At 37.3% G+C, this 144179-nt stretch overlaps 1 protein-coding gene across 2 annotated transcripts; it reads right to left on the bottom strand.

Moving 5' to 3' along the window:
• Window positions 1–49792: 49792 nt before the first annotated feature.
• PRCP (prolylcarboxypeptidase) lies at window positions 49793–133817 on the bottom strand. 2 transcript variants are annotated; one of them, XM_007490887.3, is made up of 9 exons: window positions 133553–133817; window positions 97009–97149; window positions 91582–91683; window positions 87874–88055; window positions 85746–85903; window positions 76975–77147; window positions 69202–69366; window positions 68790–68977; window positions 49793–51698 (listed from the first exon to the last, which is right to left on the bottom strand). In XM_007490887.3, exons 1-9 carry the CDS (start codon window positions 133748–133750, stop codon window positions 51494–51496), a joined length of 1512 nt encoding a protein of 503 aa, XP_007490949.3. In that variant the 5' UTR covers window positions 133751–133817; the 3' UTR covers window positions 49793–51493. The 2 variants fall into 2 exon arrangements, with proteins under 2 accessions (XP_007490949.3, XP_056650890.1); XM_056794912.1 differs by lacking the exons at window positions 97009–97149; window positions 133553–133817 and adding an exon at window positions 95257–95368.
• Window positions 133818–144179: the final 10362 nt, after the last annotated feature.

Genomic DNA, 144179 nt, shown 5'->3' with positions numbered 1-144179 from the left:
TAATATGTGCAAAATGAATATAAGATCGTTTTGAAGAGAGCATGAGTAGCTCCAGAGATCAGGAAAGGTTTCATGTAGAAGATAGTTCCTGAGCTGAGTGTTGAAGGAAACCAAAGATGTAAAAAAGTAGAAGTGAAGAGAGAGTGAATTCCAGGCCTAAGGGATGTGAGTACACCAGCACAGAACCACACATGTGAGGTGCTGAGATGTAAATTCCTTTTTGACCTAGGGGGCTGGTTTCCTTTCCAACTATGAAATTCTGTGATTCTCTGATTTGTTTTTGGCTACAAGATATTCTTCAGAGCATTCATTTATTGAATACCCCTGTAAAGAGCATAATACCTTGGACATAGTAAGTACTTCATTTGTTGTTGATCGATTCTCTTTTTAGTAAGAAGAGGACCTAACATTTTCACAGAACACAAAAGGTCCAGGTATACTTTAGGAAAAACTCTAGTTCAGAGTTTCCATTCAGAAAATCTGGGAAATTTACACTATATTATCACTTGATATTTTATCACCAACACCCCTTTGAAAGCACACAGTTCACAAGACTTAAAAACACAAGTTTTATTGACAGGTAGAAAAAATAGAACTCCCTGCATAGCTCATGGAAAATAAAGATATCTTAATAAGCAGCATCTTCCCAGAAACCTGTGTAATAATTACTCATAATAATGTACGAGGTCAAAGTCTTGGCACACATCACTTTTCAGTTTCTAAAGTTGGCTCCTTGTTGTCATTCTGCCCAGTTCCCATCAGGTGACATCAAGTCAAGAGTGAATGAAAAGAATTTATTATTTTTAATATGTGCCAAGTTCTCATAAGGGCTCCTCCTGTAACTTTTTGTAGATGGCAGCAGGTAAGCAACGTTATTCCACCTTGCTCTACTGACCACTCTACTCAGTATAGCCTCTCAAATGTGGCTCCTTTTGCCAAAACAAACAAACAAACAACACTTTTAGGTCATTTGTCCTGCCCAGTGCTGCAGAAGGAAATATTAAAAAGCTTACTTGCCTTGACAGCTCTCTACTTTTGTCACAGTTGTAAAAATACTAAGGTTTTTCCCCTCTCCTGCCTTGACTGCCCGAAATTAAGGAACATAAATTTCAAACCGGAATGGATCTGAGAGGTCTCAATGCCCTCATTTTAGAAATGAAGACATACAACTCAGAGAAATTAAGCAATTGCTCAAGGTCATACAAGTGGGAAAAGCATATGGCAGAGCTAGGATTTAAACCTCTCACTTAAAAAAGTTTACCTAAGAATCAAGAACCCTTTCATCTCTAAATTGTGCTCAGTCATCTTCACTATATTTAAATATGGTGTCTTCAAAGCCTGGTGTCCTTTATGTGACACACATCTCAAAATGTGTTTCTCCCTTTCCTAACTAATGTGTGTTTGACAAAGAATCCCCATTTCTTCTCTCTCTCTCTCTCTCTCTCTCTCTCTCTCTCTCTCTCTCTCTCTCTCTCTCTCTCTCTCTCTCTCTCTCTCTCTCTCTCTCTCCCTCTCCCTCTCCCTCTCTCCCTCTTATGATTCACAGGGCAATTCTCTCCTCTTCTCTAATGAACCTATCATACAAAACTTTATCTTACACCTATTTATGTTGGTGCCTTAGAATGTAATTTTTACAAGAACAGAGATCACATTTGAGTTTTTGTTTGTTTTTTGAGACTAGGACACCCTATCTTGCCCAGGTTAGAAGTGCTATGTCTCCTTCCTCACTGGACCAAACCCATAAGACAGCTTTAACTTGCTCCATTTTTTCAAACTGAGTGGTTCACCTTGGGTAGTATGTTCACTTCACTCCTTAGGTAGAATGTTGACTGCTCCTCAGAGCTCACCATATTTGTGCCAGACTTAGTGTAGCTATTCAATTGGCTTTAGCCCTACTACAACTCAGAACTGTTGAATTCATTTTCTATGCCAACCTTGTCTCCTTCAATAAAGGGGATTACAGATGTGTGCCAGCACCCTATCTTATCTAAACTTTATTGCTCTCCCAGTATTATATATAAAACCTACCTACTAGTCCTCTGCACAAAGCAATCATTTAAGAAATATGAATTGATTGATTAATTCTGAATCCCTCAACAACACAGGAAAGACATATTGTACTGAAATTACACCAGATTGCCATGAGAAGCTCTCCCAAGACCTAAATGAGACAAAGTTTTAAAATGGGCCTTTCCACCACCAGTTGCCAACAGTGTCTTAAACAAACAGCTCCCTAAACTCATCTGTGGAGCTCTATAAGGCATGGGAGTAATGGATGAAAAGATTGGAAAAGAGAGAGTGATGGTGCTGAAGGCAACAATGGGACTGTAGCTAACAAAGAAAAACCCTCCGACTGATAGAACCCAGGACAATTTGATATTCTCTTGGGATTTTTAATTTGACAAAACAATTGCCAGTGAGAATGGTCTGAGATGAAAAATTGGCTGCCTCTGATCAGTGTTAGCCATGGTGATTATCTCCTAGCCAATGTAAACAGGCAGCAGGAAGATAAGAGATACTGCTGGACCAGTCCTTCTGTTTACATTTTTTGTATATATAGAGAATTTAATTTATGCAGGCTTTGAAAGCAGGCATCTAATCACCATTTCCAATGGGCCTTCAGTTCTAGCAGTTCCCTCCCACCTTTCCCACCAGGGAGGGGAAAGGTCATGAAGCTCTTCCAGCAATTTCCAGTCCTATGTGAAAAGAAACAAGAGCTGCAAGTCCAGTAAGAGCATCATTTTCAGAGCGAGACATTGAGGGAAGCAGTCTCCATTTATAACCTGTGCCTCGAATTCATGTACCCCACCAGCACAAAGCTGGACAGCTGCTTCCCATCTGCAGTGACCACCAAAATGACATCATGAGAGAAATAGCTGACATTTTCCCTGGTCGACATTGATTCCACTTGGGGGAATGAATAGAAACGTTGAAAGAAACACAAAGACAACTATGAATTATTGAACACCAAGAAGGGTTTCAAGGGGCCCTTGGTTTACTAAAGAGGATCAGTATAGCGCAGTGGACATCCAGCCTGAGAAATAAATCATATGAAACTTCTACCTCCTCCAGGCTCCCAAGGCAGCTCTATCAAAGGTTTCCCTATGAGCACCTCAACACCAAGTGAAAGTGCCTTCCTCCATTTCTTCTCCTCCTGTTTTGTTGAGTAACTCCCTTCTACTGAATACTCTTTCCTCCCTTTTCTTTAGAGACCACACTTTCCTGATTCTCCTGTTTCTCAAACCACTCCTTCCCTGCCTCCAATCTCCCTTTATAATCCCCCAATTTAGGTCTCTCTGTCTCTCTCTGCCTCTGACTCTCCATCTCTCTCCATCTCTCTCTCTCTCTCTCTTTCTCTCTTCCTCCCTGTCTTCCTCTCCCTCCCTCTCCCTCTCTCCCCTCTCTCTCTCTGTCTCTCTCTCAGTGGAACACACACACAAACCATCAGGGTGAGTGGCCAGCAGTATGAAATGGTGTTAAATACAATCTATGATGTAGCCAGGTGATACAGTATAGAGCACTGGATGGATAAATGGAGTTCAAATCCAACCTCAGACACCTGTTAACTGTGTGACCATGGGCAAGTCACTAAAACACTATCTACTTCATCTGTAAAATGTGGATAATAATAGCATCTACCTCCCAGAATTGCCATGAGAATAAAATGAAATCTTTGTATATGCAATCATCATTATTATTATTATCAAAATCTCCACTCATGTAGACCACGGTACTCTGTGAGTTACATGCTTTACCAAATTTCATTATTCAATGAATAAGTTGTCAAAAATAACTTACATTTGATTTTATGGCCATAGGATCATTTACAAATACTGTCTCATTAAATCCTCCCATCCTGATTAAGTCAGGTCATGAAGGTATCATTATTAAAAATGCATATTTCATAGAATAAAACAGGCCTTCGGCCCAAGGCAACAACATCAGGAAGATAAACTTCTTCCTCATATTGGTCACCATCTTGAGATCTTGCCTTGTAATCCTACAGAGGACCATTCTGCCACAGAGCATGCCCTTCCCTGGGCCACCAAGCCCAAGGTTCTGTGGCACCTAACTCCAAGGGTCCATTTCCCCCAACTTCTTTAGAAGCAAGAGTCAAGCTCTTTGGGAGGAAGAGTGGAATGGAGGGTATGGACCACTACATGACTATGACCACAGTTGGATTGTCCTCCATATCAACCATGCACTGTTGCCACCAATAAATTTGATCCAAGCACAATAATTCTCAGCTCTTATTTATTCTTGTTTTTCAAATGAGGAAACTGAGGACTAAGTGATTTATCCTAAAATAAAACTAATGTAACAGAAGTGAACAGAGGTATTTCTCATGGATGTAGGCATATACTCTGGCCCATTTTTAGAAAACCATGTGTTCTGGTCCCTTCCTAAAAGATACATATGACCAAGCAATTCCATTTTGATCTCTCTGGCTTGAATTTCACCAAAGGTGAGTAGCTATTGAAGAACCTCTTTTTTCTCTCATCCTCCTATGTTCTTCAGTAAACTATAAGAAAAGCTCTAGGGAGATATCATCTTCTTCAGGGCAAATGGCTTTGAGTCTCTATCAGGTCCCTCAGGCTTAGAGTGAGAAGAGATTTCTTTCCCCTATTCCCATTCTACACACAGCAGTGGCAACCAGAAGTATAAGTCAACAGAAACATAGGGAAGAAACTGAGGCCCATAGAGGTTAATTACTCAATTAGGTGACCCTGAGGCTCTGGATGTTTTCTTCTACCTTTGGGTTCTTCCTGGAACACAGGGGCCAGAACCAGCAATCCTTGAGACATGGCTGTTTCCAGCCTTGGTGGTTAGTCTGAAAATCCAAGAGTTCCTAGGTCCGTACATTGGTGTCAGCTGCAGAACAGGAGGTACTTCTTTTAATTGTATTAAGAAAGAACTAAAGGATAATGCCTGGCTAGCCAGGAGATCTGAACCATATAAGTCATTTGGGCAGAGCAGGTTAGAGACTAAACTGAAATATTAATTCAGAAGCCTTATAAAATACCTTTACCTTATAATAGGATATTGTTTTATATTTTAGGTACTGATGTCAATGTACACTTCTGAGTCTTCAGTGATATATTTAGTATGTATACTAAATTGTTTTATTTTAAACCCTTACCTTCAGTCTTAAAATCAATAATGTGTATTGGTTCTAAGACAGATAAGCAGTAAGGGCTGGGTGATGAGGTTTAATTGACTTGCCCAGGGTCACACAGACAGCTAGGAAATGTCTGAGGCCAGATTTGAACCTCGGACCTCTAGGCCTGGCTCTCAATCCACTGAGATACCCAGCTGCCCCCTACATAAGTTTTAAAGGATGAAACATGTTTAATCTCTCTTGCGAAGACCCTAGACATGAGTCACATAAGCTTTTGGAAGGATTTCTGTTCCAAGTTCTACCCTGGAGTCAGGGCATAACAATTCAGAGAGAATAGAAGTGCCCTCTCTTTGGGATCATCTCACCCAAGATAAATCAGGATAAACTTGGGAAGGGCCTTCCCCTGAGCCATGGGTCACATAGTAAGCTCCTCAGCTGGAATTCAAACCTAAATCTTCTGACTCTAAATCCAGATCTTTGTCACCTACCCCTACCCAGCTCCTCAGAAAAACAATCAAAGTGATAGAAGGAGACCTGAAACCTGGTAGAGCTGGGAAATCTGTATATCTCCAATAAGAGTAGTAGTGATCCCAAGATTGGCAGAAATGTTTTTCAACTCAGAGGAGCAAATTTAGAAAACAGGAAAAAAAAATAAATAATGGAGTAGAAGCCTTGGGGTCTAACTCCTTTTCTGCTATTGAATCACTGTGTGACCTTAAGTAAATAATTTTCCCTCTCTGGGCTTCAGTTGCCTCCTTTTTAAAATAAGGAAGTTGTATTAGATGACTATTAATATCCCTTACATCTCTAATATTCTGTTGTTCAGTGGATGAAGATAGAATGAAATGGAATCCTCTGAAAATTGTCATGACCCTTTAAAAAATGTCAGTCAAATTGACTAGAAATTAAAAGGATTCCTTCTTCTTCTACACAAGCATATAAATCATCCACCAAGTTTCATCTTATAAAATCAAAGGATTTTTGAATTAAAAGAAAGCTTATAAGTGATCATCCCAAATTATCTCATTTTGTAGATGAGGAAACTGAGATCTAGTGAGGGTAGATGACTTGCCCAAGCTCACACCATAGGAAATAACACAGATGGGATGTAAATCCAGAGCTTTTCTGACTCCACTTCCTTTTGATTTATACTCTGTGAGAATATGGCTCATCGTAACAGTTTTTATTTATTGTAACTATTTTATCAGAGAAGATATTTTCAATAAAGCATTTTGAAGTAGCTAACTTTAAATGATCACCAACACCAGTGAAACTCTTTAACTATCTTTTTATATATTACTTTTAAACTTTTCCCTAAGGTTACATTTGAAAAGATCTGGCCCCAAACTATTGATTCAAATTGCCTCATGGTTGTGTAATTTCTTCATATACTGATAGAACCCTGCATTCTACTAGGAGGAATAACTATCCTTATCTCTATGTAACCATTCACCTAAGTCACTGATATTCTTAATTAGAGATATAAGATACAGTATGAGTATTAGACCCAGTGTCAAAAAGTTCTGAGTTCAAATCTACTTACTACCTGTGTGACCCTGAGCAAGTCACTCAATATCTCTTAGCCTCAGTTTCTTCAAATCTGTTAGATGGAGATAAGAATAGCACCTAAAACTCACAGGGCTCTAGTAAATATCAAATAAGATGACATATGAAAAGGGTTTTTTCAAACTTTTAAGACCTATATAAACTAGCTAATATTAAGGTGCTAATGAATCATGCTACCTGGATAAAACGTTTTTAGTGATACTAGGAATTGGAAGGGAGATAGGAAACCATTTAAAATAAACTACCACATGTATTCATCAATATTTACCATATTCAAGAAAGATACTGTGTGAAAAACAAAACCTTTAGGGATAATACAATTACCAGGCACCAAATACAGACAAGACATTTCACCAGGTAATATGGAGGATTCCAAAACAAATAACTAGCAATTGGAGGAAATTACTAAGAGGCAAATTTAGGATGAATGCAAGGAAAATCTTCCTAACAACTAAAGTTATCCATAAACAGAATGTTTACTTTGTAAGGTAGTGGGCTCCACACTTGAAAATCTTCAAACAAAAAACTATATGACCACTTACATTCTAGAGGGGATTGGATTCTTTTTCAGATATGAATTATGCTAAGTTCGTCCTTTCTAAATCTGAGCATTTGTGATTCCGTGAAAACAGTATCTTTGCCTTCTAGAGTCTACATTCAAAGAGGGAAAATATAAAAGTACACAACTATGATTTTTTTTAAATGGAAGACAAATTCATAAGAGAGGTACTCTTTAAATTTCTTATATGAGAGCTCTAAGGGGAAAAAATTTTACTGAAGAAATCAGGAAGTCTCCATGTGAGTGTTCATAAAAAAAAATTTTTAACTCTTGCCTTACTTCTTAGAATTAATGTTTATCTTTGGTTTTAAGGCAGAAGAGTGGTAAGGGCTATACAATTGGAGTTAAGTGATTTGCCTAGGAACTATCTAAAGAAGTAAGATTTGAACCCAGGACTTCCCATCTTTCAGGCTGACCCTCAATCCACTAAGTCATGTAGCTGCCCCTGTTAGCAGAATCTTAAAGGACTGTCTGCAAAGAAATTGTAGTCTGACTGGAGGAATTCAAGTCATAAACATGTAAAAAGATAATAATTGTTTGTATTTTATAACATAAGAGCTGTGACATGTTTTAAATTATCTTGGAACAGTGACTCAGTGGATAAAAAGTCAGACCTGGGGTTGGAAGGACCTGGGTTCAAATCAGGTCTTAAATACTTCCTAGCTGTGTGGCCCTAGGCAAGTTACAATCCCAACTGCTTCACCTTTAACACTCTTCTGCCTTGGAATCAATACTAAATGTTGGTTCTAAGTCAGAAAACAGGGATTTTAAAAATTCATTCTCATAAGATACTCAGCCATTCAAAACAATTCCCCTATGATTTCTAAGAGTGGGGAATTTATTGTCCTCCCTTCCTAAAGATTAGTTTATTGAAGGTTATCCATGTGACTCTGAAAAATGAATTGGAAAACATGGAAAGTAAAATCAATATTTCCTTTCTTACCTCTCTAAAATCTACTTATAAGCAGTTCTGTGAAGAGTAGACTTCACTCCGTGTCATTATAACATCTTGTTTTTCGAGTTCTAGAAGTCTAAAATGTAGGCATGTCAACAAAATAATGGTGGTGACTATTGAGATTTGTATAGTGCTTTAAATTTTGCAAAATGATTTCTGTCAGATAATAAACTGGATAGAGCACTGGATCTAGAGTCAAGAGGACCTAAGTTCAAATCTGGTCCCAGACATTTACTAGCTGTATGACCCTAGGGCAAGTCATTTAACCCTGTTTGCCTCAATTTTCTCATCCGTAAAATGAGCTAGAGAAGGAAATAGCAAACCTCTCCAGGATCTTTGCCAAGAAAATCCCAAAAAGGTCACAAAGAATCAGATACCACTGAAAAATGACTAAATAATAACAATCTTGTGGTGTGGGGGATGGGGCAAAATCCTTAGGGGCTGAATGAACAAAATAATTTGACTAAAATTATTGAATATTTTAAAATATAGTTCCCACAAAAATTCAGCCACTTTTTTCAGTAAAATAACATTCACATCAGAATCGACAAAAGCAAGACAATATAGTGAATTCAGTCCAATTGACAGTAAACACATCACTGTGGCAAGTTAACACAACATGCATAAACAAGGCCATATATGAGTTGTCAGATGGTGTGGGATTTCAATGGAAGTATATAATCTGTTACCATTACCATTAGTCAGTATAGACTTATGACCCCAATGGTATTATGTTGTTTACTAAATTTGAACAGGAAATGTATGAACTAAAAGTTAAACAGTCTTTCATGAAAGTTAAAAGTGCCATAATGTCTATTATATTTCTAGTGTCATTCATTTCGATATATGTGATATAATAATCTGTTTTGTCAGAGGAAATAATTTGGAAAAAATTAGATTATTGTTTAAATTTTTTAATTAAATGTCTTAAATTTTTATTATCTCTGGCTTTTAAGTAGTATAATATCCTTTTATGTTGGATAAATACACATGTGGTTTGAAGAAAAAATCCATTGAAGCATCAAAGAGACAGTTTAAGTAGTAGAAATACAAAAGTACAAAGTTAAAAGACACACTCACAAATCCAGAAAATATAATCAACTATACCTATGATAGGGATTCACAAGTACTATTACTGATGGAAAGGAAATGACCTCTGTGGTGGCTTCATATGGATATTTTAGCGTAGATAATGTGAAACTTGATCAATCAAAACATCTTGAAAGTGTATGAGTTGAATTCATTGGCAAAATGAAAAATTTTCCATAAAAAAATGAGGCGCTTTTTTGTGTAGGAGCATCTTCTTTTTTATTTCCATATTATTCATTTTTGTAAGAGAATAATCTTCTAAAACCAAAACCCCAAAACACATATCCAAATAAACAAGTGATCAATCATATGTTTTCATCTGCATTTCTATTCCTACAGTTCTTTCTCTGGAGGTGAATAACATTCTTTTTCATAGGTCTCTCAGAATTGTCCTAGATCATTGCATTGCTGATAGTAATGTAAATTTTAAAAATTAATATCCAATACTCCAAATATTATATTTAATAATATTTATTAATATTTAACATGAAGCAAAGAAAAACTAAAAAGCTAGAGAAACAGGGAGAGCTCACACAGCCTAACATGTAAAAAAGAGAAAGAGGGAGGCATTACCTACAGCTTAAAAACAATAACATAAAGTTGCTAACGTGAACGAAGGAGAAAGGATTCTTGGGACAAGAAAAGAATTCTAGAAGATGGAGTCCAAATTTTTCTAATTATACAGTAGCAAAATCTATCATATTTAATCATTCCACAATATTTCAGTTACTATGTATAATTTTCTCCTGATTCTGCTTATTTTACTCTGCACTGGTTCATATAGGTGTTTCCAGCTTTTTCTGAAATCATCCTGTTCATCATTGCTTATAGCACAGTAGTATTCCACCATCATCATATACCACAATTTGTTCAGCCATTCCCCTATTGAGGCACATCCCTTTAGTGTCTAATTCTTTGCCACCACAAGAAGAGCAACTATAAATATGTTTGTATAAACAGGTCCTTTCCCATTTTTTAAATCTCTTTGGGATACAGACCTAGTAGTGGTATTACTGGATCAAAAGATATGCATTCTTTTATAGACCTTTAAGAATAATTCCAAACTGCCCTCCAGAAGGGTTGGATAAGCTCACAACTCTATTGGCAATGCATTAGTGTCCCAATTTTACCATATTCACTCCAACATTTATAATTAGAAAATGAGATGCTTTTTAACAAATAGAAATAAACATTTTAAAAATATATCTATGGCAACAAAAGAATCGCCTGAATAAGAGAAAGTTGATTGCAGAATTATGAAAAAGCATACCAGTTGATAGGAAAAATGTGCTTCCTCCAGGTATTGACAATATGAGGATTTTTTTTACATAAATATATATTGATGTGGTAAAATAACAGTTGAAAAATAATATGTAAAGTAGCTTTAACTTGAGGTCCCGTGGCAAATAATGCAGTGGGAAGAATTGTTCATAAACCTGAAGGTCTTTCTTCAGATCCCCACACAAAATTTGTAGACCAAATACCTTATCTTACATGTTCCTTACAGCAATTCTCTGAAGGAAATACCAGAAGTATCATATCCCCCATTTTACAGATAAAGAAATTAAGGCTCAGAGAGGACATGTGACTTTCCCATAGTGTTAGAGTTTGAGATGAGATTTGAACTCAGTTCTCTTATCACTCTATGTCCAATATCTTTTCCCCTACACTAAGTGCAATGTCACCAATGAAGTTTAAGTTACAAACTTTGCTATTTTCTCTTCATGTAAATACATGTAAATAGATAGGTGAATGGATAAAGAGAGAAAAATAGAGAGATAGCTACAACTAGGTGTATATAGAAAGATAGATGTAGATATCAGTATAGTTATATAGGTATAGAAACATACTTATATTCAATGATAAATAAAGAGAGATCAAGTCAAGATGTGCAAGGCTTTTGAGATGAAGAGCAGTAGAAAAGGAACACATGTTAAACAGTCTCTATTTCTCAGTAAAGATTAAGATAAGAACAAGAGAAGAAGGGTTATATCAAGGAGTTTTAGGGTATAGAGTATGAGAAAAAAGATTGTTATTGGAAAATGGCCTCTTTCAACTACTTAAGAAATGAAAAATCTGACATTTTGCAATGCAAAAAGGTACAGATGCTCATATCATTATATTTGTGTGATTTATTGTAAAACTTGTTAGGGAAGATTTGTTACTTTGCAAATATATTGATGATAATGGCACATCAAGAGATATTTTCAATAATAATTGACAGATGTTTTTATGAAAAATTATATAGCCCAGGAGAACTGTATTATCCTTGCACTAACAGTAGCAAGCAATGTCAGAACTAAATGTAGGACTACAATTATTAGTCCAAAATGTGACCCCTTGTGCAATCTGTTCACATTATGTATTTCACAGAAATTCCATTTTATCTATAAATTTGAGAGGGGAGCTCATCCTGTGTGTCTGCCTCATCGAAAATAAAAAGGGATAGGAGGCAGGATTTTTAAATCTGAAGGGCTCCTGGCACAGCCATGGGCAATATACAGGAGAAAAGGTAAATAAACTAGAAGGAGTTGAATCTTCTCAATGACACCTGCACAACTGTTACTATACATGTAGGGGTGGCAGTTAGATTGTAATTGTCCTAAAGATCCAAGAATAGGGGAGCGTTGAGATCTGGAAGAGCAGAAGAAAGGAGGGAGGGAGGAAGAATTGTGGGGTGAGGGATAAGAGTAAAAGTAGTTGTGTTGGACATCTTGGGGAGGGTGTGATGATATTTCTCTTCCATCTTCTTATTGATTAATTATACAACCCTGGTAATCATTCCACACCCCCAAAGGTGGCCACAGTCACTACTTCAGAGACAATTATACTAGGAAATAGATTATCTGGATCTGGTAAGAAATTCATTGAAGGCAACTAAGTATTTTCTTAATATTTTCTCTTTCATCTCTTTTATCAATTCCTTACTAATCATTTTGTATTTAGTCTTCCTGGGGTAAAAACTATTTTCCTTGATAGAAAAAAATGTAATGGTGGAGAACTTGTTTTTAAAAAAAGGATAGAGTGGATAGAGTGCCAGGTCTGGAGTCAGGAGGACCTGTGTTCAAATATGACCTGAAACACTTCCTCGCTGGGCAAATCACTTAACCGTGTTTGCTTAGCCCTTGTCCTTCCGTCTTAGAGTTGTTACTAAGATAGAAAAGCAAGGGTTTATAAAGAAAGGAGGAAATAAAGAAAAAGGCATTTAGAGAAAGAGGTGAGACCAGACTTACAAAGAAGACAAAGGGTTTGAGAAAGCCTATGGGGGAAAGTCAATCTCAAACATTCTTTTATTTGTTTTATATATCTTTTCTATGATTATTTAAACATATGCATATTGTCTCTTCCTAATATAATGTAAGCTCCTTGAGAGCAAGAATTGTTTCTTTTAAGAGTCCTATAAGCATTTCATAAATGCTTGCTGATTGATCAAGTAAATAAATGAGAGGATTGCTGAGCAGCAGAGAGAGCCCCATTAAAGTAAGGTAAAACAAATTGTGGTATGAATTCAATGGAATACTATTGTGAAATTGAATATTATTCACCTCCCCCTAACTTATCCACTTCCTCCCTCTGGATCACATAATGGCTATTCCAGGAGCCCCTCAGCAGCTATAAGCAATGATGTAATGGACAATTCCAATTAAACAGGGAAGATCTCTATGAATTGAAGCAGAACAAAGTAAACAGAACTAGAAGAATAATTTATTGACAACAGAATAGCTGTAAACTTCAACTCAAAGTTCATTTGCATAAAATTCTCCTGATTGATGGAATTATGTTCAGTGATCCACACCTACATGAGAGGTGAAATAGGTGAGAACTTGAGAGAAGAGAGAGCTTGTTTTCTGGCTTCCAGCTTCAAGAGAGAAAAACACAGTTTCAGACTCTCCTCGACTTCCTAAAGGTAGAGAAAGACTCTAGGAAGAAACTGACTGCAGAGACACTAACATCCCATCATGTTCCTATCCCTGGCTTATTATATTAATACATTGGGGAATTGGGTGAGATCTGGGATTCTTTCTTAGTTGAACTGAGATCATTTCACTCCCAGCAGGAAAATTCATTCACCTTGTATATTGTCTAGTATGTGTTCATATATGTATTCATTTACATTTTCATATATGTCTGATTTCTATTTTTAAGTGGATGTGAATAAATAGATTTATTCACCAACTATTATGTGTGTTCATTGTGGAGCTGACATTTGATGGGAAGGAATCAACAGCTTAGAACACTCTTCAATCAAGGGATGGTTATCAGGAATATATATAAAACCTAAAATTGTCTCCTAAACTAACATTTAAGGGAACAAACAGAAAGATGTGGTTACGATCTGTTAGCCCTCCTCTCTGAAATGAGCAAAATGGCCAGCCTCTGATCCTAACCACCTCCTTCCCTTCCTGGTAGTAATCAAAGTCTCTCTTGGAGGACTGAGGGGAGGAAATACAAGAGATGTCTAGTTCCAAATTTAGTTCTTGCTATGAAGTTTGGTGGGCAGCTAGGTGGCACAATGGATAGAGCATTAGGCTTGAAATTAGGAAGTCTCATCTTCCTCAGTTCAAATCCAGCCATGGACACTTACTAGTTATAGTCAAGTCCCTTCACCCTGTTTGTTTCAGAAAAATGAACTGGGTAAGGAAATGGCAAACCCCTCCAGTATCTTTGTCAAGAAAACCCCAAATAGGGTCAATGAAGAGTTGAACATGATTGAAATGACTGAATAACAAAAAATAGAGTTTGGTATGTTTTTTCATCATAGGCTCATGAGTCCTTCCTTCACACAGGTGGTAAGCAGATGAGGTAAGATTCAAATCCAGACTCTTTGCCTCCAGAGCCAATTGTCACCCTGTACCATACTACCTCCTCTACTTACCCAGGGTCACAGTACTAGTAAGGTAACAGAAGTAGGACTTAAATCCAAAATTCAATTGTTTTATTTCCTTCCACAGTCTCATTATGCTTCAATTTCTTCATCTGCAAAATGGGAACACATTTTCCACTTTTAGATTCCCATTTTAGATATTTTTTAAATACCCTCAGAACAGCTTATGAATAGAAAGGTGGTATGAAGTGATATGAGGATGTGAAAAATATACTGAATTTGAAATCAAAGGACTGGGGTTCAAATGGTCACTTTGCTACTTACTGTCACACTGTCATGTACCTTTGGGTAAGTCATCTAACCTCTTTAATGCTCAATTCCCTCACTGGGACTTACTTAGTTTCTAAGGTCCATTTCATCTTAATACTTATGAATCTATAAATATAAGATAGCTTATAATAAGAGCTGTAAGGTCCCCCAAAATATCACATACTTCTTGGAGAGCCATCCCAGATAGCAGGTAATTCATATGGACTGACAGAAGAAAGAATGGAATGAGTTCATAGGAAATGAGTCAAACTAAAGATCCAAAAACCTAACCCCAACCCTCTCTGTCCCCAACTACTCCCAACAAAAGTTCCCCTTCCCCTATCCCCACACTCACCATCTCTTTTTATTTTTCTTCTTTCTATGGGAAGGTTCGGGGCTATTTCCTATTTCATCCAAATTGCTTCATTCATGGCCAATCACTGGCATGGGCAGAGGGGAGTGACTAATTCTTGTCTTGGCTCAGACTGTTGGCAGGTGTCCTAGCTGCTCTTCTAGCCCGGAGTTGGGGGAGGAACTGTGGCCATAGATCATGGGCATTGATAAAGCCTGCCCCACTATGTAAATAGGATTAATAGCAATGTCCTTCTCCTTAAATTTTATGGACTCTGGGCATCTCTGGACCAATCTGCTTAAAAGAATGTGCCATCCACAAACAAATTTGTTTTCTCTTCCTCTACTCCTACTCTTCTTTCTCTCCCTTCTTCCTCTCTTCTCCTTCTCTTCCTCTTTCCCTTCTTTTCTCATCCATATTCCCCTCTTCCCCACTTTCTCCCTTTTCTTCCTCCTTCTCCTATACTCCCAGGCCAAAAAAAAAATTTTTTTTTAAATTAGGAACTGGGTTTGTCTGCTCCAGATCTGCCTTTCTCTCCCCACCCCCTCCCTCTCGTTTTTTCTGGTGTGTGGTCTGATTCTCCATTTCATCAGGCAGACAGTACAGGGACTCAGGGTCAGCCAGGTCATCAGAATGCTAATAAGAAATCTGATTGATGAGCAAGTGTCTGGAAAAATGAATGGGATACTTAATTAATGACTTCTGCTGTGTTTAAAAGAAACTTTCTTCTATACCCATCCTCATTTTCTGGGGAGGAAGAAAAAGTGGGGGTAAGGAGGAAAGGAGAAAGAGAGAAAAACTCCACCAATAATTTCAAGTTTTCCAAAGAACATAGAGGAGACTTCAAAGACAGACTTGGTCAGTTTTTTTTGTTTTGTTTTGTTTTTCTTCTGTGTTAGGCTGGTTCAATGATTCTTTCCTCCCTTTGTTGACTTGGGCAGCCAGGCTTGATTCCAAAGCTGGAAAATAAAAGAGGACATTGTTCCTAGGGAATCTGGGATTTTACAAGAAATTTCTTCCTCCCCAATGGGGCGCAGTAACTGCTTCAGCTCTGGCTTGTTGCAGGGCAGAGGGCCAGGAGGTAGTTCAAATAATGTGACTGGCCCATGGGGAAATCTTTGCAAAGATCCACAGTGGAATGGGTCGTCACAATACCATATGTTGCCTTTTACATTCAGGAAATAGAGTATGGACCACTGGACATACCCATTCCATTTAGAGAGATTGACCTGGATTTCCTCCCCCCCAAAAAAATACCAGTTATGGCTTTATAAAATGACAGACTCTCAGAACTGAGAAGTCACTCAGAGAGCTCCTTTCTCAAAAATGGTCTTCAGGCTCAGCTTGAAGAATTTCAATCAGAGGGACCCCACTATCTTCCAACACACCGTATTCTATTCTTAGCTACAATTGTCTAAACAATATGCTTTATAATCACACCAAATTCTCTACAACTTCCAAAGATTGTGGCAAAGCTCCTAATTCTTCCCATGGGAACAAGCTGAACAAGTCTAATCCCACTTCAATATGACAACACTTCAGATGCTTAAAGACGGCTATCATTTCCTTGGCCTCTCCAAATCTCTACTCCAAGAAAAAACATCCCCAGTTCCTATAATCAGTTTTCAGTTGTCATGGCCTCCAGTTCTTTCAACATTCTAATCGCCCTCCTCTAGGAATGCTCGAATTTGCCCACACCCTTCATAAAATATGGTACCCAGAATTGAACCCAATACTCTAGATGTGTTCCAGCCAGGAAAGACTCTGAGAGGTCCTTGGGGTTGCAGATATATTGGAGAGAGAAATTCTAGAAATATTCAGCTCAGAAATCTGCAATTTAAGTTTACCTCCATATCACAATGCTTTCAATTTTATAAATCTTTGTAAAATAGAAAGGCAACATTATATAATGGAAGGAAGACTATATTTATAATCAGGAGAAACCTGGATTCGTTTGAATGCTCCTTACAACACAGAATAACTATGACCCCAGGCAAATCATTCAATCTCTATCCTCAGTTTTTTCCTCTGTAAAATGGAAACAACAACACCTACAGTGCCTAATTCGCAGGATCAAAAATCTTGTCTCTAAAGTAGTATATTAACTTTGTAAAATTTAGTCACTGTAAATAATAATAATAATAATATACCTTCACTCCCTCCTCAATTCTGAAATCCCTGATGTCCTCCCTTTTCACATATTTAAATCATTTTCCTTTTTTTATTAATCAACAAGCATTTATTAAGCTTGCATGTACACAATGTGTTCAGGAAAAATTAGTATCTCTGGTGTGAGGTGTTGATGAGCCCTTTTGAGGGCTGCTTTCCTCTTTTGGTCTCCACCTGCCACCCAGCTCTCTCCTGTGGCTCCAAGAAGCTGTGGCATGTACAACAGCCACATCCCAGTAAAACTGTCTCAGCAGATGTGCTAAACCAGGTTGAGCCTCAAAGCGGTCAGTGAGTTGTGGGGGGAGGGGTGTCAACACTAGACATATGAAGACTTCCCCTGGCAGAAGAGGCATATAAGAACAATTCGTTCCAAAGGCCATGAAGGTGATAGAAGCAGGTGCTATAGAGCACTTAGAACTTGATTAGACATTGTAGAAACCAAGATCATCCACTGCATTCCAAGCCATCACTGGTGATCTTGACTTGCATCTTGCCACTAGACTTTGATGACAATGTAAGAGAGAATGAGACCGATGACTTTGGGCAACTCTACTGTACCTAAATCTCACTTATACATGACTCAAAAGAAATCACTTGTCATTTTGGTCTTCTTTTTCAAGTACAAAGGACAGTAACCAATCAACCAACCAATTGTACATGCCTAGACTGTGTTAAGTCCTGAGGATATAAAGACAAAAACAGTCCCTGCCTTAAAAAACTTAAATTCTCATGGGGAAACAATGCAAAAACTAGGTGTATATACAATATATACATAGTAGATGGAACTTAATCTGAAAGAAGAAAGCATGGCAAAGGGCCTTCAGCAGAAGAGGGGATTAGAGGGGAGTTTTTCAAGAAACCAAGAAAACCCAGAAGCTAAAGCGAGAAGGGAAAGCATTAAGGGTAGTCAATGAAAAGTAACAAGGACAATGAAAAAGAAAAAATACAAGACTTGAAAGTTAGAGAAGGGCTATAAAAAGCCTTAAATGCAAGACCAAAGAATTTCTATTTGATTCTGGAGATAACTGGGAATGAGTAGAGCTCATTGTAGGGAAGAAGGCCAGATCTATGCTTTAAGAAAATCACTTGTAATGCTATCCACACCAAGAGAAAGAACTGTGGGAGTAGAAATATAGAAGAAAAATATATAACTTATCACTTGTTTATATGGGTATATGATTTGGGGTTTTGATTTTAAAAGATATTCTATTGTGAAAATGAATAACATGGAAATAGGTATCAAGTGATAACACTTATATAACCCAGTGGAATTGCTTGTTGGCTCCAGGAAGGGGAATGGAAGAGGGGAGGGAAAGAAAATGCATCATGTAAACATGGAAAAATATATTTTAAGTTAAAAAAAATTAAGGCATCTTAAAAAAGTAAAAAAAATCACTTGGGGCTTCTGAGTTTGGAATGGGTTAGAGAGATGAGAGATACAGTATTGATTTCAAGACAGAAGGTAAGGGTTTATAAAAAAAAAATTTTAATTAAAAAAAAGACTATTGCAGTAGTCCAGGCAATAAATAATAATAACTTTACTAGAATTGTAATTGTGAGTAAAGAGAAATATACTGATGTGTGAGATATTGCAAAGAGAGAAATAATAAATCTTGGCAACATATTGGATATATGGGATGAATGAAAGTGGAGTCAAGATAACATTCAGGTTTTGAGCCTGAGTTACTAGGAAGAGAGGGTTGCCCTGTGCAATAATAGGGAAGTTTAGAAGAGGGGGAATTTGAGAGTGGGGAGAAGGTAATAAATTCTGTTTTGGTCATGTTGAGTTTGAGACACCCATGGAACATCCAGTTGGAGATCCCCAACGCAATTGGTGATACACTTAAATGTCTACTGAAATAAACATTTCTATAAGCCGAGAACAACAAATAGGGTGATTATATATGAAACTGTGAACTGTTATGCAGCTTATTTTCAAAGGATGCATATTAAATTTAACATATTTGTAACAAAATTGCCCTACCTATGTCCCCTTCAGGACTTCTTTTCTTCTTTTAGTTTTTTTAATATTTTATTTAAGTTTTTCTACATTTTATTCTTTCTTGTTTTTATATCTCTGGTGCTGCCCACTAAATCCTTCCCCACTTCATACACTTGCCATCATTTAAACAACCAGGAAAACAGAGGAACCAAGTACTCTTCTCAGAGAAACAATAGTAAATAAGAGATAAAGTTCTGTTATAAAGCAGAATATCCCAGTTCATTATTAGTTTATTGCATGTTATCAAATCAATTGAGTTTGGAAATCAGTTGGGATACAATGGAAAAAACACTGAATTAGATATCAGAAGACTGGGTTCTAGTTTCACCTCGGACACTAACTAACTGTGATCTTAAGTAAGTCCCTTTATCTCTATGGGTCTTTGTTTCCTCCTCTGTAAAATCAGGGAGTCAAACTAATATGACTTCTAGCATAATAAATTAGTTACAAATGGAATCTATCTGAAGTCAAATGAATCTTTTCAGATAACTATGAAATTTAGGGTGACTTTCTGGATCACCCCTGTGATTTCACTGGGATAGGGAGCTCCCTGTGAGGAATTTCTTCTGATAATACCAAGTAGCAACTCCTAGAGAGTTGCCTGAACAAATGATAGTTCTAAGAAACTCAATGACTTTCTCAAGGTCAACAGTCAGTGGGTGTCAAGAAAGAGATTTGAGTTAAGCTCATCTGGATCTGGAGGCCAGCCCTCTATACTCTTTGAAAAAGTGTCTCTCAACTTTAAGGTTACCAAATTTTGTCATTTTAAAGGTCATAGGATAATAGCTTTAAGATTATACCTTATTGAACCAACTGACTAAACGGGAGAAATTGAATATAGATAATGGTATATTCACACCAATGTACCCTCTGGAAAGCTCTGGAGAGTATGAAGGACAGGATACAATCAAAAGGGAAAACTGCAACCAAAATAAAACTCTAGTTCACATTCAAGATGGTGTCAATCCATTCAGCCATGGAAATTGTGATCATAAAGACAAAATCAGAAAGAGCACTGAACTTGAATTCAAGAACTGAATCTTAGTTCACAGGTTTACTCAATCTATTTAACCAAATTGGAGCCACAGTTCCCATAATATTTCTACTACCATCCTCACAAACTCATTGTGAGAAAAATACTTTATAAGCAATAAAATACAGTGATACCTCGGTTTTCATTGATAATCCATTGGAAAACAATCAGTGAGATCCAAAACCAACAAAAACTGAGGCAATTATTTCCATATGAATCAATGTAAATCCACTTAATTCATTCTAAACACTCCAAAACACATACCAAAAACACATTTTATAGAGAATAAATATAGTGTTTTATACTAAAAATCAATAAGAAATTAATATAAAATGAATATAAAAGACTAATGTAAAGAATAAATGAACATTTAACATAACATTTACCTTCCTGAAGACTCTTCTTGGCATATGGAAGACAGGGAGGAAGGGAGAGAGAAGTTATTGTGTGGAAAAGGAATCCCCCTCCATAAGGACCGTAGGTATCAAGGCACTATCTGGAAAGACTTTGGAAAGAAGCTGACATGTAGAGGAGTTGTTATCTCGATTCTGTCCCTCTTCTCAGCAGAAATACTATGAGAGAATTTCAACTTGACTAAGATGAGATATTTCACTCCCAAAGAGGGAGCTCATTCATTTTGTATATTGTGAGGTATTCTTTTCCATATGCTTTATCTGATTTTCATTTGCTATCTGTATGGATAAATGGATTTATTTGCTTTTCAATACATGTATTACTCACACTGAGCAGAAGAATATGGTCATCCTTTGTTTTCATAAACTTAGCATCAAGGTCAAGTGGACACACCAACAAAATCCAAGGTAACCACAAAAACCAAGACAAATTCATCAAAAACAGAAACCAATGATAACCGATGTCAATGAAAACCAAGCTATGATTCTATCAGGCAGCTAGGTGGCACAGTACATAGAGTGTCAGTCAGAAAGATTTATCATCCTGAGTTCAAATTTGGCCTCAGACACTGACTAGATGTGTTACCCTGAGCAAGCTGCTTAACTGTTTACCTCAGTTCCTTCATCTGTAAAATGAGCTGGAGAAGGAAATGACAAACCATTCCAGTATCTTTGACAAGAAAACCCCAAATGTGCTCAAAAAGAGTCAGACACTATTGAAAAACAACAATAAAGTATTGAAATACCAATCAACAAATTACTCTTGAGCTAACCACTTATCTCATCATGCTGCTGATTCTGCACTGGACACTCAGACAACTTCCCACCCAACCCCTTCCCACCTCTTCCTACTTCTGACTACAGAGCCTGAGGGTAGCATCCTAACTCCTCCCAAAACCTTCCTTTATAGAGAGTAAGAACTGGACTTACAGCGCACCCCACTTTGCATTTGCAGTTCTGTTTTGTTTCATCACCATAAAAGATGCCATCTGATGTCTTCTCTCTCCTTGACCCTTTCTAGTTTTCTTCTGTGTGACTTCCCCTATTAGATTATAAGCTTGAGATAGAACTGTCTTTATTTTTCTTATTTGTAGCCCTAGCACTTAGCTCATTGACTGGTACATAGAAGGCATGTTATAAAGGTTTATTGAATTGAATTGCTGTAGCCTAGAACTGAGTGATGGAATTTTTAACTTGAAGTGTTTATTTGTACAAGAAAGAGTTATTCAGATATGTATCTTATCTCCTCTATAACTATAGAATCTCAAAGTTGGAATGGACTTCTAGTTCAAGCCATGACAGAAGAGGAATTTATGACACCTCTGACAAGGAGTCATTTGGCCTCTACTGAAGGAAAACTTACCACCTCCCAGAGTAACCCAATTCTATTTGGAACATCTCTCAACTGTTGGGAAGCTTTTCAGGCCAAAATTTGTCCATTCTTCAACTTCCAACCATTGCTCCTCTAGGGTACATCCATCAATTAGCCAACCAGCAAGCATTTACCATGTGTCACACATTGTGGTATGCCCTAGTGAACAAAAACAAAAATGAGACAGACTTTGACATCAGGGAACTGGCATGCTATTGGCTCATAAATAATTACAAGCTAATTATTATGGGGCAGCACTAGGTACTAGGGTATGAGGTAAGAGATCAAGAACTGCCTCATGTCAAAGGTGGCACCTGAGCTAAGGTTTGAAGGAAACTTGACTTCTAAGAGGTGGAAGTGAGAAGGGAAAGCATTCTAAGAGAAGGGGGCACCATGTGCAAAGTCATGGAAAAGGCTAGTGATACGAAGACAAAAATAAAACAACCCCTGCCTCAAGAACTTGCCTTCTATCATGTGTATCTATAATGCATATGCTTGCATATCTAAACATGTATTTAATTAAGTTTTTACAAAATAAATTCAAGACAAATACAAGGGGAAGGCTACTAACAGCTGATAGGACAGAAAGGTTTAATATAGAAGGCGTTATTTGAGCAGAGTTTTGAAGGAAACAAGGGATTCTGAAAGATGGAGATAATGTGGTTCCATATTCCAAGCATGGGAGGCAGTCAGTGCAAATGTATAGAAATGGTAGAGGGAACGACATTAATGCTTGCTTTTTCATTCATGCACTCATTCATTCATAAATACCATAAACTACCATTCATACCATAAATGGCAGAGGGAACGTTTAAATAATAATAATCTACTACTACTAGTATTTAGATAGTGCTTTAAGGTTTGTAAAGTACTTTATGACTATTATCTCATTGATCCTAACAAATCCAGGAGATAGGTGCTATTAATATCCCCACATCACAGAGGAGGAAATTGAGGCATATAATTGAGGCACGTAAAAGAGATTAAGTGATTTGAGAGGTTTGTTGTTGTCCTTCATCCTACACTTTCCAAAAGGACCAGTGACATCATGGAGTGATTGAACATAAGTGAGGTACAAAGTTGTCAGCCTCATCCTCTTACAGATTCATCAAAGCCCAGTGGCAAGACAAACATTGGGACAACTGGCTATGTGATGGGGTGTGGTGGATGACTTTGACATCTTCAATATCTGACTAAGCTCTAAGATCTCCACAATGCCTGCTTCAGCCACTTTCATGACCAGGGTCACAGAATTTGAACTCAGATCTTGCAGGCCCCAGGTCCAGCATTCTAGCAACTACAGCAACAAGCTGCCTCTAGGCAAGAGGGCCAGTCTGAATGAACTTAGAATGCTGGAAAGACAAGAAATGTATAGGTTGGAAAGGTTAAACCACAGTGTGAAGGGCTTTAAAAGCTAAACAGAGGAGCTTATAACTAACACTAAAGACAATAAGAAGCTACTGAAATTAATTGAATACAAGAATTACAAAGTCAGAAAGGAAATAATGTCTGAGAAGACCATTTGGAGTCAAGTTGTAAAAGGATTTAAATACTCAGCAGAGGAGTTTGCATTAGATCCTAGAAGTAATGGAGACATTGGAGTTTACTGCATAGGGAAAAGACCTGTGCTTTTGGGATATCATTTTGGTAGCTATGTAAAGGATAGACTGAAAAGAAGAGAGTCTTCAAGGCAGGGAGAGCATTTAGGAAACTATTATAATTGACCAAGAAAGAGGTGATGTGATGAGAGCATGAACTAGGCTGACAGTCATGTTCATTGGCCACTTTGAGTAGAAAAAAAGGGGAAAATGAGAAAGAGATTTGGGGATAGAATTTCTCTTCCCATTTAACAATCCTTCAGATATTTAAAAATAGCTATCATGTCCTCCTATTTCTGTAATAACTATCAATACAGTATAACTTTAGTACCCTCATCATCCTGGTCATCTTTCTAGAATGTAACATCCACAAATTAATGAATACGTATAGATGAATGAATGAGTAAATAAATGAAAAAGTAGGTATTAAGAACTTATTATGTGCTAAGCACTAGAGATTATAAATAGGAAAAGCAAAGGAACTTGCATTTTAATGGGACAGAAAATTTATATATCATGAGCCCTGGGGACAATGTATTAAATGTCCCTTCCACTTCGTTCAGTATCATACATAGTAGACACGCAATATTTATTGCATTGATCAATGATTGAATAAAACATAGAAATAATTTAGTCCAGTTTCTTAATTTAACAGATGAGAAAACTGAAGCCTAGAGAAATTAAGTGATTTTCCCAAAGGTTACATAGCTATGTATGGGTCCAGTCAAGTCTAGAATCCAAGTCAATTGATTCTCAATTCAATGTTCTTTCTAGCATATTCCTTCCCTGAATACAGTAATTTAATAATAATTATATAGTAATATAAAAATTATAACAAGCCAATAAAAATGAGCTTTGACAGAAATGTATACTTTTAAGTTATTGCTAAGCCTGAAAACAAAGCTATTTTGTATGCAGTTATTAAGAAAACTAAAACAATCATCAAGATCTCTCTAAGCATAACCTATGATTATGCAGTCAGGATGTTGTTTGGTACAGATCTTTATTCCATGTATCTAAAGAGTTCAGTCCTGTGCAGACACAAGTAATTGACAGGTTCAAGCCAATAAACATTAGTGAAATGTCTGCTATGTGCATGGCACTGTTCTGGGCACTATGAATACAAAAGAAAAAGCAAAATCATCCCTGCCTTCAAGGAGCTTACTTTCTACCAGGGTGATACAGGTCCACAAATAAGAAAACACAAAGCATAAGCAAAGTTGAGAAATAATGGTCACCAAAGGGAAGGAGAAGGAAAGGTCTCACTTAGGAGTGGCAGCTAAGATACGTTTTGTGCCACCATTGAAGTAGTCTCAAAGACATGAATGCTATACCTTCTGTGGAATATGCAAACCAAACTGCTCTGAATAAGAAAAAAAGCACTTGAAGAGTTAATGAATGATTAAAGTCAAATCAGTGGATCCAAATTCTAGGAAGGAGTTGTTCTTTTTTTTTTTTAATGGAAACTTTGCAGGTCTAGGGAAACCCAGACTCCTTAGAATGATGTTTTTAAATGCACAAAATAAAATACATAGGATTAAAAGGGAAACCTTATAATGACATCAAAATATTTTTAAAAACAAGTTCTCAGATTCCATGTTAAAAACATTTGATCTAAGGGAAATGTAGGGAATTTCTAAATCTCTAAAGTAACTAATTTCCCTTCAAACTTTGGGAAAAAGAGAAAATAGGAGAACTGCAGATTAAACAAAAACTCCAAAGAATGTTGTCCAGTTTAAAAAAACAAAGCATGCTGGTTGATATCCCAGGGTAATTTGCATTTCTATTGGACACTTGGAAAATACTGATAAAACTGGCTTTTAAAATTTTTCCTGGGCAGATGGAATATCATCTCCAACATCTGTGCAAAAACACAAAAGGGGGGAGTATTTCAGTGATGTGGTCCTTTTTCAGTTAAAGTGACTACATTTGAGAAATACTATAATTGGTCCAAAAACACCATTTTCTCCTCCCCCCTCCCACTCCCATCATTTTGAAAGGGGAAAAAATATTTGGCATACCCTGAAAAAATAGCAACAATTATAAGCTACATACAGTATATGCAAGTCAGATTTACGGAAAGAAAGCAAAACCAAGCTAATGACTAGCAATTCTAGTTCTAGAACTTTTCAAGGTTTTCAGGATGTTTTCTAGTAATCCTATGGGACATAGAGCATAAGTATTCTTTGCACATCATTTAATAGGTGAGAAAACTGATGCTCTGAGACATTGTGTCTTATCCAATAGGATTCAAGCCCAATTCTCTAAAACTGGGAAAAGCCCCAAAAAAATCTAAACTTAATCAGGAATGAAGGGTAATGGGGTTGGGATGGGAGGGGGTGCTTCTGGAGATATTGTTGTCATCAAAGCTATAAAAGAGAAACAAGCTTGTTCCTTAGTGGTCTTTCTGCCTGCCTACCGAACATTTTAAAAATGCCTCCCTCCATTGGCACTGCTTAAAGAAACCTTGTGTGTGTGCCTGCACCCTGAGCCAGGACAATGACTCACTACTATTCAGGCCAAACATTAGCAGAGCCAAAAAGAGGCCTCTCGTGATCCAAATCCTTTGAAGAGAGAAAATAAAGGCAGGAAGGCAGGTGGCACTTTCAGAGTGTTTATGAGCAGCCCCCCTGTCCATCTCCCATTCTGTTATCTTTGTGGGATCTAGTTATAACCACCCTCTTCCCTTCCTGGCTCCCTACAAGGGAAAATAAGGCAGTGAAGAAGGCAGAGAGTACCAATTCTAGACTCGGTATGGTACCAAGAGGGACAAACCTGAACTATTCTTGAAAATGAAGATTTTTCAGCTGGGTTAATTACTTTGTTTAGTCAAGTTGGTCACAGAGTTGTATTGTTGAAGGATTCAAATTATGCCAAACTTTTCTCAAAGCTACCTTATCTATCAAGCCAAATTGTTTCAATAGAACTTCAGAGATTCTTGTGAGAGAGGAAGCAGTCTAGGCTAGTTGTCATGATTGGAGATGAGAGAACTGGACATGGCGATGGAGATCACTGAGAGCCCAGTGAGCCTTTCCACTGTCTAACCAAAATAGAATATTGTAGTACCTTGGAAAGAGTAGGCTCTTTCCAATGAGAGGTAAGGGAGTTAAGGATCAGAGTTTGTGGCCTGGCTCTGCCACTAATGTGTTCTGTGACACTGGACAACTAGGGTCTGGGTTTATTCATTTAGAAGACAAAGGTGGGGAAGGCAAAGATTATTTCTAAGAGTCATTTCAGCTCTGACATTCATGTGACTAGATAGGAATTTATATAAAAAATGAAAAACTAAGAGTTTTAATAGTGTGCAAGCTTACTACAATTTAACTGTTGGATTCTACAACTCAAAAAGCTAAAGGAAACTTGTGGCAACTAGGCAGCACAGTGAATAAAGTGCTGGGTCTAGAGTCAGGAAGATTTCTGAGGCTATGATATACAATGGGCAGCAAGGTGGTATAGTGGATAGAGTGTCAAGCCTAGAATTAGGAAGACTCATCTTCCTGAGTTCAAATGTGGCCTCAGACACTGACGAGCTGTGTGACACTGGGATACTAACTTAATCTTGTTTGCCTCAGTTTCCCCATCCAGAAAATGAACTGGAGCAGGAAATGGCAAATCACTCTTATATCTTTTGCCAAGAAAACCCCAAATGGTATTACAAAGAGCTAAATACAACTGAATAATAACAATAGTAACACACCTGGGCTAAATCACAAAAGCATCGCATTCTAATTTTTTCCCTAAACAGAGACCCATGATTTTTATTAACAATTTGCTTACTAGAATAATATTGTGAATCAAGGAACTCTGCTGTTTCTAAAGATCTTTTCTTGTGTTGATGGCACCCTGCACCATGCCTGTCACATAATAGACATTTAATAAATACTTGTTAATTAATTAAACAAATTAATACGTCAAAAAGGAGATATAAAAGATGTTATAAAAGAAATGATTGGTGAAAAAAGAAGAGAGGTTGATTACATGGTAAGAATCCACATGATTCACTAGAACCCTAATGATATCAAGAAACTATGAGGAAGACCCCCAGAATGTTGGTGTACTTATATGGTGTACTTATAGGAGACTATAAACTAGATTCTTAAAGAATGGGCAAGCATAGGGAATTTGGGTCCACATAATTGGAAGGCGTACCCACAATAGCTCACAGATCCCTTGGAGTATTGGAGGATGTCCAGAGCAGGAAGTCTGTATGTATTCTGCTCTGGTCTGACTCCATCTGGAGTATTGTGTGTAGTCCTTCTCCTTAAATTACATTTCAGGAAGGACATTGACAAGCTGGAGTTTGTCCAGAGACGGGTGACCAGAATTGTGAAGGAGCTATACACTTTGCCATACTTCTATTCTTATAAATGTAACATCCATGTGGACAGTCTATAAATTCAGGCATCATTCTGAATCTTCTTCCAGGAACACAGACAAATTTTTTTTATTAATAAAAAATGGAGAGCACTTTTTAAGGAATGGGAAACAATATGCTATTCTGCCAAATAATATTTATAAAGTTTGTAAAGTTTTAAAAAATCAAATAAATTAGAAAAAATCAAATAAATGTGGCAAAAATAATCTTTGTCAGATACATTGTTTAAAGGAAATAGGAATGCTTACACTGAATAAAAGAAAACTCTGGGTAAATGATTTTTATCTGCAGATATTTTAAAAATTAACCTATGGAAAATGGGTTTAACTTCTGTTTGGTCTCAGAAGGGAAAACTAAGAGTGATAAGTGAAAGTGCTAGGAAAGTAATATAGTTTAGTAGGGAAGGATCAAATTTTGAAGTTAAAAAACTTAGGTTGGCATTTCTTACTCCATATATTGTATTTTTTTTTAGTTCTGTCCAACTCTGCATGATGCCATTTGGGATATTCATGGCAAATACACTAGAGCAGTTTACCATTTCCTTCTCTAGCTCATTTTACACATGAGGAAATTAAAGCAAACAAGGTTAAGTAACTTGCTCAGAATCAAACAGGAAATATCTGAGGCCAGATTTGAACTCAGAAATATGAGTTTTCCTAACTGCAGGCCTGGCACTCTGTCCACTGTGTCACCTAGCTGCCCATTGTGGGCCATAGCCTCCTGAATATGTATCTTAGCTACTAGAGCTGTGGTGGTGAACCTATGGCACACATGCAGAGCATTGTGCTGTTGCCCATAAGAGTTTGTTACTAGAAAGTCAGAGGGACTTGGGGGAAGCTTTCCCTCCCCCTCTCCATCCCTCCTGAGGACATTTCTCACATGAACCACTCCTCTGCCCAGCAGCCCAGTGGGAGCACTTCCTCCCTCCCCTGTCTGGGGTAAGGTGGGGGGAGGGCTTTTGGTCTCTAGGGGTGGGGTGGGGCACAACATATGGTTGAGGGTGGGAGGACAGCACATGGTCTCTAAAAGGTTCACCATCCTGTACTAGAGGTTAGCAACTATCTCTTTTAACTTTGTATTTTTTACATTGTCTAACACAATGATTGTAGAATTGTTTGTTTTCTTTTTAACTCTAATCTTCTGTCTTAGAATCCATCAGTTCTAAAGCAAAAGAGTGGTATGGGCTAAAAAATTGGGGTTGGCCAGGATCATACAGCTAGGAAGTGACTTGGACCAGATTGGAACCCAGGACCTCCCAACTCCAGGCCTGGCTCTGTCCACTGAGCCACCTAGTTGCTGCTATAACAGGATTTTAATAGATCTTGTTAAATGGTCAAGTTGATTACTTGTAGAATATAGATAATAATACTTGTACCTATCGCAGGCAGACATAACAGGAAGAATACTAAACTTGGAGTCCAGAAGACCTGAATTCAACTATGATCCGTGGCATTTTCTTGCTGTATGACTACTGGGGGAGTCATTTGCCTGACTCAGATAAATCCTTAGGACATTATTTCAGTCATAGCTTATCTCTCTCCCAACAGAACTATGATTTATCTACTTTTGTGATTCAGTATAAAGAATTCCCTAACAATCACAGCTATTCACAGACTGGGATGCTTCATGAGTGAGTCCTTTATCACTGAATTTTTCTATGTTTTTAATGGTGGGCTATTTTGTTGATTATATTATAGGTAAGAGTGCACATCAGGTTGTATTTTTTGCTAGATCATAAGATCATAGATTCAGAGCTGGAAGGGGCTATAGGAGGTTATCTAGTCTAACCTCATTCATTGTACAGATAAGGAAACCACATTAGTCATCAGTCCCTCAAATGTGTTGTCCTTCCTTCTTAGAATATAAACTCCTTGGGGGCAGTTAGGTGGCTCAGTGGATAGAAAGCCAGACCTAGAGACAGTAGGTCCTGGGTTCTAATCTGGCCTCAGACACTTCCTAGCTGTGTGACTCTGGGCAAGTCACTTAACCCCTATTGCCTGTCCCAATGATGGCAAACCTTTTAGAGACGGAGTGCTGGGTTACACCCCCAGACCAAGTGGCATGCCTTTCTCCACCCAGAGACCCTGTGCCATGCCCCTCCCCCCAACCAAGTGCCAGACTCACCCTGCTACACCCTTACCCCACACAGGGGAGGGAGAAAGCACTCCCATTGGGCTGCTGGGTGGAAGAATGGGTAAAGTAAGGGATGTCCTCAGCAAGTGTAGAAAGAAGGAGAGGAGTAGCCCTAGTGCTCCACTCCCCTCCAGCTCTGCCACCTGTGAGCCACTCACCTTACCCTCTGTGTGCTACTGAGCAGAGCAGGGAGGAGTATGTAAAAAAAATGTCATCAGGCACAGTGGATAGGGGGAGGGGAGCAACTCTACTCCAGTCCCTCTGCCTTTCTAGTAATGAACTCTGGGGATGCAGGGGAGAGGGTAACCATGTGCCCACAGAGAGCTCTCTGTGTGCTACTTTGGCACCTGTGCCATAGGTTCACCATCACTGGACTAGCCCTTACCATTCTTCTGCCTTAGAATTGATACTTATTATTTATTTTAAGGCAGAAGGTAAGGGTTATTTTTTTAAGTCTATTGTAGGTGGCATTTAAGTGTATTGTTGGAAGGTAACGATTTGTTTTGTTTTTTAAGATTCTACTGTATACATATCATCAGGCTTGGGATAGGGAAAAATACAAAGTTTAAAGAAGAGAATTGCTATCCTTAACTCTAATGTAAATGCATTGGAGAAGTGTCAGACAAAGTAGCGAGGTAACAGTTAAATTGAGCTTGAAAAGATAACTATGAATTTAACAGATGAAGATCAAGTAGAGAATACAGTAAGAAAAGGAAACATGAGAGTGAAGCACAAAGGCAGGAAAGCCCAGGAAGTATCTGGGAGACAAAAGGTACTACAGTGTGGCTGAAGTCCAGACTACATGAATGAGAATGATGTGAAATTAGGTTGGAAAGAGAGTGCCATAGTATTGAGGACCTTGAATGCCAATCAAAGGAGTTTTACTTAGTAAGTTTGACTCTGATGGAATGGCCACATCATCCGAATGCCAAACACACTTTGCTTAAAAGACTATTCTATGCAGAACTCACATAAGGCAAGCACACACACAGAGGTCAAAAGAAGCAATATAAGGACACTCTGAAGAACTGTGTACAGATTGGGAGACATGGGAGACATTGGCACAAGACGGTCTAACTCAAATCAAAGAAGTCTCTGTCTCCTGTGAACAAAGCAGAATTAGGCGCTCCAAAGAAACGTTAGATGTACATATTTAGAGACACCTCCATCCCAAATGGTCATTTGGGACTATTTGTGCCTGACCTGTGGTAGAATCTTCTGGGCTCTTATTGGTCTGATCAACCATAGTCAGGCACACTGTGTATTGACCTTGACATAGTGATGTTATTTTGGTCCTCTTCAAGTATGAAGGATGACAACCAGTTCAGAGCTTCATCATCAATTGCTTGGACCACTGCAATAGTCTTCTAACTGCACTCTTTGCCTCAAATCTTTCCCTGATTGAATCCATCCCCCACTCAGCTAACAAAATGATATCCCTAAATCATATACACACACTCAATAAATGCCAATGTTTCTCTGTTACCTCCAGGGTCAATTGTTTGGCATTTAAAACTCTTCATGGATTGATATAGGAATTTGTTTTGCTTAATGATGCTTATTTTATAAGTGTTTTTCTTTTCTTTAAGATACAGCAAATTACATAAAAGGCAATTATAAGGCTTAGGATAATGAGCTTTTGAGACCCCTCCCCTATTTTAGATCAGTAATTCTATGAAACCAATGATTCTTAAAACCAAGGCAAAAGACAAAGCTATAATAAAATCACAACTATTTCTATTTACATAGTTCCTTAAATTCTACAAAAGACTTTTCTCAGAACAACCCTGAGGAGTAGTGATACAGTTCAGAAAAAAAAAAAAGCTTTCTGACTTTTTCTTCCTCTCTCCAACAGGTTGCCCATTCCCTTGATGTCTGCCTCCTTTCTGCCCTGCCCCTCCAACAGAACCCCCCATAACTGTAAGGATAGAGTTTGGTCAAATCAATCACAAACTCCCCTTAAAGCTGTGTTGTCAAATCTATGGCACATGTGGTGGAGGGGGCTGCTCCCTTCCCCCTCTCCATCCCTCCTAAGGACATTTTTCACATCACCTGCCCTTCTACCCAGCAGCCCAATAGGAATGCTTCCTCCCTCCCCTGTGTGGGGGATGGTGGGGGGGCAGTTCAAATGAGGTGTGAGAATGCAGCTTGGGCACTTGGCCTCTAAAAGATTCGCCATTGTATATGATTTGGGGTTTGGGTTTTAAGAGATTGCTCTGTTACAAAAATGAATAACAAGGAAATAGGTATCAAGTGATAATACATGTATAACCTGGTGGAATTGTTTGTCAGCTCAGAGGGGAAAGGGAAGACGGGAGGGAGAGAAAATGAATCATGTAACCATGGAAAAATATTTTTAAATAAATATTTTTTAAAAAATAAAATAAAAGATTTGCCATTACTGCCTTAAAGTAATTAACAAAATGCTCAAGTCCTGATACCACAGTCAAGTGAGAATACCTCTATTAAATCAATCAATCAAGGGAAATTAAACTAAGTGTGAACAATCTACTTAATCAAGGTAGAAAGGAATAGGATACTCCCAGGCACTGGATGAAGCAAAATGACTCTATAAAAAAAAGTATACTGGAATTAGCTGCAGAGCAATAAAAATAATAGTAATTATGTATGTAGTGTTTTAAGGTTTGCTAAGTGGTTTATAATCTCACTTGATCCTCGCCACAACCCTATGAAACAAATGCTTATATAATCCCCATTTTAAAGATGAAGAAACCAAGGTTGAAGAAGGTTGTATGACTTGCTCTAGTTCACAGTGTTCGTATCTGAGTCTGGATTTGAACTCATCTTCTTGACTTCAACTTCAGCACTCTATCCATTGTATAGCATGAGACGGAGTTACTTGGAGATAGACAAAGAAGAGCTTTTGTATTCAATGCTCCCCACCCAGCCCCAACTAGAGGGAAATCTTGCAAACTTCAAAAGGTTCAGAATATTTGGAATTCCCCATGTGCATCATAATTCCAGAACATATGAGTGCAATATCTGCCTTTGGAGCCTGTGATGAGCTGGCATATTAAAGAAAGGCAGCTTTAGGACTTTTCAAGGAATCCAGGGGGAAAAAACCTATATTATGTGACTCAATGGATAGAGCCAGGCCTAGAATTAGGGGCTCCTGGGTTCAAATCTGGCTTCAATTGATTCCTATCCATGTGATCCTGGAAAAGTAATTTAATCCCAATTGCCTAGTCCTTATGCAATTCTGCCTTAGAATCCCTTAGAACCAATAATTAGTATCAATTCTAAGACAGAAGAGAAGAGAAGGGAAGGGACGGTGAGGGAGAAAGGAGAATGGAGAAAGGAGAGAAGGAGGGAGAGAGGGAGAGAGAGAGAGAGAGAGAGAGAGAGAGAGAGAGAGAGAGAGAGAGAGAGAGAGAGAGAGAGAGAGAGAGAGAGAGAGAGAGAGAGAGAGAGAGAATCTATATTATGCATAAGGGGGACTTTATACAGGGCTTCACAAAGAAGAAAAATGCCTGATAATAATTAGGCATTGCAAATTTTACTACATTCCCACATAATTTCTCTAAGCTTGTGCCCATTCCCCCCAGGACTCTGCTTTGAGAGAGTTCATCCCACACTGGGGAGGACATTTCTACCAACTATTTTTACTATACCATTTTAATAAATATTTGTTTCTAAAAGCTAATTGAGTCAAACTGGTTAATTGATATCAATGAATAATTATTGAAAGAAATATATCAGTAAGTGTTCATGAGCTATAGTATTAGAGAAAGCCCCTCCCTAAACCTTCAGAGTTGACCCTTAGTTTTCTAAAAATAGAAGTAGGAACTTCCCTCTGGGCACCAGTATGAATGTGGGTTTGGGATAGCAGCCCAAAATATTGATATGTGTAAATCTTGAAATCTCTCAGACTTCTGAATGTTAAAAATTTCCCCATCAGGGAATTCTTAATTGGAACAAATTCCCTACTGAGAAACATTCCCCATTTTGATGTGAGAACTCGCCAGGATCAGAAATGGGAGGACCTCTACTCCACCCGTACTTAAGACTGCTTTAGGGGAGAAAACTCCTTGCTAAACAATGAAAGTACTTGGATCAATGCTTATGGTGGGGCAAGTTCTTTGAGCCAGGCCTGTTTTTAGAATTGATACAATGGGATGCTAGGTACCTAAAAGGGTCGGGCAAGTTTTCTCTTGATGAGATTAGTTGACTCAGCTGTGTTTTCTCTAGTTCAGACTTACTGAGGAGATTTGTCGACTTAGCAGGAATTCGGATGGGCAGTCCTTTGGAAAGCATCTACAGTGATTGGTAGATGTAGGGACTTAGGGGAGGTGACATGGGAGAAAAACCCCTATATAAGAAAAAGCAGAATCTCTTGATATATATATCCTTTTGGATATATTCCTTTTGGAGAATTCCTTTTGGAGGATCTCTGATAAGGACCGCTTGGGAAGAATCTCTTAAGAGAGGCTCTGGAGAAGGGAAGCTCTTGGAGGACAATCTCTAAGGAGGTCTCCCTGGAGCTCCTGTAAGGGGACTCTGTCCCTCTGGAGGCTCTGGAGAGAGGCCCTTTGGAACAGTCTCTGGTTGGAAGGCTCTCTGGTGAAGCCAGCTGAGATGGAACTGGCCTGGTGTTACTAGAATCCTTGTTTAGTCAGACCTTGTGGCGAGTGTTAAAAAACTGACTGATTTCTCTTTTAAGACTCAGGTCTAGGCCATATTGACTTGAGGCCCTTCATACTTATTCCTTTCTTACTCTCTCTCTCTTTCTTTGATTACTCATTGTATTGTTAATTAAAATCTCTATAAAACCCAATTGACTTGGATATTTGAATAATTGGGAGTATTTCCCTGGCGACCACCTTATATTTGATTTTAAAACCCAAGACACTGTAGTGAAACATATTTCTGTGGTCAAATTTACTCACCCTCTCTTATATCTATCACAATTTATATCTTCCACTATTTTAATCACTACAGTTTAAGACTTCAACCATTTTAAATCTCACATATGTGAATTTTAGATTTACTCCACCCTGCTTAGTCTTTAGAATTCTAGCAACCAGGAATGTATACATCCCTACTTAAGGATTAAGTGGTGAGGAGGATGACTTATAACCAACATGTGCTAGCAAGTGACAAATTAGGAACAACTGACTATCCTGGGCTGTCCTAAATCAACCTTAAGCTACCATTGGTACATGTGAAATGCAGGAAGTGATGTCAAGAACTGTCTATATATTTCGTGTCACTTCCTCTCTCCACTCTCCCTCACTGAGATGTTTTGGTCTGTGTCAGCAGCATGGGGAGGGCTGGGCTACATTTTGGCATGCTTGCAGCTCTTGTCAGGTTTTGGCATTTGCAGCTTGCTGGCGAGCTGACTGGGAGAAATTCTTTAGTGTGGGTTAGGTGAGGCATCTTCCCTGAGTGACCTTGGTGAGGTGACTGATACCTCCTTTCCTCCTTTCCTTGACCTCCAACTCCTACCTGGCTTGCCAGCACAGTCCAATTCCCTTTCCTCTCTCTCTTCTTTTAATTTCTTCCTTCTATTGCAATTAAACCACCATAAAAATCCCAAAATGACTTGAGTATTTTATTGGGATTGAATTTTAATCCCTGGAAACCACTAGTATAATATATTCAGTCAACAACCCTAATTTTACCCCCTTACAGATTGTATCTGGAATCTTTTACTTAAGGGCTATATACTTGAGACTCCTAGATGATTTGGTGTCTCCCTGACTCCACTGACTCCCAGAGTCCCCTATGTTGCTGGGTTTGAGAAACTAAAGGAAGTTAGGCAGAACAATGGAGTTCTGGATCTGGAGTTAGCAAAACCAAAGTTCAAGTTTGGCTTCAGATGGCTACTAGTTTTGTGATCCTGAGCAAGTTATTTAATCTCTATCTGCCAAGTTATTTAATCTCTATCTGCCTCAGTTTCTTTATCTATAAAAATGGAAATGATAGTAGCACCACAGTTGTTGTAAGATTATCATGAGATTCACAAAGGGTTTCACAAACCTCAAATCACTCTATAAATGCAAATATTTATATATTATATCATCCATACACAAAAGGAATCTATTGTAATAGTTAAAATTAAATTATGAGGCTGCTAATGGCTTTAGTAGTTTTATTACATCAAAGTAGTGATACTAAAGAGAGGGAAATGTACAAAAGAGGTAGAGAGTTGCCTAGCCTATGTGCCATTCTGATAAAGCTCACCACTGTCAGGGGTTCCCTCAGGTTCCAAACTCCAACCAGAAGAACACTGGAGAGCTGGAGCAATCTCTTGGTCTCAGTTTATAAGCAGTTTTCTCCACCCACTAGTTCTCCCATGTCACATCTCAGGAACCAATCATAGTTCCTCAATTTGCCTGGCACCACCCAGGGGTCAGTGCCTGTGGAATCAGTTTCCCATCTAGTTGGTTTCAACTTCCTTTCTACGGGGCCTTATCTATGCCTATACAACCTCCAGGTCGCTGATTGATGACATAAAACAAAGGGAAAGGAATTCCCTTCCCACACTATCATAATATATCTGAAAAATTATCATCCAGCCTCTGCTTAAAGATCCCCAAAGACAGGGAGATCACTACCTCCTAAAGTAGCAAATACTATTTTAAGGGAGCTCTATTTTTTAGCAAGCTTTTCCTGACATCAAGCCTCAAATGAATTCTCTGCAACTTCCCATCACCATTTCTGGTTTTTCTATTTGGAGCCAAATAGAATAAATCTAATCCCCTTCATGACAGCCCTTCCAATTTTTGAGGACAGTTGTCATGTTGCAACCTAAGTCTCCTCTTTTTCAAATCAAATATCCATTGTTCCTTCAACTGATTCTCATTTGACATGGACTCTAAGCCCTTCACTATGCTGAACGCCCCTCTTTGGAAACTACAATTTATCAATGTCTTTAACTGTGATGCTTGGTTCTAAAATAGTACCAATAAAGTATAATGAGGGAAGATTGCTTTGGAACTCTCACCTCCAAATTTCTGGGAGCTCTGCCCTTCTTAATACAGTTCAAATAACATTAGTTCTTTTGGCTGTCACATCACAATACTGATGCATATTGACCTTGCAAGTCCTCTAAAGACTTTGCATAAAGATGAATAAAGACCTTGCAGTCTAACCAGGTCTCCTCCACCTTATATTTATGAATTTTTTAAGACTCAAATGTACATTTATCCCTCTTGTGTAAGGAGAGGGATTTGCCTTAGAAAGGAGATGGATCACCTCTTCATGTGAGACAGGAGTAAAGGAAAATTAGCAGAAGACATCTGGGTGATTTGAGCAAGAGATGGGGGAAGATAGAGCTTTCAGAAATTGGCCTCAATCTTTTCCAGGAAATATGAGACAAGACTTTCAGCTGAGAGGATCAGAGAGGAGAAGTCATAGGTTTGAGGAAGAAAAAGTTTGGAACTGCCACTGTGATAAGTGGGATGAGTTAATTTTTTGTTCAGTCATTTTTCAGTAGTGTCCAACTCTTTGTGACCTCATATGAGTTTTTCTTTGCAAAGATACTGTAGTGGTTTACCATTTTCTTTTCCAGCTCATCTAACAGATAAGGAAACTAAAGCAAACAGGGTTAAGTTACTTTCCCAGAGTCCCCCAGCCAGTGTTTGAGGCTAGATTTAAACTCAGGGATATGAGTCTTCCTGATGCCTGGTCCAGCACTCTGCAACACCTAGCTGCCCCTATAGCTTGTGAGCTAATTTGGGGAAGTATAAAAAGAATGGCCTTTCCATAGTAGGGGTCCAGTTGAGTCAATGCAACATAAATTTATAATGGACCCACTTGGCATAGTTTTATTTTCATATGATTTTCTCCAGCTTCATTCAGCCCCTGGTGGGAGTAAGCCAAGGTCAAGGCTAACTAAGACAAAATTAGTAATACTGTAATAGGGCAAGGGAAATGGAGAAAAGGACAGTGTAGAGTTGAACTGGTACACAAAGGATTCAAGATGAGCACAGAAAGTAGTGAAGAGAGTATAGGTAAAAAACTGAGGAGTCAAGTGATATGAAGAGGCTTTAGGTTGCAAGGAAGAAAGAGAGGTGGAATTGCAATAGATTGTGGTCAAAGAAGGGGATTTCAGAGTTCAAATACATGAAAGTAGTACAGTTGTGGGGGGTAGGAAGATCAAAACTAGTGTAGATGGCTGAAGTGGGGTGGAAAAGTAGTTCATGTGAAATAAATAAGTTGAAAAACTATGAGACTAGGTGTTTGAAGGAGTATCAACATGTGTGCTGAAGTCTCCTAGTATGAAGACAGGATTTGAGGAAGAAAGATTATAAGCCAATATTGAACTCATTGAAGAAAGATAGGGACTATCCTGAAGGAGCATCCTATCAGAATTTTGATTGGTTGGTAGAAAATTACCAACTGAGAAAATCTCAAAAGAAGAGAGGTCACTGAGTGATGGTGCTAGTCTGGAAATGGAAATGGAGACCAAAGAATTTTCCACTTCCCTCACCAAGATCAGTGAGTGGGAGGTAATGAGTAAAAGTTTATCCTTTGCTGGAAAATTAGGGAAACTGTGTCATTAGGAGAGAGCCAGATGTTAGGGAAAGCAAGGAGATAAGAGTGAGAAAAAAAGATTTAATATGAAAGCAAATTAGTTACCTATGGAGAAGGCATTCTAGAGCAAAATAAAAGGCATGGGTAGTTTTAGAGCAGAATATTACAGGGTTTTGATTAGGAAAATGGAAATAAGGGTAGTAGGAGAGAGAGAGAGAGAGAGAGAGAGAGAGAGAGAGAGAGAGAGAGAGAGAGAGAGAGAGAGAGAGAGAGAGAGAGAGAGAGAGAATGGAGTTTCAATAGCAGCCTCACATTCAGAATCAGAAGAATGGGAAAAGTATGAGTAGGCAGGAATTTATTAATCATTGTGAAATGAATTCAGGTAAATTGTCTTATTATTATATTATTACTCTCCTTCCTCTTTCCACCCCCAACCCCAACCCACTTCACCTCTCCCTGTCCCTAAACTGGAGGCTAGGCCTGATGGTTTAGTATTTCTCCTCTCTAAAAGGGAAGAAAATGGTGCTCTGTGGAATGGTGTTTTTCCTTTTCTAGTGGAAGGATAGAGACCAGGAAAAAGACCTGGCACAATGGAATGGTACTTTCTCTCCTTACCCCAAAGGCAAGAGATTGGTGCCAGAAGGATCTAGTGCTGGATAAATCCTCAGGGGCCATATGATCTATTTCCTTCAATTTACAGATGAAGAAACTGAGTCCAAAAGAGGTTAAGTAAAATACCCAGGAACCCACAGGTAGTATTAGCACTGGAAATTGAACATGGGTCCTCTGACTCCAAAGTCAGTGTTCTTTCTGCTGTAGCATGTTGTCTCTTCCTTTTCACTAGACAAGCAAGTAAATTCACTTACACCATCATACCTTCTGCCCTCAAAAGGATCTACCTCAATTGGGTCTCTCATGAAACATTTCTATATTTTTCTTTCTTCTACTGCTTTTCATAGTTTATAAGGCAAGAATGTTCATCAACTTGAGGGCATCTGGGTGGTTCAGTGCATTGAGAGTCAGGCCTAGAGATGGGAGGTCCTGGGTTCAAATCTAACCTCGGACACTTCCTAGCTATGTGACCCTGGGCAAGTTACTTAACCCCCATTACCTAGTCCTTACTGCTCTTCTACCTTGGTACCAGTACACCGTATTCATTTTAAGATGGAAAGTAAGGATTTTTTTTTAATGCTCATCATTTTCCATCATCCTCCCCCATGGGATTTTATATTCTAAACAGTATTGCCCTACAGTGCTATACTCTCTGTGATTGATAAGGGGATCAAATGTTTGCTAACTGGAATGATCTCTAGGCTGTTTTGGTCTCTTTATGTGGCAAGTAATTTACATTAAGTTCATCTGTATTGATGTCTGTTCTTTTATCTATTTCCCATTTCCACCCAACAGAAGCTGAGTTGCAGTTGCCTCGATTGTATGCCATATCTTCTCATTTCACTCTTCTTTTGTATTGATTGAGCTTTGCTTGAATAAAAGTTTGACAAAGCACCATAGCTGATTCAGAAATAACTCACATTAGTAACTAATCACTATCTGTCATTATAATACAATCAATTTCATTTTTTGTAATAGTCTTTATTGCTAGAAAAAAGTGAAACTCGGACCATTTTCCAAGAAAACAGCAAAATTTCCTTGGTCTTCTTTGTATATTTATTTGAGCAGAAAGAAGGTAAGGATTGAAAGTAAGATCCTTCTCCCTTGACAAACTTCAGATACATCTGGATTAACAAAAATTGTGATCTCAGCTGACTAAACCCCTTAGTAGACCTCACCAATTTCCTTGATCCAGTTAAAATGCAATGGGCCACTTATTCCCACACTATGTCAAAGAAGGTCTGACATTGTTCCTTGGATGTTAATTTAAATTATTCTGAGGGGGACCTAGAAACCATTTTCCATCTGTCTCCATGGGGCCTATTGCAGAGGGTCTTTGATATAAGTTGGTTGACATGGATGGCTCTGTTTCCTCTCCACCAGCCCATCCCCCAAAGCTATCCTCCTGAGGAGCCTGAACTGGTATCATAAGGGGCAACCAGTGATAAGGACTGACTTGAACACACTGATTTTTTTTTTGTCGTTACCCACACAAACAGCCAGTTAATATTGCTTTTGGTTTTGTTCATCAGCTCAGTTGCCTGTTTTGTATTTCTTTGCTTCACACCAACATCCTGCTGTTTGTTGATGGTATTAATAACATAATCAGCAGGACACTCTGTATCCCGGAGTCTGGGCTGTCTGAATAATTACTGAATGGCATTAGGACCAGTCTGTAAATTACTTTGTGACCTAGGAATTCAGCAGGTTACCACGATAACTCAGGCCGCTCACTTTATTGCTCCCACCTCCTGCTGCACCAACAGTTATTAGTCTATTTTACATACAGAGTGCTGACTTCATTTTTCCTCCTCCAGTAAAGAGAAAGCCATGGGCCCTTCTTTGGGTTTGGTTGGTGCACAGACCAATGTTTTTGATGCCTTTGGCAAAGTAGGTGGAAAGAGACTGGGCAGTTGATTTTCCTTTGTATAGATATATGATTTCCCTGCATAATAATCATCAGAATACTGTTATAATATTTAGAAGGATCCATCGTCTCATCAATATGGATAGTCTCTCAACTAGCACAGGCTACAGCCTCTTTATACCTTCTCAGTGAAGTTCAATAAATCACTCTATGTCTGTACATACACACGCACAAATGTATACTGAGATACACAAGCATATATAATACCTTTATGTTATTAAACTATTTCCTAAACAAATACTGTATACCTACTATATGTAGAGCAAAATGGGAGAGGCCAGGGAAAATGAAATTATCCCTACCCTCATGGAGCTTACAGTCTGGCAAGTAATAGTCTATTTAAATTTAGGTGCATTTCTTATCAAGGGACAAGTGAAGCAAAATGGATAAAAGGCTGGTCTTGGAATCAGGAAGATGTAAGGTCAAGATCTGCCTCTAATACATAAAGGCAATGTGGCTATGGGCAAATTATTTAAGCTCTCAGTACAGTATCCCCAGAAAACTCTCCAAGAATATGTTACAGATAAATTTCTGTTCTTCATTGGAGAAGGGAATTTGCGTATAATTTCCTATGGTCATAAAATTACAAGCCCAGACCAATAAGTCTTCTTACCTACACTAGAGTATAAACTCCTTTAGGGAAGAGGACTATGTCTTGTTCATTGGCATCCTGGCGCCTACCATATGTGTGTGTGATTATGCCTGTGTTTTTTTTTAATTAATAACAAATTAACAACTGACATTTAAATGGACTTTGTGATTATAAAATGCTCTACATCAGTGGTGTCAAATTCAAATGGGAATGGATTCCTGAGGACTACATATTGACCTAGAAAACTACAAATTAACATTACTTGCCATTGTGCTATATTTTTATTTATTTTGTTAAATATTCGCCAATTACTTTTTATCAGGAGTTTTGCTGGCCTCCAGTTTGATATCTTCATGATTCCATTTGATCCTCACAACAAACTTCTTTTAAGTTCATCAGATCTAAAGCTAGAAGAGACCTGGTCAAATGCCTTCATTTACAGGAAGAGAAGAAAGGAGGAAAGGAGGAACAAACTGTTGTACATAGTAGATAGCTTAACATTTCTGCCAAGATGAGTCCCTTCCATGAAACAAGGTGGATAGCCCCAGTGACTAAAGATTTTTTTTCCTATCTTGAGTCAATCAGAAAGGCGTTAATATAAAAATGTGGGACTAGGCCAGAGGTTTTGATGGTTTATTAATAAAAGGAGGAAAGTGAGATGAGAGAGAGGAGAGGGAGGTAGATATCTCCTAAAGAAGGGTTACCCTCACCCTACACCAAGATAAATTCAAAATGGGTGAGTGACTTAAACATAAAGAAGGAAACCATAAGTAAATTGGGTAAACACAGAATAGTATACATGTCAGACCTTTGGGAAGGGAAAGACTTTAAAACCAAGCAAGACATAGAAAGAATCACAAAATGTAAAATAAATAATTTTGACTACATCAAATTAAAAAGCTTTTGCACAAACAAAACCAATGTAACTAAAATCAGAAGGGAAACAACAAACTGGGAAAAAAATCTTCATAGAAACCTCTGACAAAGGTTTAATTACTCAAATTTATAAAGAGCTAAATCAACTGTACAAAAAATCAAGCCATTCTCCAATTGATAAATGGGGAAGGGACATGGATAGGCAGTTCTCAGATAAAGAAATCAAAACTATTAATAAGCACATGAAGAAGTGTTCTAAATCTCTTATAATCAGAGAGATGCAAATAAAAACAACTCTGAGGTATCACCTCACACCTAGCAGATTGGCTAACATAACAACAAAGGAAAGTAATGAATGCTGGAGGGGATGTGGCAAAGTAGGGACATCAATTCATTGCTGGTGGAGTTGTGAACTGATCCAACCATTCTGGAGGGCAATTTGGAACTATGCCCAAAGGGCGACAAAAGAATATCTACCCTTTGATCCAGCCATAGCACTGCTGGGTGTGTACCCCAAAGAGATAATGGACAAAAAGACTTGTACAAAAATATTCATAGCTGCGCTCTTTGTGGTGGCCAAAAACTGGAAAACGAGGGGATGCCCATCAATTGGGGAATGGCTGAGCAAATTGTGGTATTTATTGGTGATGGAATACTATTGTGCTAAAAGGAATAATAAAGTGGAGGAGTTCCATGGAAACTGGAACAACCTCCAGGAAGTGATGCAGAGCAAGAGGAGCAGAACCAGGAGAACATTGTACACAGAGACCAATACACTGTGGTATAATCGAACGTAATGGACTTCTCCATTAGTGGTGGTGTAATGTCCCTGAACAATTTGCAGGGATCCAGGAGAAAAAAACACTATTCATAAGCAAAGGATAAACTATGGGAGTAGAAACACCGAGGAAAAGCAACTGCCTGAATACAGCGGTTGAGGGGACATGACAGAGGAGAGACTCTAAATGAACACTCTAATGCAAATATTATCAACATAGCAATGGGTTCAAATCAAGAAAACATGTAATGCCCAGTGGATTTACATGTCGGCTATGGGGGGTGGGAGGAAAAGAAAATGATCTATGTCTTTAATGAATAATGCTTGGAAATGATCAAATAAAATATTTTTTAAAAAAATAAAAATAAAAAAATAAAAGGAAAAAAAAGAAGGGTTACCCTAAGTATGGCCACCTCCAGTGAGCAGTGCAGGTCCTCCTACTCAGTTCCAAGGGCAGAAGTAGAGAGACCCTCACGCTTCTCCTCTGGACTTATATACCACCACCCCCCAGTTCCTCCCTCCATTGCATCATTTTTGCTGATGCTCCGGCTGACCCCACGAGATGTCTTGAAATGCCAGGCTGTTGTGGGTGCCATAGTGGGGTAGAGCTATTTTTCCTCACACAAAAGGTCAACGGTTTCTCATAGAGAAAAAAAATGAATAAAATCTGGCAACCCAATGATCTCACACAAACTATTAACCATTAAAAAGCTGAATATAAGATATGGTTTTCAGTATAGCTGAGCCCTCATATGTCATACAAAGGTACAAATGAAATGAATTTGTAGATACATAGAGAAGACTTGGGAAGGGAGTTATCCTCAATTATTTGAAGGGCTATCACATGAAAGAGGGAGCAGACTTGAGGGCTTTAGTGTGTAAGGGAAAGAATGTAAGGGGTTAGTATAAAAGGTTGGACTGGAATATTTAAGAATATGGTCACCAGGAATTTAATCAAATTCCAAAGAGATTTATTTTAAATTTTTATTTATAAATTATAGAAAGTAAAAGTAAGAAAATAAGGGAGAGGAAAGAGTAAAATATCTAGCCAACATACTATTTTGTTCTGACACCTGGCTCAACTGAGGCAGGACTAATTAGCCCTTAGCCGGAGGGGCCTCAGCCTTGAGCCAAGGACCTGGGTATGCAGGGAACCTCTCTCAATAGGGTAGGCCTCTCCTGAGCCTAGTCCCTTCAGAAAATCCAGAAAAGGAGTCAGCCTTTTTCACTCACCCCACGTGGTAGTTTTAAGGAAAATAGAAGCAGTCCGAGATCCTCAGTCAGAGCTCCTTCAAAGCCAAGTTGAAGCAGAAAGACCAAAAAGACCCTTCACAGGAAGTTCTTGGCATTTTTAAAGATCATCCTTTTTGTCACTTCCTGTGACTTCCTTCCATTTTATGTGCACCAATTACAACTAATGCTTTGCTTAGAACTGTCCAGGGGACAGTCAGTCAATTCTGATTTGTCACTCACTATCGAACACATAGGTCACAGACCTCCCCCACTCAAGTGTAAGTGGGATATATACGCTTCTGGTGATTAAATCTAAAAATGGGCAGGGGAGAGTTAATTTAATATTCATAAGTATCAGGAAAGAAACTATACAAACTTCAAATATGTTTTATCAGCTAAACATATTCAAAGTAGTAGTGACTCCCATTTCAATTACTACACCTATTAGCCTAGCAGATGAGAATAAAGCCAGCAGAGGAAGTAAAATGAATAAATAGAAGTGGTGCTAGCTTTAACTCTGATGCTATATCCTCTAAAGACTTACCTGAAATTTAATAAGGAAAATGACAAACATTGCTCTAGGTTAAATGAGTCAATAGTACAAGTATAGGAAGAAGAAGATGCAGTCAGACTAGATCATAGTTCATACAAAAAAGACTTGAGAAATTTAGAGGACTAAAACAACAAGATGGCATGACTACCCAAAAAAGCTAATCCAACCTCCATTTACATTCTAGGAATGCAATTATTCAAATAGAAAGGTGATATAGCTCTACCATACTCTTCTCTCATAAAACCTAATTTGGAACTTTCTAGTCAGTTCTATATTCTATATTTTTAAGAGGTACATTAAGAAACTGGAGGGGGCAGCTGATTAGCTCAAAGATCCATACCTAGAGATGGGAGGTCCTGGGTTCAAATATGATCTCAGACACTTCCTGGGGGAGGGAAGGAAGGAAGGAAGGAAGGAAGGAAGGAAGGAAGGAAGGAAGGAAGGAAGGAAGGAAGGAAGGAAGGAAGGAAGGAAGGAAGGAAGGAAGGAAGGAAGGAAGGAAGGAAGGAAGGAAGGAAGGAAGGAAGGAAGGAAGGAAGGAAGGAAGAAATTAGAGCATGTTGCCAAAAAGTATGCTCTATAGGAACTTCATGAGGGCTATTGTGGGAAAAGAACTTTGTAAATCATTGAACATTATATAAATGAACTATTATTATTATTATTATTATTATTATCATTATTGGAAGATGACAGGGTAGAACCCTATGTACTTGGACTTAGTCCAAGATTTTCCTCTCATAGATGTATAGAAGGTGGCACAGTGGATAGAGTCTCGTATGTGGAGCCAGAACCTGGATTTTCAAATCTGGCCTCAGATACTTCTGTATCTGTAGGATTTAAATTAATGTTCAATACTCCAAGTATTACCTTTTATAAAGTTTATTAATAATCACTAGAAGTAAAGGAATAAAAGGGTAATTATCTAACAAAATACAACTACATGACTAGTTTTTCTACCTGCTCAAAAACCCTGTGACCAACAAATGCCAACACAGAAAAAGAAGAGAGTGAGAGTCGGAACTACAGTGAGCACCCTGGGCAATTCACTTAACCCCAATTGCCTGGTGCTTACCACTCTTCTGCCTTATAGTTGTTACTATGACAGAAAGTAAAGGTTTTTAAAAAATTGTATAGAGAAGGAGAACACGATAGCTATTAGTTGTTCAAATGTTTGTCGCATATTAGAGGGAGTAAACTTATTATTCTGTGTGATTCCAGAGAGAACACAAAAGGTGCATTTCTTTTCAAAATAAGGAAGAAGCAAACAATAAGAGCTAATGTAATAGGCTGCCTCAGGAGGCAATGGGTTCCTATCCCTTAAGGTGCTCCCATTGAATCAGAAGTGAGATGACCATTTGTGAGGAATGTTAGATCAGAAGAAATTCACAATTTGAATTAGGACTAATGTCCTTCATGATTCCTTCCAAACTTAATATTCAATACTTACAATTTTAAAAATGTACATTCTTAGTACTAGAGCACTAAAAAACAAAAGAATATATTTAAAACCTAACAGTAAGGGACTAAGTTAACAATGTAGAATTCTAAGAGCATTCCAGCAATTTTTGCAATTGGTGAGTTTGAAATTTTAGATTTATTTACTTTTGGCAAAAGAGAAACACAGACTGGAAGCACAGGCTGAACAATGACAAAAATAATCTTCACAAAAGATGAATAAATGACCATTCCTTAGCAATTAAGCCTTTGAATTTCAAAGAATTCTGCATCCATCCAGCATCTAATGCTAGTGGGGAGCTAGGCCTAGTGTTCTCTCTAGATAACAGTCTTGCCACATCTGTGGTGATGGCTTCGGAGATGTTTCATCTCTTAGTAGCTGATGGTGAGGCAGAGAAAGCATTTCCTACAGAGTAAGTTTTGCCTTTGGCTATCACAGGAGAAGCTGGCTTTCTGTAAGCTTGTGGGTCCCTTTGGGTTTTCCCTAGGCTTTTGTGTTCTTTAGAAGGTGAAGCTAAGGGTATAAAGTGCTGCAAACAGTCCCTACCTCTGGAGACCAGGCATTTACTGCAAGAAAGAAAGACCAATAGCTTCCCAGAGCATTGTTCACCCACATTAGAGAAAGGATTAAGCAGATACATTCAGCTATTCTAACAGATTTTCTTTAAGCCTTCAATACCCCTCTCACAGTCACTCGGATAATCACATTAGTTTTGTCATTAAAAGATCCCTTTTATAGAAAGTACCTAAACCGCTTAAACCACCCAGAGAGGTTGCATATATTATCAAACACCAAGACAAACGGAAGGGATTTTCTGTTCCTCATTTCAGTTTTCCCTATTCCTACTTGCTAAATTCAGGAAACCAAGTTAAAAGATTTTGCAAATTACCAGTAAAGGAAAAGCAGTTCTCATTTGTTCCCTCCCCCAAGGATTCCTACTCCAAGGCTGAACAGCAATGGACTGAGAACTCTTGTCAAGAATGAGACTGGATGGAACACACAAGATAAAAGTAGAAAACAGCAGGGGAAGGAAGGTGCAGAAAGAATTGCACTAAGGAACACTTACACCCATGCAATTAGAAACTGGGATTTGGGGGCATAGGAAAGAGAAGACAGAGATATGACTCAATAACAGATGTCAGAAAGAAGAGTTATTGCATGTATGGAGAGAGCAATAGCATTTCATTTCTCCAGATGATAATGGAAGAGGGAAAGGAGGCTGAATTATTTTGCTTTTCTCAACTAAGGGCTCTTTTATGGAAAGACCCAACTTTTGACTAGTTGATCTTAAGGTCCCTTCCAATGATAGACTATAGAAATAGCCTATCATCTTTTAATCTTTATATCTCTTCTAACAACTAATCCACTGTATAGTAGGTTCTTAATAAAAGTTTGGTGAAGGTGAAAATATTTTTAGAATAATTTATGATCTTAAGCCTCTGTTAAGAAAATTTGGTCTATTAGTAAGATGTTCCTACAATAGAATTGTCTAGAAAGGAGATTTAGCTATAAAATATCTGCTTCTATTTGGAATACAAAGGACCAGGAAAACTGCCCTAGGCTCAAATTAATTTTATACTATCCAATTTGTTGTTAGAAAAAAATTACCTTTCATAAATTATTTATAATCATGGTTTTCTAATTTTTCATGCTCTTGTCTTTTCATGTTAATTTCATTTATTAAAAAAATAAGCCCTTTTATAGCAGGGGCCATGCTATATTTTTATTTTTGATCCTCTGCAAACCTCTACCACAGTACAAGACACATAGTAAGCAAATATTAACTACCTTTAGAAAAACAGTACTATTGAACAAAACCTTAAATTTATACCAAATTCTAACAACTATCATTTCATAATAACATCTAATTTTAATTAACTGATATCCATTTATTCATTTAACAAATGTTAAGTGCCTACTGTATGCATGACATGTAGAAGGACACAAATAAGAGTCCCACAGTGTGGAAAAAATATGCATGAGGTCACAATCTGTACTGAACAACAAAATATCCACATCAAGAAGACTATAAAGTCATTGAATTATTAAAATATTAAATGCAGAATTCTCATTGATTTTTATTTCCAAGAAAAAAAAGTGGGGGGCTATCCCAAAGTTCATAATCCTTAAAAGATAATGGATAAGATTTATATTTAAAGTCTACTTTTCCCATCTTTTGCATTTCAGATTTTAGTAGCATATTTAGTATTTCTTCCAAAGACTTTTCCCTGCTGAAAGTCTCAGCATCACATATGTCAACTGGAAATAGATGCTACTTTAAATCAGTACAAATCTTTTTAATAACAGCAGAACAAAATAACTGAAAATCTTAGCTGCCAAGTGTAAAAATAACATGAAATGCAGCATATTTAAAACAAATTTTGGCAAATGTTTTCAACTGTTATAAAATGTACAGGAAAATATTGACTAATAAATTGGGTAAGTCTTTCACCTCTTCAGGTCTGTTTTCCCATACATAAAATTCTGTGGTCCAATGGAATGATAGCTAAGGTTTCATTCCACTCATTTTCTATGTTTCACATTCTAATATTTTGTATATGATCTAAGTTTCCTCTTTGCACTAATGTTCTATACTCTATGTTCTAATTTTTTGTGAGGTTCCTCCCAGTTCTAACAATATATGAAATAACTAGCGATAAATAATATTTATTATTAGAATACTTTAAGATTTTTAAAGTATTTTATATATATATATATATATTTCACATGCTTCTTACTAGAATTCTGCAAAACAAATGCTACATGTATTAATAGCCCCATTTTAAGGGTGAGGAAACTAATGGCTTAGCCAGAGTGACACAGCTATTAATTATGATTGGAGTCAAGATTCATTCCCATGTCCTTCCTATCTAAGTACAGCATTCTATCCAATACAAAGCAGCCACTCAAAGTACCAGGTTGTGGGAAATATTACTTAAAATTTCCCTCCTCCCCATCCACAGCTCCTTCATTCATTCAATATCAGGTAAAATAGAAATACTCTAAGGATGATTTTAAACTTTGATCAATATATGCATATATGTATATATGTGTGAATATATAGATATTGATAAACAAGATTTTTAATGAAAACTTTCTTGGGCCTAATTGTATTAAAAATCATGAATGTGTATGTGTGTGTGTGTGTGTGTGTGTGTGTGTGAGAGAGAGAGAGAGAGAGAGAGAGAGAGAGAGAGAGACAGATTTTTCATGAAAACTTTCTTAAGCCTAATTTTCTTAGATAGGCAATAATATATGCCTATATTATAGATAGGCAATAAAAAAATAAAAATAGGCAAACATTTTCATTAAAAATTATATGTATATTTGTGGGTATGTATATACATATATATGCACACATATGTATAAAACACATATATACTATATAGATGTCATATATAGTATAAAATGAACATTTTAATGAAAATTTTCTTAGGCCATTCACATAAACATAATGGGAAAACATCAATCTATAAATTCAAAATTACACAACTAATCACGGGTTACACAAAAGAGTACTAGTTACACTTTGATCATAAGATCCCCAAAGTCAAGAAATTGTACTGAATTTAAAATGAAAATGGTGGCAAAATAATTCAATAATATGGAAAACAGGATGGTCCTTAAAAAAGGGGGGGGGGTCAATTGTTTTCTTGTATTTCCTAGATCACCAAAAAAAAAAAATCAGTGGAATCATTTATCTTGTATCTGAGCTAGAACCATGAATCAGCATTTTAAAAAGTGATTAGGCTTGAGGTACATTTTTTAAAGAACACACATTGTTCCGAAGGCAGGGCAACGGGAAGAATCCTGAAGAAAGAGAGCAGCAGAAATAAGAGAAAAAGGCTTTCAACAAAGTGGAAGCTGTTTAAGAGAGTCCCTCTCTGGCCCTGAAAGGGTTTGGTCCAGTCCTATTTGTTATCCCAAAAAAGCTCTAAGAAAGAAAGGTTTCAGTGTAAGTGCTGCATGAAAGAAGCCAAAAGCTTGAAAATAGGAACAGCTCAGCCATTTATTAATGTCAAAAATGCTGTCTCTCTGAATTGGCCAATTGGCATTTTTGGATACCAAACAGGAAACTTGTTGTGCATCTGCCCCTATGTACCACAACATCCCAGGCTTTAATTACATCACCATAACCAACAACAAAAAAAGGAAAGGTAAAAGTAACCAATTTTGAAGAGTTGATCTTATAATTTTAAGGTCTATATTGAAACATCTAGAGGTGCCAAACTATATAGAAAGAAGTCCCCAAAGGACATCATGGGCAAAATCGAATAATTTTTTAAACCAGCAGAGGCTATCTGAAGTGTCCCAAAATGGATCTAAAAAACAAAAACAAAGAGAAACAGGGCAGAAAATAGCCAAATTTCTCTCTGGCAGAACCACCATGACAAATATTTAGAATGCCAAGGAGCGAAGAAACACCTAAAAGAAATAAAATTACACAACCAACCAAACTAAATATGTGCCCTGTACAAAGACTGCTGGTGTGTACTTTAATATAAACAAGCAGGCATAAGGTCCAGCCCTATTCCTTATTTACAATAGCACAAGCCAACTTATTGGTTGAACAACCTGAGAACAAGAGAAATATTTCCCATGTTCTAGATGTGGCCTATTAAGGTTCTCTCAAGAGCAAGCATCATTTTTTCACTACCCCTCTGCCCTTAATAACACTTCTGGTTTATCTGTTAGGGTTTTTTTTTCATAATTCTCTGATGAGAAGTGACAAGTAGCCCCAAAGTGATTTGAAAAACTGAACCTGTGAAAAACAAAGGGTCCAAGCTTAGGCAAACTGTCCCTCAGGATAGTCTTTCCTATTTCCTAAGAGAATCAGAAACCCTGGTATTCAGATACAAAACACCAGGCCAAAAAAAACTTTTGTCAGTTTGTAAAAACTGAAAAGGATCTCTTTATGGATATGGAACATTGAAATCCAGCTCCCAGAAAATAAAAATCCCACTGAGGAAATTTTATTACAGGTACTTTGCTTCTCTTGTCCCTAATCTAATCATGGGAAAAGAATACACAGAAAAAGTACAGGGGGTGATGTTTGGAAAAGGAGTGTAACATTATCATAGTGTATCCATGTCACTTTTCAGTGATGCCCATTAAACTGTTCAATCCATTTCTTCATGTATTCAACTTCCTTGGCTCGAGCAAACAGCACTGACTGGGGGTCATCAATATTCCTGGCACGTAGATCTAAGTGATGGGCCCCATCTGGGATGACTATTGAGACAAGATTATCTGTGATGTTCTCATTCACTCCACCTGCATACCATGGATCCAATGCACCATTGCTGCAAGGAGAAGGGAGAAAAGGCAATCAGTTTAACATCCCAAATTAGGAACCTATTATAAAATTTGTTTTGAGGTTAAAAAAATCTACATTAGAGTCACAACTTCATTTGGGTCCACTTTGTTGCTCAGCAATTAATTTACTCCTCACCTCAAAAGAGCTGTTGTTTTTAGCCATCTTCTACTCATTTCCTCCTATTTTCAAGGAAGAATTAGTTCTAGTTCTAATCAAGGTTAATTCTTCCACTTAAACCCCAATATCCTATCCCTTCCTGTCTCAGTCAGGTAACAAATATTAAGCATCTATCAGGTACCAAGCATTGTGCTAGGCATTGGGGAAACAAAAGTGAACCAGTCCCTGACCTCAAGAAAATTATATTATATACAAAAGCATATACCAATGCAAGGATCCAGGACAAAGGAGTCATGATAAAAGACTATTGACCACTATAGAAGGAACTGATAGAATCTGAATACAAATTGAAGCATAATAGAGAAAATGAATATTTTCTCCTTCTACCATTCCATCTTCACAATTTTCCAAACTAACTTATCACTTGTTACTTTTTCTTATTCTGGCTCTTTAGTGTACATTCTCCTAAGTCTCTGTCCCTAGGCAGGAAATGGAGTGCCACACATGGGGAAAGTAAGAGTTCAGTCTGTCTGGATCACAAGTATGTGTAAAGCAGTCAGGTGAAATAAGGAGAAAGGGTAGGCTGGGGGAGGGGGGAGGCCAGAGTGTTTCATCTTTAATAACTCCTTCATAAATTCCTTCTGAATTCCTCTATAAATTCCTGGGGAAAAAAACCTGTTTTCTATCATAATTTTAAAAAATCTCTTGAAATCATTATCCTCTCAAGTGATCATCCCAACTTATCTCTTTTCCTGTTAACTGTTACACTTCTTGAGGCAAAATCTCTACTCATTGCCTTCCTCACTAAGGACCTCTGAACTGCCAGTTCCAATTTGTTTTTCTAAGGCTTTTATTCCTCCCTAGATCTTTCTTTTGACCAATTTCTTTGTCCTTGGGATTTTTTTCTTCCATGGCTAGACAACATATTACAACCTCCAGAAAATGGATCCCCTCAACTCTGTATCTACCCTATGGATTGAATCATCCAGACTGGTGAGTTAATGAGTACAAATTTGAAATCCAGTATCTCTGGCCAGGCTCAGCCATGCTTCACATTTCACCAAAGCTATCCTCTTGCCATCCACTCTACCCCTGCCACCATGAACACAATCTCCCTCCCCACCCCACCTCCACTTTCCATCTCTTAAATAGCTATCAAATCAACACTGCCATTTACAAGAAAAGGAATGTCAATCAGTTTCCTTATGGCTCTTATTGGTATCCCAAAAACCCTACACATGTACAGGACATCCCATGAGACTTGGGGCAATTTTAAGCTTTAATAGCTTAAATGAATCCTAGAAATTTAAGTTTTAATGGCTTACAACCACACTAAGACTCATGGGATATCCTGTATATATGAACTTCTCCATTAGAATAAAAGTTCCTTGAAGGCAGATTCTGTTTTCCTTTTGCTCTTATATCCACAATGCTTGTCATAAAGGTTTCACAAATACCTACATTCACACATTCATTTATTCACAATTGTCCTCTTATCACTTGTTCCTTTTTTTTATTCTGTCCCTTTAATATAGGCCTTCTTCTAAGGCTCTGTCCCTAGTCCTTTCTTCAACTCTTTACATTCTAATCCTTATCAAGTTTTTTCACTTCAGGAGTCCTCAAAAAGAAGTGGAAGTTTCCTTCAAACAAATACAAACTAATTTCTGGGGAAGGACACTATCAATTTTGGGAAGGGACAAAAAATAAAGATAAACTTCATGCAGGAGATGAGATGAGCTAAGCCTTGAAAACTTAGGTTCTATCATCACTAACAGAGCAGGGGCGCATATGTTATCTAACTTTCTCTATTTCCCAGTGCGTAGTACAGCACAATACACATATCATACACAAGTACTCTTCCTCACTCAGAAGGCTAAGTAACCAACTGAAACTCTTAAGCAAGGGACAGAGTGACCCTTGTCCAATATATGTAAGTAAGAATGGTCTCCTGCTATTCTTCTTAATATAGAAACAAATTCCTTAAACAATGGGAATCTCCCTACTCTCAATCCATGCCTCACCAAATACTCCTCACCTTGCCCTACTATAATGGCTCCATGAGCGCCTCAATAATTCCCTTCCATAATGTGGGTTGCATTCCATCCCTTCTGAGTGTATACCAATGATGCAAGAATGTTATCTACTGGTTGTCCCTCCTTTCTTGCTTCATGAACAGTCCATCTGTTGTTGGTATCAGTCAATCAGTCAATAAGTATCTGTTTAGTGCTTACTATATAACAGGAACTAAGTTAAGCATTAGATACAAATATGGGTAAAAAAAAAAAAGACAAATCTCTGCTTTCAAAGATCTTACATTCAAATGGGAGATGAAAACACACATAAGAAAGCTAAAAAGTGTGTGTACACAAATTTATCTGGAGAAATGAAGCAGTACAGTGGTTAGGAAGCCAGACTTTAGGTCAATAAGAACTGGGTCCAAATCCCAATTGTAACATATTTTGACTATGTGACCCCAAACAAGTTACTTACTTTCTCAGTGGCGAGGTAACCTTCTAAGATTCCAAGTGGCAAAGTAGATGCCAATCTACATTCCTAGAGCTCTCTATACAGATGGAGCCATGGCCAGTACAAAACCAAAAACATTTTTCTGATGATATCCTTCGTACCGCTTCATCTGCACAATTCCTCCTTTTCACCCTCCTCAAGCCTATCATGTACCTTTATATTGCCCTTTAAGGAAAATTCAACTTCATTTCCTTGGGAAAGATAGTACTGGATTGAATGGAAGTCTCGCAGATCATCAGAAAAATACTGGTGCTAAAAAGATGAGTCTTAGTTTCAAGAAGCCTAGATTAAAACAACTGTGCATTTTCACAAAGATTCCCCTTCCTTTGTTTCTGGGCCCAGCTTATTGTCCATTTGTTTCATCTGTCCAAGATATCTGTATTGCTGGAGTTCTATAGATTGTATATCATAGAACCAATTGTATATCATACTCTGGACCATGAGCATTTCCATTTCCTCATACAATGTATTCAGTGTCATAATATTAAATGCTATATGGATAGGCAGTGTGACTTTGTACAGATAGTTCTTTTAATTTTACATTATGGCATCATCCATATGATTTTTCCTATGTGGATAGGTAGGATAAATGATTATGATTATGATTATTATGGATCTCATTTAGTATGCTTCATCATCTATAAGGAAACCTCTTCAGATTGGGTTCTGCACTGGACCTCCTCCATGACAGTGGTGAACAACTCCAACAAATTTATATCTTCCAGTTTTATATTTAACTTGTAATAATAAATAGAGAAGTAAACAAAGTTTCAAGGAATCTTATATAATTTTGACATATACATAGGAAATACCCTGAAAAAAGCAAAGAAGGAATATGCTCACACAAATCATGTTTTTATAGTCAACAAACAATAGCAAGCAATATCTTAAATTCTTAAATCTCAGTCTTTAAATTCTTTTTTTTTTAATTTTATAGTATTTTATTTGATCATTTCCATGCATTTTTCATTAAAGACAAAGATCATTTTCTTTTCCTCCCTCCCACCCCCCGTGGCCGACGTGTGATTCCACTGGTATCATATGTGTTCTTGACTTGAACCCATTGCCATGTTGTTAGTATTTGCATCGGAGTGTTCGCTCCGAGTCTTTCCTCTGTCATGTCCCCTCAGCCATTGTAGTCAGGCAGTTGCTTTTCCTTGGTGTTTCTATTCCCTAAGTTTGTCCTCTGCTTTTGGATAGTGTTTTTTTCTCCTTGATCCCTGCAGATTGTGCAGGGACATTACACCACCACTAATGGAGAAGTCCATTACGTTCGATGATACCACAGTGTATTAGTCTCTGTGTACAATGTTCTCCTGGTTCTGCTCCTCTCGCTCTGCATCACTTCCTGGAGGTTGTTCCAGTTCACATGGAAATCCTCCACTTTATTATTCCTTTGAGCACAATAGTATTCCATCACCAACATATACCACAATTTGTTCAGCCATTCCCCAATTGATGGGCATCCCCTCATTTTCCAGTTTTTGGCCACCACAAAGAGCGCAGCTATGAATATTTTTGTACAAGTCTTTTTGTCCATTATCTCTTTGGGGTACAAACCCAGCAGTGCTATGGCTGGATCAAAGGGTAGACATTCTTTTATCGCCCTTTGTGCGTAGTTCCAAATTGCCCTCCAGAATGGCTGGATCAGTTCACAACTCCACCAGCAATGAATTAATGTCCCTACTTTGCCACACCCCCTCCAGCATTCATTACTTTCCATAACTGTCATGTTAGCCAATCTGCTAGGTGTGAGGTGATACCTCAGAGTTGTTTTGACTTGCATCTCTCTGATTATAAGAGATGTGGAGCACTTCTTCATGTGCTTATTAATAGTTTTGATTTCTTTATCTGAAAACTGTCTATCCATGTCCCTTGCCCATTTATCAATTGGGGAATGGCTTGATTTTTTGTACAATTGATTTAGCTCTTTATAAATTTGAGTAATTAAACCTTTGTCAGAGGTTTTTATGAAGATTTTTTCCCAACTTGTTGTTTTCCTTCTGATTTTAGTTACATTGCTTTTGTTTGTACAAAAGCCTTTTAATTTGATGTAGTCGAAATTATTTATTTTACATTTTGTGATTCTCTCTATGTCTTGCTTGGTTTTAAAGTCTTTCCCTTCCCAAAGGTCTGACATGTATACTATTCTGTGTTTACCCAATTTACTTATGGTTTCCTTCTTTATGTTTAAGTCTTTCACCCATTTTGAATTTATCTTGGTGTAGGATGTGAGGTGTTGATCCAAACTTAATCTCTCCCACACTGTCTTCCAATTTTCCCAGCAGTTCTTATCAAATAGTGAATTTTTGTCCCAAGACCTGGGATCTTTGGGTTTATCATATACTATCTGGCTGAGGTCGCTTTCCCCCAGTCTATTCCACTGATCTTCCTTTCTGTTTCTTAGCCAGTACCAAATTGTTTTGATGACTGCTGCTTTGTAATATAGTTTTAGGTCAGGGACTGCAAGGCCCCCCTCATTAGTGTTTTTTTTCATTATTTCCCTGGATATCCTTGATCTTTTGTTATTCCAAATGAACTTTGTTATGCTTTTTTCCAAATCAGTAAAGAAATTTTTTGGGAGTTCCATGGGTATGGCACTAAATAGATAAATAAGTTTGGGCAGGATAGTCATTTTTATTATGTTGGCTCATCCTACCCATGAGCAGTTAATGTTTTTCCAATTGCTCAAGTCTAGTTTTAGTTGTGTGGCGAGTGTTTTGTAGTTGTGTTCATATAGTTCCTGTGTTTGTCTTGGGAGGTAGATTCCTAGGTATTTTATTTTGTCTAAGGTGATTTTGAATGGGATTTCTCTTTCTAGTTTTTGCTGCTGAGCTGTGTTGGAGATATATAGAAAAGCTGATGACTTATGTGGGTTTATTTTGTATCCTGCAACTTTGCTAAAGTTGTTGATTATTTCAATTAGCTTTTTGGTTGAATCTCTAGGATTCTTTAAGTAGACCATCATGTCATCTGCAAAAAGTGATAACTTGGTCTCCTCCTTGCCTATTTTGATGCCTTCAATTTCTTTTTCTTCTCTAATTGCTACTGCTAGTGTTTCTAGTACGATGTCAAATAATAGAGGTGATAATGGGCATCCTTGTTTCACTCCTGATCTTATTGGGAATGCATCTAGTTTATCCCCATTGCAAATGATATTAGCTGATGGTTTTAGATATATACTGTTTATTATTTTTAGGAATGACCCTTCTATTCCTATGCTTTCTAGTGTTTTTAATAGGAATGGGTGTTGTATTTTATCAAAGGCTTTTTCTGCATCTATTGAGATAATCATGTGGTTCTTGTTGGTTTGCTTGTTAATGTGGTCAATTATGTGGATGGTTTTCCTAATATTGAACCAGCCCTGCATCCCTGGTATAAATCCTACTTGATCATGGTGGATGACCCTTCTGATCACTTGCTGAAGTCTTTTTGCTAGTATCCTATTTAAGATTTTTGCATCTATATTCATTAGGGAGATTGGTCTATAGTTTTCTTTCTCTGTTTTTGACCTGCCTGGTTTTGGAATCAGTACCATGTTTGTGTCATAAAAGGAGTTTGGTAGAACTCCCTCTTTGCTTATTATGTCAAATAGTTTGTATAGTATTGGGATTAACTGTTCTCTGAATGTTTGATAGAATTCACTGGTGAATCCATCAGGCCCTGGGGATTTTTTCTTAGGAAGTTCTTTGATGGCTTGTTGGATTTCATTTTCTGATATGGGATTATTTAAGAATTCTATTTCCTCTTCTGTTAGTCTAGGCAGTTTGTATTTTTGTATATATTCATCCATATCACTTAAATTGGTATATTTATTGCCATATAATTGGGCAAAGTAATTTCTAATGATTGCCTTAATTTCCTCTTCCTCAGAGGTGATGTCCCCCTTTTCATCTTTGATGCTGTTAATTTGCTTTTCTTCCTTCCTTTTTTTAATTAGATTGACCAGTACTTTGTCTATTTTGTTTGTTTTTTCAAAGTACCAGCTTCTTGTCTTATTTATTAAATCAATAGTTCTATCACTTTCAATTTTATTAATTTCTCCCTTAATTTTTAGGATTTCTAGTTTGGTTTTCTGCTGGGGGTTTTTAATTTGGTCACTTTCGAGTTTTTTTATTTGCATTTCCAATTGATTGATCTCTGCTCTCCCTAGTTTGTTAATATATGCACTCAGGGATATGAATTTTCAGTCTTTAAATTCTAAGATCTTAATTTCTCAGAATTTTCAATGAACTGTGTGTGATGGCAGAAATATAGTCTACTGTGGAATAATTTCAAACAGATCTTACTCATCCTATACAACCATCCATATACACTTGTAAATTTACTACAAGAGGTCCACCCAATGTAGAAGCTTTCTTTGATTTCTCTTGACATTGTCAGGGTACCAGAAAATCACTACTGTTCCCCATATATCATTATTTCTTCTTACCTGTGACCTGCTCATTTTTTCATATTTGTCATACAATTCCTTAATGACACTTTTTATTTCTGTTACCTTTTTTATATTAGTTGTCCTTTTTGGTAATAAGATCTGAGTTCCCCCCACAGAACCTTTGGAATCTTCCCCTCTTTCATATGCTTTAAGAACTGATCCCTCAAATCTTCTCAAAATTGTGTTGCTTCTACCTGTTTTTTTTTTTATTATTGCCAGGAGTTAACAATTAGAAAATGGTTGTAGTCCCCACAAGCTTTGCTTCTAGCTAGATAGGATCCAAGACGGCCAGATCCTATTGCTCACAGCCCTAGTACAGCCTCTCTCCTTCAGTATTGTAACTGACCATAGTGGCAGTTGGTAACTGACTTGTTCTCCCCCCCCCCCATAAGGAATCAAGATGTTTTTGATCCTGTGTGGAAACTGCTAGGCAGAGTCAGTGGCAAAGGCTGCTGGCCTCGGGAGTTGTAATTGACAAACTCCACAACTGACAGTTGACAGAAGTTGGTGACAGTCACTAAAACTTTTTTTAATAAATGGGGTCCTTTTAAATCTGGGGTGTCAACTGTTTTAAAAAAATTAAAAAGAAGGAAGGGATTGTACCCTGAAAGGAGGCATGGGCTTTGGTATATGGAGAGAGAGGGAAAGAGAACAAGAACCCTCCCTTCCCGCAAAGCGGGGTTCAGGGGAGACAGCAGATGTAATGGGTGGGCTCAGAGAGAGGAGAAGGGGTTTGAAGATTTTCCCCCTTCTGCCTTCCCTCCTTAACTAAAGTTGCTCTCCCCAATTCGCTCTTGTCCCTCTTGTCCCCCCTCCACTACTCGAGACCAAAAGGTCTCCCCTTGATCTGTTCACTCACACTCAGCTTGGGGAACAGATAACTTTTAATGTTAACTCAATTAGGTAATACAAAAGGAATAACGGGCAGGGTAGAATGGGAAAAGGAAAATGGGGAAAGGGGGTCGCTGTCTCTAAACTCTTTTCCTCCCTCCTCGAGTTTGGGGGAGAACTCAGGCCTTGGCAGCCTGAGCCCCCTGAGAGAAAGTCAGATTGGCTCACCCCTGGGCAACAGGAGTTGAGGTAAAGTCTGCTCAGGTTTCTCTTCAGAAAGTCCCTTCAATTGGGAAGTGTTGGGGGGGAAAGATTTCCAGTCACCAGCAGGAAAAATGGGTAACCCTCAGGAGAAAGTCTTTATCCACCTTCTCTCTTCAACGTCTCAAGAGGGATCCTCACTGCTCTCCTGCCATAGTCTTTTCCCCACAGGAAATTCACTCCAGGGGCCCCTCCCCCATCGAGGTGATCAATTTCATATACTCTTCAGTCTGGCACTTTTTCTTTAGTGCCAGCCTCTGTCACATACCCCACGTCTCTTCTGTATAAACTACCTACTTCAGCCACTTTTTCTTTTATTTCTTTTTTTTAGTGCTATTTCCATTTCCTCATACAAAGTATTTGAGGTTATGATATTAAACGTCCAAATGCAATTGCTCCTCTGTTCTTTCTTCTTTTTATCCTGACTTTCTGTCCTAATGCCAACTCTAAGACAGAGGACAAGAGTTAGGCAAACGGGGTTATGTGACTTGCTCAGCATCACACAGCTAAGAAGCATATGAGATCAAATTTGAACTTGGGTCTCACTTCAGGTCCAGCATTCTATCTACTGTGCCACCTAACTGCCCCTGCTCCTCTGCTCTTGATAAAGAGTATCACATATTCAAATCTGGCCTCAGACATTTCCTGTTGTGTGACTCTAGGCAAGTCACTTAAACCCAATTGCCTAGTCCTTACCAATTCTCTACCCTGGAACTGATACTTATTATTGATTCTAAGACAGAAAGTAAGAGTTAAAAAAAATTATCCCCCTTTTATAGACAGTGTTTCAAATATAAAATTTTCAAAGTTAAATTGTCAATTAAGTCATTTCTATAATATGTGTACATAATTACGTATGTATATCTAGTGGTCAAAATTATGTTTAAAACACTTAAATGTTTGTATATAATACCATAATGCAAAATTAAAAGAATTATATGTACAAAGTCACATTGACTATCCATATGGAAAACAAGACATACATTCTTTTTAGAGACTAACTAGATTTCTGGGTCTTATTCACAATGTAGTCACTGACTCATTGTTGAAGCTTCACTACAGCTGTTTGCTATGTATGGTTGACAGACCATAATATTACTGAAGGTAAAAAGCAAAAAGCAAAATAAATCATATTGTTATTTGAGCCATATTCCCACCATCTTTTCAAAACTATTTTATATAAATGCTAAGATCTAAATATTAAAAATATAGCTAGTGAACTTCTATGTGCAATCATTTGACTTTCTCTTTGCAAACGGAGGTAGCCCTTATCAAAAATGGGTGCCAAAAGTGTTATTTTCAAATTCCCTGTTAAATTATTATCATATCTCCTAAGGAATTTCCACTAGTGACATAATAGTACACAGAAAGATTCACTCCAAAAAGAGCACTGTTCTCCTTTTGTCAGTCACAAACAAAAACAGAATAAAACAAAGAGCAAACTGCCCCCTTCAATTACCTAAAGAAAGGGAGTTCCAAACCAAAAAGGGGTACCAGTTTTCAATTATTTAAAAAAATGGAAAAGTAAACTAGACATCCACAAAGTTGGATGCCTTTCATTGACAAGTAACTTTTATCATTATTCTAATTTCACAGACCTAACATAGATAGAAAACACTATGTTATTTGCAAAACAAAAAGGCTTGCCCAATGGCAACATAATAAGTAAACTGCATTTGCTTTAAAAGGTCATTTGAACCAACCTGGTGGCTTAGCAACAGTGTTTTGAGTTGCTGAGAGACCTACGATGTTCATGGACTTGATTTCTTGGTCCTAATCATGTGAAAACTAAGCCAATCACTGAGAAATATACAAATGCATTTGCTTTCATGGGAGAATCTGGCTGCCCTATGTAAAGATTCCTATCATCAGGCCAAATGGAATCACTGGCAACAGATACTGGGCCAGAGAAATGATGGCAAATGAAGTGGCTTAGAAAGGAATTACTCTTTCAAATATATTTAGAGATGCAACACAAACACGAATGAAGCATTCCTTTTAAGTTGTGTGTAATAATGTTAGGCATCCTAGCCAAGAAGAAAAATAAATAAATAAAAATATTCTGTGTTTTTCTCAAAGCCAAGTCAAAAGAATGGGCTGTGAAACTAGTGGGTAGTAGCCAAACACAGCAATTAAGTGAGAGTGAATGCAGAGATGCCTTCTCCACATGCCGTTTTTGTGCCGTGATCCACTGGTGGGAGGCTATCTGGCTCCCCAAACACAGAGGCAAAATGATGATGACGTGATCTCTGGTACCCTTTTGGACCTTTTCATCCTCCTTTCTTCTTGTCATTCAGTCCCATCTCACTCTTTATAATTTTGGCAAAGATACTGGAGTAGTTGGCTATTTCCTTCTCCAGCTCATTTTACAGACAAGGTAATTGAGGCAACAGGATGAAATGACTCACATAGTGAGTGTCTGAAGCCAGATTTGAACTCAGGAAGATGAGTCTTCCTTACTCCAGACCTAGTACTTTATCTACTGTGCCATGTAGCTGCCCTTAACTGTCCTTTCTGAGAGAAGCCTTTAAAAAAATATCCTATAGCAGATGGCCCACAAAGAATGATAACTACTAAATCATGAGCTCCAGAAAAGTATACCAAGGGCTGCTTCCCTTCTACCTTTGAGGACTGTGTATTCCTTAGCACAAAGACTAGAGTATTTTAATTGATTAAAAACCATGTCCTTTCGTAAACTAGGTGTTCAGTGGTTAGAAAGACAGGCCTGAAGATGGGAGGACCTGGGTTCAAATCTGGCCTCAGACACTGCCTAGCTATGTAACCCTGAATAAGTCACAACCCCAACTGCCTATCCCTAACCATTCTTGTGCCGTGGGATTGAGATTTAGTATTGATTCTAAGACTGAAGGTAAGGGTTTGGTTTTTTTTAAATCATACATCCTATGATTACAGATGCTATCTTTTAATTGTTCTATGGAACTGTTTAGTTTGGATTCTTTATACTTAGCATTCAATTACAAGGTAATTTTTTTAATATTTCTGAAAAGGTACCAATTTTCCGCTTCCTTCCATTCTACCTTTCTGCCCGTAAACACTGAAAAGTCTTTACTGTTTTCTGGGAAAATTCTATTTGATATACTAGTATAGTATAGTAACAGAAGCAGCATGGTTCACACGAAGAAATCTTGGGAAACTTGCGTGTTTCTCCATAGTCGTGCTTACCCAGTTGTTTCTGTCCCTTCATAAACCCTGCTGGAATACTGCAAGTGAATTCTATATGAAAACAATGAGATCTTCTGAATGCAACCTAAGATAGACCTGCTCCACAACAAATTTCCATTTAATAATAAATATTATCATATCAAGTTAACACTCTAGTAGAAAGTCCACTGAATTTGAAGTCTAAGGATTTAGGTTCAAATTCCTCCCCTGTGTGAACCTTAACAAATCATTTCAATTCCCTGAGAGCCTTAGTTTTATTACCTGTAAAATGGGAGATTATCTAATTCAAACTTGTTCTTTTCTACCTTTAAAGTCTATGATCTTAAAATTATAACAAAGATATATATTTGTGATCATCCTGTTCCCTTAAATGATCAATTCTTTAATGTCAATGGTTTTGGTTTTTTCCAATCTCTTTTTCAGCCAGTGCTTTTCATCCAGTCTACAAGTTATCAAAATGCCAACCAAGACAAAAGAGAAATATAAGAGCCCAATCTTACACAGGGGTAGGCAGACTTTTTTCCTTTGAAATGGGACGATGATGCGAAAAGGTGGCATCTACCTTGGTACCTACCTAACAGAAAGTCACTGCACCTACTGCACAACTGTAGTTCAAAGATCTCGTGATGTCATCAGTATTTGACTCATGGAGATCAAAACAGCTCATCTCCTTTTGTTTGAGAAGGGCTGTGCCCTCACTACTACCAGCCTCCCTCCTACACACACACACACACACACACACACACACACACACACACACACACACAAATCCCAACAACTTTGGGCCCAACCTCTCTGATCTTTAAGTCCACTACAGATCTATGTTATGCCATCTCAACTGGACCCTCACTGCCACAAGGCAACCCTCCAGCTCCTCCTTCATTGATCCTCTCCTACATTGCATTACACACAGGGCCATTCCAAACCTTCTCTTTTCATCCTCCAGCCTCTCATCTTCTCAAAAGAGAAGGTCCACTTTTTCAACATTAACCACTTGCTTTCTCTTTTCTAATCTATATGACAATACATCCCATTTCTTTCTCTACTCCATTTACTAATGATGAGGTATACCTTCTCTTTGCCAAGGTCAATCCCTCTTGACTTTTTTTTTAAACCCTTACCTTCTATCTTAGAATTGATAGTGACTATTGGTTCTGAGGCAGAAAAGCAGTAAGGGAAAGGCAAGGGGTTAAATGACTCACCCAGGGTCACACAGCTAGGAACAGCCCAAGGCAAGATTTGAAGTCAGGAACTTCTGTCTCTAGATCTTGCTCTCTATCCATTGAGCCACCTTGATACCCCCAACTTGTATTTTTTTAATCTTTTTTTTCTCCAGCAGACTGTCCCCATAACCATCACCTCTCTTTAATCTCTATTCTGTCCCATTTTCCTGACTTCTTCACTGCTATCAACAAATTTGCCTAAGTCTCTCCATCCTTAAAAACTGTCCCTTGATTTCCTCAAGTTATCATATATCTCACCTTCTTTTTCACAAGCTTCTAGAAAATGCTATCCTCACTCATTGCTTCTTCCCTCCTCACTCACTTTTCCACCCTTGCAACGTGGTTTGGGATCTCCTCACTTAACTGGTTTCTCTCTTCAGTAAGTCAGTTAATAACCATTTATTAAGTGCTTACAATGTGCAAGGTAAGTAGCTAAGTGCTAGGTACATAAAAAAGAGGCAAAGGGGAGTCCTGGGAGCCCACAATCTAAGGGGGGAGACAAAAAACAAAGAAACAAGTGCAAACAAGGTGTTTACAGGATCAATAAGAAATAATTAAAAGAGGGAAGGCTCTAGAATTAAGAAGTATTGGGAAAGACTTCCTGGGAAATTTTGCAGTAGGTAATTGAAGTTACCAATGGTCTCATAATTGCTATATCTAATGGCCTTTTCTCAAGTCTCTTCCTTAGTGACCTCTCCTCAAACTGAGACTGTTACCCACCCTCCAATCCTGGATATTCTCTTTTCTTAATTTCCATAACACTACTCTTTTTTGGTTGTCCTTGCCTTTTTGGTCTCCTTTGCTTGAGCATCAACCATGTCCAACTCCCTAATGTAGATGTACCCCAAAACTTCATCTTAAGTCTTCTTTCTCTAAGTTTCATTTCTTGGTGATCTCCTGAGCTCCCATGGGCTCAGTTATCATCTCTGTGCAAATAACTCAGATCCATATGTCCAGTCCTACTCCCTCTCCTGAGTTCCAGACCTTCATGGCCAATTTCCAACTCAATATTTCAAATCGGATGTCCCAAAGCCCCTCAAACTCAACAGGTACAAAACTGAACTCATTATCTTTCCTAGATCCTCAAAAATCCTATTCCTCTACCAAACTTCCTTATTTCTGTTGAAGGTATAGCCATCCTTTTAATCAACCAGGCTTGTAACCTAGATGTCATCTTCATATCTTGGCTCTTCCTCATCCCACATACTCAGTCATTCACCAAATCTTGTCAACTCTGCTTCCATAGCATCACTCACATCCATTCTCCTTGCTTCCAGTAACATAGCTGGGTGTTCAGGTCCTCATCACCTTTCTCCTGGACCATTAAAATGGCCCCTTAATTGTTCTCCCTGTTTTGAATCGTTTCCATATGCTATTTTTAAAAATCTTTTCCTTCTGTCCTAGAATCAGTTTTAAGGCAGAAGAGTGGCACAGGTTAGGCAACTGGGATTAAGTGACTTGCCCAGGGAAGTGTCTGAGATAAGATTTGAACTCAGGACCTCCCATCTCCAAACCTGTTGCTCTATCCACTGGGATACCTAGCTGGCCACCGCTCCCCCACATATCATTTGTTCTCTACAAAGCTGCCAAAGTTAAATTCTTTTTTTTTTTTTTTAAACCCTTACCTCCCGTCTTGGAGCCAATACTGTGTATTGGCTCCAAGGCAGAAGAGTGGTAAGGGCTAGACAATGGGGGTCAAGTGACTTGCCCAGGGTCACACAGCTGGGAAGTGTCTGAGGCCAGACAAAGTTAAATTCTTAAAGAACAAGTCTGGGAACATCCCTCCCTCACTCAGAGAACAGTTCCTTACTGCCTCTCAGATTAAATAAAAACTCATCTATCTGGCATATCAGATTTTTAATAATCTGGATCCAATTTGCCTGTTCCAGGCTTATTACTCCCCTCCATGCACTCTGTTATATTCAAAATGTCCTCCTTGCCATTCCTAGCACATGATATACCAGCTCCTGCCACTGTGCCTTTAATAAGGGGCTGTTCCCCACAACCGGAAAGCAGCTCCCCTTCAACTCTCCCTCTTAGAATCCCTCTCTTCCTTGAAAACTCAGCTAACATACTACCCTTCCCCAGTTCCTCTTTTGGCCTATCCCCAGACCTGTGCATTTAATCTGCATATATTCCATATTTGCCTCTGTGTAGATGTTATTTCCTCCTATAGAATATAGCTCCTTCAAGGTAAGAATTGCTTCATTTTTGCCTTTGTATTCTCAGCACTTGGCACTGTAACTGGCACATTCTAGGCATGTAGTGAACAGTTGCTGATTGGCAAACTCCTCGGATTCCATTTCAGTCTAACCAGGATTTCCTTTTGTTAGAGCAAATCAGCATAAAACTTAAATTCACCACAAAGATCCCTAAAGAAGAATTTGAAGTGTTAACCTGCTAGACTGTCAGCTTCTTAAAGGCAAAAACCATATAAATTACATTTTTGCATCTCCCCTGAAATAAAGCAGATATTTAAAAGAACTTCAGTTGAATATATTGGTCATTTGATTGACGTTAAAATGTTATACAAGGGGAAGCGAGGTAGCAAAGTGGATAAAGTTGCCATGGCTCGAGATGGGAGGTCTTGAGTTCAAATTTGGTTTCAGACACTTTTTGGACAAGTCCCTTAACCCCAATTGCCTAGCCCTTGACATTCTTCTGTCTTAGAATTGATAGTATAAGGGGGCAGCTGGGTGGCTCAGTGGATTGAGAGCCAGGCCTAGCGATGGGGAGGTCCTAGGTGCAAATCTGACCTCAGACACTTCCTAGATGTGTGACCCTGGGCAAGTCATTTAACCCCCATTGCCTAGCCCTTACCACTCTTCTGCCTTGGAACCAGTACACAGTATTGACTCCAAGACGGAAGGTAAGGGTTTAAAAAAAAGAATTGGTAGTAAGATAGAAAGTAAGGATTTCAAATAAATAAATACAGATACAACTTTAAGAGTAACCTGTAGAAAATTAAGCATCAGGGGGCAGCTAGGTGGCTCAATGTATAGAGAGCCAGACCTGGAGATGAGAAGTCCTGGGTTCAATTTTGACCTCTGACACTTCCTAGCTGTGTGACCCTAGACAAGTCACAAGACAAGTCCCAATGGCCCAGCCTTTTACTGCTCTTCTGCCTTGGAACCAACACTTAGTATTAATTCTAAATTAGATGGGAAAAAAACCAACTACCAAAGCTAGGTTCCTAAAGTACAAAATGGTGACAAAGTATCCATCTCTGGAAGGACAAAGATGAGCTTTGAGTTTCACGGCATTGTGTTCAAGCACTTATTTCTTTTCTCATTCATTTGATTGCTTTCAGGCTTTTCTAGTTGCAAACATCCTAATCTGGCATAGACCCCTTTAAATACTTTAAAACAAGTTTATTTACTCAACTGGCACTTTATAAAGCTGGGTTGTACAGTATAGTTTTGCAGAATTATAATGAAGACAAGTAACTCCATTTAAAGAAATTCAACAAGACGGACCTTTAAGTTTTCCATCAAAGTGACGCAGTTTTTAGTTTGGAGCTGATACCCTGCTGAGCCGGTAACAGCAAGAGCAAAAGAAGACAGCAGCTCTTTAGCAAAGCCAGCCAATGCCTCGGTCTGAAAGCTCCAGAGTAATCCTCCAATTCAAGCCAGGACTTCTCACTTTTAAAAGGCTCAGCTATTTGCTATGACCCAACAGCTAATTTTGACTTTTGTTTAAAGAAGTTTCTCAAAGAAATGAATTTGCAATTTGAACAAAGGCCCTGACTGGGAGGGTCTGTGTGTGTCCTTCGTAGTGCATTCTCTACAAAGTCAAGGAAGTTTGTGGGAGGCCATGGACTCCAAATACAAGGGGAAACATGCTTAGCTCTTATCTTTATAATGGGAAACGGTGTTCCGACCATACTTAGAAATACCAAATTCGCAACTTACTGTACTCGCACGTACATTTCTCCTGAATGACTTTAACATGAACACATTCCAAATACTTAGCTTCTTGGGACAAAGTGGGAGGAACACCGGATGCTTCAATTTAGCATGACATGCTATTTGGCCCTTGTAAAGCTCCCTAAGAAACTGGGGTGATAAATACAAAATATATTTATTTATGCTTGTTTTATCTTTCAAGGAACAGGAAAAGAGAATTAAAATTCTAATCCAAACTGCTGGGACAGCTAGGGGACACAGTAGATAAAGTGCCAGGCATGGAGTCAGGAAGACTTGCATTCTTGAGTTCAAATCTGGACTCATATACTGACTTGCTATGTGACCTGGGGAGGTCATTTAATCCCGTTTGCCTCAGTTTCCTCATCTGTAAAACAAGCTGGGCAAACCACTCTAGCATCTTTGCCAAGAAAACCCTAAATGGTATGATGAAGAGTCAAACGCCATGGAAATGACTGAACAATAATCATCCAAATGATACAGCTCACTAGTGTTTTCCTAGTCATATTTTCTCAGTTGTTTTATTAATGTTTTATCCCACCAATATTCCTGCCTCTGCAGTTCACAAAGATACTCACCTGAAAATGATGTTACTATGTGAACTGATGTTTTTACCACCAAACACAGTCGGAATCCATAAAGGTCTAGGTCTCACACCCCATTCTAGGAAACACTGATCAGAATATGCAGCAAAGTCCCATTCCTGAGGTTCAAACATATCACTGATACCAGTGGTACAAATGGGCATTACCATTTCTGTGCAGGCCTGAAAAACAAAGAAAAAAGAAATTAGACCCCCTTTATCCAAATTACTATTTTTAGTTTTGTCTTGGATAAATTTTGCAAACGGGCCATCATGTAAAAGTTAGAAGCAGCAAAATGATAAAAATGAAGTGAAGCTATTAACATAACTTGAAATATCTCTGAGAATTAATAGCAGCTGAGATTTAAAGAATGCCCTTTTTTAATAGGAGAATTATATATCTTTACCTGATAGGACCAGCCCTGGATTCCAAGATTGCTTGTTGCTGTTTGTGAAGTATTCAGGCAGTTTGCCTCTCCAGAATAATTGTAATAGATATTCACTGCTTGGAAAAGATTCTGTATCAATACTTTGTCTGACACATTGGGATCGGTCAAATATTTGCACACCTCCTGTGGTTTAAAGAGATAAAAAGAGACTATCAGGAAAAAGAAAGAATATGAATATAAAATTATATTTTATCTGCACTACATGAAAAAATTGCCATTCATTCTATGGCATCATTTGATGATGATGAAAATACTTTTCATTTATTATTGCTATGTTCTAGATTCCTCTATGGTGCTAAGAATACTGAAATAAAAAGTTCAGCTTCCCACTCTGACTGAGAAGTAGCCCCAAAACTAGCTTTACATATAAGGACTCACCTACTAGATGTAATTTGAGGAGCAAAGAGAAGGAATCTTGCCCCACAACTACCTCCATCTACTATAACAAATGCCTGAGATACTCCCATTAAAGGTCACAGAACAAAGATGAAGAATATAAGAATTATGGAAAGATTTATATAGGCTAATGAAAAGTGAAGTAAGCAGAACCAGGAAAATAATATACAAAATGTCCATAACAATATAAAAGATATAATAAAGCTGTATGATACTATGAAATGTATGATTAAAATAATCTGACAACACACAATCAAGTTTGGTCCTATAAAGAAGAAAAATGCATCTCTTTCATGTTTTCTGGTGGAGAAAGATGAGTATGGATAATGGAAAATTCTGTCCTATTAAGTCAATGTATTTATTAATTTACCTAGAGTGTAATTTTTTAAATTATCCTTTTTTTATTCCCTGTTATGAGATGATTCTATAAAAGGGAGAGAAGAGAGCTAAAGGGAAACTAGCCCCAAAGGAAGAATATATTTGGAAATGAATGTGATATAAAAACAAAAGATATCAAAAAAATTTAAGGTCATAGAATCATAGAACAAATATTACCTCTATTAGAATGTAAGGGGAAATATATACATATTACATTATTATAAGCTATAAAGATCTCAACACGAATTTAATTCTCAGCTCTTTCCAAATATGGCAGCTGGCTAGAAATAGTCATCTGCAGAATGAAATAAATAATAGGGAAGTTTGGAAAAGAAGAGGAGAAAAGAGATGAGACCACAGTCTTATCTCTTTCAAGGATAAGTCTAAGCTAGGAACTTACAAAAAAAAAAAGAAAAAATTTTGAGGGAGAGAAGACATATTTTGCACATTTCAAAATTGTGGCTTTCCTTAAAATTTAAAAAAAAAAAGTCGCTAACCTCCCCAAATGAGGTGTTCTTAATGCTTCAACCCCCTTGAGCACAGGACCTCTGTGTCCCATTCAGTTCTATGTCCCTTTGACTTCTGTGTCCTCAGGGTAAAATTGTTTAACTTTTAAGTGCTGTCCATTGCTAAAAAAGGAAGGAAAACTACTAGCTAGATATACATGAAATACAGATAAGGGCAAATATAGTTAAGGAACCTCTATATGACATACTAAAGGTAATAATTAGGAGGGTGAGTAGAAATGCTATAAAGAGCAAAGCATCAAAATTGATACTAACTCATTAGAATTCTACATAAGGATCAAAAATAAAACCAGAAACTTTCTCTAAAGATCAAAGGCTAAGTAAGCACAAATAGCTCCCAAAAGAATTATAAACTACCAACTACATGAAATGTTACAACAAATCACTAGTAAGAGAAAGGCAAATTAAAATAATTCTGAGATTCCATCTCATAGCCAGCAAACTGACAAAGATGAATACTGTCGAAAGAGAGAGGATGCTAGAAGACAGGCACACTAATACACTGGGAGGAGCTCTGAACTGATTTATTGAATTATTCTGAAAAATAATTTTAAATTATATGAAAAAGGACATTAAAACTGTTCATACTATTTGATCCAAAAGTTTCCACTGTTGGACATAAACTCCAGGAAGTCAAAGAGAGAAAAAAATGTCCCATATTAATGGCATCCCATTTTATGATAGCAAAGAACAGGAAAACAAATGGTTGTCTGTCAAATGGGGAATTTTGTTGTTGTTCAGGTCTTTCAGTTGTGTCCAACTCTTAATGACCTGATTTTGTATTTCTCAGCAAAGATACAGGAGTGGATTGCCACTTCCTTCTCCCACTCATTTTACAGATGAAGAAACTGAGGCAAAAATGGTCAAAAATCACACAGCTAGTAAATATCTGATGCCAGTTTTGAACTCAGATCTTCTTGCCACCAGGCCCATCACCTAGCTGTCCCCAAATGAGAAATGACTGAATGAATTGTGTTATACTGGATTTTCATAAAGTTTAAGCTATTAAAGCTTAAAACTAAACCTAGACTTTTGGGAAGTTCCATAGTGAATATAATGGACTATTGTTGTACTATTAAGAAACAAAGACTATTAAGAATTCAGAATAACATGGAAAGTGTTACCAACTACTTGATAGAGAGCTAAGGGATTCAAGGGATAGGTTTGAAACATTCATTTTCAGAAAAGGCCAATTTGTGCATTTGTTAGGAAGAGAGAAAGATATTTGCATGCATCTATGGTAAAAATTCTAAAATCTATAGAGAAATTATACAAATCTATGCTATTTGGGACCAGTATCAAATGGGTAATAAATGGTCAATAGATATGAAGAGCTTTTTAAAATTTATTTGTTTGTCACATTAAAATTCCCAGGTATCTGCCTCCCTCCCCCACTTCCCCACACTAGAGAAGGCATCATTTGACAAAAAGAGATAAACACATAAATTATATCTTGATTATTTTTATTCAATTTATTCAATCTTTTCATCTGAAAAACTGTTAAAAATCACTAATAATCTGAGAAATGCAAATTAAAATAAGCCAGAGGAATCACTTTGAGCTCAAATTAGCAGAGATGGGAAAAGAAAAGGGAAAAAAATTATCAGTGTCAGAGAAATTTTGGGAAGGCAGGCACTGTGAATGTAGAGCTATGGATTTGTCCAACCATTCTGGAAAACAATTTTAAATTATGCAAGAAAAATTAACAACTTGTTCAGATCAGTTGACCCAGAGGTCCTATTAATAGGTTTGTACCTCGAGTTGGTTAATGAAAGTAACAAAGTAAGAAAGATCTATATGCAATAGGATAAGCAAAACAACCATAAGTACAAAAGCAATGATTGGAAAATAGCTGTATGATGAAATTATAAGATATGATATCATGCCATAAGAAACAATAAATATGAAGAAGGCAAAGAATCTCAATAAAAACTACATGAATACTGAATCATAATGATGAATAAAGGAAGCAAAACCAAGAGAATATACAACATAATATAACAGTAAAATAAATGAAGATAATACTCAATAACAGCAATACTCATATCAATGTAATGGACAATAATGGAAAATATACAACATAATATAACAGTAAAATAAATGAAGATAATACTCAATAACAGCAATACTCATATCAATGTAATGGACAATAATGGATAGCAAATAATTCAAATTAAAGACTATATCCTTCCTCTCCATTAACCAGCAGTAAATGAAATGTGGAAAGTAATATACCATCTATCACAGCCATTTTTAAGGTAGTTTTGGAAAACTGTTTTTAAGGTATATATTTTACAAAGGTAGGAGAGTTGTGTGCTTACTGGAATGTATGTTTTCTTTAAAGCATCAATTAAAAAAGAAAAAGAACAAATGAAAAGAATTTTTAATATTTCTAAAACTGCAAAATATCAGAATATTTATAACTGAAGACATTTTCATGCCAATATACTTAAATAGGTAATAAAGTAAAATTGATATTTTAATCTCAAACATAAAAATATAAAATAAAACTTAGAAAGACCTCCAAACTGTGTTAGTAGGATCCTTTAAGGATCATTTGTAGAAAGCTAGGAGCAAAAATTAATTAGTATGACAAAGTTATGGCACTATGTACTGGTGGAGGAAGTTACCCATACCCAATAAGGACACAGATTCAGTATCAGAATATCATTGTTAGGTAAACACTCAACTCAAAAAGGGGAGACTATTGCTCTGGCTATAGTAGTGGGAAAAAGGGAACTCTTCAGTCAGTGCAAAAATGGTGATATGAGTGCTAAAAGCTTCAGAAATCAATTTCTGAAATGGCTGGATTTTAGGTTGATTTTGCCTTTCTTCTACTGATAATTTTACTACTTTGAACTTTAACTTTTACAAAGTACTTTACATAGGTGATCTTTTTTGGTCCCAAATCCTACAGCCATGAAGACTGAGGAAAGAAGAGCATTCAAAAGCCTATTTTATTAACCTTCTGATCATATGAATCACCAAAAATGTTTTAAAAAAGGAAAATTCTAACTTTGAGGACACAACCATGTCAACTTTACATCCAAATATCAAAAGAGATATTTGTACTACAGTGCTTAGGACAGTGCCTCTCACATGTTAAGCATTTAATAAATGCATATTCCATAACCATAAATATATAAGCTTCTACCTTATTCCCATATATATATATATATATATATATATATATATATATACCCACCATGGAAAGCAAGACTAATAATTCTTTTTAAAACTTCCAGTGGCCCTACCTCTGAGAATAAGTGTTTGAATAAAATAAAAATAGGAGGGAAGGGGAAAGGTTTGGAAATAGGAGAAGGAAAGAATATAGTTCTTTTTTTTTTAAATAAAAAAGACTAATTTCTTCCCAGAAAGTATGGTCCATCCACATTAGAGAAAAGATTAAGCAGATACATTCAGCTATTCTAACAGATTTTCTTTCCCTCAGTCCTCAATACCCCTCACTCTCACTCAGATAATCACATTAGTTTTGTCATTAAAAGCTCCCTTTTCATAGAATTCATCTAAACCGCTTAAACCACCCAGAGAGGTCGCGTATGTTATAAAACACCAGGACAAGCGGAAGGGATTTTCCATTTTGTGTCTTATTATTTCACTGTATATATCTGTATGCTCAGAAGACTAAGCTAAAAGGTTTCATCAGCTATTCCCTAAGAAAAAAATGCAGGGGGGAAGGGGAAGAATCTGTACAGTGTCCCTTAAGCTGCTATTTAGGCTGACAAAAGATCCAGAATTGAAGGCATTTATGTTGATAGAACAATCAAAAGACAGTTATTTCTATTTTCTCCTCTCATTTTATTTTTAATCCATCAGCCAAATCCATGATTATTTTTGCATGAATGCCACAGCTTCTGCTAACAATAAACAGAAGGAAATTGAACTCATCTATGTATACAAAAATGTATGAAAATAATCAAAAAGAAACTACTTGAGATTAGATGTAAAATAAAATTTGGATACTAACCAATAATAATTCCAAGCATGTGAAATCCAGGATTTGAATTCACCTGTACTTTAGAGACATATTTAAATATGTCATCTATTAACATGCCACTTTAAAATTCTTAGTTCAAGTCACAAATCAGAAAAGGATGGCTGTTTGTCAACTCTTTAAAAAGGAGGAAGTGGATCAGAGGGAGGAGGAGTTCTGAATAAATGGAACTATCCAAGTGAAAGAATACTCTCCAGGGCTTAGTGAAATAAGAGAGCAACATAAAGAAGGTCAGGAATGGAGAAATGGAATGAAGAATTGAGAGAAAGTGATCTAAAACTATAAAGTTGTGGGAAAGCAAATGTTTGAAATTTTTTAAAAAGCAGGAAAGCAAAACTGAAACAGAATTGAAAATACATAGAAGCAACAAATATTTCCATATATGAATACAAGGATAGACTATATCACGGTTTTTTTTTAAAAAGCAAGAAAGAGAAATATAGTTCAATCACTCAAGAATTCCTTCAACTTGGAAGAGTTAGGATAAAACTCATAAAAATGAATTGAAATTAAAATGATGAAAGCTAGATCTGATCAAAAGAAGAAGAAAAATGAAAAACAGGAAACAAAAATTTATGACCTTGGAAAAAATGAAGAATATAAACAAAAAGAATACTACTAGATGAGAAAAAATGTAAAATGTTTTTAGAGTATACTAAATTAGCAGAGTGAGAGACTTCTGGGAGCAGCAGATTATCCTTTTTTTAATAATTAGTACACTAATTTCTCAATTAAAAAAGGAACACTTAAATATACATATTATCAAATCTGGGGGAAATAAATTCAGGAGACTACAGTCTCTTAACATAGGAAATCATGAAGCTGGACTATCTAACTATAAAAGAAAGTCCACTAAGTTTATGCTTTTAAAAATAACAATACCTTGGGTGTACATCATAACAGCTCCTACCTAAGCACTGATCACACTTGTATAATTGTCTTATCATTGCATCATTGTTTTATCATTAGATTAGATGAGGGCAGAGAGGTTCAAGCACTCTCATTTTGTAGATGGGAAAACTAGAGAAAAGAATTTAAAATGACCATGCCACCACAGTGTATGGTCATGTGATAAGTACTAAAGACTGGTCTAATTCCCAGTGGTCTATCCACTGGACTATTTTGAACAGAGAAATACTCTACCATGAAAAAACTAGATAGTTTGGATTTGTCATTTTCCCTTCAAAATTTTGATGCCAAATTTCCTATCAGAAGAAAATCTTTTACAATCAAAATTCACTGATGATTCTGCTTTTCAGATTTAAAAAGCACTGACTATATAACAAGTTGAATAGTTCCTTTCACAAATCAGTCTCTCAGAGGTGAAAGTAGCCAATCTCAAAGGCCATCTAGTCCAAAAGATATCTGAGCAAGAATCTCTTCTTTATCACTAACAAAAAGCTGATCGTGCAGTTTTTGCCCAAAGACTCTTGATAGAAAGAAATCCATTAACCCTTAACGTAACCCATTGTACTTTGGAACAACTCCAATGTAGGGAAGGTTTTCTTTACATTAAGCCTCAATCTGCCTCTCTGCAATTTGTATCTGTTGCTCCTATTTTTTGCCCTCTGTAAATAATCATAAAAAAGTTTAATCCCTCTTTCAGGAATGATAACCCTTAAAATTCTTGAAAATTACTATCATATTCTCTACCTCCACCTTCTAAGTCTTCCCTCCACCCCAAAATCTTCTCTTCACATTAACACATTCCCAGTTCCACAAATCAATTCTTGCATTCCAAGATGACCTCTCCCCTAATCTCAGTAAATTTCTTCTAAAATGCTCAAAACTGCCTATATTCTTTTTGAAATTGACTCAAAGAACTGAATGGAACACTTCAGATGAGAATAGATCAGGACAGAATATAGCATAATTGCCACTCCTTTGCCCTAGACACTATACAGGAAGTAAAAATAATATTATAGAAAACAAAGTTGCCTGCAGAGATCTGGGTTGGAAGCTCCACAGTTTTGAGAGTGTTCAGGGATTTATTCTCAAAGTATACGAATAACGAAAGGTAAGATAGCAGAGGCGTGAAAAATAATCTCAGACCTTCCAAAATAAAGACCATCAATAATTAATTCATCTATACAAAGTTCTGATGAGAACAAGCTATCCTCTCATTAAAGGACATGCCTAATGAGGACATTAAAAAGGTACTGGTAGATTTTTATAAGTGATATTCCCATGGTACAATATATTTACCATCACAGCATTGACTCAAAGGATGCAGAGAATGCAAGATTCCACTGTGCTTCTTGTTTGATAACTTGATAAAGGCATTAAATTCAATAGACTAAAATTCTACCTAAAAGGTTTTTTCAACAAAATGTCTTCTAAGCTAATGGTGAAAGTGAGATGCACGTTAAGCACAAAAGTATCATTAAGAATGATTTAAAAATATGTTTCTGTTACCTTAATAGGCCAAGCAGGTAAGGGCATTAAAAAGTCTGAACTATATGGGTAATCCACCATTGCCAGATTTACCCATGTTTCAGCTAGCCAAGATTTCAACACAATTATATCTGTTTGGCTTCTTAATGGGTTGCACAGGTGAAATGCTTCAGAAATCCACTGCACACCTTCACCTATAGGAAAGAACAAGCATCATACACATTTATTTCATTTAGTAACTCTAATCAGCAGAAATATTTGAAAAATGTCAGTTCATCTCAAAACACATCATGACAAACGGTGCCTCAAATAATAGAGAATTATAATCCTTGAACTACAAGGGACCTCTGAGATTATAACGGGTGAAATTTATAAACTTGCCATTATCATGAGCTCCTCACACAATATATCAAACAATTTGCCAAATGTCTATCCCCTCAACATCTCTCACATCTTTCCCCTTATCCCTACATACAAAGCTACTATTTTAGTTCAGGTTCCCATCACTTCTCACTTATTGCCTCAGCCTCTTTCACTGGTGCCCATCTCAAGCTACTCCTTCTCCCCCTCCCAGGTATCCTATACTCTGCTGCTAAATAAATTCTTCTTAAATGCAACTCTAATCACACAGCTCCCCTACTCCAACAATTCCAGTGACTTCTCATTGCTTCTAGGGCAAAATACAAACTCTTCCATTTGCCTTCTAAACTAGTTTGGTACCAAGCTATCTTTCCAGCCTCACTGGACATTTCTCCCTGCTCGGGAACCTTCTGATCCAACCAAACTGGTCTTTGTTTCTCACACAAAGTCCTCCCATTTTTCTTCTTGGTACCTTTGTACTGTCTCTCTGCCGTACTTGGAATATACTTCCCCACACCTCTTACTTCTACTTTATCAAGGATCTTTCTTCTTTTAAGATGCAGTTCAGTAACACTCTCTTCTTTAATCATCCTTTTCTGATCCCTTCAAATGCCAGTGCCCTCCTTCCCAAACTACACTATATTTAACTGCTTTATATTCATTTGCTACTGTCCACTTTATTTCTATACTCTGTATATGTGTTTGTCTCCCCCATTAGAACATAAGTTCATTGCAGAGTTTTTTTTTATTCTTTGTACTTGTATCCTCACACAGTTCCTGGCATTTAAATATTACTGACTGATTTTTAATGAAGTACAGAACTTGACATTCATTCCCAGTTGATTTCATTTTCTCCAATTATGTCTTTTTAACCTATTGAGATCTTTTGGGATCCAGACTCTATCACCTGCTAACTACCCCCTCCAAGGTATGTGTCAGCTGCAATTTGACAAGCATGTCATCTATTCCTCCAACTCACTGAATAAAATATTGAACAGCACAGGACCAAGGGCAGACCCTAGGGCACTCCCCTAGTCAAAGGCTTTCCTCAAGGTTTTTTGTATGATCATGAAACCAGTTCCAAATACACCTAACTATATGTAATAAGAGCTGTGATAGTTTTGTGTGAACTTTAAGAAGGGAACTGGGGAACATTACTAAAAAGAAGTGACTGGGCTTCTGTGCCCACAAATCACTGAAGATAGGCAATAACAGGATCCCTTCTCCCATCTTTCTTTTCCATTTCTGTCCCCTTAGTCACCTCTCCCTTTTACTTCAGGTAGTCCCTAAAGTCAGCATGTTACATTCTGAATAATCATTTCACTAGCAGAGTGAATGCAGACATCAGTGGGAGACAGAATAGAAATATGGCTTTTTTTGCTCACTTCATGTATAAGGAGAAGGGGGAGTGACAATATATCTGAGCACCTACAGCCTGGTGGCAACGGGAATTTGTGACAAAACACACCTGAGCTCCTACAGTCTGTGGTTAAAATTTTCCTGAGTTCTTGATCTGGCAATTACAAAAGTGGAAGAAAATAGTATTTCTGTCCTTTTAACTTGATTCTCTCAGTCTCTTAATTGGCAAAGTGATGTTTATTGCATTTTGTGATCTAGGAATAAAATTGTACTTTAGTGCTTGACTCTAAATCATTAGACTGACCTAGCTGAGACCTGACCCAATAGATCACTTAGGATATATCTTTTCATCATGTCCATAAAGACAGGATAAGAGAATTTGTCAAATTCTTTGCTAAAATCAAAGCCTACAGTGTACAGAGCATTCTCCTAATCACAATAACTATAAGGCAAGGAACCGTGATTTTTTTTCATTTTAATGAAATTATCCCAAGTATAAGAATTCATATTATTTCAAAAATATTGTAAGGTTTCTATATATGAGAGGGATTGGATATGTACCTTTTTGGCTCCAGAGAATAGAACTAGAACCAATGGGTGGCAGATTCTATCTCCAAAAGGAAAAATTTCCTGACATTTAGGGATATCTAAAAGTAGACAGCAATAGGCTCATAAGATAGTGAGTTACTCAGATTTCAGCAGAAGCTAAAGGTCTAATTGTTGGGGAAAGTTCTAGAGGAAAGATTTGTTCTTGTACAAGTTGGACAATGCAGATTATGAAAAAGCTTTGGTGCATTTTAAAGCTATTTTTGTTGGACATGACCAAAACCCCTCAGTCCTCCTGGGTCTTGTTAGGATATAAAGTGTCTAGAACAAGGGATGTAGTAATTCTAATATGTATGACCAACCACAATTTCAGAGGATCCATAATAAAACATGCTACTTAGCCTCCTGGCAGAGAGGTGTTCAATTCAAGGTGCAGACATATTTTGAATATAGCCAATGTGGAACTTTCTCTAGTAGCCTTAATACTTGATAGTTAGCATAAGTATATCTCTCAAACAAAACTATATTTTTGTGAAGGTCTATATTTTGTGAAGCTCTGTATTTTGTGAAGGTCAACCTTTAAGCATGGTAATGTCCAATGTTTAACCCAAAGACTACCAATAAATTTGGGGTGCAACAGGTTAGACAAGAGGATGCCAAGAGTCTCTCTACCAAAGCTCCCTCCTCTTTTAACGAGTCCAATAAGAAGAGTCCATGCTTTTTTTTAAAGATTTCTAATCAAGAGATCATTTATTTCTTTAAAGTATAGTGAGCTTAAGAATATAGTTATTTCTCTTTTTAAAGAAAGTTCAAGAATTAATTCAACTGATTCATTGTTCTGAATATTATCAAAGCATATAGGTAAGTTTAATTTTGCTCCTCTTTAGAGTAAAAAGTTCAGGGAAAAAAATTTTAAGATTCATTAGATGCACCCTTTCCTAATCTTTGTTGCTATTATTATTATTATTTCCAATTACCATTTCCAAATTATGCTCCTTGCATGCCAGCCATCATCCTCAGATCCCCACTTCTCTCCCTTTCCCAGGACTTAATTGGACTCTTCTTCTAGAACCTCCCCTGGTCTAAATGGTGAGTTTTTCCCTTATTTTGTTTAGAATTTGAACTCCATGTCACATGGAACCATTTCCAAACTATGCCACCACACTTGAATCTTCTCAGATTTCCAGATGTCCTTTATATGTTATTGTCTCCTATTAAAGAATATAAGGTCCTTCAGGGCAAGGATTATTCTGCTAACTTGTATTTTTATCACCAGCACTTTGCAATGTTTAACATAAGTATTTAATAAATGTTTCATCTAGACCAGGGGTCCCCAAATTATGGCCCACAGGCCACATGCAGCCCCCAAGGTCATTTATCTGGCCCCCACTGCACTTCTGGAAGAGGCACCTCTTTCATTGGTGGTCAGTGAGACGAACACTGTATGTGGTGGCATTGCAAAGCATAGTGGCGCTCATACACAGTACTACTTCCAGTGACATATCTTTGTGTGGAGCCTTGTTCTGAGAGTAACTGAACAAGAACAAGGTGCCATGCAAAGGATTATGTGACGGCACAATGGAAGATGTCAGCATGGTGAGCAATGATCTGGGGAAGGAGATTCCACACTGTGTATACTGCTGCCGGGTATAGTGGTGGCAGTGATGGGCCTGTGCAAGGTGTGACAGGCCCATCACAGCCAGTGCTACAGCCTCCACTATCCCAGACAGCAGGATACAGGTTTGTTCATAATTTTTTTTATAGTCCAGCCCTCCAAAGGTCTGAGGGACAGTGAACTGGCCCCCTGTATAAAAAGTTTGGGGACCCCTGATCTAGACTATATTGATGGTGAGTACAGTCCTTACCTCCCTCAATAACTTCAGAATTTCTCTTTTTCTATTCTGTCTCCTACCACCATCTTAAGTGACTTCAACATTTAGTGACTTGTGATAACATTTCCAACATTTTATGCTCCTGGTTTCTCTACCTTCTTAACTCTAATGACCTTCATATATCCTCTTTATTTCATCCTCTCCTTGGACATTGTCTTCACTCATAAGGTCCTCACTCCATGAATATGAACTTCAAAATTCCTTCTCAAATGGTAGCCACCTCACCAATGCCTCATGCTCTCCTATTGAGCCAGCTATTTTCCTTCATCATAACTTTCATTCTTTTGAACCCTACCTTGCTATGTCTCCCATCATAGCTTCTATTCCTAATCAATTCAACTCTTACCTTACTAGCATTGAAAAATCTTTCCTCCCCTTCACTTTAGACCATAGCACCCATCCTTGCTGATCCTGACCCTAAACACTATGCTGCCAGTTCTCTCTCTCCAGCAAGGCTCGGGCACATGGGAACTAAACCATACAACACTCATGATTAGCTCCGCTACAAATTCCTTGATCTCCAAGCTGCTAAGTCTACTAACTAAGGTGTGACTGTTCAAACACTTTCCACTATCCTCAAACCACCAATGTCACACTGCCCCCTTCACTGTTTTCCTATTTTAGAGGGGAGAGACAAGGGTGTATTAACTCATAGCACTTGTGCCAGGCACTGAGTTAAAACACTTCACAAATATTATCTTAGTTGGTCTTCACAGCAACTCTGAGAGTAGGTACTATTATCCCCATTTTACAGATGAAGAAACTGGAAGCAGGCAGAGCTTAATTGAGTTGCCCAAGGTCACGCAGCTAGCCATGTCTGAGGCCAGATTTGTATCAGTTCTTTCTGACTCAAGGCATAGCCCTCTATCCCCTGGGTTGCCTAGCTCCCTCAGATATAGGCTACCAAATAAAAATTCTTTAATCTTTTCTCTCAACCCTATTTATTCCTCCTTCTCTCAGAAATATTCTGTATGAGATCTTCATCCATTCTTTTCTTCCCCTACCACCCTGCTGTCACAAAGAAGGAAGTATCTCTCCATTTCCTAGATCTTATGCCCTTCAATGACATACTTGATTTCATACTCCAATGACCTTATTCCATAAAGAATCCCTTCTTTCTAACATTTTCAATCCGTTAAGTCAGTGAATCAAAAAACGATAAGCACTTCCTATGTGCTTAATGGCTGATGTCACTGTGCTGATGACTGGGGAAATAAAAAAAGGGAAAGGGCAGTCCCTGACCTCAAGGAGCTCACAGTCTAATGTGGGAGATAATATGCAAATAAAGGCATACAAAGCTAGCTACATATATATGTAGGATTAATGGGAAAAAATTAAAAGAAGGCAAGCTCTGAAAGTAAGAGGGTTTGGGAAGATTTCTTGTAGAAGGTGGGATTTTATTTGGGACTTCAAGAAGCCAGGGAAGCCAGCAGTTGCAAAAGAAAAGGGAATGCATTCCAAGCATGGAAACAGCCAAAGAGAAATCCCTCAGGCCAAGAAATAGAGTCTCTAGTTCATGGAATAGGCCAGTGTCACTGGACTGATGAGTATGAATGAGGCAGTTAGAAGTAAGAAGACTGGAGGAGGGAAAGTTAATTTATGAAGCATTCTGCATGCCAAACAGAATGGTTTTTATTTGCTTCTAGAGGCAACAGGAAGCCACTGAAGTTTACCAAGGGGCATAGGGGAGGCTGGCAGTAACATGATCAAACATGCTTTTAGAAAAATAATTCTAGAGGCTGAATGGGAGGATGGACTGGAATGGAGACAGATGACAGACAGAACCTCTAGCAGGCTTTTGCAATAACTCCTCTCTGGTGATTTTTACACTCTGGTTATGTAAAGATGCTCATTTCCCCTATTGTTTTTTTAATCCTTCTCTCTATCCTGTTAATCAACTGTCCAATCTCTCACCCCACTTTCACTAATAAAAATAACCTTCTAAAATAGTTTGTACACTTCTGCCAAGTCATGGTTAAGGAGTTGGCATCCCTAAGACCTGGAAAATCCACATAAAAATTTTTGGCACTCCATACCAGAGAAGAAGTCTTTCTTTTTCTTTTATGGGGTGTTTATAGTTCCACCTTATAAATTTTTGGTTAAGTATGTATTTCTGAGTTTCTAAACTTTTTTTCTGTTATCTGCTAGCCTTCACATGTCATCTGTAGCTTCTGCAAAACTCCCAAAAAATTCCCATTTAATTTCTTATGCTGACCCTTCATATATAGAAACCACATTAAAGAAAGTTGCAATGTGGAAGAGAGACTTGTACTTAGCTGCCTGTACCAATCTTTGCTTTTCAATTTACTTCTTCAACTCCTTGTAATTACATTCTAACATTTACCATTCTCCAAAAACTGCTCTAAGATCCCCAGTGATCTAATTGCCAAATTCACTGGCTTTTTTTTTCACTTCTCATCCTTAACTTTTCTCCACCACATCACTCTGACCCACCACTTCCTTGAAACATACTCCTCCTTTGGTTTCTGTGACAATATTTTGTTTTTCCTTCTATCCCTCTAACTTTTATCTTGCTACCTTTTTTCTAGTTTGTTTTCCTCTTTCTTCCTTTCAATCTGTTTCCAAAGCTTCAATTATTGGCTCTCTTCCCTTACCTATCTTTATATTCTTGCCCTTAGCAATTTCATCGACTACCACCACCTCAATTATTATCCCCATTAAATGATTCTTGGATTTTATATCCAGTCCAGATTTTCTTCTGAGCTCCAGACCCACATTTCCAACTGCCCATCTGACATCTCTACTTTAAGCACCACAAATTCAATATAGCCAAAAATAATTAAACATATCCTCTCCCTCATTAAATTTGCTTTTCTTTCTACCTTTTTTATTTTGGTTTTCAGCACCAACATTCTCCTAGATTGTTGTTGAGTTTTTTCAATCATGTTTAACTCTTCATGAATCCACTTTGAGATTTTCCTAGCAAAGATAATGGAGTGATTTGCCATTTCCTTCTCCAGCTCATTTTATAGAAGAAGAATGGAAGCAAACACAGTTAAGTGACTTAACCAGGGTCACACAGGTAGTAAGTGTGTGAAGTCAGATTTGAACTAATGAAGATAAGTCTTCCTAATTCTAAGCCCAGCATTTTATCCTCTGTGCCACTTAGCTGTTCAGTTGTTTTCAGTTCTATCTGTCTCTTTGTGACCCCATTTGGGTTTTTCTTGGCCAAGATACTGGAGTGGTTTGCCATTTCCTTCTTCAGATCATTTTACAGATAAGGAAAGTGAGACAAACCAGGTTAAGTGACTTGCCCATGGTGACACAGCTAATAAGGTGTCATAAACTCAAAAGGTCAGTTATCTTCTTATCTTAGCACTTCCTTACCCCTAAACCACATTCTATTAATCACCAAGTACTATTCATTTAATTTCCAAATCTTTCTTGCATCCATCTTTTTCCTTTCATTCTCACTGACTACCATACTCTTAATTCAGGCCCTCATTAGCTCTCATTTAGACTAACACATTAACCTCCTAATCAATATTCCTGACTGCAGTTCATTCAGGTTCCAATGCACTCTATGCACTGCTCTCAAAGTAATTTAAAGGCAAGCTGTTAACATGATAGTCTCATCATATAGATTCCCTATTGTCTATAGAAGAAAGTCCAGGTCTCTTTGTATGATATCCTAGCATACTCTAGGTCCAACATGGAAGTTGCTCCACTTTCAAAAATCTATGCTTTGGCTATGTTGAATAATCTGTTATTCCCTAACTATGCCCTATATGTTCCTACTTAAATATCTTTGTTCATGTTACTCACTGAACCTGGAATGTTTTCTCTCATCCCTAATCTTAAAAATCCTAACCATCATTCATGGCCCAATTCAGATGTCACCTGTTTCTTAGAGTTTTATACAATTCCCTCTCCTCCTCCTCCTGCAGTCCATAATTTTCTTCTTCTGTGTATGTCTTGTGTACATCTTACTCCAATGCCTCACTAAAAAATAAAGGTAACCCTGGGTTCATGAAGATTATGCTAGGGTGCAAACTCAGTAGGTCAGTCTGGAAAGGTTTCAAGCACAAGTGAAATAATGGACCATGTGTCTGCTTCCAACATCCAGCTTAGCTCTGTTTAGAAAATGTCATAACCAGAAAGTAAGTCACTAGGTAAATTTTTTTTGGTCATAGGAACTTATGTAGGCCATCTACTAAGAGGGAGAGGGGGTTTAGGAAAGGAGGGAAGGTGTAGAAGGAAAACAAGCTTTGATCTGCAATGGTAATGAGAATATACAAATTATTGAAATCACACATTTGAAATTTTGAGAAAAAAATATGACAATTCCCTTCTAAACTAAAAATCTCTTTGACAGAATGGGTTAAGTTCATGTTCATCATTGTTAAACCACAGTATCCTGAACGTCAAAATTGAACCTGCTTCCTCTGGAGCCCTTTGCCATATTTGTCAATCAGACAGTCATGATTAATGTAAATAGAACTACAGGGAACCAGAAAAGTGATCATTAACAATCCAGGTAAAAAAATACATTAATCTATAATTCAAATTCTTTTTTCAGACTAATCTCTGGTTTTTAATAAAATTCAGTGAAAATTGATCTGGTAAATTTAAAAATCTTCTTTGAGACTTGGAAAATCAATTTTACCTTCTTACCTGTGGATGTCAGTCTATCGATTGCTTTCCATGAGCTCTGGATGGTTTCTGAACAGTTGGGGCCACTTCTTTTGAAATCATTGGTTACAATTTCAAAAAACTTTCCACAAGGGACCAAATCCATAAATTGCCAGATGGGAGCAGAGGCTGCAAGAGCTCTGAATAATTAAAAGAGAAAGGGGTAAAATGGAAAAAGCAGAAAAAAAGTTAAAAAGATTAGTTAATTGAATTCTAACTTATTTAAAGTATCAAATGAGATGGGGCAAATGACTAAATAAGGAAAAATTATTCATTAGAGGAATCAAAACTCAGATTTAGAAGAGAGATTAGAATGAACAACATTAATGTAAAATGAATCTATAGGTTTGAAAATATTTAAGATGTATTACTATGGAATAGACTAGGGTTAAATGACCTCAGCAATCTAGTGTTTGATAAACTCAAAGATCCCAGTTTGGGGGATAAGAAGTCACTATTGGACAAAAACTGCTGGGAAGATTGGAAAACAGTATGGCAAAAATTAGGTTAAGATCAGTATCTCACACCCTACACCAAGATAAGGTCAAAATGGATATATGATTTAAACATAAAGAGTGATATAATAAGTTAATTAGGGGAACATAGAATAGTTTACCTGTCAGATCTATGGAGAAAGGAAGAATTTATGACCAAACAAGAGACAGAGAACTTTACAAGATATAAATGAATAATTTTGATTATATTAACTTAAGAAAGTATTGTACAAACAAAACCAATGCAACCAAGATTACGAGGTAAGAAACAAACTAAGAAAAAATTTTCTAACAAATTTTTCTGATAAAGGTCTCACTTCTCAAATAAATAAAGAATTAAGTCAAATTTATAAGAATCCAAGGGGGCAGGTGGGGAGCTCAGTGGATTGAGAACCAAGCCTAGAGATGAAAGCCTAGGTTCAAATATGGCCTCAGACATTTCCTAGTTGTGTGACTCTGGGCAAATCACTTAATACTCATTGCCTAGCCCTTACCACTCTTCTGCCTTGGAACCAATACAAAGGATTGATTCTAAAGCAGAAGGTAAGTATTTTTAAAAAATAAATAAAAATAAAAAGAATCCAAGTCATTCCCTAATTGATAAATAATCAAAGGTAATGAAAAGGCAGTTTTCAAATGAAGAAATCAAAGTTATCAATAATAATGTAAAAAAATGTTCTAAATTCTTCCTAATTAGAGAAATGCAAATTAAGGTGAGGTATCACCTTATATCTATCAGATGGGCCAATATGACAATTAAGGAAAATAATAAATGTAGATGGGAATGTGGCAAAATTGAGATACTAATGCATTGCTGGTGGAGTTGTGAATTAATTTGACCATTCTGGAAGGCAATTTGGATTTATGCCCAAAGGTCTTGAAAAGAATGAATGAATACCTTTTGATCCAGCAATACTACTACTAGATCTTTATCCCAAAGAGATAAAAAAAATGGAAAAGGATCTGTTTGTAATTTATAGCTACACTTTTTGTGATGGCAAAGAATTGGAAACTAAAGGGATGTCACTCAATTGGGGAGTGGCTGAACAAATTGTGGTGTACAACAGTGATGGAATACTATTGTGCTATAAGAAATGACGAACAGGATGATTTCAGAAAAAGCTGTAAAGACCTATGTGAACTGATGCAGAGTGAAATAAGCAAAACCTGGAGAACACATACACAGTAACAACAATATTGTGGGACAATCAAATATGATAGATTTTGCTACTAACAGCAATATAATGACCCAGGACATTTTTGAGGGATTTATGAAAAAGAATGTTAGCTACCTCTAGAGAAAAAACTGTTGGAATATAAATGAAGATGAAAACATATGATTCCTCACTTGTTTATTTGGGTATATGATTTGGGGTTTTGCTTCTATAAGATTATTCACTTACTAAAATGAATAAAATGGAAATGTTTTGAGTGATAATACATGTACAACTCAGATTGAATTGCTTGTCAATTCCAGGAAGGGAAGGGAAGAAGGGAGGGAGACAACATGAATCATATAAATTTGGAAAACTTATGTGTAGATTTTTTATTAAAATAAAATGAAGATAAAGCCAAAAAAAAAAAGATGTATTACTATTCAATGTGTTTGCACTCACCCAATCACTATATGAGGATACTTCATTCTGAACCAGGCTGCAAGCATCCCTCCATATGAGCCTCCTATAGCAATGACAGGACTATTTCTAGCACCAGGGATATTTTTTTTCAAGGATTCAATTAAAATTGCAAAGTCAGCCAGAGCCTGCTCTGATGTCAGATAATTCAAGTGCTTGGAATCCTAAAGAAAAATTGCAAATAGAACTATAAATGGCACTAGATAATTACAAATAAAGCACAGCTCTAATCTAGATAAGACATGAAGGACCAATTAAGGATTAAGAATTTTGTACAATCAAGTCAGAGTAGCTAATCAATGCAATAAGCATCCTTAATTAAGCAACTGCTATTGCTTAAATTCTTTAGGGTTATGAAACGCCACAATGTATGTGATACTTACACTCAACATTTTACTATCAATTAAATTTATACATCAGCATTACTAAGTCTTTTTTTAAAAACCCTTACCATCTGTCTTAGCATCTAAGTTATCAGTCCCAAAGCAGAAGAGTGATAAGTGTTAGGCAAATGAGGTTAAGTGACTTGCCCAGGATAATACAGCTAAGTATGTGAGGCCAGATCTGAACCCAGGAACTTCCATTCCCATGCCTGCCTCTCCCATTCACTGAGTCACATAGCTGCCCCAGTGTTATTAAGTCTTAAAAAAAAAGTTCCAGTATACATTTACCCTGGGAAGTGTTAGTAATGTTCATGATAGAAACAACATATACACATAGCAAAAGCTGATTTGTTAAAAAAAAAAAAAGTTAAGAGTAACTTCATTATTCAGTTGATCAAAACATATACTTAGCAAATTCTGACAAATTGAAAAATAGATATTCGGAATAAGAAGATAAAGAAAACTTTCCCAATCCCCCCAAATTCTGGCACCTTCCCCTCTCTTCATTAGTTCCAATTTATTCTGAATAAAACTCATTTGTGCATAGTTGTTTGCATGTTGTCTCCCTCACTAGACTGGGAGCTCCTTGAGGACAGAATCTATCTTTACTGCTCTTTGTATCCCCCAAAGTCTTAGCACAGTGCCTGAGACATAATAGGTGCTTAACAAATGCTTATTTACCTACAACTGAAATCTCTTTATGATAAGAAAAAAAAATTTACTGCTATCAAAGATTACAGACCACATCCATCATACCTAAAACCAAGTTTTAAACTATACAAAGATTAAATATGAAAGATTTTCATGAAGATGAAGAAAGGTTCACATAAAGCAATCAAGCATCAAATACCTATTAAAGAGCTAACTCTGTCTTTGATGAGTTGGTTCCTCCCAGAACTTCCATTTTAATTAGGAGGCCTCTAGTATGCCATGTAGCCCTCTCATTCTCCACTGGACTTTCCCTACCATCTCCACACTGGATACCTTCATTTCCTCCTGCTTCCCTTTTCAGCTTTATCTTGACTGCAGTTTTACCCCATTAGAATGGAAGTGCCTTGAGGACATAAAGGGCTTTTTTATGTTTGTACCTGTATTCCCAGTGCTTAGCCCAATGCCAAGCACTTAAAACTCTGGGTGAGGCCCCAGGGACTATAAAGTATAGAATATCACTGAGAGATTACTTCAGTCTTCTAATTAATATGATCAGCAAAATCATCTTTTATATATTCTTTTCACATAAAAAATTTAAGAAGGCTTCTAAAAGATTGAGTAGAGTAGATCCTCTATGGATCTCTCTATGAGAAATTGGGGGGGAAAAAGGTGAAAAGGACAAAAAGTCCTGGTCAATTTGCAATCTATACCGATTTAAGGGAGTACTCAGATCAATAAGATCACAGATTCATTAAATATTAGAATATTTTTATATTTTTCTTTGAGCATAATCAAAAACATATAATAAGTTCTTTATAAATGTCTTGATGATAGGGTACTATTTAAGTTTTTTTAATTTCCTAAATTTTTCCAACATCATATATCCTTTAAAATAGCCATGCAAAATAATTTTAATAATATCATATCCATTTTTAAACTCTATTTTACAGAATCAATCAATCAATCAATCAGCCTTCAGTTTTCATAGGACCAACATATCATCAGGCAATTAATTAGCTTAGGTTCTTAGCAAATTTCTAAGGGCAGCTAAATTTCCTTAGTAACTACCCAAAGGAGAGGATAACCACAAAAAGGGTAGGAAGCTAAGAAAATCTGGGGCAGATACATGTAGCCATCTGCTATGGAGTTTGGGTATGCAGAAAGAGTAGGGAGTTAAACTAGAACAGGGGTTCTTAACTGTTTTTGTGTCAGTCTAGTGAAGTCAATGGAATCCTTCCTCAATAATTGTTTTTAAATGCATAAAATAAAATACATAGTATAATAAAATTAAGTTGAACTATCTAAGAACCCCTGCTTTACTACTTCAGAATCATATATTTACCAGTCTAGGTGACAATTTCATTCCTACATTCTTGCTTGATTCCCATTATTGTATGGAGCTTCCTTCCCTAGTTTAATATTATCCTCCTTTTAGTTTTCATCTCCATTCCTTTAATGTTGTGATTTCTCTAGGATACTTGTTCTTTGTTTCACTTTCCTCAATCAGGAAGTATATTCTATTTTTTTAAGGCAAAAGTGACTTGCCTAGAGTCACACAACTATTAAAGAGTCTGAGGCTAGATTTAAACTCAAGATGAATTTTCCTGCCTTCAGACCCTGCACTCTAACCACTGCACCACCTAGCTGCTCCAGGAGGAATTCTTGTACTTCATGGTTTCCTATCCCTTTTATAGCAACTATTCATTTATTTCCCTTCTATAAACTTATCTGAAATCCTCCTTATGGTCTGACTTCTGACCTCCAAATACCACTGTTCATCATTTCATGGAAACATACAGCTGATGAAAATGTATTTTCTAATTCTAGTTGGATATTATACAATTTTCCTTATTTCTAAGGGCAGCTAAATTTTCTTAGTAACTACATAAAGGAGAGGATAACCACAAAAAGAGTAGGAGGCTAAGAAAATCTGGGGCAGATACATGTAGCCATCTGCTGTGGAATTTAAGTATGCAGAAAGAGTAGGGAGTTAAACTAGAACAGGGGTTCTTAACTGTTTTTGTGTCAGTCTAGTGAAGCCACTTTGCTGATACTACAACCTTTGAATAAGGGTAAAGGAGGATCACCTCTAATGACAACATAAACAGCATTTTATAAAATCATGCAATTTTGGTAATAGACTATATATTCTCTGAGTACATGATACATAGAGTTTTTCTATCCAAAACGACTGCATGGCTTCCTAAATTGTTTTTAAGGTCCATCAACTTTCTATCAATCAAATGTTTTGTAAATCAATAAATATAGTGCAGGTGTTATATTAGATCAGTAAATAATTACTTTTTGGTATTAGAATACAGAGATGCCTCAATTAAATAATCTTCAGGGCATAAAGCTTCTTTTGCAAACTGAATGAAACTAGCCTGGACCAGTGATGGGCAGGTCTGAACACCAAGTGGTCCTGTTGCTGAGGGTCAGGAATGCATCCTTTGGATTACAGCCAACTGAAGCCTCTGGATTGATGAGGGACTAATCTACCTCTTGTGTAAGGGAGACAGGGAGGAAATGTCTTGCAACATAAACAGTAGGAAAGATGTCCCCTGCAGCAGCACTAGTTACTGGCAAACTGGGACAAGAAGCCAAGTCTCCTGAGCTGCCTTCAACAGTTTCCCCAAGTTAACGAACATACACTTACAGTGAATGACAGGTTACCAAAGGGTAAGGATTCTCCATAGTAGCGATGCTCAGCAAACACTAACATGGCTTTCAGCTCCTCAGCCACGTCCCACATGAAGCCCTAGAAACAGTTTATAAAGGCACAATAGAACAGTTCTAAGAAAAAGTTAAATGCATGTAAGACACATCTAAAAACACCTATTTTGAAAACATAATTCTTTAACCACTCTGAGAAGCTGCTTAGTTTATGCCTGTTGTACAATCATTTTTGATAGCTGATTTCATATAATGTAAGATCATTTTAAATGACTGCAATCTGCCAGTTATCTCAAACCTTGATTTTTAAAGCACAACAGAATAATCAGCATAACTAAAAGATCCGGTCAGAAAATATTACTAGATGATTCTAGGAATCATTGAGAATGCTGAAGATAGTTCCCACTCTCATAGATATTTATATAACCAAAGATGGAGGGAGAATAGATATTAATCTATACTTGAAGCATTATAGAAGTTTTAATAAATGAGCATGAGACATTGTAAGTTCTCAGTCAGATATGTGAGCCTTTTAGATGGAAAATTTTTAAACATTCTCTATCAGGACTCCAAAACAAACAAAAAAAGCAAGTACAATTTATCTTTTAATAGGTTCAAATCCTTTAATGAAGCTCAAGACCACCTTTTTATTGAAAAAACTATTAGAATGATAAAATGTTTTACATGATTACATATGTAAAACCTCTTTTGAATTGCTTGCCCTCTGGGGGAAAGGGAGAGCAAGAGAGGAAGGAGGGTCAAAAGAAGAGAGAAAATCTGGAACTCAAAACCTGTTTTTAATTGTTTTTACATGTAATAGGGAATTTTTTTAAATAAAAATTAACATAGTTCAACCCATCTAGTTGAGTTTAATATAACTATGATATTCTATTACTTCAACGATCCCTTAACTTCTTTGCCATTTATTACAAGCATTTACCTGCCAACCTGTGCTTCTTCCTTAACCTAATTCACAATCCACACACTTTCTCTCCAACCTACTAAGCCACATTCTAGCTCCATTATTCATTTACTCTATTAAGTGTGTGTGCATACATCTATGCTATATATGTACCCATGTATACATGTGTATGTATATGGGAATTAAGAACTGAAAATAAATTCAAAATGAGTTGTAAAAGTATACCTAGTGCAACATTTTTGGAAGAAAGTTAAAAACCAAAGAGGGAAAATGTGGGGCAGCTGAGTGGCTCAGTGGATTGAGAGCCAGGCCTAGAGAAGGGAGTCCTAGGTTCAAATGTGACCTCAGACACTTCTTAGCTGTGTGACCCTGGGCAAGTCACTTAACCCCCACTGCCTAGTCCTTACCACTTCTGCCTTGGAGCCAATACACAGTATTGACTCCAAGATGGAAGGAAGGTAAGGTTTAAAAAAAAAAACAAAGAGGGAAAATGACTTGTTCATTGTCACACAGAAAACAAATAGGAAACTGAATATGTACATATGGTTATAAATATGCACATACAAGCATACAAATGAATATATAAGGACATGTGCATTTTTATGCATCAGGGTGTGAAATTCTCTCATGTGTCGTAATGCTTGTCTCTGGACAGAGTGAAGGAGGAAAGTGGGAATAAGTCTATACCAACAGCTCAGGCTGAGGGCAAGTCTATTTTTTTCCACCTCCAAATACATTAATAAAATCTACACAAGAAGACATTGATTTTATTTTCTCCCCATGATCACATGGGTTGTTCCCCCTTCCTTTTTTAATTTTTTAATTTTAATTTTTTAATTTTTTTCGTGGTTATATGATTTATGTTCTCTCTCTCTCCTCTTCCCTCCCCATTCCTGGAGCTGACAAACAATTCAACTGGCCTATACATGTATTATTACTCAAAATCTGTTTCCATATTATTTATATTTGTAATAGAGTAATCTTTCAAAACCCACAACCCCAAATTACATACCTATGTAAACAATCATATGTTTTCTTCTGAACTTCTACTCCCACAATTCTCTCTCTAGATATGGATAACATTCTTTCTCAAAGTCCCTCAAAATTGTCCTGGATCATTGCATTGCTTTTAGTAGCAAAGTCAATTACCTTTGATCATCCCACATTGTTTCAGTTACTGTGTATAATGTTCTCCTAGCTCTGCTTATTTCACTCCAAATCAGTTCATGGAGGTCTTTCCAGTTCTTATAGAAATCAAGCAGTTCATCAATCCTTATTAGCACAATAGTATTCCATCACCACCTTATACCACAATTTGTTCAATTTGTCCCCAAATTGAGGGACACCCCCTCATTTTCTAATTTTTTACCTCCACAGAAAGGGCAGCTATAAATATTTTTGTACAAACAGGACTCTTCTCATTTTTTTATCTCTTTGGGATAAAAACCCAGTAGTGGCTTTGCTAAAGACATTCATTTTAAGATGTAGTCAGATATTTCCTGTCTTTTCCCATTCCCTATTAAAAGGAAATCTCTATAAACATAAATTCAAATGTTTATACTCACTTGCACATTACAAAGCCAGAGACCAATGTTTCCTTCATTCCAAACACAGAAAAAGGGTTAAGAAGGTTAAAAGTGATTGGCCATGTGAAAACAGTTGGTCCTACCAGTACTTCAAAATGCCCCTGACTGAATTAGCTATACAGTCAATTCCCAATTATTCAAACTAATTGTAAGGCTTAGAAAGTTCAAAAAACATAATGTAATTAGCTTTTATAATGTGTTTTTGTACTTAACATTTGAATATGTATGTATAGCATTCTGGGATTTTGGTCTAAAACAATCATAATGCCTTAGACTGAAGAGATTTGACTCAGGAGCTGGGAAAGCATCCAATTTCCCCATCCAGGCCCCATGCAGAGAATAAATAAATTGTATTCTCTTTCATGGCTGCCTCTTCCATTGCCTCATCATGGCACAGAGATGACCCTAGGTTCTAGAATGTTATTATAGCAGAGTTCAAATTCTGGCAGAATTTACCAAGTAAGAAAGGCATCAAATACAGGCTTGGCAAAAGATTGTCATCTTTTGGGCCAAATGATCAAACTATCTAAAATTTCATGAAGCTTATCTCCAGAAGCTTAGCCATTGAATGACAATCTTATTTATTGGAAGGGGAGGATGGGAATGAATCACATCAACTCCCAAGAACCACCTTCTAAAGTATAGAGGAACAGAAGACTATATTGGTGAAGGAAATATCCATACCTGTAGAAAACTATAGGTACTTAAAAATAAATATGTACATGATCTAAAAACTTCCTAAAAATAAAACAGATAATTAGATTTGGGTATATCAAAAAGTTTCTCTGTTCAGAGAAGTAATTGAGATTGATCAAAAGTCTGAACTAATTCATGCTAGCACCAATAAATCCTTTAGCCTAAGAAAGTTATTGTATTTCTTTAAAAGGACAGTTATTAAACTAAAAGAATCATTAATTGGTAAAATTTCAGGAACTGTGTGGCAAAGGGAAGTGGAGAAAATGCCCATATTTTGTTGGAAGAGATTTGAGGACAGGACCCACAAAATAAACAAATCAGTCCAGTGTGAGAGTATACACTGTCCCTGCTTTTTACAGCTCATTTTTCCTTCTACTACTCTCTACCCAAAAATAATTCTCTAAAAGAACAAAGGGTTTTTTTTACATATGGACATAATGTATGTTCTTCCTACCTCATAAGGAACAAATGTTTGTGAAAGTATCTGGAAAACAATGAGGCACTTTGCCAACGGAAGGTATTGTCACAATTCACAACTGCTTCCCTGGTAATAGCAGAGGGCTTCAGAACTGTGGGGTTGAAGTACAATTAGGCAGAATATCTCCTAACAATATATAGTAATTTGTCACAGGGTTGCCTATAAACTTAGGACTGACTGTAAAACTGAAAACAAAATTAACCAGGCATAAGCTGGAATTTAAGGATCTGTTCTCAATGTCAAAAGTCTAGTCTACATATGTATATGTGGATATATATCTATATACAAACACATATATACACATGTACATTTTAGACATTGTTAAATATTAAATGACATATACAAGATCATAGGATTTAGAACTAGAAGGAACCTTAGTCTTCATCTAACACAACCAGATGAGTAAACTGAGGCCCAAAGTGACTTGTATTCAAAATTATATAGTTAGAAAGTTCTGAACTTTCTAGAAATTTATTTCTAGAATTCTAGAAATTTCAAGAATCCCTCTTGCCATTGGACCAAGATGCTTTCAGAGAAGCAGAAAATCACCTAATTGGGCTCCCAGAAAGACCAGTTTGTAAATGTGCATAAAAGAGCTAAAGAAATTTGTAGATCTTAATTTTTTTATCAAGTGATCTAATAAAATTGAAAAGCTTTTCAACAAGCATAATCCTTTACATTTTAATAGAATATCATAGTTTACAAAAGTTTGCATGGCTTATCTCACTTTATCTGTATAATCACACTGTGAAATAAGGAAAATAGAGATTATTCCCAAAAAGTAATAACTTGGCTCAAAGTGGTTGGGTGATTTAACCAAAACCACAGAGCTGACAAGTAAAAGGTATTCATCAAGTAATGTTTGTGAGATTTGATTATTTTTACTATAATTTCTTAAATTCTTATAATTATAATAAAAACAAGAAATAAAATTCAAATTTCTGGCTTCAGTACAATTACAATATAACTAGATTCACATGTCTTCCCATAGAAAATACAGTCTAGGTTTTCTAAATGCTTCTATGGGAGAATAGAAATCAGGGCCCTTCCCCAGCCCTGGTAGCATCTAGGTTATGAGCAGGTGGAAGCTGATGCTCCTATCCTGCCCATACTAGACTGAGCCTGGGTCGTGGCAGCCTCTTCTGCTTTACTTCTTTCCTGGGTATAGATGACTGAGCAGTGCTCCTGGGATGGACATTTCTAGCCTTCCAGGAATCTCTGGGAGTGATTCAAAAGTCTTGGGTTGCTTAGCCAGGGTATACTGGTATAGTTTTAGACTGGTTGATCTTTTCTAACTTTAAATCCCAGGATTTTGTACATCATTTAATAATTGTAAATTTTCTTCAACTCCTACAACTATTCCTAAGGGGACTGCTTCATCATTTCAAAGCCCCAAACTGCTTTACCACTGTCACATCTATCATAGTAATTGCCATGGGAGCTCCACCCCATGCTCTACTGGAGGGCCCTTATATGCCTATCCCCACACATGCTCCATGTACAACTTCCAATATATGTTAAATGAGAGATTTGGATTAGGCAATTTCTAAGGACCCTTCTAGTTCTAAAACTATAATTCTATGAAAGTAAGCTACTGAATTGTTGCTATGAACTTGTCACCACATAAAACAAAGCATCTCAAATTAAAATGAAATCTGCACATTCCTACCTTTACCCAGTTCTATCACAAAGACAAATTGAATATATATTTCATATACTTATGCATACCGTATTTTTGCAAAACCAAGTAATGTCTCCTTCATTTCCAGTGTAGAAAAGTATTACACCATTTTCTTTCTTCCAGTATTGATTGGCTACTAGGTACCGTTGTTTAAATGTTAAATTAACATCAAATCCAAAGTGATCAACCTGTAACCAAAATAAATAATGTTTTAAAAAAGTAAATTAGAGACAAATGTATTTAAGGAGTTAAACAGTATCTTTCATAAAATTAAAACTTACAGAAAAAAAGATATACACTCAATCGTGACAAGTTCATTTTTTTCTCCTTAATTTTCCAAAATAAGACTTTAGGTGTTCTTTCACATGTGGTTGTCCCATCAGGATATCAAATTCAACACATTCAAAATTAAACTCATTATCTTCTTTCCTATACTGTCTCTCCTCCAAATGTTTCTGTTTCAGTTGAGGCCAACAATGTCTCAGTGCTTTAAATTAACTTTGCATACCCAAAATGGCCAACTATATAGCATATACACAATAAAGCTCTCTCTGTCTCTGTCTTTCTCTCTTACTCTCTGTCTCTGCTTCTCTCTGTCTCTTTCTCCCCTTTCTCTTTACACACACACACACACACACACACACACACACACACACACACACACACACACACACATTACTTATCCATAACCTAAAGGCTATACAAAAACATATAACTGAACATATTAACTGAAAACGTAAGATTGAGTTAAAAAGGCTTGAAATAATTCTATTTTCTAAGAGGCTCTACCAGAACACTATATGTCAAGAAATAGAGAGAACAACCTCTTCTCCATACTAAACACAATATTTGCTTGGATTTCTCAATATCAAAGCTAAGTACTTGAAACTACTAAGACCAGCTAATCAACTGTTTCCAGTTTCAAAGAAATGACAGAAAGGGGACAGGGTTGGGTAGGGAGAGGCTGCCCTCTTCTGGCAGACTGACACAAGTCTACATCTTTAGTTCTTCAAAGAAGACAGGTACAATCATTGTTTATAAACTATTTCTTGCTTTCTAAAATAATTTAGTTTAATTCAAAATAGGAACCTACATCACTTAAATATAAACAGAAGCACCAAAATTTTAAATACAGTTCAATTCCAACAGAGCTCTTTCCAAACAATGACACTGAAATTTTTCAAATGTTATCCTTTACCTAATGCTACAAAACTTAATTAATCATTAAGAATGGTTGGTGCAAAAGAAACAAAAAAAGAGAATTCAATATACATGAAGTACTGGGAGCCATCAGACCATTATTCCTTGACAAAGTCATGAGTGGTAGCTGAGGAGGCCACAGAGTAGCCCTTGGCAAGATGTGACTGCCCACTCTATCCCCCTTGCATGACCTCTCTCATTAACATCCCTTACCTAAGGAATTGACATGATTATTATTCCCCCTAATCTCAGAAGGATTAATGCAAGAGCAAAATACCTGTATCCTAATTCTCTAAAATGTCACCAAAAGATCAGACCCTCAAACCCAATCCCAAAAGACTATCATGGGTTAACTTTTACTTAGGTACATAATTCCCAGCAAAACCATAGCTACAAGCCAAGCCCAGAACTTTCCCACTTACAGAAACTTACTCTCATGAAACCAGCACACAAATCAATCATAAAGGCCCATACAAAACCTACAGGTACACTAAGCTTCAACATGCCTCAGTGACTTGACTTCACAAACCAGTAACTCAGAAACTCCCTAGTAAACCCTGAAAAATGACCAGTCTAATATTAAATCTGAATTGTGTTCCCAGTACCCCTCAACCTCAATGATATGATTACTGAATTGTCTTTTTAAGAACTTTTGATTGATCATTTCTTTTTATTAGAAGCAATAAGTAATTTTCCTTGATTTTTTATAAGCTCAAACTCCTCATAGGGTAATGAGAAAATTAAGCTACCTGTGACAAAATCATTTATCTTGTGTGAAACCTTTATGCTGTCAAGAATCTGTAATCACAATACACAATATAGAAAGTTAATCAAGTAATTTGTTAAAAGTTAATGTATCACTTTTCCAATTATCTGTTTAGACATGTGTGTTAGGCAATATATCTGTGTGCCGAGAAAATGGGTATAAAAATAAACATCAAGCCTGGGGATGGCAGAGCAGCTATCAGATGCAAAGCATGCCCATGGCCTTAAATACACAGCTGTCTTCCGTTTGTTATTTTCTTGACTGATCATTTGCCACCTGTTGGGAACCCCTGGAGTCATGAGTGAGACTGGACCTTGCCTGTGGCATTGAAGTATCAAAATAACACTACTGAAGTTCTACTCTGAAGCCTCATTAGGACATAGAATTAAACCCAAATTCTTGAAGACAATGCCAACCAAACTAAACTGTGGCATTTCCTTCTATGTTGAAACACCCTGGAATATGGGCCTGATGGTCTTCTGAGGTCTACAGTCAACTGTGGTTCACAGGTCCCAGTCAACTCTGAAAAAAAGTTTATCACCAGGATGGTCACAGTGTAATGACTATTTCAGCCAAAACAACTCAATACATAGTACCTACAAAAACATGGAGGGCTTGCAAACTGCAATATGTAGTGAAGGAAGCCAGACAAAGGGTACCAGACAAACAACAAATCTTTAAAGTACAAATAAATTTAAATAACTTAAAGCCAAATAATTTTAACAGTAAAACTGCTAGTGAATAAATTTCATGGTACATATTCCATATTCATGTGGAAGTTGTTATGTATACTTTAGGGGGACAATCACTATTCCTGTAGCCCTTGAGAAGATAGTAATAAAGATTATCATAGTACTGTGGGTGTCATTACCAACTTGTATGAATACATGATCTGAAAACCTCTAATAAACTATGTAAGGATCTGTTAAATTAACTAATCCCATTTCCCATTACTTTAAAACTTTCTTTCACTAGCAAAAAGACTCCAGCAAGTGATTAGAAGGGTCATCCACCATGATCAAGTAGGATTCATACCAGGGATGCAGGGCTGGTTCAACATTAGGAAAACTATCCACATAATTGACCACATCAACAAGCAAACCAACAAGAATCACATGATTATCTCAATAGATGCAGAAAAAGCCTTTGATAAAATACAACACCCATTCCTACTAAAAACACTAGAAAGCATAGGAATAGAAGGGTCATTCCTAAAAATAATAAACAGTATATATCTAAAACCATCAGCTAATATCATCTGCAATGGGGATAAACTAAATCCATTCCCATTAAGATCAGGAGTGAAACAAGGATGCCCATTATCACCTCTATTATTTGACATTGTATTAGAAACACTAGCAGTAGCAATTAGAGAAGAAAAAGAAATTGAAGGCATCAAAATAGGCAAGGAGGAGACCAAATTATCACTCTTTGCAGATGACATGATGGTCTACTTAAAGAATCCTAGAGACTCAACCAAAAAGCTAATTGAAATAATCAACAACTTTAGCAAAGTTGCAGGATACAAAATAAACCCACATAAGTCATCAGCATTTCTATATAATTCCAACACAGCTCAGCAGCAAGAACTAGAAAGAGAAATCCCATTCAAAATTACCCAAGACAAAATAAAATACTTAGGAATCTATCTCCCGAGACAAACACAGGATCTATATGAACACAACTACAAAACACTTTCCACACAACTAAAACTAGACTTGAACAATTGGAAGAACATTAACTGCTCATGGGTAGGACGAGCCAATATAATAAAAATGACCATCCTACCCAAACTCATCTATCTATTTAGTGCCATACCCATGGAACTTCCAAAAAAATTTTTTACTGACTTAGAAAAAAACATAACAAAGTTCATTTGGAAGAACAAAAGATCAAGGATATCCAGGGAATTAATGAAAAAAAATACAAAGGAAGGGGGTCTTGCAGTCCCAGATCTCAGACTATATTATAAAGCAGCGGTCATCAAAACAATTTGGTACTGGCTAAGAGACAGAAAGGAGGATCAGTGGAATAGACTGGGGGCAAGCAACCTCAGCAAGACAGTATATGACAAACCCAAAGATCCCAGCTTTTGGGACAAAAATCCACTATTTCATAAAAACTGTTGGGAAAATTGGAGGACAGTGTGGGAAAGATTAGGCTTAGATCAACACCTCACACCCTACACCAAGATAAATTCAAAATGGATGAATGACTTGAACATAAAGAAGGAAACTATAAGAAAATTAGGCGAACACAGAATAGTATACATGTCAGACCTTTGGGAAGGGAAATACTTCAAAACCAAGCAAGAATTAGAAAGAATTACAAAATGCAAAATAAATAATCTGGATTACATCAAATTAAAAAGTTTTTGTACAAACAAAACCAATGTAACCAAAATCAGAAGGGTAGCAACAAATTGGGAAACAATCTTCATAAAAACCTCTGACAAGGGTTTAATTACTAAAATTTATAAAGAACTAAATCAATTGTACAAAAAATCAAGCCATTCTCCAAATGACAAATGGGCAAGGGACATGAACAGGCAATTCTCAGCCAAAGAAATCAAAACTATTAATAAGCACATGAAAAAGTGCTCTACATCTCTTATAATCAGAGAGATGCAAATCAAAACAACTCTGAGGTATCATCTCACACCTAGCAGATTGGCTAACATGACAGCTATGCAAAGTAATGAATGCTGGAGGGGATGTGGCAAAGTGGGGACATTAATTCATTGCTGGTGGAGTTGTGAATTGATCCAACCATTCTGGAGGGCAATTTGGAACTATGTCCAAAGGGCGATAAAAGACTGTCTGCCCTTTGATCCAGCCATAGCACTGCTGGGCTTGTACCCCAAAGAGATAATGGACAAAAAGACTTGTACAAAAATATTCATAGCTGCGCTCTTTGTGGTGGCCAAAAATTGGAAAATGAGGGGATGCCCCTCAATTGGGGAATGGCTGAACAAATTGTGGTATATGTTGGTGATGGAATACTATTGTGCTCAAAGGAATAATAAAGTGGAGGAATTCCATGGAGACTGGAACAACCTCCAGGAAGTGATGCAGAGCGAGAGGAGCAGAACCAGGAAAACATTGTACACAGAGACTGATACATTGTGGTACAATCGAAGGTGATGGACTTCTCCATTAGTATCAATGCAATCCCTGAACAATCTGCAGGGATCTAAAAAAAAATACTACCCACAAGCAGAGGATAAACTGTGGGAGTAAAAACACCGCTGAAAAGCAACTGCTTGACTACAGGGTTGGAGGAGATAAGACTGAGGAGAGACTCTAAATGAACACTATAATGCAAACTCCAACAACAGGGAAATGGGTTCGAGTCAAGAACACATGTGATAACCAGTGGAATCATGCGTCGGCTATGGGAGAGGGAAAGGCGGGGGGGGGGGGGGGGGGGGGGAGGGGAGGGGAGGAAAAGAAAACGATCTTTGTTTCCAGTGAATAATGTATGAAAACAACCAAATAAAATAATATTAAAATTAAAAAAAAAACTTTCTTTCCTCGAGTTTTAACTTCTAGAAAGTAAAAATTTTAATTTCAAATACCTCTCACATTATGATTTTTATCTGGACCTAGGATTTCATCTCTTGTTAAGCATCTTCCTCAATAAGTATACCTTCTCTGGATAATCTCTTCATTCATTACTCCATACTGCCTCTCATATAATTCTCCAATATTTCTTACTTCTAAGAAAGAAGTCTCTGATATCAATAAAGACCCTGCTGTATAATGAATTTTGTAATCGACTCTGAGAAGGATGGATATCCCTGGCCTTGAGTGGAGTTTATAATCAAAAGATACATTCACTTGAGAAAAAAATAAAAAACATATAAGACTAATCATCAGTGCCAAATCAATTCGATAATAAATTGAGCTAATGGCCCCTCTCAAAGTCTATTACTAAATAATGCCAAGAAGAGCATTTTGAAGGAGAAGCAGTAAATGTAATGAAAGGAGAATGGATCTCGGAGTCTAAATTCAAATCTTGTTTCTAACATACTGGCTGTGTCTTTAGGGAACTCTCTAACACCAAAAGTTGCAGAACAGTTGCCAATCTGCACTAAGAAATGGAGTTTCCTTACCAGAAATTCCCATATCAATAAAATCACAAGGTAATCCCTACCCACCCCTCAAAAAAATTCTTTTGGAAAAATCATTTGTGTCAACATTCAAAGAAACAAGACTCTACGTCTATGATAATCCTAAATTTTCATATGCAGTAACAAGAGGACACAAATAACAATTTCCAGTGACCTCAAGAAGCTTTGAACCAGTAAATTCATGGGTGGTAAGCCCCGAAGCCAATAATTATGGACCCAAGACAAATATCACTTGTGACAAAATTTAAAGCAAAGAAAAAATTATTTAAAAAAACACAAGGGGGTGCTGTTGTACAATCCAGCTCTTCAGATAATGTGGAGAAAAAGTTGTTAAAGCTCATTATTTGTTTTTTGTTTGTTTTTGATGGAAGTTAGGGGCTTGGGTAGGGAAGGAGCCTTAGAAATAATTTATTTTTATTATTTTAAGACAAAATTGGAGGGGGTGTATATTTGATATAATAGTGAATCTTTCAGAGTTCAAATCTGGCCTCTGATTTTTACTAGCTGTGTGACCCCAAGCAAGTTGCTAACCCTATTTGCTTCAGTTTCCTTATCTGTAAAATGAGCTGGAAAAGGAAATGACAAACCACTTCAGTATCTTTGCCAAGAACACCTGAAGTGGGATTGAAAAGAGGCAGACCCCAACTGAAAAAAAACTCAACAATAACACATTCATATATTTCAAGCATGGCTCAATTAACTTGAATACCTCAATAATTAAAGAGGTTTCTGTTTAGATATACTTGTGTCCCAAGCTGGGAAATGTTCAAGCTTGGCCTACTATTGCCCCAGGAACAACTTGGCTAAATTAAAGGCTCATCACCACCTTAGTTGTCAAGTAATTAACTTTTTAGCCACAGTAACTAAAACTATTTCCTAAGTTATAGAAGTCATGATATATTCCATAATATGTTCCAGATTATCCTTAAAGTGCTTTAGTATATTTAAGAAGTAGAGTTATATAATATTTGGATACTATACTACTATACATATAGATAGATATATTTTGGTATAATGTGTTTAGATATTATTTGTTTTATTTATGATAATAGTAAGTAATAACATGTAAAGGAACTATGATCTTATCATGTGGGTATTTCCTCCATCAAAATAAGTCATAGCCCTTTTAACTTTAGTTTCCAAGAGTGGCTACAGGGGAAGAAATCTTTCCCCTACAGCCAACTGTGGTAACTTTGCTAGTGTGACCGCAAAAATATGGATTTCAAGACTGTGAACTGCCCAAACTGTAAAGATAATTTTTAGCATCTTGATTTTAATATCAAAAATAAGTGGTCGCCATGGGAAAAATTCCCAAATATGAAATACCCAAGTCAGCTGGGATTTATGGAGATTTTAATTAATATAAATGAAGGAATTAAGGAAAGGGAAAGAGACAGAGTAAGAGGAAATAATAGGAAAAGGCTAGGGCCTAGGCCAATAGCCTAGGCCTTTTCTCTTTAAGAGAGAAACTAAGTCAGTCTTTAATCACTCACCACAAGATTTTTCCAAGCAAAACTCTAGTGTTCAGAGACCCAGCAGCCTCCTTTGACTCCTGACCTCCAATTCAGCTACCAAAGCTGAACTAAATCAAACTCCCTTGAACTGGTTCAGACAGCTCCTTTTAAAGAGAAATTTCTCTTGTGTCACCTCCCCTTAATTTTCACATCTACCAATCACAGTAGATGCTTTTCCTATGACAGCCCATTCTTAGTTTTTAGTTCTCACTTTCTCTTGGTAGATTATATCTTCTGAGTACTTCACACCTCTTTGTTAAACTTGCCCCTTGCAAGTTGCCTGACCTTTTAGTGATTAATTTGACCTTCATAGGTACTTAGCACCCTTTTGTATTAGATCTAAAAATAGACCTATCTTAAGGGCTTTTGGCCTCACTATAAGTATGGGTTAAGTACTTTTTCATTGTTCAGTAAGGAGTTTTACAACTTTATCGTCTCCTAAAGTATGCCTAAGTATGGGTGGAGTAATTTTAAAGTTCCCAATACATTCCTGATCAAGTACCTCCATTGTTTAAAATAAGGAATAACCTTAACCAAATGCTCTAAGGTAGAGTCTGAACAGTTTTAAGATTCACACTAGGCTGATATGCAGACAACAAATATATGTTCAGTCGCTAGGCCTATCCTCAAACACCTGCCAATTTGGAAGGACCTGTCAAAATCTGCTCTCTGTTACAAAGCATTTAAGAGTTCAGGTTCATTTACACAATGTGATAAGGATGACTTTTGTGGAGGGTTTTAGAATAACAAACTAAATCCACTCACACCAGAGCCCAACCAAACTAGCTTTTTTACCATTTCTCATATATGGCTCTCCAGATCTCCCATCTCCTGTCCTAGAGTCTTTGCTCTGGTCATCCTCCATCCCTGGAATGCATTCCCTTCTCATCTCCACCTCTAAGAATCTCGAGTTTTCTTAGGAGCTTAAATGCCATCTCCTACAAGAAACATTTGCTGTGAATGCTCTCAGCTACAATTGCATCATCTGCAATATTTCCCTGGACTCAGTGGCCAGGGCAGAAACTATTTTATTTTGTCGTATTTCTAGGACCTAATGCAGGTGCTTAATAAATGCCTTTTGATTGATGTGTGTGTGAGCATGTGGGTGGATGGATGGAGACACACAATCTATATCTAAATAGAAATCTACCAAGATTCTCAAAATGCTTCACTAAACCCTCCATGAACAGATCACATTCATAACTGGTGTTATATAACATAACATTATGATGGTGCAGAAATATCTAAAATAGCAACAACAGACACAAAAAAATTCCTAGAAAAATCACTTTCACAAATGAATGTTGACTATGTGATTCTGAGACAGTGGTAGGTGGATTGGTAGGTAGAGTCTGTTGCAGTATGTTTAAATGTGTTTAGGGAGCTAACACAGATCTAATGAGGTTAAGGGAAGGAAAGGAGGAATGCTTTTAGGGTGCTGAATCACATACCTAAAAGAAAAATTAATAAGCAGGTAAGATGAAGAATTGAGAAGTGTCATTGCCAGAACATCTTTAACAAGACTACTAGGAAACAAGTCTCAGAGGAATAGATAAGGAAGTGCGGGGAGAAAATTATCCAGAAATAAAGCAGAAAGAAGCACATCAAGAAAGCCTAAAGACTTCCAATTTATGTCATTAGTGCAGTGTGTACCCCTAAAACATTATAGGTGGGAGTGTCTTCAATCCAAAGGACAATTCGTAAAGTAAGAGTAGCTATACTGGAGACATAAAGGAAGGAGAGAATGCCTGGAGAAGGCCTCTCTTGGGAGCATAGATCTTACTAGGACAATGTAGGAAGAACCAAGAGGGGATAGGAGTTACAGAGAAGGAAAATGCAGCTTAATACAAGGAAGAACTATAAATAACAAGAGCTGACTGATAATGCAAGGGGCTGCTTCCTAAGGGAGTGCACTCTCTATCACTAAAGCACTTAGGTATGTGATGACATTATGATGATGTGTTAGGCATGAACAAAATAGAAAAGAATCCTACACTGGGTGGAATGGGTGATGTATAATTAGGTCTCTAAGGTTCCCTGGGGCTGATTTGATTGAGTTGAGACATAGCATTTGTTTGCCCTAGGCAAGTTTAAAAATTGATTTATACTAAATCCCTTCCATGATTACCATCTCCAGGAATTTTAAAGCTTCAGTTTATAAACGCCAAGGTGCCAAAGAAGTAAGAATTTTCTGATATTAAAAATGTGCTACTATAAAAAAGAAAACATATCTTTCACTGCAGGTCTCTCTATGTCAGAGGCTCTAATCAGTTGCCTACCTTTTCTACCCCTCATCCTTAGTTCTTGAAGTAGCCTGTACTTCTCAAAATTTTTCCTCTAGTCCCAAAGATCCTTATTTATATCTACCAACCTAGAGGCCATAATACAGCGTTGACTTATATGAAAAATAGCAGTTAATACATCTAAAGATTTACAAAAGATAAAACCTTATGATTTATCACAAGGGTAAATAATAAAATTTATATCAAAAAAACCTATGGCCTCAAATATACATAAATGGACATAATGTAGTTTTAAGAGGATGCTGATCCACAGAATATACCAAACTTGTTCAGTTAACTAGCATTGGTTAAACATTTACTATGTGCCAGGCACCTATGTGCTAAGTGCTGGAAATACAAATACTGTAGAAGCAAAAAGAGTCTCTGCCCTCAAAGAGCTTACATTCTAATCAGGAAATATAATACAAAAAAGAAAGCTAAAGAAGGAGAGGGGGAGGAGAAGAGAAGGAAGACAGGTGTAGAGGTACATGAAGTCCAAAAGAATACAGTTGTTGGGAAAAATGAAAAGATGAGTGGCCTGGTTGACCACCTCAAATGGAAGATTCCGAGAAGAGCCACTGATGAGTCTGTGAACCCAGAAGGTAAAAAGCCTTGCTACTCTAAGGAAAAAACAGGAGTGGAGTATACTTGTCTCAACCAAAAGAGCTGAAAATTTTAGTTACTGATTAATCCTTGACCCATATTGGCTCAGATGGTCTCACTACAGAGAAAGAACATTTTCCCACACCAAATCCTGTGGCATAAAAGTCACCACAGGAGATGAGTTTCAATCCATGGTCACATCAGCTCAGAAAGAAGCTGCAAACTGCAGCAACAGGTGCAGCAAAAGCATCTGTACCACCAAGGAACTCTTGAGATCTACACCAGGGAGATCCTCAGGGCATGGGATTGAGAAGTTGCAAGGAACAGCAAGGCCCTGTGCTAGACTTGAAGCTGTGAAAACTTCAATAGGAAAGAGAAGCAGCTACAAGGCAAGACTTTCTCCCTAGAAACACTGAGTTTTCCCTTATCTTTTCCTGGGTGAGTGAGACTCTGGAAGAGTGTACTCTTTGCTTTCAATGGGGAGTCTGAGAATTGTCACATTACTTTATTTTCTTGTGTTTGATTTCTATTGTGTCCCAACTAAATGTTTTGATATTTAATTTATACTTTCTTCCTGGTATGGTGGCAACAAATACACTGAATAGAAACTTTTTTAAGAATACTCTATTTTTCCCCTAATTACAAGTAAAAACAATTTTTAACATTCATTTAAAAAAATTTTTAAATCCAAATTCTCTCAGAATAATGTTTTTAATTCATAAAATAAAATACATAGGATCAAAGAGGAAAGGGGGCAGCTGGTGGCTCAGGGGATTGAGAGCCAGGCCCCCAGGTAGGAGGTCCTGGGTTCAAATATGGTCTCAGACACTTCCTGGTTATGTGATTCATAGGCAAATCGCTTAACCCCCACAGCCCAGCCCTTACCACTCTTCTGCCTTGCATAGTATTGATTCCAAGACAGAAAGTAGGATTTGTTGCTTTTTCTTAATGGTTAAAAAAGGGGGAAGCCAATTGTATTTAAAGAAGAAAAAAAAGAGGAAACAAAATAGAATTATCAAAATATTTTCCAAAAGCAAGTTCCCAGGCTCCCAATTAAGAAGCAGCTAAGTGTTTTAGTGGATTGAGAGCTAGGCCTAGAGATGGGAAGTCCTGGGTTCAAATATGGCCTCAGACACTTCCTAACTTCCTGGGCAAGTTATTTAACCCCAAAGGCCTAGCCCTTACCACTCTTCTGCCTTGAAACCAGTACTCAGCATTGATTCCAAGACAGAATAAAGAAGAGGAGGAGAAGGAAGAAGAGGAGGAAGAGGAAGAAAAAGAGGAGGAGAAGGAGAAGGAGAAAAGCAGATCCTTTACTACTTTACCATCGAGTCAAAATGACCAACTTGCTATCCCTCACAGACAATATTCCATCTACCACCTCCATGCCTTTGCCCAGGTGATCTTTAGTTCCTGTGCCATCTTAGAATCCTGGACCTGATGTCAGGAGTACACATCTCCCTCCACAAGTTCAAATCTAGCCTCAGACATGTACTATGTGACCCCCTCAGTTTCCTCATCTGTAAAATAAACTGAAGAAAGAAATGTCAGCTCCTCCGGTATATTTGCCAAGAAAACCCCAAGTGGGGTCCCAAAGAGTTGGATACAACTGAAAAATGATTAAATCCCTCTTCATTTGCACTATTTAGCTATTTTAGCTCTAGTTCTATCTCTAGCATCCAGCAAAGCTTCCAAATACCATCTCCTACCCATCTGTCCTTAGCCCACCCCCATTCTCCAGCTGCTAGTGCCTCTCCTTCACTGGTCTTGTAGTGTGTATAGTTTGTTTTTACTTTCATGCACATATTTCTTTCACCTAATAATGCTGTTTTGTTTTTTATATGTAATGCTAACTGCTGGAACGCTGTATGAATTTAATATATGCCCATGGACGATTCTAAACGCTTGAATGAATAAATGAACAATGAACCTAAAAAATTAACCAAGACCTAGATTACTCTGTATCACCTAGATAACTATGACTCCTTCTGTTTATTTTTAAATAGATTATTTGATAAAATAAAATATATGTAAGCTACCTTAAAGACTTTTAGTACTCTGAAAAATAAAACTTTTACAGAGTTCTGATACAGTAAATAAGAAAGCAAATGTCAAAGGGGAATTCCATGAAAAAAGCTCAATTCTGAGTCCATTGTCAAAGTCTCAAGAGACTCACTTCTCATTTTAAAAAATCATACTGCCCCCTAGAAAAACACCCTCTTAATTGTTTTAAATGTTCTTCCTGCCTGGATGATAAGGTCACAGTGAAAAGATACAGGAAAGGAGGAGGATATCCTCACATGAAACCAAAAAGCCGAGCACAATAGCCACAAGGTAAAGAACTAGAGAGCAACTTCCTGTGATTAGGTTCTGGTTCCTTTGCCACAGGATCATTATCTTTTAGAACAACTGTTGGCTGTTTCTAAAGATAAATGAGAAATTTCTTTTAGTGATTATGGAGTTCACCTTAACTCCCACCAGCCATCTTATTCAGGATATCTTAAGGCTAAGGGAGTCACTGGTGACTCCTTATATGTGACCCTGGCAGACCAATGTGACTTAGACTGGATAAAATCCAATCAGACAAAGACAAATTAAAGACCTACTGCTTGTATCAAACCAATTGATTCAATTCTGCTTCCTTAAAAATCATTTTTTAGTCTATTATCTTTATATTAGATGTTTGTTATTAAAAAGTACAAACTAGGTTCAGCTAGGTGGGTCAGTGAATATAGAAAGCCAGTTCTGGATATAGGAAGTCCTGGGTTCAAATGTAACCTCAGACACTTCCTAGCTGTGTGACCCTGGCCAAGTCACTTAACTCCAATTGCCTAGCCTTTATAGCTTTTCTGCCTTGGAACCAATAGTTAGTATTGATTCTAAGTCAGAAGGTGAGGGTTAAAAAAAAAAAGTACAAGCTAAACCCAGAAACCATCACAATATAATTCAAATGAAACTCAGATTGGTGAGTGCTGGGGGCCATCAGTCCACGACACCTTGACAGAGTCACACGTGGTAGCCGGGGAGACCACAGAATGGTCCTTGGTGAGATGTGACTGCCCATTCTATCCCCTTGCATGACATCTTTCATCAATGCCCCTTACCTATGAATTGACATGATTATTACTCCCCCTAGTCTCAAAAGAAATAATGCAAGAGCAAAACACATGTACTCTAATTCTCCAAAAGATCACCAAAAGATCAGACCCTTAAATCCAATCCCAAAAAAGACTATCATGGGTTAACTTTGATTTAGGTGCATAATTCCCAGTGAAACCGTAGCTACAGGCCAGGCCCAAATCTTTCTCATGAAGCCAGCACACAAATCAATCATAAAGGCCCATACAATAAGTACAGGTACAGTACAGGTACACTAAGCTTCAATATGCCTCAGTGACTCAATTACACAAATCAGTAACTCGAACTCCCTAGTAAGCCACCTGTGACGAAATCATTTATCTTGTGTGCAACCTTTATTCTGTCTGTAATCACAATACAAAAATATAGAATGTTAATCAAGTGATTTGTTAAAAGTTAATGTATCACTTTTCCAACTATCTCTCTTTGATTTTGTATACCTACATGCCAAGAATATGGATATAAAAATAAATCCCAAGCCTGGGAAAGTGGAGCAGCTTGGAGATGCAAAGCAGTCCCATGGCTGCAATGATTAAGCTGTCTTCTGTTTATTATTTATTTGATGTTATTTATTTTGACTGGTCGTTTGCCACCTGCCAGGAACCCTGGAGTCACTAGTGGGACTGGACCCTGACCTCGGCAGGTGAGAGCAATAATTAAAAGTATGATTTTCCTTAAAGATCTGGCCAGGGGCATATTGCGCTAACAGTTCATTTTTCATCATGGAAAAAAGCACATTAAAACTATGTAATTAGTTACATGACACTTTTTTATACTAAACCATAGTATTAAAGGTTTTAAAGTCTAACATTCTACTAATGATTTTTTATAACATTTCTGCCATTATCTGGCGAACAATGACAAAGATTTCCTTGATTTCTTCTTTGAAAAGGGACCTTTTCAATAAAGCCTATTTTTGGGGAAAAGAAAAAAAACTCCAGAAAATATCATCAAGATAAGCTTTAACCCAAAGAATCATTTCTTTTTAAATATCTGTCAATAACTTTAAGGCTCCAGTAGAACAGAGTGTGGCCAGAGTTGCCAGTCAGTCACCCATCCACCTCTGCAGGTTATTTACCAATAAACAATAGTTTACACATAAGGATTTCTGGCAGACCACACACAAAACAAGTTATTTTTGCCAGGGACTACAGAGGCAAATGGGCTATAGGGGCAGTCCTTTTGCCCTACAGACAACACTCCCTGCCCCCCAGCCTCCATTCACCTAGAAACAAATTCTTTGAGAAACATCAGAGTTCTAACTATCTGATGGTTAAATATCAGCTCACTGGAATTATTTCGTATACTGACTCTCAATTGTGAGTGTAAAACTCAAATTAAACTACCCTTGAAGTTGTAAGTGACCCACACCAAGTCATACCTCCTCCTTGTCATGTGAATTTTATTATTCTAGACAAGTTCCAGAGTTTGGGGCATTATCAGGACAGAGTTGTCTTATCTCTGTCCTTTAGAGAAACTGGTTCCAGTACTAAACTTCATTGGTCAGCATGTTCTATTGAGAAGTAGATAATCATTAGATGACAGGAGGATTCACCTAGGGGGCAGGTAGGTGGTACATTGGCCAGAGCAGGAAGATCAAAGTTCAAATCCAGCCTCAGATAGTTACTAGCTGTGTGCCCCTAGGCAAGTCACTTAATCTCTATTTGTCTCAGTTTCTCATCTATAAAATAGGGGCACACAGGAACAGAAAATGGCAAACCATTCCAGTATCTTTGCCACAAAAACCCCATGGATGAAGAATCAGACACATCTGAAGAATAACAAACATATCTGAAGAAATTTAATTTAGCAGAGCTGTGGCATGAGAAATAACTGAGACAGGAATCACTCTACACATTCTTTGAGGGGTAAAGGAATAAAGGGGGGAGTTTATATAATAAACACCAACTAAAAATAGCACCTTCTGAAGCAAATTCCTCAATTATCATAATTATAGTATCCTGCAGTAGCAGGATAAGAATGCAGTCCCTCTCTTTAAAATTATCAGCTTCACAACCTGAAATTACATGGCAACTAGAGCTACTTGGATATGATGGTTTTATTCCACAACTTGGAACCCCTAAGGTTTTCTGTTATAGAACCTTCTTTTTTCAAGTCTTCTAAATTAGTCAAAAATGTTTAAGAACACAGAACTAATCTTCCCTTCCCAATAGTCCTCTTTTTCCCCTCATTCACAATTAGAACAACTACCCAAAAGGGAAACCTCAGCAAGGAACTATGCACCATTATGTAAACATATGAACACAGAGTTGAAAACAATGTGAACAATGAAAAAAACCCAAGAGAAGCAAGGAAAAGGAAGACTACAAGCACTATCATGGCTGCCATTGTCTAAGCCCCAATTAAACACAATCTAATAAAAAGTTAATTAGTGTGTAAAGTGAATGTTGCCAAGGGCTGAGGAGAATCTAAAATGATCTTATAGAGACACTAACTTCCATTTGAATAAGTAGAACTAAGTATCAATTGTGATGGGAAATATTAGGTCTTCGAGGAAGATTTTTAGTTTTCCTTCCACATCATACCTATCATTTTCTTTATCTTGCTAAGCATCAGTCAAATCAATAAACATTTGTTAAGCATCTACTATATGACTGGCACTAAGGATAATTAATGGGCAACAAACCCACTGGAGAGTTGCAGGATAGAGGTGTCTATCCCAAGAAGCATGTAAAGACTTTCCCCAGTGGAATGAATGGATGAGAACAATTTGCTCCAACAGCCATGAAGGTGGAGTGCTTAGAGCTTGGCCAGATGCTGAAGATGCCAAGGTCAGCCCCAATCATCTTGACTTTTGTCCTGCCACTGGCCTTCCATGACTCTGGAAGAGAGTAAGGCTGATGACTTTGTGCAACTCTGCCTCTCTTAAACCCAAGTCACGCTCAAAGTCAAGACATCACCCTCATGATATCATTAATTCTTTGTAAAAGGAAGGACAAAAAACAACTACCAGGCACTGAGCTAAATGCTGTGGATAGAAATATAAATAAAAACAAAAACAGTCCCAGCCTTCAAGGAGCTTAATCTAAACTAATGAAGGGGCAGTTGGAGAAGTCAGTGACAAGATCACCTCACAGCTGCTTGTGCCCTGGGTCTGAACTGTGCCCTTGGGCTAAGACCAGGGCCATCCAAGACTGAATCTCTCAGGGGGCCAAGGAGGACCAGGCCTGGGTTCCCCAACTCGAGGAGGGAGGTAAGGGTAGCTATAATAGAGACACCTTTTTCCCTCTTTCTTCACAAAAACCCTTCCTGCAGCCATTTCTTGTGTTATTCCCAAATTGATTCAGTTAGAATAAAGCTTATCATTTTCCCCAATTGACTCTAGTGTGAGTGGGAAACAGTTCCAACTTGAGGGGGGAGGGTAAATCTCTCTCTCATAGAGGAGGGAACCTCTATACATTAGTAGTAGAGGGAAGTCAAGAGGCAGTTTGGGGTTGAGCAGCCATAGCTGAGGGGAGGCTGAAGGGGGGAACTACTCACTCCCCCTCTCCTCTCTCTTGGCCAAGCTAAACAGCAGCTGTTCCCCTGAACCCTGCTTTGAGAGGGGAGGTCTCTATTCTTTCTCCCTTTCTCTTTACCAGCAGACTAACCCTCTATTATACTGTTTACTCCTCTTTTGTATTTAAAGTTCTCTAGGTCAAATGTTATTCCTGACTCTTATTAAAAGCATTTCATTAATCCTCCATTTTAAGCCAGAAATCCAAATCCCATTCTTTGAAACTATCTACAGAACCCTATATTCCTTTCTCTTCTGCCTCTCCATCATCTCCAGTCAGCAGCAGTGATTTAACAACCACTACCTATGTGCTGAAAGGTGTTAAGTTTCCCACTCAGGACTTCGTATCTCTTGGAAGGATTGCTAGGTTTCTTCTGGTGATATTATTTAGGCCCATATCAATCACTAGAGGTGGTCTTGGTCATGTAGTTTAACAAGTCTTTCTGTCAGGTCCCAGATACATGGAAATAGGACCCAGAGCCAGGCAGCAGTCACTCACTGGTGTAAGCCCTGGCAGCAACGAAGGGGTCAGATATACGGACCCCAGGAAAGTGGACATCCACTCGAACAGTGGCAAAAGTAAAGGAAGGCCCAGTATAGCCTTTTGCTTACAATAATCCAGAAATGATTGGCCTTTCTATATTGCTATCAACAGTGACACAGGTGGTCACGGGACAGCTCCTTCCCAGGGAAGGCTCAGAGCAGTAGCATTGTAATGGGGCATCGGAGCCCCTAGAAACTCAAAGTCACTAGAGAGACTCCAAACTATAAAGAGCATGTGAGGAACACCTCCATCCCTGACCCTGGGAATTCAAGTGGCAGGTTCTGAACAAATAAAAAGACAGCTGCATAAACAATAGCCTCGAAGACATGCATTTCATATGCTTTTATGATGGGACTTTTTGCACAGATATATTTTGTTTCTACCTCAAATATCAAGGCTTCTCGCATAAATATGTTACTGACAGTGTGTATCGCTTGTACCCCAGATGTCAAGGCACCTCACACAGAGGGACTACTGACAGACCATCTTGCTGGTTTGTCCCCATCCTCACCTTTCTGTAACTCCCTTTTTGTTATGTACCCCACCTTTTGTCTCTAAGATACATAATCTTGGCCTTCTGTCCCCTTTGGCTATCTAGTGAAGTCTATGGCCCTCATCACAGTAATTTTTTAAACTCATAATTCAAGAATATTAAAATTAAGTTAAAAGCCAAAAAAAAAACCAAAGATGTCATTTTTTTCCCATTCAAGTTCAGAGATAACCCTAAAATTTATCCATCCTGTCCTTGATGACCCATAAACAGAGGGTTAAAACCCCAGCATTATAGGAAGAACCTCAATTCAGTGGTCCTTTTTCTTCCCTTTTTTTCACAGTCATATTCTTCTACCCTTAAGCTTTCTGATACAGGGTTGGATTTCCTTTATCTTTCTCTTAAGGATCTTGTTTTCCTCTTACAATTCTTTTTTGATAGTTCAAGGAAGACTTAATTCTCCCAGATAAAAAAAGGCAAGTGAGTCTTCCAATCCTTTTACCTAGACCTTTCCAGCTGGGTTGACCTACATTTTAGTTTTTGAATTTTTTAACTTAGTTATATATTTCTCTTTACAGTGAACAAAAATCTATTTTCTATCCTTCCCACTTTGTTACTCTCACCCCAACTCTAAAAATGAAACAAAATAAAGCAAAACCCTTTTAACTATTGCTCTGGCCTACCTTACTCTTAACTGCAGTGGCAACCAGTTTAGTTTGTCACACCTGCCAATCTATATAGCAAGCTTTCCTTCTTTTCCTCAGGCTATCCAGAAATTTTTTTATCCAAGTGTTTTGATCTACAAACTTCAAAATCCTCTCAAAGCTCTAGTATAAACTGTAACTGACCTCCAGTTACCTTAGAGACCTTTGGAAGAAATCCAACTTCTAGCCACTTTTTGTCTCTTTCTATTCTTTCCTCCTACCGCTTAAAAGACATCAGAGTCTATCTACTTAGATCTTGCTTCCTCAGTGTACTACCACTTTTTGCTCCATTCCTTTTCATTTGGATGCTACTACATAAGTTCAGGTATAAACTTCCATCTCCTAATTATTCTCCCTTCTTTCAGCTGCTCTTCCCTATATTATACCTTCTTCCTGCCTCTTTCCCTACATAAATCCTAGGTATTCTTTAAGACCCCCTACTACTGGGGGCAGCTGGGTAGCTCAGTAGATTGAGAGCCAGGCCTAGAGACGGGAGGTCCTAGGTTCAAATCTGGCCTCAGCCACTTCCTAGCTGTGTGACCCTGGGCAAGTCACTTGACCCCCATTGCCTAGCCCTTACCACTCTTCTGCCTTGGAGCCAATACACGGTATTGACTCCAAGACGGAAGGTAAGGGTTTAAAAAAAAAAAGACCTACTACTCATTTAACTTTCTTCTTAAGATCTTCCCTGAACAACTCAAGTTAAATTTCTCCCTTCTATATAGCATGTACTGTCTGCTTTATTCAATCTGGAAATTAATATACTACCTCATGACATTTGTCTATTAGCTTCTATGGCTGTTACTGATGTTATTTAACTTTTCATAAGTTTGTCTAGGCTCTTAGACTTCTTGAAGAAGAGGAATTAGACTGTTGTAAATATTTCTGTAGAGTTCCTATAACATGGAGTAACTGTGCTCTGTACATTCCAGAAACTAAAAAAATAATGGTTGATTTGAGAAAAGAAAAACTCTTCATAATTTCTGGCAGAGCTCAATCCGCTCTTTAAAATTATCTTACAATTTTTTTTTTATCATCTTATAACCAGCAGCCATAGTAGAGTGGTAAGAGCAATAGATTTCAAGTCCCAGGTCCCGGATTTCAATCTCAATTTCAGTCTTTGCTAATTATTACTTTTGTGATCTTCCCAAAGTCTCCGTTTTCTCACTGACAAAGCAAAGGGGGCAAATTGTATATCTAAGATCATTATAGTTCTTAATCCTATCAATCTTGCCAGAATAAGAGATTCAATAGTCATATGAGTACAATCATCATCTAGTGGTCAAACTGTAAAAAATAGACTTGAATACAGGACTACAATCCCCATAAGCCTTTGCTCCACTTCCCCAAAATGCTTTGTAATCTCACGCAATTCTGAGGTGGGCCAAGATCGAGGAAGGATTTAAGCTGGTGGCAAAGGTTTTTGGCCCTCTTTTCTCTTTTGGACTTCCGTTTTGGAGCAGAGGCGTCTCTTCCATGATGTGAGGTTATTTTGTCTAGGCCTCTGGCCTAGGCACATGCTCAGGGAGGGGTAATATCTCCGGTATGGAGGGCTTGTCGTGCCCTTCTAGGGCAGCTCTCCAGCCTCTGACCCTCACCTGACACCCAGCTCTCACTTGTGGCTCCTAGTAGCTGCTAGCATGCGGCAGCAGCCACACCCCAGGCAACGGCTTCGACAGGCCGGCTAAACCTTGTGAGGGTAGCCATTGGGTCGTCGACCCCTGGTGAACTAGGGCTTTGCTCACCCAGCATGTGAAGACTGCTTCAGCGGAAGAGGTGGAAGAAACCAACAAGAAGGTTCAACGGCTGAGATGGCGATGCAGCAAAGCACTGTGGAGTGCTTAGGGCGTGATGGAGCACAAAGGACAACACGGCCATCCAATGCAGCTGAGGAAGTCTCCAGGTGTAACGACTTTTCGTGCCACTGGACCCAGGCTTCCAACGCCGAGAGAGTGGGACTGTCTCTGTGCATCGACGTTTCCACTTAAATCTTCATGCACAGGTGTCTTTGTGCACAAAAACGCACAAAGACAATCGTCATCCTCGGTTTGAGAGACAACCAACAATCCTTAATCCTTAATAAACCTCTAAAAAATATAATACTCCTTGCAGAGAGAACTAATTTCTACCTGCCTCAGTCTCCCCTAAATTTTAATCTTTACAAAACTGAGTAAAATGCTCTTATAAAGGAAATGTGCTCAAGAAATCATATAGTGGGGGCAGCTGGGTAGCTCAGTGGATTGAGAGTCAGGCTCAGAGATGGGAGGTCCTAGGTTCCAATCTGGCCTCAGACATTTCCTGGCTGTGTGACTCTGGACAAATCAATTGAACCCCCATTGCCTAGCCCTTACCACTCTTCTGCCTTAGAAACAATGGTAAGGGTTTTTAAAAAAATAATAATTTAGTAATAGCCAAAATAATTCTTCTGTCAACAACTGAAAATTTACTATCTGGCATATTAATTTGTATTTTCTGTGATTGTTATCAATTTAAAGTGACAGATTTATTACAACAGGAAAAAAATGTTTAGTCATGTATTGGGTAAAATCAGGCCAACCAAATAGAAATAGCCAATAAAATACTGGACTTTTAATAGATATAATTTGTGGCTGTAGGTCATTAGACAGGTTTAACTCTATTATATAGCTCCTCCTCTTATGTGCAGTGGATGTGTTTGTTCAAAATGACCTGCTCTATTTCTTCTTGCTGCTTTTCTAATTATAGTGGCCTCTAGTGGAAACCCAGGCTCTACTACATAAAATGAAATTTCACTTCAACAGTGTTACCTTAAGGGAAGAGTTTTTGCCTTTTTTGTGTGTCATAGGCCCCTTTCACAATCTAGTGAAGCTTATAGTCACTTTCTCAGGATCTTTTTTTTCTTCTTTAATTCATAATAGAAGGAATGCCAAATTCAGCTGGTTAGTGAAAATAAAAATATACTTATTTTTCATCTAAGTTTGTGGACCCCCTGAAATATATGCACAGATCTCTTGATGTTTATATTTGATTAAATATTTTTCAGTCCATCAATAAATATTTATTAAGCACCAACTATGTGCTACCCACAATGCTAGGCACTAGAGATGCAAATATAAAGTACTCATAATGAGTTTATATTATGAGGGAAACAACAGGTATGTATATGAATATATACAGCATGGGGTAACTAGGTGGTTCAGTGGATTGAGAATCATGCCTAGAGATGAGTGGTCCTGGCTTTAAATATAGCCTCAGACACTTCATAGCTGTGTGACCCTGGGCAAGTCATTTAATTCCCATTCCCTAGCCCTCACTGCTCTTTCTGCCTTGGAACTGTTAACTGTGTTTTTGTAAACCTCAAGTTTGTCCTTTAGGAACTTGCCTTGGGATAAGTCCCCCCCCACTGACCGGACTGACCTGACAGACCCTACCTCTGGACTGAACAGTAGAGTTTGAGGTACTTAATGATCCAGGTTTAGATAAGATTAGTATGCAATCAGGTCTTGGGTACCCTTTTTGTTTTAACAGTTTATCTCCTTCAATCAGAGACCCCTCCCCAGTAGTCCAGCCCCTGGCTTTTGGTAGAGAGTGTATTTGTAGATAGTGTAGATGGTCTAGTCTCTTCCTGTCCGTCAAGCCCAGGGCTCCTTATTTCCTAGTATCCATTGTAGAGCTAATCAACCCTATTTCCTGGCTCTTTGTTCCCCCAGAAGGTATATAAGACCCCCCAAGTTCTGTTACTCTTTGGAGAACCATCTTTGGCATAGCATTCTCCAAGAGACACTGTTCCCAGAGTCCCATAGCTTTTGCTCTATGTGGTATTAAGCGCTTGACTCTGTGTGGCAGCCAAATATTAAGAACTTGTCTCTTATCCTGATTAAAGATTTGGTTTTTATGACTACATTAGTGGTTCTGTGTTTTTCCATGTCAACAGAACCAATACACAGTACTAACAGAAGGCAGGGTGTATATACATATTAGGGAGAGAGGAATCAATTTGAATAATATAACTTCAGAAAACTTATGTGGAAACTTATTATTGCATGTAATAGATAAAATATCTTGATTCTAAGATGGAAGGCAAGGGTTTAAAAAAAAATCAATAATAAGTATCAGTTCCAAGGCAGAAGAGCAGTAAGGGCTAGGCAATTGGGGTTAGGAATTACCTGAGGCTACATTTTTACACAGGAATTCCCATCTCCAAGCTGGCTCTCTATTCACTGAACCACCTAGCTGGCCCTCTAAGCATCAATTCTAAGACAAAAGGTAACTTTTTTAAAAGTTGAAATTTGTTTTTTTAACTTTTATACATATAAAAGAATTGTAGTTAAATTTAAATTAACTGCCCTAAAAATTATAATTAAAATACATTTCTACCACACTTAAAAAGCCTTCCTCATAATAATACTGTAGTTAATGCAAAATATTACCTTTATTTATGAAAACTAAGACTGAGAAAGGTGAAGTGGCACTGTTCCATCTCAAATTATTTTGAATTAAGTTACATGATCTCCCCACAGGTTTACTTTCCTGATAATGTTTTTACTAGGCTGATAACTGAAATTATTTTTAAGTCTCTAAGCAATCTCTCTGAAAAGAAGCAAAGTGGACTGGGAAAACTCTAGAAGGCTAGAAGAAGCTTAAAATTTAAAACTGGGTATATGTAATTGCTGTATAGATAATCAAGGCTACTGCATTGAATTTATATGTAATTCAGAGTTAATACAATATTATTATTTTCAGCTAATCGGAAAAGATTTTCAAGAAGAGAAATTTAGGAATTTTTGAATGGCATAAAAGAATTACCAGTAAGTTGGCAGCTGAAGGCCAAAATATCTTCTGAGAAAATTTGAAGCTAAGGAGCCAATAGATGGCAAAAAGAAAGAGGTCATGTGGAACAGTAATAAGCACTGGGGAAAGTTCCTTCTGTGATAGATGAGCAATAGAACCTGAGGAGCTTACATGACACTCAGGCAAAAATAGTGTGTTCATAGACAGTTGTTCAGTTGTTTTTCAGTCATATCTGATTCTTCCTGACCCAATTTGTTGTTTTCTTGGCAAAGATGATGGAGAGGATTACATTTCCTTCTGCAGCTTGAGTAAACTGAGGCAAACAGGGTGAAGTAACTTGTCCAGTCACGAAGCTCCCAAGTGTCTGAGGCCAGATTTTTGAACTCAGGAAGATAAGGCTTCCTGACTCCATGCCTAGCAGCTCTATCCACTGTACCACAAAAAAAAAAAAATCTATTGTCATGTCTGACCCTTTGTGACCCCATTTGGGGTTTTCTTAGCAAGATACTAGAATGGTTTGCCATTTCCTTCTCCAGCTCATTTTACAGATGAAGAACTGAGGCAAACAAGAGTTTACTGACTTGATCAGAATCACCTAGCAACTAAGTATCTGAAGCCAGAGTTGAACTCAAAGAACATGGGTCTTCCTAACCCAAGGTCCAGCACTTTTTCCATTTCACTACCCAGCTGCCATGCATGCATAGATATAATTTCTCAATCCTTTATCAGAAGGGAGGCTATAGACTGGGAATATAGCCACACACATCAAAATCCCTAAAATAAAGCATAGTTTTTGAAATAAGCAAAACAAAATACAGATGTTTGAAAGTGAATTAATGGCTATTTGTTGAGCACCCAATAGGTTTAAAAAATTAGTCATTTATAAAATTAAAATTTATTTTTTTCTAAAAAAAGTTAAAACCAAAGGTACTTTTAAATCTGTCACAAACTGGCTATTTTCATATTGACCACTAATATTTTAAATCAATTGTACAAGAAAAAATACTGTGAAAGGGAGAATAATAATTTTAATTACCTTTTATAGATACTGTACTAGCTGCTCAATGAAAGGAAAAAGCCCTCACTGTAAAGGAAGTAAGTCATTTCCTAGAGTTTTAAAAGGCAGTGTCTGCAGTGTGACCCACAGTATACAATGCTTAAAAATAAAAATTCACTAATAAACAAGTACTTCCTCACTTTCCCATCTGCTGAGTAAAAGCCATTGTCTTCATTGTCATTCCTTGTTTAAATGAGGTTATTAAGTCACAGTGCTGTTTGCCAAAAGCTCCAGTTGTATACTATCAGGAAAACATGAAAGTTAAGACAACTCCGTGACAAATACCAACACTATTTTTAAAAAATCTTGAGACTATGATTTGACTGTTACTTAATTAGCACCAAAGGCAGCATTAAGTACTTTGTTTTTTCCATCTACTAAAGATTACAACTCCAGTTGCCTACTATTATTGGTGTCTTCTCCATCCCCATCTCTCTCAAAAAATATCCTGACTTCATTATTACTTATGTTACCTTCAACAAGTACTCACCTCTCTCTGGGTCTCCATTGTAAAATGACAGGGGGCAAGATGTGCCAAGCAAATTCAACCACTACTACAACCTGGACCTCACATTCCCTCCTCAGATCACAATGAAGACAATCCAGACCCTGAGTGCAAGAGCCTTAAATGATGCCACTAAAGAAGAAGCATTACTATCTGCTTGGTTGCTTCCCACTAAGGACCATTTGGTTTACAGCTGCAACCATCCATGTATTGTTTCTTCTATTATCATGTGAACTCTTGGAAAACAAGGACTATTATTACTTTTATATTCGTATCTTTAACACAGTGTTTTGTATCTAGTAAGTGCTTAATAAATGCTTCATTCATCATTCCAAGAACTCGAAACTAAGGAGTGTCCACTAAGAATTACACAAATTGGGCAGTTAAATAGCACAATGGATAGAGTCAGACCTAGTCAGGAGGTCTTCCTGATCTGGGGTCAAATCTGGCCTTGCACAATTCCTAGCTGTGTGACCCTGGGCAAGTCACTTAACCCCCATTGCCTAGCCTTTCCCCCTCTTCTGCCTTGGAGCGCAAACTTAGTGTCAATTCTAGGATAGAAAGTAAGGGTTGTTTAAAAAAAAAAAAGAATTACATAAACCCATAATGCTAAACTTTTGGAAATCATTTAGAAAAGTTTCTCAGAAATATTATAAACGAATGACAAAATATAGGTAGAGAATACACAGAAAACCAATAGAATGAAATTCCATTCTCAGTTCACCAAAAAATACTATAATTTAAAATTTTTTTAATTATCACACCAAATAATTATAGGAATCAAGGAGAGAAAATTCTTTTCATATTCCAAAGAGAATTATTTAAAAATTCATTTGTTTATTTTTTTTAAATCAAGTGAAAAACTGGACTATGGTAATTCTTAAAAAGCAAAGATGAAGTGGCACCCTAAAGAACATAGCTTGCAAAGCAGGGCCTAAGCATTACAGAAAATATGTGGACGTTCACAAAAAAGAATGAGTCATTCATTTTTTTAAAAGGTAACTAGGCCATGTGTCATGGATTGCTGAGTCCTGCTCTAATCCCTAATTGTTATGAACCTAGTCCAACATTAACATTCAGTAAATACTGGTTAGAATGCTCCCTTAAAACTCCGTTCATTTCTTTCAGCTGAGAGTCAAAACTCCCATTGCACAGTATCTAACCTACAGCACAGCAACAGGATCACTAGTATCAAAAGTACTTGAAGGAGCAGCTAAGTAGCTCAGTAGATAGAGCCAGGTCTGGAGTTGGAAAGACATGGGTTCAAATCTTGCCTCAAAAACTTCATAGTTCTGTCACTTAAGTCCCATTGTCTAGCCCTTAGTATTCTGTCCCCTTGGAATCAATACTTAGGAAGGAAGGAAGGGAGGGAGGGAGGGAGGTTCTTAAAATTGTTTCATTCTTCCTCTGTTCTTCCCAGGTCAAACTAGGAGTCTTATATATATATATATATATATATATATATATATATATATATATATATATATATATATATATATATATATATATACCAGTGATGGTGAACCTTTTAGAGACCTAATGCCAAAACTACAACCCTCAGTCTATGAGCTACCCCTTTACCCTAGACAGGGGAGGGAAGAAGCATACCCATTGGCTTCTAAGCAGAGAGGCGAGGCATGTGAGAAATATCCTCAGGTGTGTAGAGAGGGGGAAGGGAGCAGCCCCTCCAGCACACATGTCATAGATTTGCCAACATGGGACTAGGTAGATGAATATTTGTGGTATTGGTGAACTGAATTTATGTAAGCATTTTTTAATTTCATTTTTAAACTTAAAAAAAATTTTAATTAATGAGCATTTTTTTATTCTCCTTTCCAATTATAATAGGCCTAGTACCTGCCAGGGTTCCTTTTCCTATGTTAACAGGGATTAGCTTTCCCTGAAAGGTATCAAAACTGTCCTATATGATTGGCTTTTTCTTCCCTTAATAAAGCTTCCTAGTAATCTAAAGGCATAAAAAGCCCTCTTCACACAAGAGTTCCTCCTACTATGGTAACACAAGTCACCAGGCTGCTGACCAGCAAGAGAGCCTGTCTCAGTAACACTGTATTCTTGTTGCCTGCCTTTGCTATATTAGGGCAAATTAATCTTTATATTAACTGTTCAGTGACTCATGATTTTGTCCCAAAATGAAGCTGAACAAAGACGATGCTGGTTTTAGACCCTAATACTACCTAACTAGTATAGATGTTCAGTTAGCAAACTACTAAATATTGTCAATATTTCAAAATCTCTAGTCATCAGTGACATATAATCATATTTTATAGATTGCTGTGACCAAAGATTTTATCACATAGTGGCCAAGCTATGTAAACCTTAAAATTAGTAAAGAGCTTCTGCATATTTAGTTAGGCTGATCTTTGTAGAATAAATTTAATCCGTCACTGGATCACCTCGAAAGTCTTTTCTACCCTGGTATAACCTGGCAGAATTTACCTTTCACTGTCATATCTGTTTAAATTAATCTAAACTTAGATGCAACTACTTTTTTCCCTTCTGAGATGCTATTTAACCTAGAATTTATGAGATGGAATTGAGAGTAATCACTAAATTTAAAACCTGATATGATGCCACCATTTAAGAGCCTGTGATGAGAGAGATGTAGTAGATAGAGATCTGGCCTTGGAACCAGGAAGGTGTGGCTCACATTGGTAGAAACCATTTCATCATCCAAGAGTTTCCTACAACAATGAAACCAGAAGTCCATTTGCTATTGCTATCCCTATGCTATGATTCCATACTAAAATACAGGCACACAAAAAATAAAATGCAGGCACATGATATTTTTTGCTTCATGCTCTACAAAATGAGGTAAACAAAAAAGGCATCAACACTATCACAGTTAAAATCAGCACATCCTCTGGAACAATGCTTTTCAACACAAACTAAGTGGCAGGTAGGTAAAATATTGATATTCTATTCCATGAACTCAATCTTCCCTATGACTCTAGAGGGATCCAGAGGGAAGATACTGGTTGCTAAAGAAAATAATGGAGCTTAGAGTAGAAGGAGTAAAATATAAGGTAAGGGGGGATCAGCTGGGTAGCTCAGGGGATTGAGAGCCCAGCCCAGAGACGAGAGGTCTTGTGTTCAAATATGACTTCCTAGCTGGGTGACCCTGGGCAAGTCACTTCACCCCCATTGCCTAGCTCTTATCACTCTTCTACCTTGGAACCAATTCATAGTATTGACTCTAAGGCAGAAAGTAAGGATTTAATATATATATGTATATGTATATATATATATATACATGTATAAGCAAAGGATGATTAAGTGAAATTATACCTAAGAATACACAATAATATATAACTTTAACACATTGAGTTATATTCACATATGTATTCCTGCTAAGAAAATGTTCTTATAGGACTTTAGTAGAATTGTCCAAACAATCCAGGCTGAGAAATTAATATAACATAGGCAGAAAATAAAGAGGCTGTAACAGACTCATTTGTTTTAGCCTCTGAAAGCAATAGAATTGTGATGCAAAATAGCTGATTCATTTGTATATTAATGGAAATTGGCTATAATAACTAAATATATGCATATAGTCATATATCAAGATATATATATACACCTATGTTTTAAATTGGGATTAAGTAATTTAAAACTGGGTTTCAAACAAAAATAAATAATAAGCCTGTGTAAACAGGTATACTTCATCCAGCATGTAAAGTGATTTGAACAAAGTACTTGATCATTTTTCATTCATTCATTCATAAAACTATTGGGATATAGTATCTGAACTCGGGTCTTCCTGAGTCCAATAGTTTCACTTTTATATAATATTGCCCCTTGATTAAAGGATTCAAGAAATTGGTTTCATTATGTAACCAAATCTATCAAGAAATATTATTTTATAAGATATAGTTTCCTCTCTTCCTTGCTCTCATAATAATTAGCATAAGTACTAACAGTACCAAGAAGATAGTTGAAACCTTTGTGCCAACATGTATTGCAGAAGAGGAAGAAGAGAAAGGCAATGAAATACTTGATACGATTCCACAAACCTTTATACTTCACCATTAAGGCATAAAAATTAAATGAAAATTCTGTTGGAAAATATAATTCAAGTTCAGGAAATGAAAAAAGTCAGACTTATAGTGTTTTGGTGTGCCCAATGTCTATATATCATGAACACTTGACTTTAAGAACAAAATCAGATGGCCCTGGCCATAAGGAACACCAAAAATCATCATCAAAAATTAAATTAATTAAATCTTTTTATTTTTACTTTTTTTTAACCCTTATCTTCCATCTTCCAATACTGTGTATTGGTTCCAAGACAGAAGAGTGGTAAGGGCTAGACAATGGGAGTTAAGAGATTTGCCCAGGGTCATACAGCTAGGAAGTGGCTGAGGCCAGACTTAAATCTAAGACCTCCCATTTCTAGGCCTGGCTCTCAATCCACTGAGTCGCCTAGCTGCCTCCTGATTAAATCTTAAAAGACAGAGAATGACTAGTTACATATTTGAAATCACCTCAGAATCTGCTATGTGCTTAAATCCAACTGATTAGAATAAAGATCAAATTATAAACAAAAAGAAAAAAAGAAGATGACATCATACAATTAATGTAGCTCAAACTTAAATTCTCTAGATAAGCTACTGACTCAAAAAAAAAAAGGGAAAGAGATAGAGAAGTAATGGGCCAAAATAAAGACATTAATTCTACCACCATTTCACAGAGAATTTTAATCCTTGTACAATAGTTACAATGAAATAAAAAAGATGAAAACTATTTTTTAAACCCTTACCTTCTGTCCCATAATTAATACTGTGTATTGGTACCAAGGCAGAAGAGTGGAAAAGGCTAGGCAATGGGCCTTAAGTGACTTGCCCAGAGTCACACAGCTAGTAAGTATGTGAGGTCAAATTTGAACCCAGGACCTCCCATCTCTGAGCCTGGCTTTTCATCCACTGGGCCATCCAACTGCCCCTTCAAAACTATTTTAGTTAACAAACACTTGCCCAGCAAAGAGTCATGGCAGTGAGAGTGTTAGTGGGAAATGAGAGTGCCACACTGACTCCTGAGACTCAATTCTGGCTCAAGCTCAGTTCCATTTCTATTCAATTATGAATCTAGTGCAATTTCTATCTTGTGAGATAATTACATACAATTATGGAACTGCAAGAAACTCTTCCATTGTTTGAACCTAACCCTGCATGGCTGGGAAGCTGAGGCACCTCTACTTGCTGCTTAGAGACTTTTAACTGAGGACCTAGGTAATACTGACAAGAAACACAATCAGATCTGAAGATAGATGCCAAGAGTTTTCTCAAAATTATACATCTCAAACAACCTATGTCTTATATAAAAACTGGTCCCATGGTAGTTAACCAGTTATTGTTTCAATATTCCTTTGATTGAATAATCACTTGGGGGAGAGCGTGGGGGAACTCTTACTTTTCTGATTCTGGGGAATTGTATCTGATCACTCTCCGTGTCCCAACTTGGAAAGTCCCTAAATCATTCTTCCAACTAGAAATCCTGTTGTCTAATTTTGTATCCCAGTTGTTTTCTTTTAATTAATTGGTCTTATTTGATTATGTTTAATTCATAAAAATCCATCTCCCCTATATTCAGGGGATCCAGTACCAATGGTGAGAAGGTTTAATTCCAATTCATTATGCAATTGGTATGCATTGCTTACAGAAGCTCAAATCTGATTCCTCAGTTACTTCATCTTTCACCCACCACAGCAGCCAAAAGACATACCACAGTGTAGAGTACAAGCTCATTTGCAAATAATAATAGAAAAGAATAATGAGCTATTATAAAGAGTACAAAGTCTGTGCGAAGAGGTTAGGAGAAAAAGATCTTAAAAAGTTTACCATGAAATTGAGGCAAACTATACTAAAGGATGGAAGAGATCTGCCATGTGCCTTTTGTATCCTAGTCTCATCAGCACTAATAGCCCAAACCACCACATTTGCATTCCCTCCCCTCAGTAGCTAATGTACTATGTGAGAATTTTCCAGTACCGCCCCCAAAAAAAGAATTCACTCAATCCACTAAGCCACCTAGCTGCCCCATCCTGTGCAACTCTTTCATATCCTTTCCAAAATTTACAAGGAAGAATCCATGAAAGATTCTCAAGATCATCCTCCATTTCCACCATCAATATTAAAAGAGATGGATTCAGAAAGACTCATCTTCCTAAATTGAAATACCACCTCAGCCACTTACTGGCTGTGTGACTCTGGGAAAGTCACTTAACTCAGTCGGCCTCAGTTTCTACATCTGAAAAATGATCTGGAGAAGGAAATGGCAAACCACTCCAGCATTTTTGCCAAGAAAACTCCAAATGGGATCATGAAGAATCAGACACAACTGAATGATGAAAAATATTTTGTATTTATTTACTTAGCTGCATACAAGTCTCCTAATAGAACATAAGCTCCTTGAGAACAGACTATTTATCATGTTTGTCTTTATATCTCCAGCATGAAGCTGAAGGCCTTGCACATGGTAGGCACTTTTAATGTTTGTTTAATGTTTAATGAATCTATAAAACAAGGTAGGATTACACTAGATGATTGCTGGAGCCATTACAACCAATTTCTATGATTCTCTGACCCCAAAACTCATGGAATATAAATATTTATTTCAATATTCACATAACATTATACAGTGGTCTACAATTAAAGTATTTGCTATAAAAACTCGGTTTTGTTTTAAGTTTTTTCTAACAAATGAACAAAATCTCAAGATTTGGAGGAAGTGAAAAAAACTGCTCCCACACAAAATGGAAAAAACTGAACAAAAAAAGAAAAGGGAAATAATTCTCTCAACAACAATTAAGTAAACCTAGTCTTCAGTTTCATTTGGTTTAGGGCTTCCTTTTTTTAAGAAGTAAAGCAGACTGTAACCACACAATCTAAAAATTTCAAAGGTAGAAGTCACCCAGGAAAAAAAACAAAACTTCATTCATTCTTCATTCTGTTCTTCAAGGAATCTGAAGCACTGGGAAGTTGTGATTTATTCAAGGTCACACTATTGGTTAATGGCAATTTAAACCTACAACTATTGTCTGTACAGTGAAATGCTTACTAAAAACCATGAGTATATAATGATAAAGTTAATTTTAAAAAAACTCAGTGGAGTTTTTGATCACTTAGCAATTAAAACATATTTGAATTAAATGTGTCTACATATTTTTCTCTCCTTTTAAATTTTTTTTTTAATTTGGGTTTTTTTCTCTCCTTTTATGAACTCAAAGTACTACATTTTAAAAGAAATGAGGGTATGTTAATAACTATAGGTTAAAAAAACAACCTTTTAAAAAATGTGACAATGACAACTAGTTGACTCAGTGGGTTGAGAGCCAGACCCAGAAATGGGAGGTCCTGGGTTCAAATGTGACTTCAGATACTTCATAGCTGTGTGACCTTGGGCAAGTCACTTAACCCCCATTGCCTAAGTCTTACTACTCTGTTGCCTTGAAATGTCTCAGTGGAGAGAGAACCAGGTCTGGAGATGGTAGGTCCTAGGTTCAAATCCAACTTTCCTAGCTATGTGACCCTTGGCAAATCACTTACCCCAATTGCCTATACCTTACCACTCTTCTGCTTTAAAACCAATACCTATAATAGATTCAAAGACAAAAACTATGGATTTTTTTAAAATGTGATAATTCACATTAGCTATTAACTCTCAAATACTTTGAAATAACAAATAGAGATCATCTATATAAAATTTTTGACAGTATTAATACAGTCATGATGTAGCTTTGTTCTTTGCTTCTTTCTAGAAGGCACAATGGTTTAAAGACAAATGTTAAACAATATAAATAATATTTGCTTGAAGATACACATTGAATAACAGAATGAAAATCTATGGTTCAAAAATTAACTACTAATACTATAATAAATACAACATATGGGTTATTTTCTCCCCAAAACAACCACTTGTAACAATCAAAGTGTTCTGGGAAATGAGGAAGGATAGTTTACAATTCTAATTAACTACCAATTCCCCTGTTTTGTGTCCTAAAAGATATAATATCTTGTAAATATAAACCCATAAGCAAAATACAAATTGACTTAAGGATTCATCTGATATATATCTTGACTACTTCACCCACTGGTCATTCAAAACTGATATAAGAAAAGCTAATAAAAGCGTTGCTCAGTCAACTTTCTAAATTATAACAGTTACTAATCTGGATCACTGTAGCAAGTTTTTCAGACAGTTTACCAAAACTATGAAATCCCAGCAACAATAAAAAAGCAGGAACTTCACAATTCTTTCATTTACTTTGTACTTCCCATTTTATGGTCATTGTTTTCCAAACTATAGTCCAAAATCTACTCTCATTTGATACAATTCTCTTCATCATAAATAACCATTTTCTAAACATTCCAATCACATTAATTCACAGAATAACAGACCTGAAAAGGACCTTAGACATTATCTAATCTGTTTTGCTGCTCAATTTAGAGAAAAGAAAGCTCAAGCCCCCTCTCCCTAGATCACAGGTTTTTTTCCTGGAAAAGCTCAATGAAGCTATGAGAATTAAAAGATGCTTACTCCTTGGAAGAAAAGTTATGGCAAATTTGGACAGGATACTCAAAAGCAGATATTACCTCACCAACAAAGGCCTGTACAGGCAAAGCTTCGGTTTTTCCAGTAATAATGTGTGGATGTGAGAGAGTTGGAAAGCAGAGGACCATAGAACTGACATTTTTTAATTGTGATGCTGGAGAAGACTTTTGAGATGGTAAGAAAATCAAATCAGTCAATAATTAAAGAAATTAATTCAAACTATGCACTTAAGGCCAAATACTGAAACTGAAGTTTAAATATCTGGTCACATAACGACAAGATTGGACTCACTGAAAAAAGACTCTGATTTTGTGAAAGATTGAAGGTAAAAGAAAAAGGGAACTGGAGAGGGGGAGAATGATAGTGTTATAGAAACAATGAACGTGAATTTGAACAGACTTTGGGAGACAGTAGAGAATAGAAAGCCCTGTCTTGCTATGGTCCATAAGGTCACAAAGACTCTGACATGATTAAACTGGACATGACTGAATAACAACAACAACAAAGTTAAGGCCTAGAGAAGTTAAGTTACTTGCCTAAATTCATGGAGTGAATTAGTGGGAGAACTTACTTTCCCTTCTTTCTCTCTTAATTCCTCATAAACATACCTCCAGCTAGAATCACTGATTGTTAGAACTGTGTGTTACTTCAAAAATGATTTAGTCCAAATCTAATCATCAAGGGAAGAATATCATCATGTTTCTACAGAATGCCTTTAAACTCAAAATCTTCCCTAGATATGCCTCATCCAGAAGCCAAGCTAAGCCCAAAATACATTCCAATCTATCTTAAAACTCAAAGCTCAAGTTTCATAGGAGAAAACTATATTAAAAACCTCTTATTTATATTCACAGACAACCCCAACAAACCTCACACTAGATTTCTTTAGCAATTTAATTAAAATAGAAAGAATTTGGAGTGGAAATAGGAAATGGAGGAAGAGGGGGCTCATGGACTAAGGAAAAGGTGGTGAATACCTAGAGCTGGAAGTAAAAATGAGACTAGAACAGATAGAACAAACTCACAGCCCCAGAACCCAAATGGTCCTCAAAACTGTTGGGCCAGAACAAGATTAAAATGTAACTGGGGAGGGAAATGCATTTGGATTTGTATCAGATAATGGTAATTTGTGGCTTTCTAAGTCAATAGGCTACCTGCAGGAATTCTTTCCATTTGACTTTAATGTCACTGGCAGGGTGGTGCAGGTGTTTTAAAAGGTAAGAAAAAAGAAGAAAGATCTCTTTAACTAATGAAGGGGTTTCAAATTTGGTGGAAAATATGGAGTTATAAGGATCCCTCAGACTATGATAGGGTTTTCCACTTACATCTCTCTGAAAATGTTGGTGGAGAAAAAGAATTGAGCTGGGAGAGTTTGGGGCACTTTTAGCTGGTTAAAAAAAAGGAACAGGAAGGAGAGGGGGATAAGGAGAAGAAAGGTCTCTAAGGATAAGCAGGGCAGCTAGATGGTTCAGTAGATAGATTGTCAGGTGTGAAGTCAGAAAGATTCATCTTCCTAAACTGAAATCTCACCTTAGTCACTTAGCTGTGTGACCCAGGGAAAGTTACTTAACTTTGTTTTCCTCAGTTTCCTCATCTGAAATGTGCTGGAAAAGGAAATGGCACACCATTACATTATCTTTGCCAAGAAAACAACAAATGGAGTGACAAAAAGTCCAATAAGATTGAAATGACTAAACAACAACAAAAAGGATAAGGAAGGTATTTCAAACCCCTGGTACCAGAGCTGAGGAGCTGAGCTCTAAGATGGAGATGTACTGTTATAAGCTGATTGAAAAAAAAAAAGGAAAAGAAAAAAAGCTGGTAAGATGACCCTAGTTATTTGATCTAAGGAAGAGGTCTTTAGTTTGATGGAGAGGATGGTGTTAGAGTTATTTCTTGTATTAAGAAAAGGAGTTTCAGACTCACATCTATCTGGAAATGCTAGGAGTTCGGTAGACTAAAAGATAGGCTGGGTCAGTTGCAGGTATTTTATGCAAGTAAAATAAAAGGAATAGGAGGGATGAGATAAAGAAGAAAAATTATATCTTCAATTAAAATGCATATTTCAAACCACTGGCCCTCACACAGAAGGTAAGTTAAGCTAGAAGAGAGTAGTTCAAGTGTTATAAACAAATATGAACATTTTTAAAACGAAATTCAGAAGAATGGTGAAAGAAAAATCTCTTCAAGGGTATAAAAAAACTTCAAAAGAGTGGGATGAAGTTAAAGGGCTCTCTTGGACTAAAAAAGGGGTTTCCGACTTCACATCAGCCTTTAAATGTTATAGGTGAAGAGATGACTTAGGCTGAGAAAGTTTGGGGGATTTTAAGCTAGTATAAAAAGAAAGGTAATGGGAGAGGGAGAAAAAATGGAAGGAAAAGGGTCACTACAACTAAGGAGAAAATGTTAAATCTCCTGGAACTAGGAATAGGGACACGAGCTAAGCAGTTAGAGGGAAAGGTGCAAGTGTTATAGGTTGGTAGGGAAAGGGAAAAAAAAGGAAATCTGGGTAATACAGGGAGAGGGATAGCTTGAACTGAGGGCGAGGTTCCAAACCCCGGGAACTGGAGAATTGTGCTGGTGTCCTGGGCTGGACTTGGGAAACACTGTGGCGGCTCCCCTTTTCGAAGCACTTAAAAGTTGAGGGAACCCTTTCCCGATGGAGAACAGATTTGGGGTATCCTCCGGAATGAGAATGGAGACCCAGAGACCTTCCAAAATAGGCCATGGGGTTATGAATGAGAGTCACAGGAGGAGAAGGCATCCTCAGAAGACAGCCCTCTTTCGCCTCCAGCACTTACCCGCTGCATCAGGTAGTGGGTCTCATAGCTGATCCCCGCCGCTTGAGCAGAGTTGTGGTTGGGCAAACTAGACAGCCGGAGGGTCTGGGCAGCCCGAGGCAGGTGAGGGGCAGCAGCCGCGGGGTTCAGCAGGAGCAGGCCCAGGGAGAGAAGAGAGAAAGCAGAGGTGACAGGGAGGAGAATGCTTAGGCTGCCCATGGCTCCCAACACTAGTGGACTAGAACCTGGGGAGCCAGAAAGGGGTTACAGAACCCCACTTCCTGCTGCTCCGCCCAGCCCAGCCAGGCAACCAACCCGCGGCCCCGAGAGGAAGTAGCCCCACCCATTTCCCCGCCCCAAGGGAGTAACCCCGCCCACCAAGCTCCAAGAGGCTGCTTAGCCCCATCCACCAGATTAGTGAAGAGGAAGTAGCCCTGCCCAGCACGGCCCCAAATAGAGAAAAGGCCACACCCATTGGGCACCAATGCTGAGTTAGCCCCATCCACCAGATCCCCAAAAGAGGAAAGTAGCTCAATCTACCATGCCCTATGAGGGAAAAGGCTGGCCCATTCCTCGGCCTTTCCCAATACACACGCTGTCTTTCTCTATCACCTGCTCACTTGTACCTATCCCCTATGGATCATACCCTGCCCATGGAGTTCCATCCTTTTGCTACTCTTGTATCTTACTCTCTATTGTCATCCCATACCTCACCTCTCTAGGTCACTACTGTTATCTTATTCTCTATTATCACTCCATATCCATCTCTTTTTTGCCATCTCCCATCCTACCCAGTAATCATTAAAATGATTTGGTATTGATTAAAAACAGAGAGGTCAATCAGTAAACCAGATTAAATGCAAAACATACCAAAGCCCAGAAGGTGATAAACTCAATGCTGCCAGTTAGTAGAGTAAGGACTCACTATTTGGAGGATTGGGGGATAGACAATTGATGAGGAAACTGGAAAACTGCCAACCAAAAATTGGAAAAAATTGCAATCACACTGAATATCAAAACAAATTCCAAATAGATGGATATATGACAAATATAATCACACAGAACATGATCAGGCAAATCTCAGATGAAGAAATTAAAACTATCTTTAGTCATATGAAAAAAATATCCCAAATCACTATTAAATAGAGAAATGCACATTAAAACAACTCTGAGATACCACCTCACACATACACCACACTGGCTAACATGACAAAAAAAGGAAAATGATAAATTTGGGGGGGGGGGGTGGAAAAATTGAGATACTAATACATTATTGGTGGAGCTGTGAACTGATACAAATATTCTGGAGAGCAATCTGGATCCATGCTCAAAGGGCCATACTGTGCATACCCTTTGACCTAACAAAAACCACTACTAGATTTGTATCCCAAGAAGATTAAAGATAGGCAAAAAGAATCTACTAGTACAAAAATATTTATAGCAGTTCTTTTTGTGGTAGCAAGAACTGGAAACTGAAGGGATATCCATAAAGTAAGGAATTGCTGAATAAGTTGTGGTATATGCTTATAATGGAATATTATTGTGTCATAAGAAATGACAAACAAAATGATAAAAAAAAAACTGGAAAGACTTATATAAAGTCATCAAATGTACAGTGAGCAGAACCAGGACAACAATATACACAGTAACAATAGTGTGCATGATGATCAACTATAAATGACAACTATAATCAACAAGGCAACAATCCAGGACAATTCCAAGGGACTCATAACAAAAAAACAAAAAAGCAAAAAAAAAAGGGCTATCCACCACCATAAAAGAAGCAGATGGAATATGAATGCAGAGTGAAGTACACAATTCTCTTTTTATTTCCTCCATGAATTTTTCTCCAGTATAAGCAATATGTGTCATGCTATACAACATGGTGAACATGGAAATATGTATTATATGATAATATATGTACAACCTATATCATATTACCTTACTTCTTGAAGAGAGGTGGGAGAAAAGCGAACATGGATTGCAAAAGGTCAGAAAATAAATATTTAAAAATTTATCAATATGTAATCTGGAAAAAAAAATTTAAGTAAGAATAGAAAAAAAAACAAAGGCATACCTTGGAGACATTACAGTTTTAGTTCCAGACTACTGCAATAAAATGAATAGCACAGTAAAGCAAGTCACAGGAATTTTTTGGTTTCCCAGTTCATATGAAAGTTATGTTTACACTACATTGTAGCATATTAAGTGAGCAATAGTAACATGTCTTTAAGAAGTATACTTTAATTAAAAAACATTATTTTGCTAAAAATGCTAACCATTATCTAAGCCTAATCATTTTGCTAAAAAAGGGTCTTGCTTTGAGGTTGATGCTCCTGATTGATCAAGGTGGTGGTTGCTGAAGTTTGGGGTGTCTAAGACAACAATGGATTATTTTTCCTTTCACAAAAGATTTCTCTTTTGTTATGTAGCATGCAATGCTGTTTGAAAGCACAGTAGAACTTCTTTCAAAATTAGGGCAGTCCTCTCAAGACCTTTCACTGCTTTATCAACTAAGTTTATGTAATATTCTTCAATATTATTATATCTCGAAGGATAGGGAGGCCCAGAGAGGAGGAGAGTGACTAGAGATGGCTAGTCAGTCACAAAGTAATCAGAACACATCCAACATTTCTCAATTAAGTTTGCTGTTTTATATAGATGAGGTTTGTGGCACCCAACAACAATTATAATAGTAACATCAAAGATCACTTATCACAGATCACCATAACAAATATAACAATGAAAAAGTTTGAAATATTCAGAGAATTATCAAAATGTGACACAAAGACACAATGTGAACACACTTTTGGAAAAATGGCAATAGACTTACTTGATGCAGGATTGTCACAAACCTTCTATATGTTAAAACACATACTATCTGTGAAGCACAATAAAATAAAATGCAATAAGACAAAGAATCCCTGTGTAAAAAGTGAAATCATAAGCAAATTGGAGGAGCAGCAAAGAAATTGACTTCTAAAAGTATGGTTAATAGAAGAGTTCAGAACTAAAGGGAAAGAGAATCAGAAGATAAAATGGACCATTTTGGTGATATAAAACTTGCAAATTTTTGCACAAAATAAATGCAGTTAAAATTAAAAGTGAAAGGAAACTGGAAAAAAATTGTAGCAAGTTTCCAAAAAGATCAAAATTAATATTACCTTTAGTTTCTACTATATTGATTTCTACTGTATTGATTCTATAATGTCACTGATTTTATGCTGTATTAACTTTATAATTGAGTCTGCATCTGCCAAAAGTCAACTTTGAGTTGAATGCAGGTATTTAGCTTTTCCTCTGATTTAGTTTAAAGATAAAATTAAAAGAAAAGTTTTCTCTCACATTTGTACTCCCTGGAACATTTCCAGGGCTTTATGAAATTAGGGGACAATTTCTTTTCTTCCAAGGATATAGCAAGTCTATTTGTTTTGACATTCTAGCAAAGATTATAAAATATAGATGAGTCTCATAAAACAATTAACATTCCTTAATTGTCTGATAAGAGCAGTCTGGTAAGGCAATTAGCCTTACCAGAATGCCAGTCTATTTTTCTTAGTATAGCCAATTATAATGTTCCACAACTGTCAAGACCTCTTCTTTTTTGTGTGTTAATAAAGAGGGTGTTATCTTTCTCATTGGGGTCAATGGCTTTACTGACTAACCAGTCTGACCCACTTTGTTAACTGTTATATGTGTTACTGTTAACAAATTGATTTTGCTCAAAGTATGTACCTCAGCCTACCTTAATTAAATTTTCTCAAAAGATTTCTCTGACGAAAGCTATATTTCTAAGATCTATAAAGAACTGATTCATATTTATAAGAATAAGAACCATTCTCTAATAAATAGTCCAAGGATGTGGACAGTTTTCAAATTTTAAAAAATCCAAGTCATCAATAGCCATAAAAACGTTCAAAACCACTAATAAGAGAAATGCAAATTAAAGCAATTCTGAGATTCTCTCACTCCTGTAGTTTTTTCAAAGATGACAAAAGAGGAAATGACAAATAATAGAGGGAATGAAGCAAAATGGGCACATTTGCGCACAACTGGTAGAACTAACCATTAAGGAAAGCAATGTGGAACTATATCCAAAAAGATACTTAATCTATATTCATCCTGCTCCTAACTTCCCTATTCCTATCAAAAGCACCATCAAGTTCACGATCTAGGAATCATTCTCATCTCTTTATTTTCACTCACTCTTTGTATCCAATCAGTTACCAAATTATGTCGTCTCTCACATCTATCCCCTTTTGCCTATTCACACCAAAATCATCCTAATTCATCCCCTCAAGACCTCTTACCAGGATTGTTGCAGTGGCCTTAGAATGTTTTAAAAATAATTGAAGGAAATTCCCAATTTCAGTTAATAGAAATAAAGATGTAATTTCTTCCCCATCCAAGATCACAAATCAAAGGATATCTTTTATCTAAGAACTATTGCTTTAGGATAACATCCAAACTATTGTTCGGCATGTAAAGTACTTTAAAATCTGGCTTCAGTCTCTCTTTCCAGGATGATTAGTCTTTATGCTACTACCAAGCTGAACAACTTGCTATTCCTAACTACAGCATTCCATTCCCACCTCCATACCTTTGCACAATCTGTCCTGAATGCTAGGAATGCTATCCTACCACACCTCAACTTCCAAGAACACCTTCTACCTTCAAAGTTCAGCCTTAAAGTATTACCTCCTTCAAGAGGATTTTTAAAAATTAATTATTTATTTATTTAGAAAATTTTTTTCATGGTTACATGATTTATTTTTCCCACACCTCTTCTCTCCCCACCTCCCAGAGCTGACAAGCAATTCCACTGCGTTATACATGTATCATTGTTCAAAACCTATTTACATATTACTCATATTTGCAATAGAGTGATCATTTAGCATCAAAACCCTGTAAAAATGGAAATTTTGAACCCCAGACTTCAATCCCCAGAAGTCCTTGGTATTTCCCAGAATTCCCTATAATCTCACCTGAGTCCCCAGGTTGGCAAGATCACAATTGGTATTTAACTAGCAGTAATGCTTCCCATGCTTTCTCTCTGCCATTGAAATAATGTAGGAAGTTAGTGATAAACTAAGCAGGGATTCAGCCATGGGCACGTAGTTTTTATTTTGTATCCTTGATTTCTAATAATCCTTAATAAATCTCATAAATAATATATTTTTGTTATTAGATATAATTTAATTTTTACAACCCTAATCATATTCCCATCAAACTATGTGATTGATCCTATGTTTTTCTTCTACTTTTCTGCTTCCACAGTTCTTTCTCTGGGTGTGGATAGAGTTTTTTCTCATAAATTCCTCTGGATTGTCCTAGATCATTACTTTGCTACTAGTAGAGAAGTCTATTACATTCGATTATGCCATAATATATCAGTCTTTGTGTACAATGTTCTCCTGGTTCTGCTCCTTTTGCTCCGCATCAATTACTGGAAGTCTTTCCAGTTGTGAAGATGGGACTAACTCTCCCCTAGCTTTTTTAGATTTTAGTCACCAGGAATGTTTATACCCCCACTTAATCCTTAAGTGTGTGTGGGGGGGTGTCTATGACTCATGTATGCTATAGTAGGTGAGAAATCAAAAACAACTGGTTGCCCCCTGGGCAGTCTGAAGCAAAGAAAAAGCTGCAATTGGTCCACATGAAGTGGAAGTAAGGCACAGGAAGTGATGCAAAGAACTGTCTTTTAAAATGTGGTAACTTCCTGTGACCAGCTTTTTCTCCTTTGAACTTGTGAATCTTAAAATTTCTCAGACTCTACCTTAGAACATTTGGTTAAGGCTATTCCCCATTTTAAACAATGGAGGTACTTAGTCAGAAATGTATGTGAGAACTTTACATTACTCCACCCATACTTAGGCATACTTTAGGGGAAGATAAAGTTGTGAACTCCTTACTGAACAATGAAAAAGTACTTAACTCATACTTATAGTGAGGCAAAAGCCCTTAAGCTAGGTCTATTTTTAGATCTAATACAAAAGGGTGCTAAGTACCTATGAAGGTTAAATTAATCACTAAAAGGGCAAGCTTAGCAAAGAGATGTGAATTACTCAGAAGTTTCAGTCTACCCAGAGAAGGTGATAACAAGATATGAATTAAGAAGGTGATAACAAGATGTGAATTAAGAAGGTGATAACAAGATGTGAATTAAGAATGGTCAGTCTTTTGGAAAACGTCTACTGTGATTGGTAGATGTGAAAATTTAGGGGAGGTGACATAAGAGAAAATTCTTTTTAAAAGGAGGTCAGGAACTGAGAGCTGGGGTCTCTCGGTGGCTGAACTTAGTTGAGCTCAGGAGCTGAACTGGAGGGTCTCTCTGAACACTAGAGTTTTGCCTGGGACAAAATCTTGTGGTCAGTGATTAAGGACTGACTAGTCTCTCTTAAAGCTCAGGCCTAGGCCAATGGCCTAGGCCCTTTCCTACTATTTCCTCTGACTCTCTCTCTCCCTTTCTTTAATTCCTTCATTTATATTAATTAAAATCTCCATAAAACCCAGCTGACTTGGGTATTTCATATTTGGGAATTTTCCCATGGTGACCACTTATTTTTGATTTAACTCAAGACACTGTCTTGAAACCATATTTTTGCGGTCACAGTTTATGGCAACCACTTTTTGTCTGTAACAAACATGACATTGGAGGAGCTCTGGCTTGGGACCTTGGACTACTTCTGGTAAGACTGCTCTTGGATCTTCCCTTAGGACTATCATGTGGATGAGTGAAAAGGCTGACTCATTTTCCTAGCTTTTCTGGAGGTATTTCATCTTGGAGGAGACCTTGTGGCTAGAACCCTTGTTTAAAATTTACCTCTGTGCCCACCTTTGCTGGTGCCTCTGAAGTCCTGCCTGGTTCAGACTGGGCCAGAGTAATTATCTAATCTCTCTCTCTTTTTCTCTCTCTATTTCCCTTACTTTCACTCTTTCTCCTTTTGTAAATAAACTACCATAAAAAGTCATTCTGACTTGAGTAATATATTTTCAGCGACCACATTTTTATATATTTAGTCCAACCATTAAATTTTAACCCTTACACAATTCATATGGAATTCCTCCAGTTCATCATTCCTTTCAGCCCAATGGTATTCCATCACCTTCAGATACCACAATTTGTTCAGGCATTCCCCAATCCATGGATACTCCCTCATTTTCCAATTTTTTGCCACCACAAGAGCACAACTATGAATATTTTTGAACAAGTATTTTTCCTTGTTGTCCCTTTGAGGTACAAACCCAGCAATGGGATGGCTGGATCAAGGGAAAGACATTCTTTTAAACTCTTTGCACATAATTCTAAATTGTCCTCCAGAAAGGTTGGATTAATTTACAACTCCACCAGCATTACAACTCCACCAGTGTATTAGTGTCCCAATTTTGTCACATCCCCTCCAACATTTATCACTTTCCTTTGCTGCCATATTGGTTAGTCTACTAAGTGTAAGATGGTACCTCAGGAGTTGCTTTTATTTGCATTTTTCAAATCAGGAGGGATTTAGAACACTTTTTCAAGTGATTATTGATAGTTTTGATATCTTCATCTGAGAACTGTAAACCTTAAAATTTCTTAGACTTATGAATGTTGGAAATTTCCCCATTGGGAAATTTCATACTTGAAAAAATTTCCTACTGATAGTAAGAACTCTATTGGAATGTGAAACTCCTTGGCATGGGAGGATCCTTCTCCTCCCTACTTAAGACTACTTTAGGACAGAAACCTTTTGCTAAACAATGGAAAGGGCTTTGACCTATGCTTAAGCATAGAACAGGAAGTTCTTTGAGTCATGATTGATTTTAGAATTGATACAATAGAGATACTTGGAATGACAGAACCAGGTCTTGGAACTTACAATCTCCACCCTACTCAGAGTAACAGGATTTAGGAAGGGATGCAGCAAAGATCAAGATTTAATTATTTGAGAATATGGCCTTCAACAGACATGTGCAAAGGCCATAGACCTCTGGGTGGTCCTGGGTTAAGCTAGAGCCATTGGCACAGGGGAGACATCGATAGTGATTGGTAGATGTGAGAACTGAGGGGAGGGGAGTTAGATGGTTTCCTTAAAGATAGTGGACAGAAGGAGGAGGTTTTGCTCTGAGAGGTTTTGCTCTGTAGGAGGTCTGAAAGGAGAGGTCCTGGAGGAAGAGTTCCTGAAAAGAAGGTTGCTCTGAAGGAGGACTGAGGAGGTTTTGCTCTGAAGGAGGTCTGAGAGAGAGGTTTGCTCTGAAGCAGGTCTGGGAAGTGGATGCTCTAAAGGAGGTCTGAGAGGAGAGAGGACCTGGAGTGAGAGCTCCTGGAGAGGTCTTGAAGGAGGCTGTGGAAGGAGAACTCAGGAGGAGTCAGGAGGAGAATTCTCTGGAAACATTTCTTGAAAGGAGGCTCTCTTGAAGGTGGAGCCTGAGGTTGGCATGAGAAGCCTTACCTAGAGAGATCTTGGGTGAGTGATAAAACCAACTGACTGATTTATCTCTTAGGACTGAGGTCTAGGCCTTATTGGCTTAAGGCCCTTCATTCTTATTCCTTTCTTACTTTCTCTCTTTTTCTATTGATTAATCAGTGTATTATAAATTAAATTTCTCTATAAAACCCAGTTGGCTTGGGCATATTCATAAATTGGGAATATATTCCCTGGTGACCATCTTATATTTATATATATTATATATATATACAAGATACAGTAGAAAACTTATTTCAGCGGTCATAATTGTTATATATTTCCCTTGCTCCCAAACATTTTAATTATCACATTTTATGGCTCCCACTCTCTTATCTACAACTATTTCACGCTCAAAACTATTTTAAAATCTCACAGAACTCTCTATTCATGTCCCTTGACCATTTGTCGATTGGGGAATGGCTTGTTTGTAAATTTGACTTAGTTCCTTATATATTTGGGAAATTAAACCTTTGTCAGAGAATTTTGTTATAAAGATTTTTTCCCAGTTTGTTGCTTTCCTTATAATTTTGGTTACATTGGTTTTGTTTGTACAAACCCTTTTTAATTTGATGTAATCAAAATAATTCATTTTACATTTTGTAATGTTCTCTATCGCTTGCTTGCTCTTAAAATCCTTCCTTTCCCGCAGACAGGTATACTATTCTATGTTCACCTAATTTATTCATTATTTCATTCCCTATATTTAAGTCATTTACTCATTTTGAATTTATCTTGGTATAGGATGTGAGATGTTGTTCTAGACCTGATTTTTCCCCATTCTGTTTTCTAATTTTGCCAGCAGTTTTTGCCAAATAGTGAGTTCTTGTCCCAAAAGCTGGGATCTTTGGATTATTGAACATTAACATGCTGAAGTCATTTACCCCTAGTCTATTACACTGATCCTCCCCTCTCTCTTAGCCAGTACCATATTGTTTTGATGACCACTGCTTTATAGTATAGTTTGAGATCTGGAACTTCAAGGCCCCCATCTTTCACATTCAAAAGGATTTTCTTGATCTTCCAAATTGTTTGTTACTCTCCTTGTTGCAGTGCATAGAGTGCCAGTCAGGGAGACTCATCTTTCAGAGTTCAAAACTAGCTTCAGACACATAAGTGTTGTTATCCTGGAGAAGTCACATAATCTTGTTGCCTCAGTTTCTTCATCTGAAAAATGAACTGGAGAAGAAAATAGAAAACTACTCCAGTATCTTTGCCATGAAAGCCCCAAATGGGTCAAGAAGAATTGAAAGTGACTCAACAACAACTATATCTATGTGCGTATATTTGTTAATATGTCCCCAGTCCTGAATTCTTCTCCATCATCATACCCGAAACTAACCCTTTGCTCACTTAATTCCTAAATCCTGCCCTTCCTTTAATGCCATTGCAATTCACTCTTTCATGACACGATACACTTCTCTTTCTTCTTTCATCTTCCTCCACTTGCTACAAGGTATAATTCAGTGGCACAATAGGCAGAATGCTGAATCTGGAGTGAAAAAGCCCTAAGTTCAAATCCTGCAACAGAGACTCATTAGCTGTGTGATCCTGGGAAAATAATTTAAACCTTTCTCAGCCTTTTTTTTATCTGTAAAATGGAGATAACAATAGCATCTACCTCACAAGGCTGAGGTAACATGTAAAACACTTTACAAACCAGCTATTAGTATAAGTAGCAACAAATGATATATAACACGGATAAGGCATTTTTCAAACCTTAAAGGGACAAATTATTATGTCATAATTATTTGCGCAAAAGAAATCAAACTAGAGACTCAACACCTGCTTTGCTGCTATGACATAAGTGATTTTTTCCATCTTAATCAGAGCTGAGACCTTCCATGTGTGTTCTTTCCATCTGAATGTGAGCTCCTTGAGAGTCAGGGACTGTCTTTTATATTTGTGTTCCCAGAATTTTAGCAGTTTCAGTGTTTTGAGATTAATAAATAATAAATCCTTAATAAATGTTCATTCACTCATTTATAAGAGATTCTCTTCTCTATCCCATAAATCACTCCTTCCTTCTACTTTTCTCCTATTTCTCTCAAGACTGCCTCCTTCTCACAGGAACTCATTTTCTTAATCACTCTGGATTCATTACCCCATGCTCCATTATTCCATCTTCCTGGTCTCCCTTGTACTCTCTCTTTCCTGCTTTCATTTCCCCCTAAATCTCCCCTTCCATGCTCTCCCCCAGCAAT

Source organism: Monodelphis domestica, chromosome 4, assembly GCF_027887165.1.
Source record: "Monodelphis domestica isolate mMonDom1 chromosome 4, mMonDom1.pri, whole genome shotgun sequence".
Classification (NCBI taxonomy): Eukaryota; Metazoa; Chordata; class Mammalia; order Didelphimorphia; family Didelphidae; genus Monodelphis; species Monodelphis domestica.
Note: the sequence above shows the minus strand (reverse complement) of the source record. Positions and strands in the feature narration are given on the sequence as shown.

What these genes read in the sequence shown, in the direction of transcription:
- PRCP (XM_007490887.3), bottom strand. Translation starts at nt 133,750, where the DNA reads ATGGGCAGCCTAAGCATTCTCCTCCCTGTCACCTCTGCTTTCTCTCTT. An exon ending in CCCACTACCTGATGCAGCGG is followed by an intron (nt 97,150 to 133,552) that starts GTAAGTGCTGGA and finishes TTTTGGTTACAG; the next exon opens with GTTGATCACTTTGGATTTGA. An exon ending in CGATAGACTGACATCCACAG is followed by an intron (nt 77,148 to 85,745) that starts GTAAGAAGGTAA and finishes TCTTTCCTATAG; the next exon opens with GTGAAGGTGTGCAGTGGATT.